General features: G+C 34.4%; 5 protein-coding genes and 1 pseudogene across 55 annotated transcripts; 3 read left to right on the forward strand and 3 right to left on the reverse strand.

Moving 5' to 3' along the window:
* Window positions 1–10513: 10513 nt before the first annotated feature.
* LOC105420752 (putative F-box protein At4g22030) lies at window positions 10514–11611 on the reverse strand (annotated as a pseudogene).
* Window positions 11612–15868: 4257 nt separating this feature from the next.
* Window positions 15869–36997, reverse strand: LOC18435353 (HAD-superfamily hydrolase, subfamily IG, 5'-nucleotidase). Of its 2 annotated transcripts, none has more exons than XM_020668117.2 (12): window positions 36801–36997; window positions 36367–36503; window positions 36112–36261; window positions 34450–34551; window positions 32056–32220; window positions 30918–31028; window positions 25273–25370; window positions 21672–21711; window positions 20141–20230; window positions 17304–17348; window positions 16494–16814; window positions 15869–16383 (listed from the first exon to the last, which is right to left on the reverse strand). In XM_020668117.2, the coding sequence occupies exons 1-12, from the start codon at window positions 36877–36879 to the stop codon at window positions 16351–16353; spliced, it is 1371 nt and encodes a 456-aa protein (XP_020523776.2). In that variant the 5' UTR covers window positions 36880–36997; the 3' UTR covers window positions 15869–16350. The 2 variants fall into 2 exon arrangements, with proteins under 2 accessions (XP_020523776.2, XP_011623916.3); XM_011625614.3 differs by having other exon boundaries at window positions 21588–21711.
* Window positions 36998–47380: 10383 nt separating this feature from the next.
* Window positions 47381–65085, forward strand: LOC18435354 (Protein kinase superfamily protein). 21 transcript variants are annotated; one of them, XR_016045930.1, is made up of 22 exons: window positions 47385–48021; window positions 50111–50365; window positions 52940–53064; window positions 53220–53264; window positions 53357–53438; window positions 53548–53616; window positions 53715–53885; window positions 53989–54054; window positions 54254–54322; window positions 54422–54544; window positions 59463–59533; window positions 59806–59988; window positions 60239–60348; window positions 61376–61473; window positions 61544–61585; window positions 62444–62563; window positions 62661–62712; window positions 62788–62870; window positions 64416–64477; window positions 64566–64617; window positions 64696–64761; window positions 64893–65085. XR_016045930.1 is itself a non-coding variant. In XM_088853871.1 (21 exons), exons 1-21 carry the CDS (start codon window positions 47863–47865, stop codon window positions 64699–64701), a joined length of 2043 nt encoding a protein of 680 aa, XP_088709997.1. In that variant the 5' UTR covers window positions 47381–47862; the 3' UTR covers window positions 64702–65085. The 21 variants fall into 21 exon arrangements, 7 of the variants coding, with proteins under 7 accessions (XP_088709997.1, XP_088709998.1, XP_088710002.1 ...); XR_016045931.1 differs by having other exon boundaries at window positions 62809–62870; XR_016045938.1 differs by having other exon boundaries at window positions 62509–62563.
* A 6790-nt stretch (window positions 65086–71875) lies between these two features.
* Window positions 71876–81245, reverse strand: LOC18435356 (Metal-dependent phosphohydrolase). Of its 6 annotated transcripts, none has more exons than XR_016045945.1 (8): window positions 81000–81245; window positions 79239–79363; window positions 77872–77909; window positions 76190–76300; window positions 73897–73992; window positions 72899–72935; window positions 72769–72810; window positions 71876–72106 (listed from the first exon to the last, which is right to left on the reverse strand). XR_016045945.1 is itself a non-coding variant. In XM_006845402.4 (8 exons), the coding sequence occupies exons 1-8, from the start codon at window positions 81123–81125 to the stop codon at window positions 72027–72029; spliced, it is 639 nt and encodes a 212-aa protein (XP_006845465.3). In that variant the 5' UTR covers window positions 81126–81245; the 3' UTR covers window positions 71876–72026. The 6 variants fall into 6 exon arrangements, 2 of the variants coding, with proteins under 2 accessions (XP_006845465.3, XP_088710004.1); XR_016045946.1 differs by having other exon boundaries at window positions 73818–73992; XR_016045947.1 differs by having other exon boundaries at window positions 73783–73992.
* Window positions 81246–82829: 1584 nt separating this feature from the next.
* Window positions 82830–100680, forward strand: GEX2 (gamete expressed 2). Of its 25 annotated transcripts, XM_088853883.1 has the most exons (19): window positions 85838–85954; window positions 86347–86447; window positions 86565–86623; window positions 86823–86900; window positions 87516–87854; window positions 88481–88804; window positions 89561–89767; window positions 89870–89949; window positions 90036–90177; window positions 91294–91602; window positions 93384–93508; window positions 94077–94294; window positions 94452–94694; window positions 95020–95258; window positions 97282–97520; window positions 98604–98760; window positions 99178–99344; window positions 99861–99952; window positions 100430–100680. In XM_088853883.1, exons 5-19 carry the CDS (start codon window positions 87551–87553, stop codon window positions 100464–100466), a joined length of 2883 nt encoding a protein of 960 aa, XP_088710009.1. In that variant the 5' UTR covers window positions 85838–85954; window positions 86347–86447; window positions 86565–86623; window positions 86823–86900; window positions 87516–87550; the 3' UTR covers window positions 100467–100680. The 25 variants fall into 25 exon arrangements, 13 of the variants coding, with proteins under 13 accessions (XP_088710005.1, XP_088710011.1, XP_088710010.1 ...); XM_088853884.1 differs by lacking the exons at window positions 85838–85954; window positions 86347–86447 and adding an exon at window positions 82951–83085; XR_016045957.1 differs by lacking the exon at window positions 86347–86447 and adding an exon at window positions 93587–93674 and having other exon boundaries at window positions 85606–85954; window positions 86565–86900; window positions 93365–93508; window positions 98604–98901.
* Window positions 100681–106951: 6271 nt separating this feature from the next.
* Window positions 106952–110472, forward strand: LOC18435358 (exopolygalacturonase). Its single transcript, XM_006845404.3, has 5 exons — window positions 106952–107197; window positions 108232–108546; window positions 108848–109137; window positions 109300–109525; window positions 110017–110472. Exons 1-5 carry the CDS (start codon window positions 107042–107044, stop codon window positions 110242–110244), a joined length of 1215 nt encoding a protein of 404 aa, XP_006845467.2. The 5' UTR covers window positions 106952–107041; the 3' UTR covers window positions 110245–110472.
* Window positions 110473–128442: the final 17970 nt, after the last annotated feature.

Below are 128442 nucleotides of genomic sequence, written 5' to 3' on the forward strand. Positions count from 1 at the left end.
ACTCCTACCCTAGAAAATTTTGAGATCTCTCTCTCTCTCACTAGCCGAATTTTATCGAAGTTCCCTCTCAAATATTTGTGGGTAAGTGACATCGTCTTCCTGAAAAATAGTCTATTTTTAATAAATAGTGATATTTCTTTCTAGAATCTTTATTTTATCAGTTTTGTGTGTAAGTGACCTCATTGTCTCGAAAAATAATCCATTCTTTTTAAAAATAAAATGAAATAATTATTTCTGCTTATTATCATGAATTTTAGCCGCGATAAATTTTATGCTCACGTGACCTCATTATCTTGAAAAATAATGTTTTTGATAAAAATTGTGATATTTTATCTATGTTAGAAATTTTGAATGCTGTAAATTCTTAGAAAAATAAAGTTATTTATTTTTGTTGGCTATTGTTAGAAAATTTTAGATACTATCAAATTATTAAAAATAAATGTGATATTTCTGCTTTTAGTAAAATTGTGATATTTCTTTCTACTGTTTTGAATATTTAGACATTGTAAAATTCATGTGCAAATGACTGCCTTATTATTGACATTTTTGCAATTGAATATAGTATTGTTGTGAAATTTTTATTTGTGGATTGATATCCCATAAATTGTGATAATTCCGTATTCTTGAATTTCTATAAGAGTTTTTCTATACATATTAAATTGGCAATTATGCTAGAATGCCTTTACAAACTGCTACCTTTCTAAATTTGAGCCCAAAATATTTGATTGGTTATTTTTGAAATGTTATAGAGAGTGACTGTTATTAATGGTTTAAGTGAAATTCATATTGATGATTTCAGTGATATGTTGAGTACATGATATTGCTGCTTTCGAATGTTTAAAGAGATTTAGAAATAATTTAAGTATGCAAGTGGACTCATCTGGTTCGCCGATGAGGTATAAGTGGACCTATCTGGGACGCCATTAGGGATTAAGTGGACTCATCCGGTACGCCGATGAGGTATAAGTGGACCTGCAAGGATTAAGTGGACCTATCTGGGATGCCGATAGGGATTAAGTGGACCCATCAGGACGCTGATGGGGTATATAGGTGACCTACTTGGGACGCCAGTAGGGTATTTTGTGAAATCCTTTGAATTATGCACTGCCGTTAAAAGTGTTATAAGCATTTCAATTACTCGGATCATACTTAATTATGCATTTATTGAAAGTGAAACTTTTGATGCATTTCTATTAATAGATCTCATTTTGGAAAATATTGATATCTTTCAATCATGATTATTTTTAGGATTATGATGATCGCTTACTGAGTAGCCCAACTCATCAAACTATGGTAAACATTTTTTCAGGATAACTGCGGATTCATTTTGAGTGCTAGTCAAGATCAACCTTGAAAGATACTGTTGTTGTGCTAGCTTTCTTTATTTACTTTGTAAGACCTCGCCACTGTAAACTTGTCCTATCAATAGATGTATATATGTTTTGTCTGTCACATCTCAGGAATAATAGTATTGTAAATTCATGGGGTGTGACAATTATGGTATCAGAGCAATAGGTTTAAGAACCTTAGGAAATTTAAAAAGAATGTACTTAAAATCACATTTATTATGTGTACAGACCGGGATAAAGTTAAGATCCAGAATAGCTGAAGCCAATATGGAAGGAATTCACAAAGCCTTGGAAAATATGGTTGCTCTAATGCAACATCAGATGGAAAACAACAATCCACCCAGGCAGTCAGTTACAGGAAATGGTGGGAGTAATATCGAACAATTTAAGAAATTAAACCCACCTTCTTTTAAGGGTGCTGTAAACCCACTGGAAGTCGAGGGATGGATTATGCAATTGGAAAAAATATTCGAGGTTATGGAATGTCCTGATGATAGGAAGGTGGCCTTGGCAGTTTTTATGTTAGAAGGTGAGGCACAACACTAGTGGCGAATGGCAAAAGCAGTATTGGTCAAAGAAAATAAAACCTTGACTTGGGAAGTATTTCTAGAGGCATTTAATGAAAAGTATTTCCCAGATTTTATTCGAGACAAAAAAGAAATGGAATTTCTAGAATTAATCCAAGGAAATAGGACAGGAGCACAGTACGAGGCCACATTTACTGAATTAGCCAGGTTTGCACCACATATAATTAACAATGAGGCAAGAAAGGTGAAGAAATTTGAAAGAGGTCTCAGGCCAGCTATTAAAAGCAGAATATCAGTCTTGAAATTAAGAACTTATGCTGAAATAGTGGATCGTGCCCAAATTGTCGAAAAAGATTTTGAAGATTACCAAAAGACGAAAAATCAGAACAGTCATGTTAGACCTACATCATCTAATCGACAACAGTTTGAAAGGCTAAATAAGAAGCCAAGGCCCTCGCCATTTCAAAACCCAATAGAACCATGTAGAAAATGTGGGAAAAATCATGGATCAAGCCCTTGTTATTGGAATACCGGAGCCTATTTTAAATGTGGAAAATTGGGACACCAGATTAGACAATGTCTTAGCTTACAGACACAACAGCTTCCAAAGCAGGGAGAGATAGCTCCAAAGCCTCAGATGAAGGGAAGAGTATTTGCGATTACCGAGCAAGACGGTCAGGCCTCAAAATCAGTGATCCAAGGTACTCTTACTATCTTCCAAAAAGTAGCTCATGTTTTGATTGATCCTGGATCTACTCATTCATTTGTGTCACAACACTTTGCATGCCACTTAAAGGTAGAACCAGAACAATTAGAATACATTCTAGAGGTAGCCACATCGATGGGAAATTCAATTAACACCAATATAGTGTACAAATCATGTGTAATAAAGATAGAAGAAAAGGAACTGTTGGTTGATTTAATACTCCTGGAAATTCAAGATTTTGATGTAATCTTAGGCATGGATTAGCTTTCTGCATACCATGCAAGTATTTATTGTTATAAGAAAATTGTTACCTTTAGTATTCCAAATCAACCAGTATTTTACTTCAATGGTGTCAAAGAAGACTCCCCATCATATTTAATCTCTTGTATTCGAGCTAATCGCCTCCTTCGAAAAGGGTGTCAAGGCTTTCTTGCCTATATCAAGAAGTTAGGAAGGAAGAAATAAATTTGGATACCACTCCGGTTATCCGAGAATTTCCCAACGTTTTTCCAAAAGAATTGCCAAGATTACCGCCTGACAGGGAAATTGAATTCTCCATTGAATTATTGCCAGGGGTAGCACCAATTTCTAAGGCACCTTACAGAATGGCTCCTGCAGAACTTAAGGAACTGAAACAACAATTGGAAGAATTATTAGATAAAGGTTTTATCAGGCCCAGTGTGTCACCTTGGGGTGCTCCAGTACTGTTTGTCAAAAAGAAAGATGGGACTATGAGATTGTGTATTGATTATAGACAGTTGAACCAAATGACAGTGAAAAATAAGTATCCATTACCTAGAATTGATGATTTATTTGATCAATTACAAGGATCACAAGTGTTTTCAAAAATTGATCTTAGATCTGGATACCATCAGCTTAAGATTAAAAGTGAAGATGTTCCCAAGACAGCTTTTAGAACAAGGTATGGCCATTATGAATTTTTAGTCATGCGTTTTGGATTAACCAATGCACCGGCTGCATTTATGGATTTGATGAATCGAATCTTTAGGCCCTTTTTGGATAAATTTATTGTGGTATTCATCGATGATATTTTAATTTATTCCAAGAATCAGAAGGAACATGAGCAGCATGTAAGAATGGTATTGCAAATATTAAGAGAAAAGAAATTATATGCCAAACTTAGTAAATGTGAATTTTGGCTTGAACAAGTGACATTTTTAAGACATGTCATATCAAAGGAAGGTCTATCAGTTGATCCTTCAAAGGTTGAACCCGTTGTTAATTGGAAACAACCAAGTAATGTGACTGAAGTTCGAAGCTTTTTGGGATTGACAGGATATTACAGAAAATTTGTAGAAGGATTTTCTCGAATCGCAACTCCATTGACTCGATTGACACAGAAAAATGTCAAATTTGAGTGGACAAGTGAATGTGAGGAGAGTTTTCAAGAACTAAAAGTTCGATTAACTTTAACACCTATTTTAACTATTCCTGAGGGGAGTGGGGGATTTGTGATTTATAGTGATACTTCACATAAAGGTTTGGGCTATGTATTAATGTAAAATATGGGAAAGTAGTGGCATATGCATCCAGACAGTTGAAAGAATATGAGAAAAAATATCCAATTCATGATTTGGAGCTAGCTGCAATAGTATTCGCTTTGAAAATATGGAGGCATTATCTATATGGTGAGCAATTCGTAATATACACGGATTATAAGAGTTTGAAATACTTTTTCTCTCAGAAGGATTTAAATATGCGGCAGATAAGATGGATGAATTTCTTAAAAGATTATGATTGTACAATCCATTATCATTCAGGAAAAGCTAACGTTGTGGCCGACGCTCTAAGTAGAAAATCTACGGGAGTCTTAGCTCATCTAATGATCCAAGAAATGCGATTGTTAGAGAAAATAGTGGATTGGCATCCAACTCCGTCCATTAATGATGTGGTAAGTATGATTGCCAATATTAAGGCGAAACCCCAATTAATCCAACAGATTCGATTGGCACAAAAGAAAGACCCTCAGCTTATAACAATTATAGAAGAGCTGAAGCAAGGAAAGAGAGATGAATTCTCTATATGTAGTGAGGATTTGCTAAAATTCGAAGGTCGGGTTTGTGTCCCGAATGATGAGAGTGTAAAGAAAGCTATCTTAGAAGAAGCACATCATTCTCGTTATACAATACATCCCGGAAGTATTAAAATGTATCAAGACCTGAAGAAAACCTTTTGGTGGAATAATATGAAAAAAGATGTAGCACTATTTGTGTCTAAATGCCTAACATGCCAGCAAGTAAAAGCTGAACATCAAAGGCCCGTTGGGTTGTTGCAGCCTTTACCGGTGCCAGAATGGAAATGGGAGCACATCTCTATGGATTTTGTCTCTGGCTTGCCTAGAACAAATTCAGGACATGATAGCATTTGGGTCATTGTGGACCGGTTAACCAAAGCTGCCCACTTTCTACGATTCGCACGACGTACACTTTGGATCGACTGGCTCAGCTGTACATTAAGGAAATAGTGCGGTTGCATGGAGTTCCTGTCAGTATTGTATCGGACAGAGATACTTGGTTTACTTCTAAATTTTGAGCTAGACTACAGTCAGCCATGGGGACGAGACTCACCTTTAGTACTGCCTTTCTCCCCCAAACTGATGGACAATCGAAGAGGACCATCCAAACCTTGGAAGATATGCTGAGGGCTTGTGTTATTGACCTTACAGGAAGCTTGGATGACCATTTACCCTTGATTGAGTTTGCTTATAATAATAGCTTCCAAGCCAGTATTCAGATGGCATCATATGAAGCCCTGTATGGAAGGAAATGTAGGTCACCCATATGTTGGGATGAGGTTGGTGAAAGAAAGCTTTTGGGGCCCGAAATTGTCCAGATAACCACAGATAAAATAACATTAATTCGTGAAAGGCTCAGGACAGCTCAGTGTCGGCAAAAGAGTTATGCCGATAATCGAAGGAAAAATCTTGAATTTGAAGAAGGTGATCGAGTTTTCCTAAAAATCTCACCAATAAAAGGCATTATGAGATTCGGCAAGAAAGGAAAGTTGAGCCCACATTACATCGGACCATTTGAAATCCTAGAAAGAATTGGAGGTGTCGCTTATAGACTTGCCTTACCACCCGAATTGGCAAATGTCCATAATGTCTTTCATGTATCTTCACTACGAAAATATCAGCCCGACCCATCCCATATCTTAAAATATGAACCTTTACCGATCGGGAAGGACCTATCCTTCATTGAGCAACCAATTTTGATACTGGATAGAAGGGTAGTGTTGCGTAACAAGGAGATTCCTTTGGTCTGTGTATTATGGCAGTACCATTCAAGAGAAGAGTCGACTTGGGAACGAGAAGACGAAATCAAAGAAAAATACCCCTATCTTTTTCAGTAATTAGGTACACAAATTTAGAGGACTAAATTTCTTTAAGGGGGAAAGAATGTAACAATCCTAAAATTTCAAAAAAAAAAAAAGAAGAGAAAAGATGCTTTTAAATAGGTGACGATCTGTTTGAGTATGATGGTCTTTGGGGACTATCACTATTTTCAAAAATTTTTACTTGGTTTAACTTTTGCTTGCCTACTTTTGCTTGCCTGCTTTTGCTTGCTTTTTGCCACGTCCTTTAGTGGACGTGGTTTTCGTATGTTAAAAGCAGACGCTTAACGCGACACCTCAGGTATGAGGTAGAGCGTAATAAAATATTATAATAATACGTTATAAGAATTTAAATAGGGGAGGTGAGCACTCCTACCCTAGAAAATTTTGAGATCTCTCTCTCTCTCTAGCCGAATTTTATCGAAGTTCCCTCTCAAATATTTGTGGGTAAGTGACATCGTCTTCTTGAAAAATAGTCTATTTTTAATAAATAGTGATATTTCCGTCTAGGATCTTTATTTTATCAGTTTTGTGTGTAAGTGACCTCATTGTCTCGAAAAATAATCCATTCTTTTTAAAAATAAAATAAAATAATTATTTCTGCTTATTATCATGAATTTTAGGCGGGATAAATTTTATGCGCACGTGACATCATTATCTTGAAAAATAATCTTTTTGATAAAAATTGTGATATTTTATCTATGTTAGAAATTTTGAATGCTGTAAATTCTTAGAAAAATAAATTTATTTATTTTTCTTGACTATTGTTAGAAAATTTTAGATACTATCAAATTATTAGAAATAAATGTGATATTTCTGCTTTTGGTAAAATTGTGATATTTCTTTCTACTGTTTTGAATATTTAGACATTGTAAAATTCATGTGCAAATGACTACCTTATTATTGACATTTTTGCAATTGAATATAGTATTGTTGTGAAATGTTTATTTGTGGATTGATATCCCATAATTGTGATAATTCCGTATTCTTGAATTTCTATAAGAGTTTTTCTATACATATTAAATTGGCAATTATGCTAGAATGCCTTTACAAACTGCTACCTTTCTAAATTTGAGCCCAAAATATTTGATTGGTTATTTTTGAAATGTTATAGAGAGTGACTGTTATTAATGGTTTAAGTGAAATTCATATTGATGATTTCAGTGATATGTTGAGTACATGATATTGCTGCTTTCGAATGTTTAAAGAGATTTAGAAATAATTTAAGTATGCAAGTGGACTCATCTGGTTCGCCGGTGAGGTATAAGTGGACCTATCTGGGACGCCGGTAGGGATTAAGTGGACTCATCGGGTACGCCGGTAAGGTATAAGTGGACCTGCAGGGATTAAGTGGACCTATCTGGGACGCCGATAGGGATTAAGTGGACCCATCAGAACGTTGATGGGGTATATAGGTGACCTACTTGGGACGCCAGTAGGGTGTTTTGTGAAATCCTTTAAATTATGCACTGCCGTTAAAAGTGTTATAAGCATTTCAATTACTCGGATCATACTTAATTATGCATTTATTGAAAGTGAAACTTTTGATGCATTTCTATTAATAGATCTCATTTTGGAAAATATTGATATCTTTCAATCATGATTATTTTTAGGATTATGATGATCGCTTACTGAGTAGCCCAACTCATCAAACTATGGTAAACATTTTTTCAGGATAACTGCGGATTCATTTTGAGTGCTAGTCAAGATCAATCTTGGAAGATACTGTTGTTGTGCTAGCTTTCTTTATTTACTTTGTAAGACCTCGCCACTGTAAATTTGTCCTATCAATAGATGTATATATGTTTTGTCTGTCACATCTCAGGAATAACAGTATTGTAAATTCATGGGGTGTGACAACACTTTTCAAGAAAATCCATAGGTAAGTGATTTCCTTAACTGTGGGATCATAAGATATAATGGTATCATCAACATACTGTAAATTTGATACTATAAGACCATTATTGCCAATATTAAGACTTGATATGATCCTTTGCGCTGTCAATCCATCAAGCACGATATTAAAGCTCTCAGCTACCAAAGTATATAAAAATGGTGAAAAAGGGTCCCCTTGTCTCAATCCTCTTGATCCTTTGAAAACACCAGCTGCTTTGCCGCTAACAAGAACTGAAAAATAGGTAGAAGACATGCAACCATCAATCCACAATCTCCCCCTTGAACGAAAACCCATTTTAACCATGACACTTTGTAATACCCCCCAATCAACCTTATTATATGTCATCTCAAAAATAAATCCCGATTTGTCATCATTGATTCTTGAGTAGATACATTCTTGTGCAACTGAAATACTATCCATAATTTACATATCCTTAAAAATTGTTAATTGTGGTCCTTTAATAATCATGTGAATCACCTGGCGCAGTCTATTAGCAAAAATATGTACTACGTTTTTATAAAGACTACCAATAAGATTAATAGGTCGAATATCTTTGATCTCCGCAATGACATTTTTCTTTGTACAATTTTTTATCTTTGTTTACCTTTTCATGTTTACCTTTTCCACAATTTTATACTCCAATTCTTGTAAAAAATTTTCGACATAGAGATATTATAAATACAGCCTAACATTTATAAATAATACATTCAGCTAGCATATATATATATATATATATATATATATATATATATATGTATATATATATATATATATATATATATATATATATATATATATATATATATATATATATATATATATATATATATATATATATATATATAGTGGATTCTGTCAGCCCACGGGCTGACACGCTACAGTGTCAGCCAATTTATATATATATATATATATATATATAGAGAGAGAGAGCGAGAGAGAGAGAGTGGATTCTGTCAGCCAATGGCCCAGATTCAATCAGGGCAGATCTAATGGTTACAATTTCATTTCATATTTAAATTTTCATTTTTTTCTAAAAATTCAAATCACTTGAAATTTTAAGCGTTCATTCTTCTCATCAGGGCGCATCTAATAAAAATATAAAAATAATAATTTGTAAAATATAAATTAACCAAAATACCCCCAAAATATTTCAGGGGTATTTTGATCAATTTATATTTTACAATTTTTTTATATTTTTATTATAATTTTGTATTTTTTTAAGAATAGATACTCTAAATTTCAAGTTATTTGGATTTGTATAAAAAAAATAAAAATTCAAATACAAAATGAGGTCATAACTGTCAGATCGGCCCAGATTCAATCTGGACCATTGGTTGACACTGTAGCTATCAGCCCATGGGCTGCCATGATTTTTTTTGCATATATATATATATATATATATATATATATATATATATATATAGATGGAAAAGTTTATATAGAGCTGAAGCTCTAAACAATCAAATTAGAGCCTACATCAAAAATTTCACTAGAAGAGATTGTTTTGATGCCAAATATCCTCAAATTGATCATCTCGACATCAAGATGTATAGATATGAGAAAAAATGGATTTCAAGTTTTGAAAGTAACGTATTTTATAATGCATTTTTGAACCGTCAATTTTCAAGTTTTCATGTATATGTCGATCTACACTATTTTTTAAGCTTTAAACTTTATAAATAAGGGTTTTGTTAGGCTACACCACGTTTGGTGTAGAACCTTATCTTGCCCAACAAAAAGTTGACCAAAATATACAAAACAACAAATAATTTATATATTATTTGTGAGGATCATTTTAGTGGTTTATAACTATTAAGATTTAAAGTTGAAAACTTTCCCCCAAATCTCTCTCCAAGAATCGTGGTTCCCAACTTGCCATTCGCGCCGCATCTTTGAGATGAGAGATATAGAGAGTTGGAGTCTCCAACCCACATGGAGTGGGTCCGCCCCACAAGCATGGTCCATAGCCTTTGCTCGTACCGCATTTGTAATGGGCCTGCAATACCAGACCAGAGACCCGAAAGCCAAGTGAATCTGTTTGTTTCTCTTTCTAAAGAGAATGATTTTCCCCTCTACACCATTGTTTTACCAATGCTTGGATTCAATTGAGTAAAGTTAGTGGATTATTTATACAATTTTTTTGAATTGTGATTTGTTTTTGCTCAAGGCTTCATTGGGGGCTATTTTTCTCACCTTTTCTGAATGTGTAAAAGTCGCACCTGTTTAGTTGATTTTTTAGCTTTGTAAGATGCGATAGAGAGGATGGCAGTTGGAGTGAGAAGCGATCTTGAGAGAAGGGATTCTTGAGAGAGAGAGGAAACGGTCCACTCTATGGACAGCAAATGGCCTTCAGCCATTCTCGAGAGAGAGAGAGAGAGAGAATGGTGCCGTACGTGGACAGAAAATCGCATTTAGTGAAAGCCTGCAAAAATATCTCGCACTAAAAAAAAGACCAAAACAGCCCATATTAGTAAAGAACTTTTATTTAGCCTGATAGGTTTTTTTGTCCAAAAGTGTTGTGCAGGATAAGGCTTTACGCTTGTAGCCTAACAAAACCCTATAAATAAAAATGAAAATATAAGGCTATCATAAAAATTTCTGGAACCACATTTTTAGATACTATCTATACAAATTATATATATATATATATATATATATATATAGAAAAATATCTTGATACTTTTATTTTTTGCTTCTATTTATCAAAAAACTCAATAATTTTCCATTTATCAAGAGATTCAATAATTTAAATTATTTCTTGTGGCATAAAAACTATTTTTTTTATCTTTTTCCCCGTTAGACCTCTTTGATCATAAATTATGGACCTAAACATTTTATAAAATAACTTTTTAAGTCTATTAGAACTCTGTATTTCTCTCCTCTCTCTCAAAAGTCTGTCGCTTACCTCTCTCATCCTCTCTTTCAATTTTTTTAGCTTGTAAAAGACTACTCTCCTTCAATTTTTCCACGGTTTTTATGGCTGATTCCTCAACTGATAAGGCTTATCCTTCACATAAGAAACAAATTTCCCACCCCTAATTCTGTAAGAACTCTCATCAAAGTTTGAGGTTCTATTGGTTGAATTTTTGGGCATGGCATGGTCTTCTTGTTCATCACTGAAGAGAGAAGAGGTCTTAGAATTAGAGGATGAAGATCCGCGACCTTTGAAATGAGCATCATCATCAAACGGGTTGTTTGAGAATTTGTCACAGAGGAGGTCTCTTTGAGGAGGGGGAGGAGGCCAAGTTGCGCAATGATGAGATGCTCCTTCCCAATTGAAGGGCGGGCGAGTCTCGTCTCGTCTCGACCAACTCTGCGTATTCTCTCTCCGCCGGAGGCTTGTCGAGCAATTGGTAGAATCCAGCGTTGTTTCTGTACATCTCGAACACCATTCAGACATGCCCACCATGGCTGAAGCTGTTGACAACACATGCCAAGGCACCAACCACGATGCCACCCACTGTTGTTAAGCCCCCAAGTGCTGATCCCACCGTCATAGCGGCCATCAAGATGGCCCCAGCCACAACCATCTCCCTATTGCAGTTCAAAACCAGCTTGATGAGCCTCATGTACTCCGCTGTGTCCCTCTCCCGTACGACGCTGCCACCTCTGCCATCTCCCTCTCCATCTCAGCGCTCCACCCATTATCAGTCGTCTCCTCCTCAGTCTTGGAAGGAGTAGCAGCAGCATTTCTCTTGAGCCACCACGTTGTGGGCTTTATTTCAGAGGGGAACTTTTCGAGCAAGGGCAGGGGATGGGCTTTGTTGATGGCCAACACTCAAGCCATGATATCATCCGGAAATTGAGAAAGCTCTGGGCGGAGAGAGGAATGAAGGCCCAATGTGGATTGGATATGCGAGTGGAGGCTCTTTAAGAGTCGTGCGGCTTTCCTCTGCTAGTGAGAGGGCTGGATCTTGCTCATCACGCACACCATGCCAGTTTGAGTTTTTTTACTGTTTATCTTTGTTCTTATGGTACTCTTTCTATTTTTTGGGGCAAAAAAAAAAAAAAACAGATGTGGAGTTTTGTTCTAAAAACATTTAACTTTATGGATTTTTTATCTTTTAACATTAGTTTTTACCCACCAAAGTCATTCTGAGCAACTTATTTGCCCAAAACAAACCTTGTAAAGACGTACATGTCCATCTCTCTACTCTCTCTCTCTCCTCTCTCCCCCAATCTGAGCTTTACAGTATACCCCTCTCTCTCTCTCTTCCCCCCAATCTGATCTCTGCGCCATACCCTCTCCCTCTCTACCCATCGCTCTCTCTCTCTACCCTAACCCATTGCTCTCTCTTTCTCTATCTACCCCAACCTATTTCTCTCTCTCTCTCTCTCCCCACCCCTATCTAAGCTAGGTGCCGTACCCCAATTTGAGCTCGGCCCTAAACAAATCCGACTTTGTTGAGCAACATGGCTTTGAGCCTCAAACTATTGATTCTAGAGAGAGAATTATCCATGCTCGAGCGCCTCAGCCATTATTTCAAGGCCTCAACCAGTCAATTCTAGAGAGAAGGTTATGGGATTCATATTGTTGGGGTTTGGGATTTTTATGCTGAGTAATGAATCTAGAGAGAGAAAGTGAGGATGCATCTTAGAAAAAAATGTTGTAACCAGCTCATCACTTTCAATGATTCACCTGATACAGCAATGCATGCACCTGCATCCGTTCTCATTCCTCACACTGCACCAGAGAGCTAAATTACATTTAGAGAGAGGGAGAGACTCATCATCCTTGCATTCATTGATGAAACATGGCCCTAATCGTTGAATTTGGTGCTGAAATTTGTATCAGAACACTTGAATGTGGTTTTGCGCAAAAATACTAAATAATGGTACTATGGTAGTTACTTCCATGGACGCAGGGTGGAAAGGAGAACGGACGAGAAATACAGAGAGAGAGAGATAATGAGTAGAGAGAGATAGGGGTATGGCGCAAAGCTCAAATTAGGGGAGAGAGACGCGAGAGAGGGGGGGAGGGGGGGGTTCGGGTTCAGCGCAGCGCTCAAAATTGGGGAAGGGAGGGTGGGGGGGAGAGAGATAAAAGATTAAGGGTGGTTTTTTGGTTTGCTTGGCACAAGAGAGATGGATGCGTACGTCCTTATAGTATATGTTTAGGGCAAGTAAGTTGTTCAAATTGACTTTCATATGGATAAAACCGGGCTTGGAAGATTGAAAACTTAAAAAAATCGATGCACCTATAAATGTTTCAAATTTCAGTTAATGAGAAAATTATATGCGAAATCAAGGTATATGGGAAAATTTTCCCAATAAAAATTAAAAAGAAAATTTAATATGAACGTAAGAATAGAAATTTGGTGGGCCTTCTTAAACAATCAAATTAGAGCGCACATTAAAAAATTCACTCAAAAGGGTTGTTTTGATACCTAAATATCTTCAAATTGAACTCGACATCAAGATGCACGGACATGAAAAAAAAAATGAATTTCAAGTTTTGAAAATAGTATATCTCATTTTTGAACTATCAATTTTCAAAAAAATTAAAGTGTTCATAGATCTGCCCTATTTACATTATTTTTTAGGTTTTAAATTTTTATAATTAGAGATGAAAATATATTTTAAGACTATCACAAAATTTTCCAATATTAAAATCACATTTCTCAATATTATTTGAAAGTGCACTTTACTTTGATTGTTTAGAACTTCATCTCTATCCAAACCGCACCTAAATGGGGTATCGGCGCAGCATTAGTGCATCAACCATGTCGTTAAAGTGGGATCTCCCTTGCCAGACATTGTTGTAAATCTAAAATTTAACCGGCTTTTCCCAAAAGGAGCCTACTATTTTCTCGCAGAGGTACAATTTACATTTATTCCCTTGGTAAAAAAACATGCTTGGGAGGATTTTTTCAATTTGAAATTTTGGGAACCATCAAAAAATCACTAGATGACTATTTTCAAAAGAAAAAAAATTTGAAATTTGAGTTTTCTAAAACTTAGATCTCACCATCTAAACATTTGGTGTTCTCTATTAATCTTAGGATATTATTTTTTCAAATACATAGAGGCACAATTAGGAAAAAATAATTTTTTATTAATCTACAGTTTGAAGAGGTCATATCCATAAAAAAAAATTTATAAGGGGCTCTAAACAATCAAATTAATGCACAACTTAAAAATTCACTATAAGAGGTTGTTTTAATATTGAAAAACCCTCAAATCGATCATCTCGACCTCGAGATATATAGACATGAAAAAAATGGATTTCAAGTCTAGAAGTACGTCTCAAAATGCATTTTCTAGACTGTCAATTTTCAACATTTTCAAGTGTTTATAAATGTGCTCAGTCTACACTATCTGTGAAGCTTTAAATTTTATAATTATAGATGTCAACCCATCACAATGATTTTTGTTACTAAAAAATCATCTTGCAATATAATTTAGAGCTACGCCTTAAATTTTATAATTATATATAAAAATAAATTTTCAGGCCATCGTGGCAAAAAGTCGTCTTTCGATACAATTTAGAGGTACGCCTTGTGTTGAATGTTTAGGGCCTCAACCTTATAAGAACCGCACCCTATCTCTAAAATTTGGGGTCCTAAAATTGATCATCTGTGGGGTTTTACTTGAGGAAGTAAATGGATGGTATACTCCCAAGGGAGTATAATAGACTTTTGAAATTCCAGACCTAAAATAGACCACTTCAGGCAAAAAGCAAAAAGGACAAAATGGGCGACTTAGATCCTAAAAGGAGAAACAGAGAAAAAGGATTTTTCCATTGTGATGGCAACTTTTCTCCATGTTAATTGGATGTAGGCCATGCTTAATAATCTTTTCTCCATATTTATTGGATGTAGGCCATGCTTCATAACCCATTCATCACCTCTAGTGTCCTTCCAAAGGGAGAAAACGACTAAATTTAATTGTTTAATGACAAGACAAAACAACCATTTTCAAGCTCAACCGACCTTTAAAATATCAAATTTTCTATGATCTCCACAAAAATAAACCGGTCATATTCCCTAAGCAAATCATTTTCATCACAGAGTATTTATTTATCAAGGGCAAATTTACACCTAACATAAAAAAACATGGGCGTATTTGTGTAAACAATTGCATGCCTATCCTTTTTTTTTTCTTGGGGGAAATGGGCTTATTTGTGTAAACTTAGAGTGGAAATTTAGATCCCTAATCTTTGATGAGAATGGAGTCAGATACCTCATCATAAGGCTCTTAGGCCCTTAACCTTTTGTAAGAGTGGAGTCGAAACCTCCTCATGAAACTCGACAATACTACTGCCAAGGCCTCAAGCCCTTAACCTTTGGCGAGAATGGACTCAAAAGTCTCATCATGAAGCCCTACGATACTACCACCAAAGCCCAAGGCCATTCTTGAAAAGTGGTAAACTCATCATGGGGCTCAACAATACTACCGCTAAAACCCCAAGCCACTCTCGAAAAGTAGTAAACATCAGTACGGATGTGGACCCCAAGCCTTTTGATGAGAATGAAATCAAAGACCTCATCATGAAGCCAACAATACTGCCGTCAAAGCCCAAAGCCATTCTTGAATACGTAACCAATTTTAATACGTCATATTTAGCTTACCATCTAGAAAATAGCAACTAACAACCCCCTTCCTAGATAAAAAATGTTTTTGATATACAATGAAACTAGTCAATCTAAAATAATTTGCAATATTTAATTATTTGACTTTTTTATTTTTCCAAGCTTTCTTTTTTTAGAAAAAGGTTAATAAGTTGGGAATCTAAACCCTACAAATAAGACCTGACCACTAAACCAATAGGCCAAAAAGCTACTAATTTAACCCTTTTAGAAGGCCAAATGTGAATTCAATCTGTCTACAAATTACCCCCGATCCAAAATTTCCATGAGGTCTAACCACCTTCTCACTCTCACACACACCCAGAGTCGCTTTAATTGATTAAATTGAGCTAAATACATGTTAGAAAATGAGGAGGTTGAGCATCGTATTTTCAGGTATCAAGCCTCAAGGTTTTCTGTCCAACTCATCTTGTATTGAATCCTAGTTCAAGAGATTACCCAGCTTATTTACCAATATGATTGATTGGGAAAAAATTGGTTCATGAGGGTTCTGTTATCTTTTTCCTTGCAGCAACACCACAGCCAACATGGCTGAAATTTCCTCTCTTGCAAAGAGATTCACTCAATGTTATCACTCAATGTTATCAAATGGTATAAGCAAGAGCAAAGAATTCTTTGGTCACTGGATGTCTTGGGACTGAAAATCATACACCTTTGCTTTACACCTGGTCTTCTTTTCTCCTTCTCCCATGCTTACCAGGAGACAAATGAGGAAGCAGATAGCCTTGCCAAATATGGCGTCTTTACCCTCTCTATCTTTCTCTGATGAAGCTCTTATTTCCGCTGTGTAATTAGATGCTGTTATAGCACAATTTCAATAAAAGTTTCTAACATTGTAAAAAAAAAAAAAAATTGGTTCATCAAGCACTGCCACCGAAGGAAAATGGAGAAAACTTCCTCCAAGTTGGCAGGTAAATAACGGCATTCATCACTGCCCAGCCTTGAATAAGCTTGATGGAACCTGCACGACGCAAACAGTTATTCCTCAAATAAATTCTCTCTCTCTCTCTCTCTCTCTCTCTCTCTCTCATGCGGGTGCACATCCATAATACTTGTGAATCAGCTTGATACCTTAACATGATGAGGCATAATTTTGATGTCAAATGGAGTGTGAAGCCATGCTTCAGGAGGGTAGAGCAAGAAGTTATCCGGCTTGCTAGTGTATACATCTGCATATTGATGGATGTTGTATGCAAAAGCCGACTCTTGGCCAGTATCTGTGAGGAACGTCGCACCAAAGAAAGGATTGAACATCGCCTTCATTGCATATCGAGCCTTTCGCCTTTCCTCATTTAGCTCATCCAGAAGTGTATCATAGGCCTCACACTTTGCATCATTTGCAAGAGAAGAATGAAGTTTTCCAAGTAGTTCTTGTATTATGTGAAACTTGGCCTGGATAGAAGAAATAAAATGTAAGAGAACAAAATAACAAACTTTCATGGTAACATAACTTACCAAAAAAGAAAAAAGGCAAGGACTATTGGAGAAAATGAGACCAATCTTAAAGAGCTCTCCAAGTTTCAGGAACTACTTGTAAGAAAGTTCAGATTCTCCCTATCAATGAACTATGAAGCAACAGATTGACTGCAAATTGACCCATTAGTATACACAATGAGAGCAGAATGGCAGTGCCAGCTCAGAACAAGGTCTACAGAGACAACCTGCACATCGACCCATTAGTATACACAATGAGATGGACGCTGTGGTTTCATTCGTATAAATTGATCATGATCTAGGCCATAATGTCACATAAAAGGGTGAACTGGAATATAACCTAATAAAACCAAATCTACACTTGTATATCAAGCAAGATGACCTCACATCCAATTTATGAACTGAAAATCAAAGATGGAGTTAACATAGTTAATGCTTATATTGTACCTGTTGAAATCGGTAACTATCTTCGTTCTGAATCTGTATTTCATTCTGCAGGAGGAATCGAGAACCATCATTTGAGCCGAAGAAGAAATAAACTAGAGCCACATTGACAAAAGATTCAAAAATAACTATCATAAAAGAAAAACAGAACATATTCGGAGTTCAATAGATGACAAGGAGAATGTCATTTTTGTTACATATAGAATTACTTATCTATCCAAGATAAAAAAAAAAAATCGGTACTGTTATATCTAGAGGTAAACCATGACCACCAAAGTCAAATTGCTGAAAAGCACTACGCGAAGGAAAAAGCTTATATAAGGGTGCAGTAACTTACACTATTTATTTTATGGCATTGTATACAATGAGACCATTTACTTTTGGTACAAGGAGGTCACAATTACCTGTAACCATCTGATGTGAAATCTAATAGCTTGGGTGTGTCATAAAGTTCGAAAAAAATTCTTTTGAATATTAAGCTTGGTCAATAGAATAAATGCAGTCACCCATTTCACATCCAACCGTTAAGATTAATTGTGACCACCTTGTACAAAAGGTAAAAAGTATCACTGTATACTTTTCCTAATTTTATTTGGATAGCATAGATTTGATACTATCGTAAAAGACGTGTCCACGTTTTTACATTGTCTTAAAAGATGTGTCAAATCTACATCATCCAACTAAAATGGACGGCGTAGAATGCCGCAACCTTACTTTTACAAAAAAAGTTGCAACCTTATATAAACTGCACCCATATGTAAAACCTATACCAAATAAAATGTTTACTTTTAAAAACGTATCACCAGTTTATATGCCAGTATTGCAACCAAACCGAAGACAAATTGTGTCTTAAGGATGCTCTTTAATCACATGAATAATAGTATGCTTCTGCAGTGAAATAAATGTTGTGCAGAAAACAGGATGGTCTCATGTAGCGTACTATTGCCAAAACCACCAAAATATATGAAAATTATATTACCTAGCAATGTTTAGGAAATAGCCTTGACCAAGACACTCGGCCCTTGGCAGAGGTGAGTAACTCAGCTGAATCTAAATAGACTCTACCAAGTCACATGCAAAAATATATATATTAAAAATCCAAAAAAAAGGTCAAAAAATTGTAAAAAATATTTTAAAATAGGAAAAGTTAAAAAAAGGTAATAGAGTGCATTAGAATACTAAATAAGATGAAAAAAAATCTATAAGTGATGGATTATTGAAAAACTTTATTTATACCTTGAATATTTCAGAAAAATTAAAAAAATAAAACTATGAAAAATCCCAAATCATCTTGAAAACTATCAAATCATCTTAAAACATATTAATAATTAACATATTGGTGTTTTCCAACTTTTTTATTTTTTTAAGAAATTTTTAATAGAATTTGAAATGAATACCTTTGGGAGAACTTAGGTGTGGCTCCAATAGGTGATAAGATGAGAGAAAATAGATTTAGGTGGGCTGGCCATGTGCAGCGCAGACCCTGTACAGCACCTGTTAGGAGGTGCAAGTTAATTCAAGTGGAAGGCTCAAAAGTGGCAAGAGATAAACCTAAAAGGACATGGTTCAAAGTAGAGAAAAAAGATATGGGGACTTATAGTCTCACTGAGGGTATGACCTTGATAGAGCAACATGGCTGATCAGGATTCGTGTAGCCGAGCTCAAATAGTTAGGAAGAGAGCCCAAATAGTTAGGAAGAGGCTTTTGATGATGATGATGATGAAAAGGCACCTTTATAATTTTTTATAGGTTTTGAGCTTGGGCAAGTTGGACACCCAACTCGACCCAAACTCGCCTCAATGCTAGGGTGAGGCCAAGTTAAACGCCCGAGTAGACTTGGGCAAGTCCCATAACATTGTTGCTTGAACACTGACACAGAGTATCACGTGCAGTACATGTTTAATTGATGATATTGATCAGAGCACAACAAGTAGCCACGAGTATCTTCTTTGAAAGCGACAGATTCCTCCTAACTTTAGCCCATATTTGGATGATGAAAATCCTAAGAGGGCTTCCAAGAAGAACAAGAAGAGCAAGAAATAGTTTGAATGTTTCTTTTAGTTTTTTAGGATATTTTATTTTATTTTCATTGTTGGACCAATTAGGGACTTTTTAGATATTTTCATTAAAGTTAGGGAGTTTAGTTTCAAGTTAGACTTAAGTTAGGAACTTTAGGTTAAAAGCTAATTGTACGGACAAATATTGTCCAAAACAATAAACTGGAGAGGTATTCACGTATTTTTCTTTTAATAAAATAAAAACTGTCTTGGAAAAATAAGCATAAGGCTTGAGCCCTAGGTGGGAGAAAGCCTTAGGGTTTCTAGGAACTTTAGGTTAAAAGCTAATTGTACGGACAAATATTGTCCAAAACAATAAACTGGAGAGGTATTCACGTATTCCTCTTTTAATAAAATAAAAACTGTCTTGGAAAAATAAGCATAAGGCTTGAGCCCTAGGTGGGAGAAAGCCTTAGGGTTTCTCTAAAAGTTGTGTCAAGGTGCTTTCTTGCTGTTTTTTTATGTTTCTACAAGTTATCTACATCACTAGTTCAGACTAGAAAGCCATTATGGCAAGATATGTCCATACTTTTTTATTTTGATACTAAAATAATAATTTTTTAATTTACATAATAAATAAATCGTATTGATTGTACTTAAATGTTGTTGGTGAGTGTTAGACAGAATGACAATATATTTTATGTTCAAAAACCTAGCCTTGTGCTCCAATTACTTTTTTGGTGTCGTGTATGGAAGTGTCAACGCATGCTGATGTGTCAAAATGTGGTGCAGCAGAAAAACTAGGGTGTTTGCAACATAGATGAAAACAAGTAAAAAGCATACTTCAAGCTCATGTATTATAGCTGCTGTACGCCAACCAGCTTTTGATGGCCATCTCAAGTCACTAAACAAATGATCACCAAAATATATCACCTAAAAAAACAAACAGAAAACAATAAAAGTCACACTCAGAAGATGCATCTTGCCATCTAGTGTACAAATACATCAACAAGTACGAAATTACTACTGACAAATAAACATGGAAATAGAATCAGGGAGAATAGTAGGTTCAACTGCAATAGAATATTCTAGTGAAAACATTGTTTTGGATGTGTGTATAGAGAGAGAGAGAATGAGTGATCACGTAGAAAACAAATATGTACTAATAAAGTTGGTAACCTTGCTCCCATTAGATTTAGTGAAATGGAAATCGATTATCTTGCTCATCTCATCATTATTATCATCATCCAAACCTTATCCTAATTATTTTGGGTAGGCAACATGAAGCTTGTTCTTCTGTTCTTCTCTATCAAGGGTCATACCTTTAGTAAGGTCAATAGTCACCATATCTTTTCTCACTGCTTCTATCCATGTCCTTTTGGGTCTTCCCTTTGCCCTTTTAGAGCCTCTACTTGAACCAAATCGCACCTCCTAACCAGTGTTGTATTAGAACTACGCTGCACATAGTCAGCCCACCTAAGTGTGCTTTCCTTCATCTTATCGCGTATTGAAGCCACAAGTAAGTTCCCTCGTATGTATTTACTATGAATTCTATCATTTCTTGCCTTGCCACTCATCCATCTCAACATCTTCATCTCAGCGAGAATATCTTGCTCATCTTCAAAACTCAAATGCAGCAAATGTCCATACTATTCATTTGAGGGAGATTCATTTTCAACCTGATCATTCTTGGTTACTATGAGACTTCACAAGTTTATACACATAATGTTGCATGCAATCATGATATCCTAATGTACACCAATTGCCCCATCATACATAGCATAAAATCATAATATCCTTTCATATGACTCACAGTTCATGAATTGTCTTAACCATTATCTGATATCAAAATTACATTGCATACAAAAAATTGAGCAATTAGTAGAGTATTCATTTGATAATAATGTGTCATTATTCATGACTGTCTTTGTCAACAAATGTTAATGCCACCTTTAACCCCTTTGAGAGCCCCTAATAATAAAGATCCTACAGCTCTTGCCCCAGCTTTCTTGAGAGTATTGTTGTTGTACTAGCCAGTTGGATCGTATTCCCTAACCCAAGATGTAACTTGGCATTTATAGAGAGTTATCAAGATAACAATTCCTCGCCATATTGGCTATTACAATTATATCAACTCGATGAAAAATAATGAAAAGTAAAGTATCACCATGCAAATAGAAAAACATGAATAACAACATAAGAAACTGTGAATAAACTCTAATGAAGGAACAAAATTTAGGCATATCCATTTAACAAAATGAGAATAAACAAGGATATATGTGCATATTACCTCTGGGCCATTCCACTTAGTAATCTGCAAGAAATATTTAAGGCATCCATGATAGTAAATTTGGTCAGGATGAAAAGAATCAACCTTTGAAAATGCTAATTTGTCCTTCTCGACGTCATAACAACTGCAATAAAATGTTAACCAAGTAAGTACTCAACTAAATTGAATATAATTTTTCGCGAGATTATAAGCCCCAAAATTTTGAAGGGCTGTGAATTGTAGATTATCCATATATATATATATATATATATATATATATATATATATATATATATTTATAGGGTTATGTTAGGGTACTCCTATACATAGAGTATTTTCTAAATGTACTCAACATTTTTTGATATTTATTACCGTTGCTTTGTAATAAAAAAAAAATTTGAAATTTTTCGTCATTAGGAGGGGTACAATAGATATGTGAATGATGTAATACCTCATGTTAATGATAACATTGTCCACTATAGTTAATAAATATTTTTCTTTGTATCAAAAATTTTCACTTTATCCTTAATTAATTACCTAAAATACCCCAAGACAACAAAGTTACTACATTAAAGTAAGGATATCAAGTGGCCAAAAATGTTGAGTACATTGACGAGATACTCAATGTGTAAAAGTACTCAAACATAAACCATATATATATATATATATATATATATATATATATATATATATATATATATATATATATGGGAGTATCTTTTATGTGCCCAAGGGCCGATGCAATAGTATCCGCCCAAAGGCCCAGGTTAAATCTAAGCCAATCTGATGGTTATGATTGCATTTTGTATTTGAATTTAATATTGTTTTTCACAAATCCAAATCATTTGAAATTTTGAGCATCCATTCTTTTCATTGGCGCACCTCATAAAAATATTAAAAGTTAATTAGAAAATATAAAATGACCAAAATAGCCTTAAAAATTTGAGGGATTTTTGGTCAATTTATTTTTTATGAATTTTTTTTTATATTTTTATTAGGTGCAACTATTTTCCAACAGTAAATACTTAAAATTCAAATGATTTAGAATTGTAGAAAAAATTAAAATTCAAAGCGAAACTCAACTATTGCCATCCAATCGGCCCAAATTGAATTTGGGCCTTTGGGCTTATACTATTGCATCAGCCCTTGGGCTGACCAAAAACTTTTTCTTTTATATATGGGCAATGATTTCATGCAACCGTTGTATAGTAATATGATGCAACAACCATAAAAAACCATCTTCTTGTCATTTGTTTGATCCAAATTTAGAAATATACACTCTTTCACTCTAATGAACAATCACGAAAAAAGAAAAAATTGAAAACACGAACTAGAAAGTATTTTTTTAGCCCAATTAACATAGGCCGTTCATTTTAGTGAGATTCTTAGATCTAGGCCTTAGAATGATTTTTTTCACTTCCAATTTTTTTGGATCGCTTTATTATGATTAGATGAACAATTAAAAAAGAAAAAAAATGATTTTGAGTTTATAAAAATTAAGATCTTGAAATTCACAAAATAAATGGTCTAGATTCGTTTTTGGAGGGGACTCATTTTGACGATATCTAGGGTTCAAAGTGAACTTTTTGCTTCTTCGGGATTGCTTATTTAGATGAAGAGAGTGCGTGTGCAAAGTTTGGGGCTGTACAAATACCACAAACATGGTTTTCTAGAATAATCGTTGCATTATATTATGATACAACCGTTGCATTGAATCATTACTCTTTATATATATATATAAGAGAGAGAGAGAGAGAGAGAGAGAGAGAGAGAGAGAGAAGGGAATATTCTAGGATTCACCATACAAAACTTAGAATTTCCAACTCCAAAAAATTTGACAACAAGATGCCCTTCCAAATATAAAAATTATTAACAAAAGCTCATTTGAAAATTTCGAGAAGGGCATTTTGTAATTTTACATTGCTTTAAAGATCCACTCATAATTCAAAAATTCAAAGGAATCTTTTTAAATATCAAACTGAATTTCAGAGAGATTTTAAGAAAACGGAAGTACCCTTTCTAAGATACATGAACTATTTATGGTCAAAAATCATTTTTGAACACAAGGGCATTTTATGGTCAAATGTTTTGGTATAGAAAATTCTAAGTTCACCATTAGTGTGGTATATTCTAGAATAACCTATTATATATATATATATATATATATATATATATATATATATATATATATATATATATATATATATATATATTTTGTGGAACAAGAATATCCAGCCAAAGAAGCTGCCCCTAGAGCTAGGCACAACCATAAGTGAGTGCAAAGTGGAGAATGCACAATAGTAGGCTTTTGAATGGCTTTTCAATCAAGATTCACCAATAATGCTGGGTAATGGGAATCCTCTTACATCATATTTGAAGCTGGTTGAAGGAAAAAGATCACTCCTATCATTCTGGCTATGGTACCTCTAAGTTCAATGGTATCAAAAGATAACCTTCTACTCATCTACATGTCGACATTTTGTTACTAGAGTGCATCCCACGCTAAGCTAATCAACCAACCGCCATGACCATAGGCACCACTAACTTGAACACATCAATAAAAATTTGGCTACCTTTTTTCAAAAATATCCACCAATTATATTATCAAAAAAAAATCCACCAATTATGGGACAATTTTGTCTTTTATTCCAAAAAAATTCTCAGAGAAAACTACGATGTCCGATGTGAAAGAGTGGAAGGACTTTTCAAGCTACAACAAACCCCTTCTCCAACATATTAGAAAAAAGACAAATGTTGAAGACAATTTAACTGGTTTTGAATGCAAGAAAATAATTACAAAATACTCGGGGGAAAAGTTGGAGAACAAATAAACAAATAAATAAAACTAGGAAATGGAATTTATCATTGAGCACATTTACTATGCTCCCTTGGGAGCATAATATGCATCTGCTCCCTCAATAAAAAGACCTACTTGGGAGGATTTCTTTGGTATGAAATTTTGGGAACCACCTAAGAATCACAAGATTATTTTCAAAAGAAAAAAAATATGAATTTTAGTTTTCTGATATTTAAATCCAGCCCTTAAAAAATTGAAGGGTCTCTATTCAATCTTGAGACATTATTTCTTTTTTCAAGTACATAGGGAGTTCAATTTGGAATTTTTTTTACTGAGCTTAGTGATCACATCCCCAATATTCAGACACCTATATTGTGTTTTACACAAGTGAGTAAATGGACGATATACTCCTGCGAGAGTATAAAATCTTTTGCCTTTTATCATTTGCATTCTGCAAGTCAGTCCGTCATCCAATGAATACAATTGACATATGACAAAAACAGTCTTAAAGGCCAGGAAAACCACACCGGCCCACAAAGACAATTCATTCACCATACACCACATGCGTCTTAAATAATGGCCGTTCGTATCATAAGTGAAGTAAAAAGTTAAAGAGCATAATTAAGAAAGTTTTGGGATACCAATTTCTACTCAAAAAGGATTCTAGAAATCAACTAATTGATTATAACTCACAAAATTTCAATATAAAGGGTAATTAATGGAAAAATAATCCAAATCAAGGTGGTTAATTATTGGCATCAAAAGAAAATATAAAAATTCACATATTTCAATTTTCTAAGGATTACATTTGACAATAATGATAAAAAGCACACTCATAGTTTTATTGCATAAAAATAAGTAAAATACCAGAACTAACACTCGGAAGTACAGAGAAAATAAATATAGTACCGGAATGGATGCTCAGAAGTATAGAAGTTTGGCTTATTGGCTTGTACGATCACAACATCAAAAAGCTCTCTCCAAGAATCTCCATTTTCACCAAATTCCTATTCAGGATTTAACCATGAAGTATCATAAATGAACTTATTGTGAGTTTAGGTTACTTGGCAAGATGACAAAATAGTACAATGGCAAAAAGAATGGTTGTAAAAGAACAATGACATAGAACTCTTGAGCTTCTAACTTTCTATAGTTGACACACGACTGTTAGCCACTATCCTAAACACCAAAAGGGGAGATTGGAACATACCCCCAGTGCACATCAGTTGATTGAAATCTGAAGTATAAAACAGGAGAATATAACTCCTAACTGCGAGCCAAAGGAACTAATAAACCTTACTATTCATGTTACAACATAATTCTTCTTGTTCCTATCAGTTTTCAAGTATTATGTATTTAGTCCTTCTTAAACTTTCTTGACAAGTTATGAATGCCATAAGCAAAGTTTCACATGCGTTCAATGTTAAATATGCAATTATCTCAATATAAATTGTGGCTTGTGGTAGTCCTTTTCTGGTACAAAACAATCACATGAATTAAGAAATAACTAAGCTGGATTAGAAAAAGTCATGGTTTTACTATTACTAATTACAGGTGAAGATGTTTTATTGTCTAGGACAAAAAGGTCAGGGAGATATCTTGCCAACCAACAATTCATACAACTGAGCACAGTGTGGGAATATGATCCAAAAGATTAACTAACTATGATCCAGACTAACATATCCTAGACATCAGTACCAAAGATTACACTAGGAGGAGGAAAATGAAAACCAATGAAGGGATCAACACGGAAGTCAAGAGAAGCATTTCCAGTGAAAGGTCCCTCCCAACCAAGCTCCCAATAGCCAAATTAGAAGAAACGTTTCATCACATGGTTGGCAACTGCCAAAAAAGGTGCATGTAATGACCTAGAGTAACAGTAGCAGTAAATACAAAGGAGTTGCACACACATGAAAAGAGCAGAGGTCAGTCCGAGGAACATGCATCATATACTTCAAGACTCGAGGGAAAAAAAACATGCGATGTACAATAGGCAACAGCAAGGGAGTATAATTACTGAAATAGGGTGCAGCTGTTAGGATATAGATATCTCGGGTTCATATTAATAATTGCGTGATTGTCCTCTATATATAGAGGTACTTATTGATGTAAACATTCACCCAAAATAGTGAACATGTAGCCCGTTGGGCTTTGGATCCGTACACATAAGGCTTCGCCTGAACCACGTAAATGTTGTGTTCTCTCTTCTTCTCTCTCCATTCTCCATTCAATGTTTGTGCATATATGCTCCCACGAATTCTAACACAAGCAACAAGTAGGCCTAGAGGAAAAAGTTAAAGACTCCAGCAGGGCCACATGACCTCTACAATGGAAGAAAGCACAGAACCCATCTCAATTGGAAGGTGGGAAAAACAACAGCTTTGGGCTGAGACATTGCACCCAATTCATGCCACCATCACAGTAGGCCATGTCGTCCTCGAAAGAATCAATTAGTATGGAGTCAAACCTCACAAGAGGAAAAGTGTGGTGAGCAGAGTATTACTGCCTAATTGTTCGAGTGCCCTAAATTTAGTGAAGGTCCTCAAGTCAAAAAAATCTATAGAAATTGCTCAATGGATAAACATTTCCATTGTCAAATCAACTGTTGTGCAATTGTTATGCACAAAACAATGCCACAATGCCTAAACTAACCGAATTCAAGACCAATCATCAAAGCTATGATCTTGTCATCAGTAAGGGTTAACATTCATGTCATATAAGCAGCACATTAATAGGGCCGTCATACAGCCATCTATATAACCTTATAAATGAAAACTAGCAATGTGCATCAGCAGCGTATCAGACAAAGAAATAAGGTGTATTCGCAATTCAAACACCAAAATAATACCAATGCTTCATGTATCCCCAGAAACACATTTTGTTATTGTTCTATCAAATAGTTGAATGAGCTTTTCCTAGCATCATTTCATTCATAATATTAGCTACATAGGGAAAAAAACGATAGTCACTGCCCAGAAAGAGGTTGGCACAGAGTGTCTTTCAAGTTTCGAGCAATAATAGTGAAACTAAACCTCAATGAGATTGGCGCAAAACAGATCCAATGGCATGCCTCCATCTTCCAAGGGTCACAAGTATTTGGGTGAAGAAACTCAATTGAAGGGGCACAACAGTAAGAAACTTGCACAATCAATACACCAAACCACCAACTAAGAGATTGTCATATGTAACGGTAACAATTTTAAGATTTGTCAGAAAAATGTTAGATGTTTGTCACAACAGTAAAAAACTTGCACACTGCAATCGATAAACCAAATTATTCACTAAAAGATTTTCATTCATAACAGTTATGATTTTGAGATTCATTCTGAAGAATGTTAGATGTGGGTCATGATAGAGCCAAGGTAACCTTCATAAAAAAGATTCATACAGCAAAGGAAGAATGAAATGCAGGTCAAGGATTACTCAATTCTTGATGCAGAAAAAAATTCGAAATTAAAATATTACAATTTTATTTTATTTTTTAATTTATCTTTTAATTTCAGGAATAGGAGGTGGGCATGAGCTTTATTTGTGCGTGGGTTTAGGATAGGGATAATTTACCCCATGGTTAGATTGGTACATAAGGCTAAAGTGAGATTAAAGAGACTTATTATTTAGACAGATAAGGAGATCTTCAGAAAATATGGCATGTAGGAAGAATGAGAGATTTAAGGAGATCTTCAAAAAAAATGATATGTGGGAAGAATGAGAGCTTTAAGGAGATATAGTTATGGAAGGATTGAGATGCACATGCAAGTTAGAGAGAGAGAGAGAGAGTACTTTTTTTATGGGTTTTTTTAGTTAGTTATTTGGTTTTTTTTTCATAGTCTATTTAAAGGGAGATGTACCTTCTTTGTAAAGGCAATTAATGAGAATTGAATAAAATTTGGTCTTGTGAAGATATTGTTTTTGGAATGAATTCCGTTACGGACCTTGAGAGATGGTATATACTCTTAGCCTTTTATTCTATATTTATTATTATTCTGGTTTTATTTTCTCCCTACATCAGTTGGTATTAGAGCAAGTAAGATCCAGAGATCTGGTTTTTTTTTTTACAATGCCACCAAAAGTTAATCAAGCTAATCCTACTCCTGTTAGGGATGATCGCTGGGGACAAGCTATAGAAAATTTGACTAAAGCTTTAAAGGATGTTCGAACCAAAGTACGTGAGATGTATCAGGGGATGCAACGGTTGGATCAGAGGTTGCAATGGTTGGAGAACAATGTTTATCGTGAAGAAAGTGCTCGCAACCACATTGATCTTGCACCAGTAGTCCCACGACAAACCCAGGGTGTTGATTTCAAGTGTAACAAAGAAATTTATAGGCCAGATCTGCATCCTATACAGTGAGATTTTGGTATTAAATTCGATCTCTCGAAATTTCATGATAAGCTCCACATCAAAGCTTTTATTGATTGGTTAAGTGCAATTGAGAATTATTTTGAATGGAGTGAATTGCTAGAGGAACATAAGGTTAAACTTGTTCTTACCAAGCTCCGCAGGTATGTTGCAGCCTGATCGGAGTAAGTTCAACAATCTCGACTTCGTAATGGAAAAGGAAAAATTACTGACTGGCAAAACTTGAAAAAGAAATTGAAAGAAAATTTTCTTCCTATGGATCATGAGCAAATTTTCTTTCAAGAACTCCAAAATCTTCGACAAAATGAAAAAAAAGTAGAAGATTATACTGGGGACTTTTATCGATTAGTTGCTCGAAATAACCTCTAAGGGACGGAAGGACAAAAGATTGCTCGATATGTAAATGGCCTTCAACCTACCATTAGGGATGGCGTTTTTCTACATCGACCATGGACTCCAAGTGAAGCTTTTCAACTTGCTTTACAAGTAGAAACTAAATACCAAGGGAGTACTGATAAACGATGTAATACCCAGAAGGAGGTTTCATGCCAACCGAAATTTAATGAAGAAAAAAAGATACGTGTTATCGATGCAACGAACCAGAACATCGTGCCTATGAATGCCCAAAAAAGAATATAGAGGTACACTTGACTAAGGAAGAGGATGAAGTTCCGAAAGAAGATCAAATTCAAGAAATAGTCCTACATGGAGATGAAGGAGATCCACTTTGAAAAAAAGCTCGAGGTCGCTTCTCCCAACCAGGGGAAAATGAGGCAGAAAAAATTCAAAATTTAAAATATTATATTTTTTTTTAATTTATCTTTTATTTTCAAGAATAAGAGGTGCACAAGGTTAATTAGGTGGCCATGAGCTTCTTTTGTGCGTGGGTTTAGGATAGGGATAATTTACCTCATGGTTAGATTGGTAGATAAGGCTAAAGTGAGATTAAAGAGACTTATCTTTTACACAGATAAGGAGATCTTCAAAAAATATGATATTTGGGAAGAATGAGAGATTTAAGGAGATCTTCAAAGAATATGGTACGTGGGAAGAATGAGAGCTTTAAGGAAACATAGATATGGAAGAATTGAGATATATGTGCAAGTTAGAGAGAGAGAGTACTTCTTTTTATGGGTTTTTTTTAGTTATTTGTTTTTTTTTTCATAGTCTATTTAAAGGGAGATGTCCCTTCTTTGTAAAGCCAATGAAAGATAATTGAATAAAATTTGGTCTTGTGAAGAGATCGTTTTTGGGGTGGATTCCCTTACAGACCTTGAAAGAGGGTATATTCTCTCAACTTTTTTTTTTTTTGTTGTTATTATTCTGGTTTTATTTTCTCTCTGCATCAATTCTGCTACCAAAATAGATGGGAGGCAAATTCTCTTTAACTGGTATAATACCGAAACAGGGACAACACAATCAAATACAAGGACAACACAATCAAATGCACTGGCATAACAAGGATAACAAATATGAATGCAGTCAAAGAGTGTTACTAGTACACCTCTACATAAACATAAAATCACATCTATTACCATCTCAATAATAATCATATACCTACCACTAAATATATAGCACGAGAGATATATGACATATACCACAAATCTAAAAGTCATATGTAATAGTGCTAAAATCAGAAAAACAATTCAGATGGAATACATTACAGATGATAAAAAAAGCAAACATAGAGAAAGAAGGCATTGGATATTTCATATGGAACAAATATGTTTCTCGAGTGTGAATAAAATCATTTAAATTGTTAGAATTTGTGGGAGCATAGGGGAGACAAGAAGAGAGAACACAACATGTGGTTCAGGCCGAAGCCTCGCGACTATTTTTTATGAATGTTTACATCAATAAGTACATTTATATATAGAGGATAATCACACAATTACAGGAGATAAATACGGTACGATTCTTGGAGATACAGGTAAATAATAGAAGGCCTTATCACCAAACTACCTTGATGACCAAGTGACTTTGAATATGGTCACTTCTTATCTTCTAGATACCTAATCTTATCAAGAGATATATACTCATACATCCATAATGATGTATATCAACATGAACCCAAAATATCCATATCCTAACATAAATAACATAAGCAAATCAAGTACATGGACTCCATACCAAGCAGGCACATCAAAACCAAATACATAGAAAGAATCTGGCCATTTCGAGATATAGAAGTCACCTGCAACATAAACTGCATCCCTCCATCCACAAAGTAGTAAGGGGAATTGGTCAGCAAGAAAAGTTTCTTTTCCTTCTCCTTCAGCATTTTCAAGAAGCGGAATATTTGTCCCTGTAGTAATCAGCCCTTTTTTATTGTAAAATAAGAAGTGAATGTCTTCTAGAAAATTGAAAGCAGATTTTAGTGGGAATCACCGCAAGGAGGAACATAGTTATCGAACAGCAAAAAAGACAGATCAAAATCACAATACAAATGAATGAAAGCTACCCAAAAATAAATAAAATTTAATCGGCCAAAAAACTCCCATAGATTGAGCAAACTAAGAGTGGGGGCAAGGAGGAAATTTTGAGAATCAAAAAAAATTATGTCTACTATAACTTTGACAAGGGGGAAGGAGAGCAAATTTGATGAAATCCAATGTAAAGTGAACATACGAGTTTCCAATAGGGATCTAGAGATCAGTCAAAATGTCTACTATAGAAGTTTTCTTTTTTTTCAAATTTTGGGCCATCCCATGGTCCATTGCTGGCTCATTGGGCATTGAAAAGTTTACTTTTCACATTTGTACTTCAAAGTTCAAACATGTGATCTATTTCAAACAGATCTCCATAATGAATAATAAATAGGTTCAAGACTCGTGAAAAGATGCGGCAGAATTTTTATGTTTGTTGCGTACTCTCCTCCTTTACCAGGGCTTGGGAACGACATGACTGGCATACGGCCAGCCAAGGCAGAGTTTAGGTGTGGCTTCGATAGCTGATTAAGATGAGGGAAAGTATACTTGGGTGGACTGGTCATGTGCAGCATATAGGCTTAATACATCACAGGTTAGGAGATGTAATTTGGTGCAAGCGGAAGGCTCTAAAAGGGCAAGAGGAAGGCCCAAATTGACATAGATGGAAGTAGTGATATCGTTGATTTATGGTCTTACTGAGGGTATGGCCCTTGATAGAGCAAAATAGCATAACAGGATTTGTGTAGCCAACTCCAAATAGTTGAGATAAGGCTCTGATGATGATGATGATGAATCATAAATAAAGATTTCCAGTTATATTTTTATCAATAAATCGAGAATTACATTTAATAAAAGAAAAGATCATCAATGAAAATATTTGAAAATAAGTGTAAACAGGCTCACATTTTTCATTAGATATCTATGTGGATTGGATAGGATTCTCTTATGAACCAAGCCACTTTGATGGACATGCTGAATGGCACGATTGACATCATTATAAATGTAGGAAGCATCAAAGTCCAACTTAGCATCCACAAAATGCTGCACAATAGTCGCAATAAGGCATGCCTGCACCAAAAAAGAAGCACAGAGAACAAATAAACAAATAAATAAAGAGAAGAATAATGAATTACTAAAACAAGCGCAACACATCACATAACATGCACAATAAATCAAGAGGAATCTAGCACTATGTACAAGCCAAAAAAATAAAAAATAAAAACAAAAAATAAAAGAACGAATGCCCAAAATAGTCACTATATAGGATGCAACATGGTTAAAAGCAAGAGAAAAACCCAGCAGAAAGGCAAAAAAAAAATTGCATTTGTGTGTTAGTGAGGGTATACATATACAACTGTATGCTACAAATATACACACAAGCACACACACATGAAAAGAACTCAGCAGTCAGCATTCGGAAAAATGTGAAGAAGTTGGAGAGTGAGCAAAAAGAAAAGGAAAACAAGAAGCCAGCCATTTGCAATCCAAAGGGATAGATTAGGACTTGTTTCATCGAATATAGAAAAAAATAATGTTCTAAGGAAGACCAAAGATATATGATCGACCATTGATGTTAAGTGCAAACAAAACACTTACCTGCTTTTGATCATGCATCTGCAATCAACAATCAGAAAAAATTCCACATGTTTTAAGGGAATACAAAGGGCTGATTATGATTTCATTTATGGATGTAATTGCTTATGGTTATACAAAAATTGAAAGGCCATAAACAAATAGAATTAAAGCTTAACCCATAGTTGTTGGAGGCGAGAGGGGGTTCGGGAGCAGGATCGGTTTGGGGAATGCTGAACCGCCGTATAGGGTGGGAGTTCTCTAGGGTTAGAATCGATGGCCGTACATCGACATATTAAGGAGCTAGATCCTAGGCTACCTGGGAGCGAGATCCCATGTCACTAGGATAGGGGTTTTGACTTGGAGGTATCTAAGCTCCACTATACATAAAATGAGATCACTTAACAGTATTTGATAAAATTCAAACCGACGAGCCAATGCCCGCTCGATCAATTAGTGGTGGCTGCATGGGTCTAGGTTCGGGATGGACCCTATCGGGTCGTGTCGGATCGGGTTGGGTTGGGTCTGGGTATAGGTTGACCCGACCCCGTATAATATATGTAAAAAATATACATACGATATATATTATACAGCATATAATTTTTTTTATTTTTTTTATTTTTTTTTAATTTCTAGACATGGATCCAGATCTGGGTCCGAGTCCGGGTCTGGGTCCGGTTCGGGTCCAAGTCCAAATAAGGTCAGCTTCAGGTCCAAGTGACTCAGACCCGACCCCAGGTCCAGGTCCATGTAAAGCCTAGTTTAGTCGGGTTGGGTCTATGTCCGGGTCAACCCAGACCCAACCCGACCCATTGCCACCCCTACAATCCGTTGTCAGACACTTTAGCTCATTACCATATTGTAGTTATAGTACTCCAATTTACTACAATAATACAGTTTAACAATGTCATAAATTGGCTTACTATGATATTAAATTGTATATTTTTAATACTATAATATTAGTATACCACAATTTGATATGCGCCACAATTTAACATATTTTAAAGAAATAAATATATAATACCAAGAAGAGGAGCAGTAGTTCAATTAATAGTATAGTTCCTCTCTTTAGAGGGATCCAACAAGCATATAGACTGAGATCCCATTTTATAGGTTGCGAAATCCCTATTTCTCTAAACCCAGCTCCCTCTAAGATCCCTTAGAGGAACCGTAAGATTGAGTTCCTAAGGTGGGACCATGGCCTTACTCCCAAGGTTCCCTCAACAAAGGCTTAACCCATGCAGAAATTTTCCAACTCATAAGGTGTGACTAGCATTTCAACTACAACTATTAGAATTAAGAACACCCCTTAGACAAATAATTAGATAATGAGAGAGACTGGAAGTTATTATTATATGTAATTGCCTCCAAAAAATTGGATCATCAAATAACTAGCATTTAATGAGGTATCAAAGCATTGGAACAATAAGAAAATAAACACTTTAAGTAAGCCACAAAATCTGCTGTTACCTATATGGTATGTTTAAGGTTCAAGATATCACTTAATAATCATGAAAGGTAGAGAATGAGAAGTACAAAAAGGGAATGACCAACTAAAAATGCAAACAAATGGAGACACCATAAAAGATAATATACGCTCAACGACTGAAAATAGATTCTTCACCTTCATCTCTTTACTGGTTTATTATACTCTATCAACAGAACCAGTTCAATAAAATGGCAAGGCAGAAGGTTCAGAAAAGAGTTCCTAGCTTTGTGACTTACCTCACTAAAACAGAAAAGATCCATCAGACCAACCAGACCACGTGCCTGATCTCGACCAATATGTCGCGTACCATACATCTCCTTAATTTCCTCCCGGCTAAGCTATTTGTCATTATAATGGAAAAAGGTTTATTGCTATGAGTACAACCAGCAATATTTTTGCATTTTAATTCAAATAACATTTCACATGACAAGGTAAGATAAATGAAAGATAGAAAGAGTATAAAGTTACCAAACCCAAGTTCATAAAAGACAGTATGTTGAGGCACAACTACAATACAGCATAATTGTTTATTGGAAGGAGAGAAAAAGGTCTCAAAACAAAATCTTAAACTACATAAAGGGATTTAGGTTGTAATGTGAACAATGAAGTTCAGTTTTATATAACCCAAATTTCATGAGGTATAGGCTAATTTCCGAAAACCAATATACAACAAAACCCAAAATTCATGAGGTCTACATGAAAATATCAAAATACAGAACAATTTGAAGGTTGTATTTTGAATATTAATTGCATAAATCAAGATATATTTAAGACATCATGATCTAGAAATCAAAAGCATATATTCTTCAATATCTATAAATCGTCATTGGAGATCCATCACATGCACAAATATCATATTACAAAATATTTTAATGCTGAGCATCGTTGCACAGAATTATCTTTCATGCAAGATTAACAACTAAATTTTATCGGACTGATTTTCGAGTTTGTAGACTATTAAATTCTCGTGCATTCTTTGAGGTTCTGAAGTATATTTATTGAACAGTTCTAGATATTCTATCACCATCAGGGACATCAAAAACTTTCATCTAGGAAATCTGGCCCACTGAATATCATCCAATCATTGAAACAGTCCATTGATTGTGTTCTCCTCGAGTCCAATTGGCAGATAAAGAATGGTTCATTGTCACACCTAAGATAGAAGCTTAGTAGAAAACAAGAGGATAGTATTACTGTCGAATTTAATTGCTTAGGACATATTTTAAACTACATAAGCAGTCCCTCCTTAATCATACCATTGTTCATCATGACAATCATGGTGCACTCAAACAACCTTCAACATCGTGTTTCAGGCTAATCGAGCATAATGAGGTCAGTTACAAGTGACACTTACCTAACCTTCCAAAATTGAAGCTCAACTTGAGAATATCTAGTTTATATCCTAATGCCATAGACACATGTTATGCCTATTCCACTTATTTTCTTTGTCTTATATGTGACAGATGAGAAGTATATCTGTATTCCATCGTACTGTTCTATCTTCACATCCCTTATCAAGAACCAGTACCATATCCCTTTGCTCAAGCATAAAAAATGTGGCTAGGAAAGCACGGCTCATTATTTTCTTTAAAACAATGATAAATTTGAAGTCCATAGACAATGAGAACATGTACAATGATATGGCAGATATTTTTTCCATGTGAAACATGTAAGTTCATTCAAGGGGAAAAGTTAAGTTAATTACTGAGTATGTTCCTAGCATAATTCAGATGGCCTTTAAGTGTATTTGCAAATGCAAGCTTTTCCCTGTAGCAATTAAATGACCTATTATTGTTATTCCAAAAAGAAAATAAGCGTAGAGATTTATATTCAACAGCTGTTTCCATTAAGTGATATGGGACCAATAATTATATATTTCAACAATCAAATTCATGTACCTGACGGCGTCCATAGAAGCATCCATCCGGCTCAATAGACTGGAAAAAATCCATTTTCAAAAGGCAACCTTTTATTCTGTCATAATACAACCCTCGTATTGGAAAAGTGGGATCATACTTGAACTGCAAGCAACTCTCAGGATACTTGAACTATATACATCACAAGATAAGAAGTTGGTCAGAGCTAATTAAACAGTGGCAAACAGGGAGAAGCAAGCAATGTTAATGAAAAAAAAAGAAGAAGTTATGACCAACCTCATTGACCATGTGCTCTTTTGCTAGGTCGTAAATTAAACTCTGCAAATTGTCAGAGTAATGAGCCAGTGTATAGTCATAGTCGAAACCATACACTTGTATATTATCCAACCTTAGGTTTTTATTGACGTAAATACCTGAACACCAGAGGAGATATATGACTCTTGTCAGAAAATTTGTCATTCTATGATGTGCATCTGATGACAACCAAATGTTTCAAACTATATGTTTAACTTGTCATTATAAAACAATACAAAAAAGGCCAGCGAAGTTTACCACTACATTTCGAAAACATAATACCTTTAAAAACCATAAGGAACTTAAATCCATCTATTAGCACTAACAGACTAGCCATATCCTAGTTGATTGAAAACTGAAAACACCAAATGAAGTATTGAGTTGAAGGGAAGCAATAATAATCGTGATGAAACTACCTTTAGGGTTCATTTTTGGCATTGATTTGAGAGCCTCGGGGATATTGAGAAAACTTCTTTTAGCCGCCTCAAACTCCATTCTCAGTTTTGCAATCTCATCTTTCAAAACAGGAGCATACAAATCGGTTTCAGGCTCGTTATAGTTCAATGCCTTTTCATGTAACAATACTTGGCTGTTAAATCTTCGACAATTTCCGCCAATCTCTGGCCATAACTTCTCCACTACATGAAAATTTCCACAAAACAACAAAGTTAAGTAACCATTGAAACGAGCTTGTTTTTGCATATTCTTGCATTTGGCAACTGATTCAGTCAAATTGCTAATACAGATAGAGTGTAAACAATTTCTACGATTTCGTGTTGTAAAAGCAAAGTATAAGGTCCAAGAGGTTAGTATAAATAGCAGTCACACCTTTTCTTGCCCATACTTGAGATGATCTATATGAAAATGGAGCCAATTCGTTTAAGATTCCCTCCAATTTAAGACCATTCTGCAAAGTAAAAACCCTAAGTTCATATTTACAAGTTTCTGAGAAGACTGAAGCTAAGGAGATAAGGAAGAGAATGGAGTGACGAAGAGAATGATGGTGAATTTTCTATCTCACCGTGAAGACAGAGGAGCTAGAACACGCAAGAAGCTTTCTCCTCGCCATTAATGGCGAGCAAATTGCGGCCTCAACTCAGAGCAAGGGCGCCTTCAGGATAAGCGTGGGCGTGAAATCTTGGCGCGCGCTGTAACGACACTAGAGCGGGAAAAAGGACTGTTCTATTTTGCCTTGCCAAAGAGAACAGAAAAGGACGAAACATTTGTATGAGGAAAAGTTTGTAATAAGGTCAAGGGTGGTCGAAAATAAATTTTTGGCCTCCATTCATCGAAAATTGCAATTTAAGTATATGGAAAACTTTTATGTCGATCATCTCGACTTAACTTCTAAAAAAGACTAAGATTTGAAAGTCTAAAAATATTTTAGTCACTTAACCAAAAAAATATATATGTATTGGTCTAGAAGTATATTCTAACGAATTATCTAAACCATCTATTTCACCTTAAAAGTAAATATCCGCAAATCTATGAGGTTTATATATTTTTTGAGTTTCAAATTTTATTGTTTGTATTAGAAATTAGTTCTAGAGCCATCGTGGAGATTTTTGTTGTCTAAACTGCTCTCAAGACGAGGATTTGAGATGAAGATTTATTTTGTTTTCATAAAGCCTAAACCTTATAGAAACTTAATCCTTTATCGATTATGAAAATCATTCAAATCATCTAAACTATTTATTTTCAAGCGATCCTGAATCCACATGATTGCGCCATTTTTTAGTTACATATAATTACTTGTGAAAATAGATCTTATGGCCATCTTAATGATTTCCCATGAAGTATTTTCGGGACAAAATTTAAAAGTGAGAGTACCTTCGTTGGTCTTATAGAAACTATATCCATTTTTAAATAAAATTAAGTTTAATGAAATAAAAAACAAAATTACTTTGTGACCCTTAAGTGATGCTAGGTTCAATGTGATGATTGTGCACCCTTCAGGAGTCCACATCATGTGGGCGCAGTACCATCCCAAAAGTTTATACGAGGTCAAATTAGGTGCACCTCGAAGACCCTTCAGTTAATCACCTTGTCTGAGAGTTGTATAGGTATAAAAAAATGATCGCAAATCTTTAAAATATTATATATTGTAATACATTATTTTGGACCTTACGCTTCAAAGAATTTTAAATGACTATAGACATACTTAATCCCCACTACTTTTAGAGCTTCAAATTTATTTCCAAACTATTGTGAGAGTTTTTTATGCCAAAATTGTATATTCCGACACACTTGAAAGTCTTCATGTTTATAGATATACTCAATTGTTTTGCACCCACCTTTTATATAAGGAAAAAGCTTATATAGAGTTGAGGCTCTAAACAATCAAATTAGAACCCAACTCAAAAATTTCATTCGAAAATGTTGTTTTGATGCCCAAATATCCTTAAATTTATCATTTCGACATCAAGATGCATGGACATGTTTTGAAAATTGTGCATCTTGTAACGCATTTTTTTTATCGTTAATTTTAAAGATTTCCAAGTTTTTATCGATCAGCACTATTTTTTAAGCTTTAAAATTTATAATTAAATATTAAAATATATTTTAAGACTGCTGTAAAGGTTTTCGATATCGAAGCCACATTTCGCAATACTATTTGAAGGTATGCTTTACATGGATAACTTGTATGTGAAGCTATAATCAAAATTCTTTGATGCAGATTCACTCTACCAATGGTTTGTTCTTGATTAAGTACACATGGAATTTTATTTGACAAGAGGGGTCTTCTAAACTTATTTTTAAAGCATTATGGTCATCAAAATGTCACCCTAAAGCCAAGTGCTTCTCTTGGTTAGCTATTCATCTACAACTTCAAATAAATTATCTTCTTAAAAAACATGGGATCACCCGGGCTTCTATATACCTCTTAGGCATAAATAACGATGATAACATGTGTCATCTTTGTTTCAGTGTGTAGACTAGCAGGGTATTTGGATGTTGGTTTTATGGAGGCGTGGTAAACGATTCATCGCATGAACACCCATTGCAATCATGCTTAGAAATTAGCTTGCTTTTAGATTCAAATCATATGATCTTCTTAATATTTTAAGCTCTTTTGTCTTTACTATAGTCTGGTTTTTATGGGAGGAATGCAATCACGTAATTTTTCAGATGAAGGTATAAATGAGAGAACAATTGCTACGGAGGATCACCTCTCATGTCCGTGAGTTAGCTAATACCAAAGCCTGGACCTTCCATATATCGGAAAAGACAATTATTGAAAATCTAAAGGTTACATAGTGCCAACAACAATCTAAATCCCTCATTCAAATTGTATAGTATTTCCCTCGTCCTCAGCATTTCAAGTTAAATATCGACGAGGCCTCTCTACAAAATCCAAGGCCCGCAGGAGGTGATGGTATAATAGAGATGGTGATGCCACCTTTATTGCTAAGTTCTTCACACATTTTGGTCTTGCCTCCAACAATTATGCAAAATTTTATACCCTTGAAGAGGGCATTAATCTAGTCATTCAATGCAATTGTTTCCCATTGTAGATTGAAAGCAATTCATTCATACTAATCAATGTCATTCAAGGCCCATGTAATCCTTCATGAACACTTCACCCCGTTGTAGTCAACTGCAGACATATCCTTCCAAATTTTGTGTGGTTTCATTTTTTATATCTGTTGGGAGGCCAACATGGTAGCGGATGCACTTACCAAAATGACTGCGACCTTCTTTGAGACTACGGTTGGGCGCATTAGACCGCCAGACTTTATTTCCCTTCCCTTACTTATTAGCACAAATGCCATATTGTAGGGCTGTAAAATTATGATTTATATATTTTTTAATCTTTACTAATGAAAAACCGGGCAGGGGCCCTTCTCCCCCACTGATTTACCCAAACATAAATTTGTGTTGGAAAGTAAGAATTTCATCCTATGTCGTTCCTAAATTTCCAAATCTATTGGTATGAATTAGCAATAGTAATTTATTTTTATTGTAATCATTGTCATAGATAGGAATTTTTTAAAAGAACTAAAGATAATTTTATATTCATCGTCATCGTGAAAACTTTTTCCCAACTAATTGGGTCCGCTAGATAAACTTAGAAACAAATGAAAAACAAAATATTATACTAAATTTATGACGATTTGCGCTAAATTAAGAAAATAATATTCGATTACGAATATTTTGATGTTATAAACATAACACTTTCAAAAATAACTAAAATATATTTTATCATAGCATAATTGGATAAAGATAGAATAAAATAAAATTTAAAGGGAAAAGTTTATATATGTGAAGAGTATATGGTTTATCTGAAGAGACTCCTTGTGTCCATCGATCGTATGAATGTACACACTTGTCTTTTTTAGACAAATTATAAATGATAATAATAGAAACTAAATAATAGATACATAAACCATACCTAAACTTATAACAAAGTACATATACTCTATCAAACCCTTCCCATAAATATTGATTGCAATATATACTTTCTATATTAACTGGATGCACAATATACAATTTCCTTTCACACTCCCCCTCAAACCCAATATGCTATGAGAGAGAGCAACTTGAGTTTGAACACTAATTGCGGAAATGAGCAGTTGGATATTCAGGTGTATACTCAGATTACTTGATCAATAAGCAGCAGTGAATCAACAAGCCTCGAGAACAGATATCTTCATGAACTATTGGAAAATATCAAACGGATAAGTGAGTCAAAACACAACTTGGCACATAAATAAATCAAAAAGTCGAAATACAACTCAGTAGAGACGACAGATCAGATAGTCTAAACACGACTCAGGAGAGAGTCAAAACACGACTCCACAGAAGTTGCACCGACCGGGTGAGCAGGAGACTCGCATTGAAAATTAACAACAATGCTTTAGGGACGAAGAATAAATACAACTGGGATGAATCTGGTTCTGGTACTATGTGAAGAGTATCGGGTTTCTCTGAAGTGACTCATTGTGTCCATTAATCATATGAATGTACACACTTGTCTTTTATTGACAAATGACAATAATAGAAACTAAATCGTAGATACATAAACCATACCCAAACTTATAATAAAGTACATATACTCTATCAACCATTCCCGTAAATATTGATTGCAACATATACTTTCTATATTAACCCGATACACAATATACAATTTCCTTTCACAATATAGAGTTGTGGCTCTAAACAATCAAATTAGCCTACCTAAAAAACTTCACTAGAAGAGGTTGTTTTGATGCTAAAATATCCTCAAATTGATCATCTCGAATAGGTTGTTTTGGACTATCAGGTTTCAATATTTTTAAGTTTCCATAGATATGTCGATCTACACTATTTTTTAAACTTTAAACTTTATAAATAAAGATGAAAATATATTTTAAGACTATGACAAACATTTCCACTATAAAAACAACATTTATTGACACTATTTGAAGGTAGGCTATAATTTGATTATTTAGAGCCTAGGCTCTACACAAATTGCACCAAAATTATAATTTATCATAAATAATACAATTAAAGCTCCGTGGAATACACTGAGCTGTTAGCTAGTAACGTTAGTTGGTACTTATTATATGTGGGGTGCAGTTTGCATAGAGCCTAGGCTCTAAACAATCAAATTAGAGCCTACCTTCAAATAGTATAAAGATATGTGGTTTCATTACTGGAAATCTTTGTGATAGACTTAAAATATATTTTCATATTTATTTATAAAGTTTAAAGCTTAAAAAATAGTGCAGATCGATAGATCTATGAAAACTTGAAAATATTGAAAATTGACGGTCAAAAAATGCGTAACAAAATACACTATTTCCAAAACTTGAAATCCAAATTTTCCTCATGTCCATGCATCTTGATGTCGAGATGATCAATTTGAAGATATTTGGGCATCAAAACAACATCTTCTAATGAAAATTTTGATATAGGCTCAAATTTGATTGTTTAGAGCCTCGGCTCTATATAAACTTTTTCCTTATATGTGTATAGTACACCATTACACAGGTGTATTCAGCACCGTCCTTATCAACCGACTCACCAACCGACGTCAGAGGTGAACCATTGAACTGCACTCAGTCCTTCCAGCCATAGAACTAGCTATCATATCTGCCATCCATCGGAGAAAATGGACGGTGAATGATCACGTATCTATTTATTGTTATGCTATACACAATATATGTAGAGAAGTGTTCGCAAAGTCGGCTGGTCCAACTCGGAACCAGCCAGTCAAACCAGAACTGGGCATTGACCGATCTAGTTTTGTCTAGTTTTGGTGGTCATGCCGGGTATTTAAAAAGTAAAAATATATAAAATCCATAAAAATAAGGTATTCGTTCGCAACGTATTTTTATTTTATTTTTTATTATTTTGCCAAAGATTGGAAAGTGTTTTGACCATGAATAATTATTATTTTTTAATATTTTTTCATCTTATTCAAAAATTTCAAAAATACTCCTAGGCACATATAGATTTTTTGAAATCGTTTTTTTTTTACTAATTTTCAACTTCATTTAGATGTGTTTTGTTTAATCATACTTTAAATATGTTGTTCATATTTTTTTAAATATATATATATATATATAAAACACATTTTGGACACCTTGGACCTTCCCAATTAGGCCGGTTGAACCGGCCATTGGCCCGTTTGATTCGTGGGACGATGGCGTAGAGTACATAGAAAACCTCTAGTTTGTTTGCATCGGGAAAAAGTGGTTTTACAGCATGTCGCCTTCTCTTTCTATGGACCACTTGTTTTTGTGGGCGTCCGTAAGCTTTCTATGTTTCTCCTACCAAATAAAACTTATATGCTTCTTTCTAAATGGAGGGTGAAGATTGCCCCAATCACGACCTCGCATCTCTATACTATTTTATTTTAAATTTTTTATATAAAATATTTTGACACCAAATTTTGGGCATACAATCCTTTATTAAACTCTCACTTGTAAAAAATATTCTCAATAAAATAAAATAACCAAAATACTTATGAAAGTTTCAAAATGTATTTTGGTCATTATATTTTATCAATATATTATTTTTAATATTTTTATAGGTGCGCCCCAATGAGAAGATAGCACCTACCAAATTTCATATTCATATAATTTGTTTTAAAAAAGTTAAATCCAGGATAAAACAATGAATGACTCACTTGATCGAACTTGGATAGATGGATGGTAGGGAAGCATAGGTATTCACTGTTGTAGGGAAAGTATAAAAACCTTTCCCTTATTGTTGATAACTATCTTTTTTTTTTTTTTTGTTTCTGAACCTACTATCCAACCGTGTAATTTTGATCAAGTGAGCCACTAATCATTTGATCTTAGATTGGACGAATAGTATTTTATTTTTAATTTTTTATACAATTTGTATAAATATAAAATTTGATATGTGACATCTTCTCATTGGGAACACCTATAAAAATATTAAAAATAATCTTTCGATAAAATGTGATAACCAAAATACTTTTTGAAACTTTCATGGGTATTTTAGACATTTTATTTTATTGGAAATAATTTTTACAAGTACGTGTTTAATAGATGATTGGATGCCAAAATTTTGGTATGAAAATAATTTATATACAAAAAAATTTAAAATAAGGGTAAGCTTTCTATGTTTTCTCTACAATATAAAACTTATATACTTCCCCTTAATCAACTCTCCACTCTGAATATGGGGCTAAGATTGCCCCAATTACAATGTCATGTGTCTACATCATTTTATTTATAATTTTTTATATAAATTATTTTGACACCAAATTTGGTACGTCCAATCAATTATTAAACTCGTACTAGTGAAAAATATAAAAGAAATATTTTCAATAAAATAAAATGACCAAAATACTCATGAAATTTTCAAGAGGTATTTTGGTCATTATAATTTTTCGAAATATTATTTTTAATATTTTTTATAAGTGCGCCCCAATGAGAAGATGATACATACCAAATTTCATATTCATACAATATGTATAAAAAAACGAAAATTAAAATACTTTCAGATTTAAGATCAAACGACGAGTGGCTTTTTTGATCAAAATTAGACCGCTAGATGATGGGAGAAGCATAGATTTTCTATGGTATAAAGGAAGTATAAAAATCTTTCCCTAAAAATAAAATAGTGGAGAAGTACAACAACGTTTCTCATCAAATAAAACACCGAAGAGATGTGACATTGTGATTGGGACACTCATAGCCTGTCATTGTCACTGGACGGTTGGATAAAGATAAATATATAAATTTTATGTTGTTTTTACCCATTAAAAAATGAACTAAAAAAAAGTTAAAAATAAAAAATGAATGATCGAAATGACACGTGGAAGCATTCTGTCAATCGTTGGAGTACATTAATATTCCTTAAGAACTCGGAGCGGATGAGCCTCTCATTTATATCAAAGAGAAAATACAGGGCCAGAAAGGTAGAAGCCTAGGACCACTTTTCACTATTTTAAGCATTGACGACCCTCTCTTTCATTTATTAAAGGGAAACTATAGGGGCTGAAAAAGAAAAAAGTGCGGGGCCTTTTTCGTACTTTTAACTATTTAACGCATGAAAGGGAAAACGACCTCTCAAGAATCCCATTCATTCTCCCAAAATCGTGGCCTAATAAACGGGACGTCTACTTCAGGCTCCCTAGTTTTGAAACCCTTCTTTTTAGTATACACACCCATCGCGTATAGATCACATTTATCCCGTGCAAAACCGTTGAGAGGGTCTTATCATGGTTTGCAATAACGAGAGTTAAGTGAAAATAACGCCCAGTAATCAAGGTTATGCCGCTATTCGTTTTTCCGCTGTGATTCAATCTTATTAAGATATGGAATAACAATGAGAAATCTAAACTAAAGTCCCTTAAGGTACTATTATTTAAGAAAGGAAAGAGTTTATATAAGTGCGAGACTCTAAACAATCAAATTAGGACGCACATCAATAATTTCACTTGAAGATGTTGTTTTGATGCTCAAATATCATCAATTTGATCATCTTGACCTCAATATGTATGGACATGAGAAAAAAATGGATTTCAAGTGCAGGAAATATTGCATCTTGTAATGCAGTTTTGGATTATCAATTTTCAAGATTTTCAAGATTTTCAAGTTTTCATAGATCTACTCAATGTACGTTATTTTTGAAGATTTAAATTTTATAATTATAGATGAAAATATATTTTAAGGCTATCACAAATATTTCCAATATTGAAACCACATTTCTCGATACTATTTGAAGGTGCGTTTTACTTTGATTGTTTAGAGCCATGGCCTTATATAAAATGCACCCATAAAGAAATCCCTCAAAAATATTGATTGTACATTCATATTCAATTTTCTTGAAATGTTTTAGTTTTTTAAATTGTTCTTACCTCAGACCTTGAAAGTCTGAAGATTAATATTATTTTTGCTCAAAAGTTTTGGGGCCTTGAAAGTTTGAAAGTGAATATTTTTTCGCTCGTAAGCATTCAAAACTTGAAAGTCTACAGATGTTTAAAGTGTCAACTTTTGACCTTCAAAATATGAAGTTGGTTTTTATCAAGACATCACAACTCCGGGGCTTCAAGGCCCAAGAATTTAAGGCGTTAGGAAACCATTAAGGTAACATTATCATGTGCCCTATTTTGAACAAGTGCAATTGATGTTGAATCTTTTGGTAGTTTATGCTAGAGACATATTTAAAGCGCAAAGTCTCTACAAACCATGTGCCCGGGCCTTTCTCTTGGAACACAAAACCAACTAAGGTATCCCAAGCATCAAATTTTGACATTGAATGTCTCAAGTTGATGGAATAACTTTGGATTTTTAATGTCACGAGCAAGTTTATGAGCAAAAATAAATAAATAAATAAAATTTAAGGTTTGAACTTTGAAATAAGTTTATGAGAAAAAAATTAAATTTCAAGTTTCGACATTTGAAGTACAAGCAATAAAAAAAAATATCAATGTCAAATAAAACTTTTTTCGGAGGTTCCTTAAATAACAACAAATTTAGATGGACATCAGTATAAATTTCACAATAAAATAGGCATCATGCAGTTATATAATAAACTAGGCTTGGGCCACAAAATGTGACCCAAGGGTCGGGATATTATTAGGCTGTACCGGTTTTGTCTTAAGCCCATAACAGGGTCAGTCCCACCCAACTATTTTTTCCCCTTGTTTTAATTTTTTTTTTAAGTATTTGGGCTATCCTAGATAGCCAGACAAGGCTAAAGTCGGGCCTAAGCTAGGCATATTTGGTTGGATTTAAATGAGGCAACCCTACAGAGACCAGGAATGGGCCAGAGTTGGGGCTGGCTAGCCCATCACTAGCCCTAGGTACAATGAGCCTTTTAGATTAAAATAGTTAAAAAGGAAAATAAATCACCATTATAAAATTATAAATGGAGATCTCTTTTTTAGAACTAGAGCTTTAAAATCCATTTTTTGCCTTGTTTTCCATTATTTCCTTCACCAGGTATATTTATTCGTTGTTAAGAATGTGACGTAATATAATAACACAATACAATATTCAAATAATCAATTCAAACTTCCAGATTGAGACCAGAGGTTAGCAGGGCAATTCTCTACCAAACACAGGGAATGTGCCCCATTCTACCGAGATTTGCATTGCCCTTTTAGATGGAGAAGAAGGCTTTACAATGCATTTATTATTATTATTATTTTTTTTTAATATTTTGTTGGATGATCTCATTATCATTATAGTTCAGCTATATGAATATTGATCCGTTATTGTGCTCGATCAAGAGCCATACCTTGAGGGAGGTTATGAATCCCCGTATTTTTTTTACACTACTTCCTATCATGTCTTTTTGGATTGACTAGTAGTTTTTTTTTATCCTTTTAGTTGAACTAATTCGCACCTAGTAATAGTTTTGTTGGATGATGATTGCTCAATTTTGGCCTAACATATTAATGGAAGGAAAATCCAATTATGAGTTTTAAAACACCGGCAGGACCACTTATGGCCATGATCCCTAACTCCTATATTATTCTCAAATCCCATCGACCCAAAAAATGTTACTCCTAACTCTCCCGTACGGCTCCATCTCCTAAAGAGCGGGGAGAGAGTGTGATTACAAAAAACACAGGGTGTCAAAATTAGGGCTCTTAAATATACCTTTACAAAAATAGGAAGTCACCACCCCATGTGGCGGGCTTTCGCATTACAAACGCTTCAAGCGCCGAGAGCCCCGCGCTCCTCTGAAACCATAAGAAACAAAAAGGAAAATCTCTCTTCTCTTTCTTTATCTCTCTGAAAATCTCTCTCTCTAGGAACCAGTCTATCAAGCCCTAATTCTTTTTCTGCCTCTTCATGGCGTAGCTCTTGGAATTCCATTTCATACTTCGCCATGCACTTACCAGATCGGTCTAGAGCGTCTGCTTTTTTTGGCGTAGCTTTTGGGAGCAGTATGCCTCAGATCCATGGATTTAGGGTTTTCTCTCTCTGCAACCAATGTGAGTTTTGCTTTCTCTGCTGTCTCGATGGTGTGTGTCGAGCTTGAGGTTTGTGAGAGGAAGTGGTGAAAATGGAGAGGAAGAAGTATCCGATCAAGGCTGAGGATTACAGGCTCCATGAGGAGATTGGACATGGTGTTAGTGCTAAGGTTTTTAGGGCAATATGCATTCCTTTGAATGAGATCATTGCTATCAAGGTTCTGGATTTTGAGAAGACGAACAGTAATTTGGTGAGCCTTTTGGTTTTGATTTCTCATTGCATTTAATGAACAATGGTTCTCGTTTTTTTTTGTTGGAGCGTTCGTATTTGATCTTATTTATATTTTTGTTTATAGAATCCATCAGTGAGTTCTTGTTAATTAGCTAATTTTTATGAGGAGTTGTTGTTATTATTATCATTAGTACTCTTCTGTTTCTTTTCCAATGAAATTCGGTGTTTTTTCTTTTAGATTATTACCTCTTTTTTTTTTTTTTTTGGGATGGGGGGTGGTGTGGAATTCTTCATTTTCAGTTTTTTTTTCGAGAGTCATCGCAATCTTGGCCTTTTTGCCGATAAACTTGTAATTATGTAAGGTTAACTTAGTAAAAAAATAAACTTGTAATTATGATTTCAATGTACATTAGAAGGCACTTTTTTTTGGGTATTCCTGATATCCTTTTCTGAAAGGTTTAGGATCCGATACTGATCACAGCATGTTATTTGGTTATTTTGCTGATCCAATGTGAATTTAGTGCCATAGCCACGACACAAAACTGAATAACTATTCCCATTGCCCAATTGATTGTGTCATTTGCCCGCCTTTGCTTCTAAATTACCTGCTGATTATGATGCTTTATGACACAGTTTTCCTTTTAGACCCTCACATGGTTAATTGAGATTAAAAGGTCACTTGAATCTTAGACAGTCCTACTAGGACATCAGGTTTATTGGACATGATCCATATGCAGTTGTTGGGTATCTGTTTGATAATATTTCAGCGTGCTAATGTTGGGAGACCTTGTTCACGATGTTGAATTGCTGGGAGTTATTTTAAGAGAAGCTGGCATATTGTTTATGCAACAAGACATAAATAACTTGGTATGATTTATTCCTATTGCAATGGAGCCCTTTCTGTGGAGCAGGACGTTACATATTCTTTGCTGGCTTAGTTGTTTTGTAATTGCCCTGTCCTTTCTTTCTCTTTTCCCCTCTCTCTCTCTCTCTATATTGTATACATCTCCATTTGTCTTACTCTTTTGATAACAACTTTATGTATACATTTGCTTCGATGAAATACATGGTTACTTGAAAAATAGAACCAAAAGGAGATTCCCGTTCCTTCGTTAAAACCAATCTTCTCCGTGAGGCTAAAAGTTATTAAATTGTACACACACACACTTTTATCAAGAATAATATTAAGTCACATGTACGCACACACACTTTTATCAAGAGAAATGATTCAATGAGTCTTGGTGCCACACAAATCTTGTTGGAACCGGTCTCAAAGGATCAAATTCCAATTCAAAACGAAAGAAACATCAAGGTATTTAAAGATGTCTTCTAAAATGGGAATAGTGATGAACAAGTTTAGGAATATTGTCCCCTTAGAGAAAATTCCAAATGATAAGAAGTTGACATGTTCTACTAAGGAGGGAGAGGGAGATGCAACATCTCATTGAATTGTAATTGTTGGCAAAATGAAAGATGCAATGTATAAATACACTTTATGAAATAGCAGAACAAGAATGATTTTCCAGGCCCCAGACAATTGTCACAATATTGCAAAGGACAATAAAGAAGTTTACGTTTATTCCCTTGTTTGTTCAAGTGTATGTAAAATGTGTGGCTCGCTTAGTTGTTTGATGTTAGAGCAACCCTTTACAAGAGAAAAGAGGATGTTTATCAGAAGCTACATTACATTAATGAAAAGAAGATAAAATGAGAAACTGCTAGGTTCCATGAATAATGACGACAATAATAACATCGGTAAAAATAAATTATAACAACGGCAGTAGTCTTATTGCTAATAGTAACAACAACAATACCACCACCACCCCACCACCACCACCAACAGCAACAACAACAGAACCTCATTATTATTGCTAATACATTATTATTATTTGTTGGCAAAGAAGGATGCTTGGTACTTATTATATTAATTGTTTATACTATTGACTAATTGTTTTATACTGTGCAAATATACTTATTCAAAATTTGGTATATTCAATGTTTGCCTCCTGTTATAAATAATATAATTTTCATTTCTGATAGTATTGAATATAATGATGCTGATTGTTGTTCAAATCTTTAATTCATTATCATCCTCTTTCCCAATGCAGGATAATATCCGTCGAGAGGCACAAACAATGATTTTGGTGGATCATCCAAATGTCCTTAAAGCACATTGTTCCTTTGTACATGAGCATACCCTTTGGGTTGTCATGCCCTACATGGCCGGTGGATCCTGCCTTCATATATTGAAGCATGCGTATCCAGATGGTTTTGAGGAGACAATCATAGCGACTGTTTTACGTGAAGCGTTAAAGGGCATAGCGTATCTTCATCATCATGGGCACATTCACCGAGATATCAAGGTTAGCATTTTGTTCATCTTGTTATGTGATAATGTCTTTTTCCATATATATTATTTGCTTCAATATACACTGTGAAGTACCTGTGTATGTAAAGGATTTACAATTTCCTTGAAGATTTAGTCACTAGTGAGATATTCATATTAATAGTTGTAGTTGAACATCTCCATATTACAATCTAATGGATATTACTGAGAATGTCTTGTTAGAATGGAAAACCAAATTTGCTATTTAGAGTGATAGGTGGACTGCATGCAAATGATACACAAGGCATCAATAACGCTGTGCATATCTGATCAATTGGCTATTCCTTTTTCTTTACCGTTGGAATGACACGGGCTGTTACACTATAAAATATGGAAGTATTCTCTATATTATAAATCATGATTCTTACTTCTGGTTTGTAAGTGTAGAGAAATACAAAGATTCATCATATTTCTTTTGACTTTATTCTTTATGTTGATGTGTACTGCTGTTTGGTTTAAGTTTAGCAACCATGCAATAACGTTTCCAGATAAGAATCTTTTCCTAGTAAAAAATAAAAAAATAAAACAAAAATTGAAGTACACACTTGTATGTTGGACAAACAAAGGAAGATTTGATTTTCTTAAAGCAACATGCTCTAGTTGCTAGAGATTTTTAGAAAAATCGGGTTTTTTCTCTCTATCAATTTGATACCATGTGATTTCGGGCTCGGAAGGCTGTAAAGAACACTTGGGTACAAGAAATCATTTCAGCAGCTGATGCCCTTAGGGGGCATTGATAACGGAGGAAACAAGGGAAAGTCTCACACTTTCTCCTGTATTGTCGTTTTCACCTGTTTGAGAACAGTAAAATTGGGGAAAGTTGGAACTTATTTTTCCCTATTTCACTAATCCCTTGAGGAAAGTGGCTGACCATAAGAACCTCTTTGCTGCCAATTTTCTATTAATAATATAATGTAATATAATAATATATTATATTACATATTATAATATAATAATATATTATATTACATATTATAATATAACATTATTATAATATATGTAATATATTATAATGTTAATTATTATAATAATACTAACATTATAATATATTATGATATATTGTTATATTATATTAATGTAATATAATAATATTACATATAAAATATATAATATTAATATAAAATATATAATGTAATGTAATAATATATAATAATGTATATTATATATAATATTAATATAATATGTACCATTATATTGATATAACATTATAATATAAAATATAATATAATATATGTTATATATAATATATATACTAGCTTTCCCAATGCCAAGCAAGTGAAAATACTAGCACCACAATTTAACAAACAATATAATAATATTACATATAAAATATATAATATTAATATAAAATATATAATGTAATATAATAATATATAATAATGTATATTATATTATATTATAATATTATAATATTATATTAATATAATAGTATAGTATCTATAATATATATACTAGCTTTCCCAATGCCAAGCAAGTGAAAATACCAGCACCACAATTTATCAAACAAGGTCCCCAACTTTCAGGTTACCAATTTTCATCTGCTTCCGAGAATCTAGGAAAGTTAGCAGTAGGGAGAATCCCAGAGAAACTGCAGAGAAAGTTATCAAATGCACCCTTAAGAAGGCATGCTCATGCTGCTTGGGTATGTTGTAGTTTTGGAATGATTTAATTTCTAGGTTTCTTGTATATTGAACACATTTCAGTCAAATTTGGGCAGCTTTATTGGCAAGCCATATTCTGTGGATCTGGCGCTTAACATGTGCTGATGCATGTGCCAGGTTTTAAGTGTTTCAAATTGTGTTTTGAAATGCATCTGACAGGACATAGTGAGAAAGAGGGTAAATGTTACTAGAAAAAGGACAAGAAAATTGCTATTCAGAGCAAGTGCTGAAATTCTGGAACAGTCTTATCCTTAAGTCAAAGTGAAACAATAACCCGAATTGTACACCACATCTTAGCAATGCAAATTGATATGGGATGAATGAATTTCTTGTAGATTAATGGAGGCTTCACTTATATGCATCCACACTAATTGCTTGGTAAATATGAAAATAAAAGTGTGATAAAGTGCATCCTAGATGGATCCAAAGAGTTTGGTAAATGTATGAACAAATAGGAATAAAAGCTAGCTAATCATATGTTATGTGCATTGACAGGACCGCAAGAATATAAGCTTGTGAAGGAGACAACAACATGTATAATGCCCCAGATTTACAAGTATCTGAGGACATGAAGGTTTAAAATACCCAGATACAATATGATTACGCTAATAAAACTAATGATTCTGCATATTCTTGATTTGTGTCTCTTAACATAATGACCAAACTATCAAAAGCAATGAAAATCAAAACCCAAAATGCACCCAAATCATGTGTTCACAAAATTTGTCAGCCCTTAGAAAGGGTTATATATTGAAACTCTGATTTGTAGGTCCTTAGCACACAGTATAGTGAGTTGTTTCTTTCCTTCTTTTGTTAAAAATGCAACGGAGTGTGAGAAACCTGTTATTATGCTCTAATTTCTTATTTGGAAATCTGTATTTTTGGTACAGGCTGGAAATATCTTAGTTGAAGCAACTGGTGCAATTAAGCTGGGCGATTTTGGTGTTTCTGTATGCCTTTATGATTCAGGTGATAGGCAGCGCTCCAGAAATACATTTGTTGGGACACCTTGCTGGTGCGTATTCTGTCTAATCTGTAAACATTTGTTTGGAACCTTAGTGTTGTTTCTGTTGTGGAAGGTATTGACTTTAACTGTTTGGTTAAATTACCTTTTATTGATTAAAATCATTGGGCTTTAATGGGCTTGTTCATCTGTAATTTATTTTGTAGGATGGCACCTGAAGTGATGGAGCAGTTACATGGCTATAACTTTAAGTATGTTTGTCTGATTATTAGTAAGTTTGATTTCATCTTCTTGTATCCACATTTGTTCCACTTTTTATGCTTCATCATTTTTTCTCTTTCAGGGCAGATATATGGTCTTTTGGCATAACTGCATTAGAACTAGCTCATGGTCATGCTCCTTTTTCAAAATATCCTCCTATGAAGGTTTGTGAAAATTTGTACTTCTTCGCTACATGATTTCGGTATATATTGTTGACCACTTTGAAACTGTGAAATAATGGTAGCTTTTTCTTTTTTTCCTTTTCTTCTCTAGGTTTTGCTTATGACCTTGCAAAATGCTCCACCAGGCCTTGATTATGAGAGAGATAAGAAGTTCTCAAAGGTATACATTGTAGTTGCAGCACAACATGCCTTTGTTCATGCCATTTCAGGATTGGTTTTCCTCATGAGCAACTATTCTTTGGTGCATTTTTCATTCAGTCTTTCAAGCAAATGATCGCTATGTGCTTGGCGAAAGATCCTTCAAAACGTCCCAGTGCTGAAAAGCTTCTGAAACACGCGTTCTTTAAGCAAGCAAGGTCCAATGATTACATGGCAAGGACTATATTGGATGGAATGCCTTCTCTTGGTGATCGCATTAGACACTTGAAGGTCAACAGATTCCTCTAAATTTTAGGAGTTCTCCTATGCTTTTCTTGTCCGCTGTAGATATATATAGTTTCATTTTCTCATTGTTTTTTTGCATGTTCTTTAGGATAAAGAAGCTGATATGCTTGCACAAAAGAAAATGCCTGATGGTGAGAAAGAGGAGAGATCCCAGGTTAAATGTCTGCTTTCTTTATACATTGCTGATGCTTGTGTTAGTGCACTTAGATTTTAACAAGGATGAGTTCCTTTTTTATGTAGTCTATTCCTTGTGAATAGCAAAAGTAAAGCATTGTCGTTTATGTTATTTGCATTCTCTTTTGACTATCAGCATTTTATTGACTACATATGGTTTATTTTTTAAATTTATGTAGAATGAATACAATCGAGGGATCAGTGCCTGGAACTTTAATATTGAAGATGTGAAAGCTCAGGCTTCTTTGGTATATATGTTCATCCTTTTGTATTCCTCTAATTGGTATTGGCGCTTCAAGTTTCTTCCTTTTAAAAAATCATTTAGTTGTATTTATTTCATGCAATAGATTCCAGATGTCGATGATATTCTTCCTGATAAAGATCAAGGAATGCTTGGGTTTTATGATTCGCTAGAGAAAGATTCAAATTGCCAGCCCGCGGTCATGGATATTTCTGATATGGTTGCTACAGTAAGTTTTGATTTGATTGGATTTTGTTTATCCGGAAAAACATTTTGTCCGCGCATGGGCAGATCGCTATAGCATCGACCCATGTGTGGACTACCATTGGATTTGCCTGCACAAATTTAACTGTTGGATTAAAAATTAACGGAGAGGGGTCTACTGGCAAGCCCAGGTTACTCCTCTTTCTTTCCGCCCTCTCACCCTCCCTCTTTCTCTCTCTCTCTCTCTCTCTCTCTATATATATATATATAGATAGATAGATAGATTGAATTTTTTTATATATATATATGTATATAAAAAAAGTCTTAAAAAAACCTACAGGCGAATAGCTACAGTGTTTCGCCCCTGTCACAGACATATTATGTCCATGACGGTTTTGCCTAAAAACTGCTATGGACCTACGGGAGCCGTGGCGGTCCCTATATATTTTTTGCGTGAAAAAAATCTCGTCATGGACATGCTATATCCGTGACAGTCCATGCCGTTCGAAAAAATGAGCCTACAGGTGAAAATACTGTTCATGTTCGTCCATAGTCGTTTTGTAGTCTCTTCCATATATATATATATATATATATAGGGAAAAAGCTAATAATAGCTGGGCAGCTATAATGAATAGTAATATAGGTGGAATCCCAGCGATTAGATCTTCATCATATGGTTCAAAATGCATATCATTATATGAATTTTAATATTTTTTTAGAAATCAGGTCATAATGAAATTTTAGACTCGTGTACTAAAAAATAGGGTGCACAATTAAAAAATATATAAAAAATGTTTCCCAAAATATAAAATGATCGTAATTGGTCATTTTAAATTATTGAAAATATTTTTTTTGCATTTTTATATGGTGCGCGATAGTGTTAGTTATGTACACCCAAAATTTCATCTTAATCATATTTATAGAAAAAATATTAAAATTCATATAGTGTTATGCATTCTGAACCATATGATGAAGATTTGATGGCTGAGATTCCACCTATATTACTATTCATTATAGCTGCCCAACCATTGGAAGGTTTACTCTCTCTCTCTCTCTCTCTCTATATATATATATATATATATATATATATGGGTGTGGTCTCTATAAGGCTGCAACTTTAAACAATCCATTTAAGGCGCACCTCCAAATTGCAACATAACATGTAATTTTGGTGAAAAAATTATTAGGATTATCTCAAAATCTATTTTTTATATCTAATTATAAAATTTAAAACTCCAAAAATGGTTAAAATCAAGTAGATTTATAAACATATGAAAATCTTGAAAATGGACGGTCTAGATAATGTATTGCAAGATGCACTATTTTTAGGACTCAAAATCTTTTTTTTTTATCCACGTTTATACATCTCGATGTTGAGATGACCATTTAGAGGTTTTTTCAACATTAAAACAACCTTTTTTGATGAATTTTTGAGGTGCATCTGTAATTTTACATTTTAAGGTTGCGATCATATATAAACTTTTTCCTATAGATATATATGTCATCATCATCATCATTGCCTTTTCCCTATTAATTGGGATCGGCTATACGAATCCTGGTTCGCCATTTTGCTATATTAAAGGCCATACCCTCAGTGAGGCCATAAGTCCCCATATCTTTTCGGAACACTTCCAACCATGTCTTTTTGGGCCTACCCTCTCTCTCTTTATATATATATATATATGGAAGATGCTACAAAATATATGCGAAAATGAACAGTGATTTCGCCTACCCTCATCACTATCCAAAGTTCATCGAACGGTCATGATTGTCCGGTAGTGTTTCATTTTTCATTTTTTTTTCTACAAATCGGAATGACCTGAAATTTGGAGCGTGTGTTCATAAAAAATAGGCGAATCTATGAAAAATATCAAAAAAATATTTTACATGAATTTGTTTACCAAACTACCCCCAAAAAGTTTGGTCAATTTATTTTTTATGAATTATTTTTTTTATATTTTTATTAGGTGTGCCTTACTAAGATGTATACACACTCCAAATTTTAGGTCATTCCGATTTGTAGAAAAAAAAAAAAAAATGAAACACTATAGGACAATCGTGACTGTGTAATGAACTTTGGACGGTGATGATGGTAGGTGAAATCACTGTCAATTTGTACTTATAGGCGTTGGGAAGACTTTTTCATCTATATATATATATATATATTTAGGGTGTGGTTTCTATAAGGTTGCAACCTTAAACAATCCAATTATGGTGCACCTCCAAATTTTATCATAACATGTAAATTTGGATTCAAAATTATTAGGATTACATGAAAATCTATTTTCATATTTAAATATAAAATTTTAAACTCCAGAAATGATTAAAACCAAGTAGATTTATAAACTTATGAAAATCTTGAAAATGGACGGTCTAGATAATATGTTGCAAGATGCGTTGTTTCTGGGACTCGAAATCTTTTTTTTTATGCATATTCATACATCTCGATGTTGAGATGATCAATTAGAAGGTTTTTTAACATCAAAACAACCTTTTCCGATGGATTTTTGAGGTGCATCCTTAATTCTACATTTTAAGGTTGCAACCTTATACAAACTTTTTCCATATATGAATATATATATATATATATATATATAGAAGCATCTACACAATGGGCAAAAATGAACAGTGTTTTCAACCATAGGTGCATCACCGTTCGCAAAAATCTGACGGCATGCATTTTTCGACTGCCATGGACCTAGCATGTCCGTGGCGATCAAAAAATTCAAGCGGAACCGCAATGGACTGCGTTGTCCGCTGCGGGTTTGTTCAATAAACCACCACGGATGGCGAAACACTGTTGCATTTCGCCTATAGGATTTTTTTAGGTTCTTCCATATATATATATATATATATATATATATATAATCACTCTTGAGATCTCTCTTTCCCTCTCTCAAACACCAACCTCAGATCTATTCGTTAGACTGCTTCTCCACATATATATATATATATATATATATATATATATATATATATCTCTATCGCCCCAACCTGCATTTGTTCTCTAAACTGTCTGCGTTGCAGTTGGAAAGTAGCGCCATTGCCTGCAACCAGGGTGAAAAAAAGAGAGTAAGGTATGGTCTAGCTTGTTTGGGCTTTTGGGACAAGTTTTAAAGATTAGTACTCTCGACCTCCCTCACGCAAACCGACATGTCTACTACTAAGCCAAAGCCTAAGAATACCCACAACTACGGTTAGAACTTGCTTAAATGTACACAAAATCCTTAGGAAATTGAAACTAGCTACTATTGCATTAAGGATCCTTCGATCCTTTACCAAAACAAGGAGGCCAGCTAATGAGCTACGGCAAGAGCCTATCTCTGTAACAAATTCCTTTTCATTTATTATAAACTCTAAAGCTTTGTAAAATTGATCTTGGTCTCTTATGTCACCTCATCGAGCAAATCCACCTGAAGAGACCTTTGTAGGTTGCATAAGACTTTCCTCTGAATCTAGAAAGAGATTGACCAGAATTGCAATGGCTTCAGGCCAAACTGCATTCTCGTGACAGGAACCAAGAGAGAGGCAATCAGAGACACCTCATTTTCGTCAACCACTGTTTTTCTCCCCAACTAATAGTCTGAAACACTTTTATAGCTTCTTTAATGCCAGAACCTTGGTTGGCCTTTTTCCTTTTTTAGGGTTTCTAAAAGTCCTTTATTTAGGGCTGTTAACGGGCTGGGTTCTCGCTGGGCTGTCCCTAGCCTAGCCCAGCCCAAAACAGTGTAAGGTAGGCCTAGGCTTAGTTTGGGCCGAGCAGGACTCATGGCATGATAACAAGTCCAGAGTCCGGACTGAAAAAACAAGCTGGGTCCTGACCTGGCCTGGCCCTAAAATATTTTGGGCCTAGGGCATGTTGGCCTTAACATTAGGCCCAAATGGCAGAAACTGGGCCCAGACCGAAAGCCCGAGGCTGTCCTGGGCTTTTAGCAGCCCTTTTCTGTATTCTTCCCTGAACATTCTTTTGATCTCTTCTTTCACAAATATCTCTGAGAAAGATGGTGAAGTGTTTTGTTGGGCATAATGGAAGCATCTCAAAGCTGTTATATGGTGATTGGCCTAGTGAGATGACCCACCAAAAACCATTTGACGATGTTCGCTTGATTGTAGATGTCTGGTACATAGAGTCATAGGGTCAAGTCTGGGCTTGAGGAAAATGGGGCAGATGAAAATACAGGGGGATTTAGACAATGTCGAGTTCATTGATCATGGTTTTCAATTCTATTCTCTCTTTATAACTCTTTTCTTTCTTGGTTATTACTGTGTGGCATTCAAAATCCAAAGCACAGTGGGTCTTGTACCTCATCTCTTCATCCCTTCTCCAAGCTAGTAGCTGAAACAATGGCATCTGAACAAACTGATATCAAAACATGCCAAAGAAATAATGGATGAGAGAGATAGATTGGGGTTTGGGGGTCTGTAGAGGGAGAGTGTGAGGATGTTTGTTTATTTTTTGGTTTCTAGAGAGGAAGTAACTGGCGCTTCCTGGTGACCTCCTATCTCCCTTAATTTTTAAATGGACAGTCCAGATTGATAAATTGTATTCCTTTTATTTTTTATTTTTATTTATTTATTTTTTCGAGTCATTACATGGATGAGAGAGAGAGAGAGAGAGAGAGAGAGAGAGAGAGAGAGAGAGAGAGAGAGAGAGATTGGGGTTTGGGGGTCTGTAGAGGGAGAGTGTGAGGATATTTGTTTATTTTTTGGTTTCTAGAGAGAGGAAGTAACCGGCACTTCCTGGTGACCTCCTTTCTCCCTTAATTTTTAAACGGACAATCCAGGTTGATAAATTGTATTCCTTTTATTTTTTATTTTTATTTATTTATTCTTTCGAGTCATTACATGGTTACTTCTCTCGCAAATGTGGCTGCTCTTTAGTGGCTTTATATAGATAGGAATAAGTGACTCCCAGGCATCCTATTGACTTGGAGAGTTGGCAGGATGGAGGTCATGCGACTGGACCTGGAGATGCACATCTTCCCTTGCCAGGCCAAGATCCTAAGATTATCAGGTATTCATTTTGTAAAATCATTGTTTCAAACTTCTTCTTCTGGTGCTATGCCTTTGATCCTTACTTATCTCATCATATTATCTATTTAGTGGAAAGTCAAAGTTAAAGACTGATATATTAGTTAGGACAATACATTCTAGCATAATTCTATTTCCTTAAATCAGAAAACTGTCCTATGTTTACTGGTCGTGTCTCACTATTATGACAGCATTGAGAATCTTAGTCTCACAAAGCAATTTGTTATCTCAATGTTAGTAGTTTCTTTGTTTTAGGTTCAAAGCTCATGGATTCGAGGATGACTTTGATGCTCTCAGTTTAACCGGTGAAGGCAGTGCTAGGCAGAGTACTTCAGTCATGGAGTTGCAGTGTAACAATGCTGATATTGAGAAGTTTGCGAATGAACAAGAAGTTGTCTCAAACCCTTTTCTCCCACTTGCCACATACAAAGGAGAAAGGTTGGATTCTGTGATTTATGATAAATAAAGGAGATCTACTTTTTCTCACATTAAAGAATTGGTTGAGAAATACAGACTTCTTATATTGATACATGATGCTAATTGTGGAGGCGAAAGAAATTGTTCAGAGTTCTTTTGAAGAATTTTTTTTTCTCTGTTTTGTATTGTAATGCATATATATATATATATATATATATATATACATATACACATTTGCTCCACATATTCTTACGAGTTCAACATTTTCCAGTGACGAACAACCAAGTCAACCCCAGAGTCAAGGAAACTTGGACGGACAGCTGGTTTCTCAGGCAATGGATGATGCACTTGAAAGCATTCCTCGGCCATCTAAGTTCACAGGCATGCATATGATCCTCCCTAATTCATGTTTGGTTATATAATTACTTTTTTTAAAAAAAAAGAAGTTCATGCTTTCTTATATATTCATTGCAGTTGTTTCCATGATTTTATATTTTATATATTCGAGAAGAGTGTGGTTTGATTATTTTTCTGAAAATTGTTTCGGGGTGTATTCTTGAAATGCATGATTAAAAAACCTTGGGCCTCACCAGTGAGGCTTGAAGCACAAAGGCCATGGGTTTGGGGTGGTAGACCTCTTTGTGCCTTCTACTCTTCAAGATTCATCATTCTGTCATCAGCATCTGATTAGCTGCTGATGTTTACCAGCACTAATCTCATGTTCGATTCCTACCGCTGAACTGCTCGAGAGAGAGAGAGAGAGAGAGAGAGAGAGAGAGAGAGAGAGAGAGAGAGAGAGAGAGAGAGAGACGATTCATCATTGGGGCCCCTGGGCTTTTCCACTATAAGAAAAATAATTTCATGTTGCATTACCTTAACGTACCTCAGCCACATGCATAGTTTTTTAAGTTGCATCGGCGTGTCAAGGATTTTCCCGAAGTATCCAAGTTTCTTTCATATTCTATGCACTTGGCGAACTTGGCTTGGTCTTAATTGAACTTTGATTTACGTTGTACTAAAGCATTGACTAATGTTGCTCTATTCATGTGATGAAGATATTAAAACTATTTATATCACACTATCAATATTTCTTTGGATCATCATCATCATCGGAGCCTTATCCCAACTATTTGGGATCGGCTACATGAATCTTGTTCCTCCGTGTAGGTTTAAATATTTAAATATTATCATTTTATCAGAGACATTTATTCTTATTGTTATCATGAGAAATAGGAAGGTGATTGAGGCTTATGCCTCATCAGCATATTGTATGTCATGTTTGATTAATGTCCGAGTTCCACTTATGCTGCTTGACTCTTTCTGTTGTATATAAAAAACTTTCATGACTGTATACCATCTGCTTTTCTCAATCTGATGATTTATGTTTGACTCTGCTGTGTAATTGCAGTAACCAATTCTGATGACCTTGATGAAAAATCAAAGGGGCCTGTTGTCCAGCAAAAAGGGCGTTTCAAAGTCACATCTGAGAATGTTGATTTAGAAAAGGTAAGCTTTTTTAGTGCAGTAGTTTTCTTTTTCATTTCGAATAGGATGTAATGTCATGTTGCTCTTTCAGGTACCCCATTCTCCTGTCTTACAAAAAAGTCATAGCCTGCAGGTATTTGTTGAAATCTTAACAGCTAAAGTAGTTAATTGCCACAAAATATTGCTTTTGATCGAACTACAATGTTATTGAGGGTATTGGTTTTACTTGGTCTTCATCTACTGATTTTTCTGGTGTAGAAATTTACTTACATATGATTAAGGAAGTTTCAGTTTCTCTATGGTGGATGGCTCGTTATAGTTTCTGACTCCAAATAACTATCTGTGGGTACCATGCTTTGTGTGTAAACCTTCAATTCACTTTCCTAAATAACATGTTCCCCTTTTGGTTACAGATCGGTAATAATTCTTGACTAGCTGAATATCACAATTTTCCAGCTTCAATGCAGTTCTTTTTTGTTGCATGTGTCCGCACCATGACATGAAAATCATTATTTGATTTTAGATGCAATGAAGTTCTTAGAATTCGTATATGACTGTGCAAGTCAGCAAATGGTGCATAAGAGTTTGTAGTTTTTGTCGATTTTTAAAGAACTAGAAATATAAATATCTTTTCATAATTGTCAAGAATCAAGGACTGTGAAATATTGACTATTATAATGTAATCCAAAATCATTGCTGTTATCCTGTGCGTGGGTTTGTCGTGCACTGTGTTCCCTATATACTCTTATGAGTTTGCCAAATGCCTGAACAGATTTTGTTTCTAGAGAAAGAGTGTCAAGTTTCTGCATTGGAAGTGATTCACTCTGGATTTCGATTCCTTGGATTCTTGTTTGCTTCACTATATATTTGAGTCCATTGGTATTGGGATTTTGTTTGTAGTTTAGAATCTTGATTCTAAACTATTTGGGTTTATTAATTTCTTGTGATTCTTGTTGCTGGAGTGTTTTATGTTGCACTTTGGATATTGCAGGTGATTACTCAACTTCCTTCAAATTGTCTTCCATCACCATCTGATTCTACAATCTATCTTCCCAGTTCTATGCTTTATCCACAAATTCAATCAGTCTTGTATTCAAATGTTGTTCAGAGGGTAGGGACGCATCTCTCTTATCTAGCTTCTGTTCAACCGAGTGCTGGACTATCCAGACTTATCCCACTTATCCCATTTGTCACCTTGTTTTCACTAGGATTACCTTCTCCAAATGTTGAAGACCGTGAGTACTGGTGATGCTTATACAGGTAGGGTACTTCTTTTTATTTGTGTGTTTTTTTTTTACAAAGATATCTACCTAAGGCCCGTTCTATTTTATACAGCTAGTCGTCTATTTTGTACAGCTAATTGTGTGAACGATCTTGGATCCACATCTTTCTCTAACATAGCTTCAGAGAAATCTTTGGTAAGTGGTTATGAGTTGGAACCTTAGTTATTTCTCGAATGAGTACAACTTATTTATGAGCATGGCTGTAAAAATATTATATCATGCATTATTAAACATTCTGTTGTGTTCCTGTCTTTCTCATTGGGTTATAATTTACCTGTCAATTTTTGTTGTATGTGCAGTTATGGAGCAGATCTCTTTGGCATGTGATTTAGGGGAAGCATTTACGCTATAAGTTTAACAAAAATTTGACATAGCATAGGTTTAAAAGACAAGAAGTGGAAGTTCCTTTAAAAAAGAAGAAAAAAAAATTAAAACTTCTTTTTCATGTGAGGGTTCAGAGATGCCCCTACTCCACCTCCCTCTGCTTCTTTGTCTCTCTCTTGTTAGCCATGCATAGCTGGGTTTAACTGCTCCGGTCTGTTTCTCTTTCTCTCTATTCTCAAATCAATTCAACTATATACTTCCATGATTTTAGAATGGGTGAGCTAATATAAGGGATCCACCTTAAACAATCAAAGTAATGCACACTTTCAACCTCTGTCGAAAGATGCAGTTTCGATGCTTGAAACTTTACAACGACCTGAAAATCTATTTTGAATTGTAATTATAGAATTTATGGTTTAGAAAATGTGCAGATCAAGCATATCTATAGACACTTGAAAATCTTGAAAATCGACTGTCCAAATAATGTACAAGATGCATTATTTTTAGGACTTGAAATCTTTTTTATTTTCATATCCATACATCTTAAGGTTGAGATGATCAATTGGAGGGTTTTCTAGTATTGGAAACAAGCTTTTCTTTTGGGTTTTTGAGGTACACTTTACTTCTACAGTATAAAGTTGATACCTTACCTAAAATTTTTCCTTTCAGAATTCGATATAAAGAGAATAATTTACATAACATCCAAACCAGAAAAGAGTTACATATCATCCAAACCATATAAAAGTCAAAATTTTTTCTAATTTATATTAGTCATACTAAAACTTTAACCAGGTGAATATTTGATAATTGAGATTTGGTGTGCTTGATGTCTGTGAACATTTCTGTGGGTCGGAGATGATTGGCATCAGTAAAAATGTTTCGTCAAGAAAAAACTGGTAGCAGTTATATAAATTCATGCGGAACCTATGGAGTATCAGAAGTTTTGCGTTGTTTGATTTTAGAATGTGATACTATGGAAGAAAATCTGGTCTGATTATCTGAAAATTAGGAGTTCACACATGCATGAGAAATAGAATTTTTTGTTCGTTTTCAACTTTGAACCCAGCTTACTTGAAACGAAACCTAATTTTACAATTCAATACAAACAGTCTCTTATTATATGGTTGTGTAGAAATTGTAAAGGATTTGAAGTTTTACATTATTGTAGTTATGATATTATTATATATTCTTCTTGATAAATTATTGCATTTATATAGGACTATGACTAAGATGGTTTCATATATGTTGGGCACCTGCACTGGTGTTTGGGTATGTATAATGCCTTTTTCCGAGTGGGCATATAAGAAATTTTAATTTTTTTTGGTTTTCTTTTTTTGCCCCCATCTTTTTTTGCAGCTCGAGGCAGCAAATGAGAGAGAGAAAGAGTTGTTGGCTGAAGTATCTGATTTGCAGTGGAGGTAATTTTTATCTATGAACACCTTCCTCGTTTAACTGAAACTGGGGTTTTAATGCAAATTATTTTGGGTATTTTTTGTGTTATTGCAGGCTCATTTGTGCCTCAGAAGAACTGCAGAGATATAAGGCAAGGGATGCTCAGGTTTGTCTCTTGATATCTCACGAACGTCCTTCTGCATAGCATATTTGAATCAATATTCTAACCCTATACTGAAACCAGGTTTGAAACCAAACCAAGTTTTTTGCTTCTTTGGATGGAACTTTACCTCGGTATAGTCTTACTAAGGTATGAGAAGAAATTTCGCACAATAGTTCAGAAAGGGGATGTCAATATCTTTTTTTCTTTTCTTTCCTTTTTTCCTTCTTTTTTCTGATAATCAGGGGTGTCAATAGTTTGGTGTGGTAATCTGGTAACAGTTGAGGAATTGGTGGGTTTGTGAGGCTTCTTTTAAATATGGCCTTTGTGGAGTTCCTAAGACTGAGCTAGCTCATCTCCGAGTTCCTATCCACTGGTGTGCAGGTTTTCTTTGTGTTTTGTAGAGATTTTTTTACCTCTGATATTTGTACGGTGGCTGTTTGTAACATAATATATCTCCTTTATTTGATAAAAGGCCATCTTTCTTAAGTCTATTATCATTCAATGTTAGTGGAGTATAGATGCATATTGCCCATATTAAGAGGGTCTGAACTCCCAAATCATATTTACCCCATTCTAAAGTGTAAATGCCTCAAATCAAAATTCTCTCCAAGACTGAATCTGAACTGTCCATGGTCTACATCTGGGACAATCCTTTTGTGATATCAGATCTGGGTAATTTTGAGCTCAAAATTATTTTTTATTGAAAAAATTGATCACGAGGTGAATGCGGAAGCTTTTGAATTTCACGATGTAAAATTCCCGTTAACTAGGTGTTTCGGATATGGACCAAATGTATAGTTTGGTCCCTAGGGTACTGTGAAGAAATAATATTTAGAATATTTAGTTGTCACGAATATCATTAAAACCAAACATGGACGGTCATGGTGAGAGAGGGGCCCACTATTCGGGTTCTGTCCTTTTTCTATTAGGCACTCTCTCCATAGGTTGCGGCATTATGGGATTGTATGCTATAAGATGATTTACTTTAGGGATTTAAGACCAGTGATTTCTCTAGTGTGAAATATGATAGCTTGTCTTGTCACCATGATCAAAAAAATTCTTTTGGATTTAAGACTAGTGAATGGTATTATCCTTAGTTTTCTAATTTCACATTGCGCGTTTGGTAGGTGTGAAAATATTTGTATGAGTACTTTTATATAAAAATTTCCCTATGCCAGCTGCCAATCGATGTGAAAAGCTGTGGAGATCTGTGAAAAAATTACGACATCCAATAACATAGGATAGTTTTTTTTTTTTTTTTTAACGTGTGAAAGTATTTTTATAGGTACCAAATGTGCCCTAATGGCAAAAAGTAATGTGCCTTTGGTAAATGGTCTTGGACTGCATACTTATAAATATCGGCGTTGTTTAATGCAACAGCTTGGGACCATAATAGCCGAACATTGTTTTAATGCACAGCGTGCCGTTGACCACATGCAAAGTCAGTTTTTTAGAAACTGTGGCGCATTTATAGCCCACATGGTTTGGACTGATTTGACCTTATCGTACCAAAAGGCAATATTCCATGAGAAAAGGGTTGAGCTTAACATGCAAGCCAAGCCCCTACATATAGAAATGTGGGCCTTTTAGTAAATCTATTTTTGTAATGGATTTTTGGACTTAATCTTTAAAGGGGATTGTATACAACCATATCATTCACCTTTGATAAAAGGAGGTCGCAATTATTTATAACTATCCGATGTGAAACTTGATAGCTTGTGTGTCATAAAGTTTGAATTTTTTTTTTTGGAACTTTGAGTTTAGTCAATGGAATAAATGCAGTCAACCAATTTCACATCTAATTAATAAAATTGATTGTGACCACCTTGTAGCAATGGTAAGTGGTATTTTTATACTTTTACTTTCTAAAGATATGTAATCTCTAAGGTGGATATCATGAATATAAATAAATATATAAATTCTAAAACTAAAAATAATAATTCTATTAAGAAAACACTTGGACCGTTTTTAAATGGACCACATATTTGAAAACACTTGGACCGTTTATACTTTTGGATCGCATATGTAGAAATGCAATCCAGCTCGCATGAAACAATTTTCTTAAGAAAAAAAGCATTACCATTTTATCGCCCTTAGGTAAAAAATTACCGTTCAAAAGAGAAATAAGAAAATTTTGTTAGAAAAAAGTCCCCAACATTTCAGGTCCTCTCTCTCCAACTCGTTCTCTTTATTTGCAGTGTGCCTGTTTTGGCCTTTCTAATCTTTCTACCTGATATTTCTGTGACATCTCTCTCTCTAAGATCTTTTTTTTTTATTTTATAGAAAGTTCACATAATTTTATTGCTCTAAAATGAAATTACAGATTCTGAAACGGATACATAAAAAAGAGTAGTACCACCTTTGGCAAGGAAATCTACCAAGGCATTCGCCTCCCTCTAAACGTTAACAAAGAAAACAGAGAGGGAAGCGGATAAATCCAAGATTTACAGCAACAACGGTTTTAGTTCCCACGGAAGAAGTTGTTCCTTCTTGCACCACAATATCACATTAAGAGAACCCCCCTCTTGAATGAACTCATGTCCCAATTTCCTATCAACAATAGTACGTACACCAAAAAGAAGGGCACATAGTTCAGCGAAGTTAGTAGTCCGAACAACCAAGAGGACCTGCAAAAGAAAGACCCACATATCTATCACTCCTCCAAAGTTAGATACACTCGGGTTGCCTATCGAGCTGCCATCGTAATTTAATTTATATACCCCCTGTGGCAGTGGCAACCATCTCCCTTTAAGCCTACATTTGGTGACATTCAAGTGGAAGACATCACTTAAATTTTTTCTAACATCTAATTAAGTGATATCCTGCACCCCTGGAGTAATCGAAAGAAAATATCAAATATAGTGCAGAATTCTATCTAAGACCTTTTCACAAGACAAAGTCACCCATTCGAAAACTCTCCTATTCCTCTCTTTCCAAATTTCCCAAAAAATGACTCCTCTAACAATTTGCCAGGTAATAGCATCCAGCTTCGGAAGTGGAACCGAGAGGCCCTCGATTATCTCCACTACTGAGAGGGGCATTATCAATGCAATTCCCAACTTCACAAAAAACTATCTCCAAATATGGCTAGCAATGGTACAATGTAGGAATAGATGGTTACCTGACTCCCCATCCGCCTTACACAAGAGGCAAATACTTGGTAAAATCTTTCTGCGCTTAGTGAGATTATTAATAGTGAACACTCGATCTTGGGCCGCCAACCACAAAAATCCTTGAACCTTCAAAAGAAGAGGCCACTTCCAAATCCTAGCAATAATAGGCATAGACCATCTTACCCTATCGTGGAAGAGCAAATAATAAATGGATTTAACCGAAAAAATGTCATTCTTATCAATTTCCCACGCCACTTCATCATTTGCATTCAAAGGAATATAAACATCTTCTAGCATCTTAAAAAGATCAGAAAGTTGAGAGAAGAGCAAATTAGGAATTCTATTATATGGAAGATCTATATTCCAGACTATTTGGTCACTTCGGTGAGCATAATTGGCTGAGACAGATGCATCTTGATTAATCACTATTTGAAATAACAATGGGAAAAGTAATTTCAATGGAGAATCCCCTATCCATTTGTGAAGCCAAAAGGAGATATTACTTCCATTGCCTATACGTCATCTAATATCTCTATGGATCAGTCCTTTATACAACTGAATAGCCTTCCAACAAACTGACATACCTGAGGTTCCTCTCATTATCCCTAACCACATGATGAATTTATCAACACCATACTTTGAAACGGGCACTTGGTATCAGAGATGGTTTTTGAAAGTCAGACTCCGCCACCATTTGCAGAGCAGAGCAGAGTAGAATTAACCAGGTTGATCTTTCTGATGCCAAGGCCTCCTTCCTCCCTTGGTGTGCAAACCCTATCCCATCGCAGAAGGTGGAACTTTTTCTTATTTACTGAAGATTCCCAAAGGATGTTCCTCATCATAGACTCAATCTTCTTTGCCACCAAAGTAGAGATCTAAAGAATCGACATCTGGTAGATGGGCAGGTTTGATAAACATACCTTAACAAGCATAATTCTTCCCCCAAAAGACAAGTATTTGAACTTCCAAATATCTAATTTCATTTGAATGCGCTGAAAATTTTTGTCCCATACTGCAATGGGGATCTTACCAACACATAAAGGCAAACCCAAGTACGTAATAGGAAACTTATCCATCTTGCAATCAAATTCCCAAACCAAAAGAGAAACATCCTCCTCTGTGCAATTAATGCCCACCATGCTAGTTTTTGTAAAATTTACTTTTAAGCTTAAAGCCTTTTCACAATACTTCAGAAAAATAACAATATTGGATACTTCAGTTCTCTGAGCTCCACAAAACAAAAGCATGTTATCTGCATACTGAAGATGAAAAACGCAAGGGTCATCATTAGGAAGCTGAAAACCTACAAAATAACCATTCCACATTACATTGGAGAACATTAAACTGAAACATTCTGCGTAAATTACAAAGAGCATCCTCTCTAAGATCTTATATCTTTACGGCATGTCACAAGGTTTCAAACTAGGCCTGCTTTGAAAGTATTGTGTGATGAACGCCTTCAAACCAATCTTCATGAAGTCAGTCACCTTCTTTGGTCTGAACAATTGAACTATGGTGGTTGTTTCTCAATGACAACTTAGACATCTCATAGAAAAAGGATGTGTTGTGATCAGCATCTTTGAGTCAACTGATTCTAGGCCTTTGGTATCTAAATATTTCCTCTTGTTTGATAACAGATTGGCACTAAACCTCTGCCTCTATCCTGTCTATCCGTGCCAGCAACAGGCCTCTTAACTCCTCAGCGGGATCAAGGTCATTGATCTCCTATAGCAGCACCTCCCCTGGAATTGACCAAAGTTTTGGTAACTCGAAGTTTTTGATCTAAATTTTAGGCCTTGCATTTTTTTGGATAAGCAAAAGGCCACTCACCCTTACACTACAAACGTAGACCACCAATTGGGATAAGTTTGTGTAACTCTCTTTCTTCAAGCCACATTATCTCTTACCTACAGGGTTTGTTACCTTCGTAGAATGTTGCAGTGTTTAAGTGGAATGGGGATGGTTCGAGGTGGCTTCGGCAGTTCTCTTGAATGGTCTTCAGTCACTCTGCTTCTCCATCTAGGCTATCAGCCCAATCTCATGGCAATACCCCCACAAGTTTCAAATTTATCAGTGGAGATTGCTAGTAATAATGTTGTTCACTGGTGTAGGCCCAAGAGGACATGGTTGAAAGTAGTGAGAAAAGATATAAGGACTGACAGTATCGCTCTTAATAGAGTAGAATGACGGATCAGGATTTATGCAACTAGCCCCAATTAGTTGAAACAAGGCTTTGACGATTGTGATGGCCTCGAATCTATCCCTTGGGTTAGTGTAATTAGATGTAATTTTGATTAAACTTATTGTTAGTTCCCCGAATTTGTCCCTTGGGTTAGCGTAGGTAGATGTAATTTTGGTTAAGCTTATTGTTAGTTACCCTTTTGGTATGTTGATATGCGTCTTGATTTGCTTCCCTATGAACTGCACATGGTTAATTTTTTTGATATGGTTTGAAACAAATTGCTGTTTTGGTGGAAAGTGTTACTCTTTGACACAGTATCATTCCAATTTTATCTGATGCCTCCAAAGAGACAAGAGGTTTGTTTATTTCCTTCAAAAAATAAACAAATTTGTCTTTAACACGCTGTAATCATTTTCGCCTAAATTTTTCATTTTTTTCTTTGAATTGATCTGGGTTTTTCAAGATTCTTTAACGGTGATCCCTTGGTGGGCTTGGTTATGGCTTTTTTCTAAATTAATTCTGCAAATTGTGCCCATTTTCATAGCTGAATCCTGTAAAAAAAAAAAAAGCATGCCAACAATCTGTTTTTGAATCTCTCTATGTTGGTTTTCCCTACCGGGGTAACAGCCCAATGATTATTTGTGCGATATTTTGTTGGAGCGATTGAGGTTTCCAGCTAATACACTCAGAATCCTGAAGAACAGATCTCTCTGCTACACTGTCATCTTTGTTCAACTATTTGAGGGCAACAAGTTTTGGACTCCATGAGTAGAATTAGAGTTGCCAGAAGGCCAAAGGGGCTTTTGGAGGACCAAGATTTCGTCAAGAGGGAGAGGTAGAGGGAGAGGGAGAGGAAGAGGAGAGAGTTACAAAGGGAGTACAGGGCAAATTATACTTATTCGTCAGGCAAAATTATCCATGAGTAAAGTGAAAGTGATATTAGAATATCGGAAGTAGCCACACAAACACAAAAAAAAAATGGAGCTAAGAGACTGCAACATATCTAAAAATATGCACTACATCTAAATCTCCTTTCGATTGCATTTGGACCGTCCACTTTATGCACATCAGATCCAGCATTTTCGAGGCCATAATCTTCTCCTTCCTAGCTGCAGGTTAAAATCCACTATTTGGACCAACCACAACCCACTGCGTTCCCTGCGTTTTTGTTTCAAATATTAAAACCCCAATCTGAGAGTTTTCTAATACCTTGGCGATGTAACCTCTTCAACCTAACGATTAACTACAACAAAAAACTCATCAAATTGTAAGCTTAGACAGAGATAAAAAACTCATCAAATTGCAAGCTTTGACAAAGATAACATCCCAAGATATTATGAGGGTGAGATCCAAGCATTGAAGATCACATCGTCCGAGTTTTCTCTTTTAAAATAATCTCTATTTAGTTTTAGATGGATCCCAAATTTCATAATAAACCAAAAACAAAATATACAATGAGACCATTTATCTTTGATATAAGATGGTCACAATTAATGTTGACCATTGGATGTGAAATTAAGTAGTTACATTTATTCTATTGACTAAACTCAAAATTCAAAATAAATTTTTTCAAACTTTATGACACCCAAGCTAAACCAAATTCCCTAAACCAAGGTAAATAGTCGAACTTTGTGTCACACCCAAGGTAAATGGTCTCATTGTATACAATTTCCTAAACCAAATCCCCCTAAATAGCTCTTGTGCCCGAGGCATTAAACCTATCATAAACTCTGCTCCTAAAGTCAAAAGGTTGCTCTTAATGAAAGGATTCTACACTCCTGGGAAAGCCTAATGTCAGTTAACTTTTAAAATATACCGACTGGCAATTTAAGATTTGGCCATGTGAGCTGATTATATCTGGTATAGTTGATATGTTCAGATAATCAGATGATGGATGCATGCCCAATTAGAACTTAGCGTTTCACTTATCACAGAGAGAGAGAGAGAGAGAGAGAGAGCCTCAAGGTTGCAACAAGAAATATAATTCTCATCCAAAAAACCCAGTACAGCACTTTGTGCTTTGTGTGCGACGCCCGAGTACATGGGCTGAGATTAATACAAGGGTATGAAACTTCACGATAAGAATCCACCTTCAAATGTTAGCAGTTTATCGGCCACTAAGATGAAGAACGTAGTCTCTTTCTTCTGGATGCTATCTCTGCAGCCCACGCTTTGCCGACATCAGTCTGAAACTTCCCTGTAAAATACGGAGTTCAAAACATATATTAACATGAGGCATCTCATGCTTTACTACAGAAGCTCTCTCTATCTCTCTGGTGGTGATCTCAATAAGTAGAAATTCCCTGCTCTGAAGATAGTCTTGTTTCATTTTTGCTGCTTTATCCTTTTTGCATGTTTATTTTCTTTTATGCCTCTCTGAACTGGATTTATTGTTCATTCTTTTTTGGGAGAATGGATTTACCGTTCGTTCTTCAGTTGTTAGAGCTTAATATCTCAGTATGTTCACTCTTTTTATGTTGATTTATAAAAGAGATTCTATACAATGAGACCATTTACCTCTCATACAACGTGGTCACAATTACTTATAACCATCCGATGTAAAATTTGATAGCTTGGATGTGTCACAAAGTTCAAGAAATTGCTTTTGAAGTTTGAGCTCGGACAATGGAATAATTGCAACCACCCAATTTCACATCCAATGGTCAAGATTAATGTGACCACCTTGTACCAAAGGTAAGTGATCTCATCATATACTTTCCCTTTAAAAAATTACCTGCATATCTTCGTTTTTAACTAAAAGAACCCAGTCTTTTTTTCTCATTTTCTGTTAATTGGAAAAGATACTAAATGCTCAAAAGAATCACAAACACGAAAAGATAATTAACCGGTGCCTCTTACCTGCGGTTGACTCAAAAAATTCATTCAGATCTTTCCCTTGTTCTGCACGACACCAAAAAGCAGGTGTGAATGCACAAAAAGTCAAAATATAGCCTCACAATCACATTCAAGAGCTGATGATTTTACAAACCATTTTCATACTCTAAGGCCTGAAGAATCATCTCCACCTGAAAGATGTAAAAGTAGAAGGTGGTTTAGTGCAAGATGCATTAGGCACTCAGGTATATCCGTATAGAGGCCCTTGCATAAAAAAACGGCTAAAACATAGAAGAATTTCAGCATTTTAAAGATCGACAATATTTCATAATTTTATTCCTACTTCAGAGTCTACAAAGGTTAAACACAATTTGTTAACAGAGAAAAGAGGTGCGAGGTTTTGGTAACAGAAACATGAGCAACTAACTCAGCCTTGATCTAATAAGGTATATAATTCCACAGGGAGATCCAAGGCTCGCAAAAACCAATGGCGGTTCATCAATTGGAACGCAAGACGGCTCAATTAAGAGTTGAAAGCCTTGGAAGGTATAGCCAGGGTCTTAGTTTTTTCTTTTTGTTTAGAGCTAAAACTGAGCTCCCCATACTCATTGTACCCTGTTTAACTGATAATAACTATGTGGAACAGGATATAGCAAAACAAGTCCCTTAAGACTTTGTCCCTTGTACTTCACGTTAGTATTAGACATTTCGGCTTGGGTTACGTAGGTAAAAGTTTGGAACCTTGAAGTTTTGCCTTATAAAGCCCAAACAAGCCAACCTGCCCCTTCTTCGATAATAGGAGAACAAGAAGTGCCACCATCACCACTATTTAAACCTTCAAAGCAAAGCATTGAAAAATGAAACAAAGGAAAAATAATTATAAATGCATGAATGAAAATTCATAATTGAAAGGTAAAACAATACTTTCTTCTCTACTCGCCATATTGCTTCTTTCAAAAAAATTTAAAAAAATAAAAAGAAAAAGAAAAGTGAGCAAATTACAACATTACATTTACACTAAAGCGTAAGTTTACTTGCCAGTACCCATACAGCATGTTTAACAAGAAACATACTGTTCAGGATGTTCAATCATGGCATTTGAAACTTGAAGAAGGTTGAACAGAATTTTCATGAGGAGGACCATGTGGGCACCTTGTCCAAATCTTTAACAAACTTTGCCTCCAAAGAAGTATTTTCTTCATACTCCATCCATAGATCAGCTATCTCCTTTGCTGTAAAAGTAAATGACTGCCAATATGAGTACATATGATTCAGTCCAAAACAAAATTATAACCAGAATACACAGTCCCAGTAGGATCAGAATTCTATTCATTGTATAGAATATTCTTGGACAAAATAAAAACACTTCAAAATAAAATGTTTACAAAGTTATCACAAGCCCTCTCCATGCTTGTGTTATATTTGTTCCAGCCGAATGAAAAATAGATTCTTCCCTGTTTCACAGTGGAGCCAAGCTCTAGATCTAAGATGCTAGGTGGCCAGTCCAATACCCATATTTACAAAAAAGAAAAAACTATTTCAAAGGAGAAAATGTCACAGACTACCAAATTACTAGGAGATAACTGAACAACAAGATATATTTAAATAGATTTACACATGATAATCACAATAAATTTTTTTTCATCGCTGCAAGAAATAATCTCAAGTGATACTTATCCAAAAAGGGCAAAAAAAAAGACCTCGGGGCTCAGAAACCAAAAGTGGCCCAACCAGAAGTAAATAGTTTCTTTTTGTATAGAAGAAGAGACAGCTTGAAGAAAGAGAAAATTGCGAGAGAGGCAAAGCCTTTTTGAGACTTCTTGGAGGAACAACAGAGAGAGACAGACCTTTGTTTTTTTATTATCAAGAGAGAAAAGTTGGGAAGGAGATGAGATGACAAAACCACCCCCTCCTAGACACGCAATTCCTACGAAGAAAGAGGCGAAAAAGTGATTAAACCGGATGCCTCGGAGTCATAGACTTACAGACCGGCTGGATGTGATGCAATCTACCCCAAAAGCCATCCCGAACAGCAAGTCACTGCAGTGGACTCACTTTTGTTTAATACGATTCTAAGGATAGTGTGTGCTTCTTGGACTAACACACTAGGAGACTATCTTAATCCAGAGACAAATTTGGTTTCAAATTTCACTTGCTTTATTTGAAATGCAAGGTGGACAGTTTATAAGACACATGAGGAATCTTTTGCCCCTTTTACATCACATCAAAATAAAGAAAAAAGACAAATCAAATCCTATGTTACATCCTCTCAAAAAAAACATTATATCACCTCAAGAAAAAATAAATGAATGGTAATTAGCTTTACATCACCTCAAGAAAAAGTAAATGAATAGTAAATAATAACTTTATATCAGTCCAAAAAAAAGTAAAAGATTAGTAAAAAAGTAAGGAATAGTAAAGAAATAGAAAAGATGTTAGGAATAGTAAGGGAGCCTTCTTTAGTCATCTTCGAAGACTTAGATATTTTCTTCTTTAAAAGATTCCTCGAGTTTTGCTTCAATCTCTATCATGCTCCATGCTAGCAATATTTCTTTCTTTTGAAAAATTGCGCTGATTTCTATGGGTGCTTTGGATGGACATTGGCCCTTGTTATGCTTGCAGATAAGACAAACACATAGCTTCCCAATGCCCATCCAAAGTAATTTTTCAAAAGAAAGAAATACAACTAGCATGGAGCATGATAAAGGGTAAAGCTGAACTCGAGAAGCTTAATACAACTAGCATGATAAAGAGTAAAGCTGAACTCAAGAAGCTTTCAGAGAAGAAAATGTCTGTCCTTGAAACTGACTAAAGAAGATTCCCTTACTATTTCCTCACATTTTTACTATTCCTTTATTAGTCCTCACCTTTTCACTATTTTTTTACTTTTTCTATAAGTGATGTAATTATTCTTCACTATTTATTTACTTTTCCTTGAGGTGATGTAAAATTACTTACTATTCGTTTACTTTTTCTTGAGGTGATGTAAAGATTGTTTTTCTTTTTTTTGAAGCGATGTAAAGTAGGATTTGATTTGCCATTTTTCTTCATTTTGCAATTATGAAAAGGAGGTAAAAGCCTCCTCTTGAGGCTTATAAATTGTAGCCCGTGCATTTCAAGGTGAGCTACTGTTCAGGGTGACTTTTAGGGTAGCTTGCATCACATTTAGTTGGTCTATAAGTCCAAGGAAGCCTCTCAAGCATCCAGTTTAATAGCTATCTCTCTTCTGTCTTCGTAAGAATTACCTATGTAGGGGTCTGAAAAGATGGTTTTGTCCTCTCATCTGCTTCCCATCTTCTCTCTCTCTTGATGATAAAAAAGAAAAAAGTTTTGTCTCTCTCTCTCTCTCTGACTCTCTATGTTATTCCTCCAAGAAATCTCAAAAAGGCTTTGCCTCAATGTTAAGGTGTTAACAACATTCAACATGACAAAGTGCAACCATTACCTCTTGACTCTCCACCAAGTAATGTGCACATGTGTTCTAAAGCTTCCCGCTCTCTTCGGCTTTTCTCCAGCTTAGGGACACCATCAGAAGGAGTGATATCGCCTACAATGGCTATTCAAGGAACAAAACAAGTAAGATACCATGTTTCTTTGTATCAACAAGCCTGTCTAGCACATGAAATAAAATGTCAAATTGGCGAGCAATTTGTAACCCTCTAATCACTTTTGGCATTAAAATCCATTTACTATATAAAGCACACACCTTCTTTGTGACTCTGTTTTCAATTGTATGTACTGGTGAACTATGACAAATCACTAACATGGACATATGGGAACCAGAGGGGCCAAGATCAGCTTTGGCATTATGGATTTTCAAGCATCCAAGGAGTCCTTTATTGGGAATGAGTGGAGAGTGGTTGTGTGTTTGGGGAATATGATTTGAATTAAGCAATGCTATCAATTGAATGATATGAAAATGATCAACTTCTCAAAATTTTTTTTTTTTTTGGCTTTATTGAGAAAATTTGTTTGACTCCAAATTCTGTACATCACCTCATCATCAGACAAACAATTAACAACAGAAATAATAATGACAACAATAATTTGAGTCCTCTGTGACCCAAATGCTCAGATGGATGGTCCATGTTCACTATTGGCACTGGATTTTTTTGGGTTGCATGCCTTTTTCCCTCTCTCTCTCTTCTTTTTTTTTTTTCTTTTTTTTCTTTTTTTTCTGTGTTTTTTTTGTGTGCGTGTGTGTGGGTGTGGTGGGGGGGGGGGGGGGGGGGGGGGGCGAAGTAATTGGATGACTAGATTTTGGGTATGAAGGATCATGCTATCTATGGTTTTAAATTAGTGAAGCCATTGTAGTCTGCTAATTTAAGTGTGGCACCAATAGGCAATAAGATGAGATAAAGTAGACTTAGGTAGGCTGGTCTTGTGTGGCGCATACCCAATACAACACCTGCTAGGAGGTGCGACTTAATTCAAGTGGAATGCTAAAAAAGGCAAAGGGTAGGCCTAAAAAGACATGGATGGAAATAATGAGAAACGATTTGGGGACTTATAGCTTCACTAAGGGTATGGCCCTTGATAGAGCGGAAGGACAGACTAGGATTCCTGTAGCTGACCTCAATTAGTTGGGAAAAAGCTTTGATGATGATGATGATGGTGATGATTGTACTTGTCTGCCCTGGGGTAGACTGAATCAGCAAATCCTCCTCCCCTCCTTATGTGCACACACACACACGTGTGTATGGAAAGATCTAGAAAGCCATTCTATTTCTAAACAATGACATAATACAGAGCTATGTATTCATATCAATAGAAGTATAATATATCATACAAGATATCACCACAGGAGATTTCAACTATTTAGAGCTATAAACATATTCTCAAGTATAACATACTGAAAAAAATTCCACATTCATCCAACATATAGTTTAGAGGAAGTTGAAAACTAATAGCAAAGTGTGATTGTAATATGTTCACTGCTGTGAAAACAATTTTCACAAACACAATGGTACAAAATTGGCTCATGTACTTTATCTTAGGCAGTTTCACCATTTCATGATTTTATCTTTTATCATTTTGAATATGTAAATCAATTCTCCATAATAATTAACAGAAAACTTTTAACAACGTGCCAGAAATTATGAAGAAGCCAGCATCTTAATATCCTACCTTCAGCAATGTCATGCACGATTGCCATTTTTATGCACCTACACGAAATCAGTAGGTGTTGCAAGTCAGAGAAAATATTAAAAAGTAAACAGAGAAAAATAATGCATCAATTGCTCAATGGGTCATGTCAGACTTCGAGAAATAAGTATGACTTAAAGTAAAACATGAGGAGAATACATCAATAACAGGTAAATACTTTCTTCAACTATAAAGAATATTCCAATAGAGATGACCTGCATATGAAATGATCAGCAGTGATGGAGAGAGAGTGAGATGATGACATGACCCCAACAGTAGGTAGGTCCCACTCTTTCTTCATCACCATCCATCATTTCATTGGACGTTGATGATCCCAGTGGATTGCAGTTTTCCATAGTTAACTCCTATAACATCTACATAAACATTATAAGAAAATAAATGTGAAGGAACATTCATCTCAGTTGAAAATTAAGTCACATTAAAGCAGCATTCAAAAGCTTGGACTCGCTCCTGTCCAGGATTCACCAGTGGCCCAAAAGCGAGTCATCTTGGCAAGTCCTGAGTGGACTTGTCGAGTTTTGTGAGTTGCCCACCAGAAAAATTCAATAAAAGGGGAAAAACAAACAAAAAAAACATAAAAAATAATAAGCCTTTTTCTTTTTGACCTTTTTTGTGGAAACTAAGCCACTATTTCTTTAGGGTACGTTTTTGAAGAAGAAAAAAATTTAAAACAATATCACTGGCCAAATGGTGTTTGGGTGTTCAAGACCTCATAAATCTTGTGGAAAAATATGCCCATGACTCAAAATGGGCACAGGGAAAATTTCAACCATGTTGAGCTTGGGTTGTACGAAATTGCAAGTTTTCAAACCCTGGCCAAACCCTTAGTTGAAACCAAAATCTATCAAATCCGAGATTTTTCTTTTTATTTTTCATGAATCTGAACTTTTTAGTAGTGCAAAAACTAGCTTAAACAAATTTCAGGCCATAAGGGGGCTCCCTAAAAAAGAAATGGTGAAAAAGGGGTTCAGTTTTGCGCTGCCCTTTTAAACTGTGCTTCTTGTCAGACTCGGCAAGCTCTGACATATTCGGCGAGCAATAAGAGACTCGCCGAGTCTACCCATACTCGCTTAAGATACCACCTTTGGGCAAGTATGGGGTTCTGGGCTGAGTAGAATGCTGAGCCCAAGTATCTCAGGCGAGACTGCGTTGGCCTCGGCCAAGTTCTTTTAAAACAAGGCAAACCAACAGAAATTGATGAGTAAATAACAAGAATTCCAGTTCAAAAACTATGCAAAGAGTTTGCTGAAATTCATGAAAGAAGATCAAGTAAAAATATACTTGTCAAAAAGAAAAAGGAGCAAGTAAAAATATTTGCAACCTCAAACCTGTCTCTGTTCACCCCAGGGATATCATTTGCAATGAGAGCCATCACACCCATCCGATACATGTGATCTGCTATGGATTCTGGATCCTGTATTTCTCGTCGAACCCAACCTGCTCTCTTTGTAGTCTAAAAGGTAAGAAAAAGAAAAAGAAAAAGAAACAGAAAAATAGTAATTTCAGAATATCTCTTTGAACCAAGAACCAATGTAACTTAAGTGAAGCCAAACAATAAATCTAACGTACAATACAAAAAACTACGAAAAGTTAGTGAAATGAGTGGACCAGAAGTCTTTCAAACTAAGGTAGCACAGTGCCAATAATCAGCAAGCATGAGTGAATAATTTAAAGATCCAAGATAGTCCATGAGAAATGCAGGCAACTTCAATAAAAGATTCAACAAGATAGGAATGAATATATTACTCAAAGATAAATGGTACATAAAATATTTGAGTGATTCTGTCCCAGGAAGATCAAAATGCGCCTAAGAGATGAACTACTTGACATTTTATCCAATTTTTCAATTTAATTTCAAAACGCCAATCAAAATACATGATCATCAGTTGGGATAATTGAAAAATGGATAAACTGTTACATAGTTGATAAGTTAGTTGTATTTTGATAGTCTCCCTTTTCCCCTTATAAATTAACAATGGGAAAAGTTTACATAGAGCCGGGGCTCTAAACAATCAAATTAGAGCCCACCTCAAAAATTTCATTAGAAGAAGTTGTTTTGATGCCCAAATATCCTCAAATTGATCATCTCCACATCAAGATCCATAGACATGAGAAAAAAAATGGATTTCAAGTTTTGGAAATAGTGTATTTTGTAAGGCATTTTTGGACCGTCAATTTTCAAAATTTTCAAGTTTTCACAGGTCTATCAATCTACACTATTTTTGAAGCTTTAAACTTTATAAATAAATATGAAAATATATTTTAAGGCTATCACAAAGATTTCCAGTATTGAAACCACATTTCTCGACACTATTTGAAGATAGGCTCTCTATACAAACCACACCCATTAACAATTTTGGGTAGTTTTAGTTATCCATTGAAACAGAGATTCCAATCTTTGATTCTCACTGACAACAAGATTTGCAAACAAGATCCTTTGTCACAGAGACAAAACTGTTTTTGGATACTGCAACTCTCATCAACTTTTAAGGGTTTGCGCTTGGGCTTAATAGGAACAGGTATGGACGATGGCAATACTACACCCTAGTTCGAATATTAATGCTGAACTGCCTAAAAAAGGAAACAAAAAAACACTAATTATTTCCCGTTCTATGTATATTTTGTGTTCTCCACTTATTCACCCAAAAGAAATATCTATATTTTGTGTTATATCGACAGCAGTCAAGCCACTACCAGGTCGTTAGTACTTGAAAGCAAAGTATTGTGAACAAATTATAATTTTAATATCAATAAACTACTAGAAAAAAAAGGAAACCAATTCTAGAAGAACAAAGAAAAACGAATAAAAGAAAAAGTAAGATTTATACATAATACCTGATCTAAATACCCTATAAATGAGCCAATTAGAAAGTTATCACGTAAGAATCGATCACTAATAAAGGAAAGAAGAAAATTACAGTCACCATTGTTGCCCATTAACAAATATTAGAGAGGGAAGAGAAGAAGCACGTGCCCATTGACAAATATTAGAGCGGGAAGAGAAGAAGCACGTAAAACCCTACAATCCCAACATGATCACAATATTTCGTCGGTCAATAGAAGAACCTTTGCATTTCAGAGAGAAAGACCTTAAGACGATGGCATAGAGTGAGAAAATCAATCGCCGAAGAAGGGGAAGGGCCTTCCATGGCTTGAGGAGAGGGAGGGGCAGCGCTAGCACTTGATTCGGAAGCAGAAGCAGAAGCTGCCGCCATGGAAGCAACTCTTCTTCGTTTTGTTGAGGATTTTAGGGTTTGGAAAGGGGACGTGTGGTTATTATGAGTGGAAATAATGGAAAAGGAAAAAGGGAAAAGGAAAGATTTACAGAAAGCTCTGCAACTCCCCATATTCTCACTTCGTTTTTTATACTTAACAGAGTTCGGATTGTGCGCCCCGAAATTTCCGTATATTTATAGGAGAAGTGTTCTATGAGTCAGCGGGTGCATGAGCCCGCTGACTCTTCAACGTCCATCGTTAAGATGGACGTTGTGCAAGTCGAATCAGACATGACTGTGCCAAAACTAACATAAAAAAAAAAGGTATTTTAAAGTTGACCTTTTTTGTGATGGTTCGCTTAGACGATGAATTTCTAAAAATTTAGATAAAAATCGATATTTAAGATGAATTTTAGAGGGGCACGACACATGTACATATGAGTCCGCTGACTCGTAGTTTTATATTTGTATTTTTTTTATATAGTTTATTTGCAATTGTTTCATGCGGGCAGGAGCATCCATTTTAAAAAATAATGCATATAGGTGGTCCGTTTAAAAACTATTGTAACTAATTGTTCAAATGTTTTTTTGGTATAGTTATTATTTTCAGTTATTATTTTTTTTGTTTTTCATATTCATGAATGTTAAATATTATATATCTTTTAAAAATTAGGATCAAATTATATTTAAAAAATATATTTATTCCCAAGCGTCCATTTCTACAATATGCAGGCTAGCCACATGAAAACCACGTCCGTGTTTTTGTTAGTACACATAAAGGTCAAGTTTAAAAAGTGTTTAAAAAGTGTCAACCTTTGTAGGATATAATTTCGAAAAAATATCTCCACATTCTTATTTTTAAGTTTTTTTATAACCACCCCCATCACTTTAAACTACTTCTTAACTTAAATAATTATAAAAAAATATGGTATTTTTAAATCCAATCATTTATTTTTTTTCAATTACATATCTCAAACTTATCTTTTTTTCTCTCTTTGTGGTCTCTTAGTCTCCTTTTAAATTTTTTTAAATACCTCTCTCTCCTCTTGATAACCTCTCACCTCCATGAAGCCATTTTTCTCTCTCTAGATGTTTGGGATGATCGCTTTTAGAAAAAACATACCTTTTTAAATTTATTTGACCTCGATAACATATCTTTTTAAATTTATTTGACCTCGATAACGTCTCACCTCCATGAAACTTTTTCTCCCAAACCTTTTTTTTCTCTCTCTACAAGTTTGAAAGGATAAAATCATGTTTTTTTAGATTTATTTGGCCTAAAAAAATAAGTTGAAATTAACTCAAAGGATTAAAAGAAATAAAATCTACAATTTTTATGCCGCAAAATATATTTTAAAACTTTTGGTTTATTGTGAAATGAAACCAAAAAATAAAGATATGGAGATATTTTACCTATAATTTTTGTATTATACAATTTTTATTATAGTATTCTAACTTTTAGGGAAAATTACATAAATAACCGTTTTATTTTTTGTTGTTAGCAAAATACCGAATACTTTCCGTTATTATTGATATATCCGTTTTTTTACTTCGTAGCAATTTTTTTAAAAAAAATACCAAACTATCTATTTTCAGTTTTTAAAAAATGAAGCCAATTTCAATTTTTTAAAAAATCAAAATTTTAAAATTTCTATTTTTCAAAAACTTAAAATTTTTCTCTATTTTGGGTCCTCTTCGTATTCTCTCTCTACCTCTCTCACTCTCTCTACCACTACCAAAATCATACAATTTGCTACATCTCTACCTCTCTACTTCTTCATTTAAAAACCTATGCATCTTAACGAAAATCATACCATTTGAAAGACTTGAAAGAAGGAATTAAAGTTAGATTCAATTTGGGAGATCAAACAATTTAGGAGCTTCGCAGAGCTAGAAGTTGCAGAGAAAAGCGGTCGCTAGAATTTGCAGAGAAAATTTGAAAGATTGATAGTTTAGCCAGGTATTTTCTTGTAGCAAAACCAAACTGTTGGATGGTTTCCTCAATTTTTTTAAATGTTTTTTACTCGAATTACTCCATCTACTCTCTCTTCGTAACAACCCACGGGCAACCCAATGCAGCTGTGCCCAATGGAAACCACTTTCTTACCAGCCCCATCAAAACCTCTCTTTATATAATCTCTACAAATTTCTACATCGAGAGGGACAGTGGATGTTTTAGACAGAGAAAACAGACCAGCCCCATCGAAACCCCTCTCTCTCCATGATAATCTATGCTTAGAGAGAGAGAGAACGCACAGAGGACCACAAGAGATCGGTTTTTTAAAAATTTGAAATTGATGTGATTTTAGTTTTTGAAAAACTAAAAATAATTTTTTTAAAAAAAAACTATTATGAAGTTCAAAAAACAGATATAACAATAAATATTCGTTATTTTAGTAACAATGAAAACTAAAACAGATATTTATATAATTTTTCCCAACTTTTATTTTGAAAAATTACACACTGTGTTGTTTTAAACGTTATCACAACTTTATCTTAAATTTTCACGCGTCACACTTAAAAATTTGGACATTACATGTAAGCCCGTTTTTAAGAGCCTTTAATTTTTTCAAAAGTTGCCCCTTTTTTATCTTCAAGATCCGACGTAAAAGAAATTTTTCGAAACTTAAGGTCGCCCAATTTTCAAATATTCAGGATTCGAACTTAAAAAAAAATGGTACCTTCAAAGTCCGAATACGATTGCGGACAAGTTTTCGGATTTTTTGGCAAGAGTAAATTGTGCATTTTTTTAGAAGAGCAAACATGTCGAATCAAACGTCCTTGTGAAAAAATTCAGACAATAGATTTTGAGATGCTCTTGAAAAAATTTAGTGCTGACGTTTATTTTTAGAAAAAGTTTACATAGAGTCGAGGTTCTAAACAATCAAATTAGAGCCCACTTCAAAATTTTCACTAGAAGAGGTTGTTTTGATGTTCAAATATACTCAGCATCAATATGTATGGACATGAGAAAAAATGGATTTCAAGTTTTAGAATCGTCAATTTTCAAGATTTTTAAGTTTTAGCATATCTGCTCGAACCACACTATATTTGAAGCTTTAATTTTTTATAATTAAATATGAAAATATATTTTAAAGCTACCACAAATGAATATAAAACGGGTATACTAGTAATATCAAAAAAAATTATGTGAAATTATAATAATGCTTCAAATAACATATATGTGCAATTTTCCCTATTTTTTTTTATAAAAAATATGACTCAATTTTTTGAATAAAAATACTTAAAAATATATTCATTTTTAAAAAATTTTATATAAGATGCCGACTTCATACTATTTAAGTGAGGCACACTCACCCATTGGAAAATATTGTTTAGATGAAAGAAACTTTCAAATTGATCTTCTCGACTTAGAGTTGTATGTATATGAAAAAACTAAAATTACAATTCTTGAAAAATAGTGTATCTTGTAGCATATGATCTGGACTGTCCATTTTCAAAAATATAAAATCTTTATAAATCTACTTGATCTACATTAGTTCTGGAGCTTTGAATTTCATTATTATGAATGACAATGGATTTTCATGTCATTGCAAGCCCTTTCAGTTCCAAACGTACATCTTTTGCCATACTTTAAAGTGTACCTTACTTCAATAGCGTAAGGTTGACACCTTATACAAACCTCATCCACTTAACTTATTATATTTTATTTGAATATGAACGCTTAAAAAGTTAACTTCCTTCATTTTAGCTAATATCGGGGATTATTAGGGGCTTATGGACTCAATGAGGATATGGTCATTGGGCGATTTTGGGTTTCAAAACAATGCCTTGAAGCACTTATTTCTAATGAGAGTGAAGTTTGTAAAGGTGCCCACCTCATACTATATAAGTAAGTGCACATCTAATTATTGTAAAAAAAAAAAGTAGTTTCATTATCGAAAACCTTAAGGTGGCTTGAAACATATTCAATATATTATAAAATTTAAAATTAAAAAATATGCAGATGGAGGAAGTCTATGCACTAAAAAAATCTCAAAAATAAACAATACTAATAACTTATAGAAAAAGTTTATATAGAGCCTAGGCTCTAAACAATCAAATTAGAGCATACTTCAAAACTTTAATTAGAAGAGGTTGTTTTGATCCTCAAATTGATCATCTCGATATCAAGATGCATATACATGAGAAAAAAATGGATTTCAAGTTTTGAAAATAGTACATCTTGTAACGCATTTTTGGACTGTCAATTTTAAGTTATTCAAGTTTTCATGGATCTGCTCGATCTACACTATTTTTAAAGCTTTAAATTTTATAAGAAAAGTTAAAAATATATTTTAAGGTTAGACAAAGATTTCCAATATTAAAACTATATTTTTCGACACGATTTGAGGTAGGCTCTAATTTGATTGTTTAGAGCCTCGACTCTATACAAACTGCACCCATAACTTGCTGTTAAGATTATTAATTTGAAGACTTGAAATTTTTATATTTTTTTGCATCACAAATATCGAACTCGAAATAATCAATTAGAAGGGTTTTTCAACCTAAGAATGCCAATTTCTACTAGATTTTTTAGATACACCTTACTTCTACAGTATAAGGTTGCAACCATATGCCAAATTCTTCCATGTAATAATCACGTGTTTCATTACCGTTCACTAAGTTTCATGCATCAAATCGCAGGGCAGGCGGGAACGGTTGAACCGCCAAAAGCCCTTTTAAATATTTTCTCTCTTTCTCTCTAACACATTCCAACTCATTCGCAATGAATCAGCAAGAAAAGAAAACCAACCTAATTTATTGTATCATTTTCTGCTTGATTATGTTTAAGCTCCCTTTCATCATAAAAGCTGCATCACAAAGCGGTGAGCTTCAGATTTCTTTTGTTTTTTTTCATCCTCAATTTCGTTTCAATTTTTGCTCACCACTTGTTTGATTCCTTGCAATATCTCAATTTATTGGAATAGTGATTTTCTCTCATTATTCGATATCGGTTCCCTGTAATCTGCATTCATATCAAATTCTATTCATCTCCTTGTGTTTTTGGCTCTCTGTATCATCTCTTTCGTCTGGAATTCGAACTTTGTCTCTTTTCTTGTATTTTATCCTGCTTCAATTGATTACATGTATGCTTGTTCATGCATTTGTCTAATGAAAATTCTGTTTTTTTCTTCACTAATTTTGTTGCAATAAAGATTTAAACTGTCGATTAAGGAAATTTATCCACATTTTTATTGAACTCGGTTTCCATTTACAGTTTGGTTGAGGCCAGAGTATTGATAAATCGTATCAGAAACAACAATTTTGCAGTATGATGTTGCATAGTTAATAATTTGGCTTCATTTATATGAATCCTAGGTGTGTATGGCTTGCATTTTTAACCTTGTTGGAGAAACTAGATAGAGTTCTATGCTTGCTTTATTTTTTTCGTTGATGAAAGTTTGTGCCATTTCTTACACGTTCCTTGAATTTCAGATGAATTATTGCCATCTGGTTGCAGCGTTAGATGGAAGAATGATAAATTTCAGTTTCAGGCAGGTGATATAGCCACTATTAGGGTTAAAGTATTGGACAAGCTTGGTAATGAAATAAACTATCTAGCAAATGGAGCTCTGGTTAATTTTACCCTTTATATAAATGATACAAAGGGGAACAGTTCATTTGTATCTGGGGTTTCGTCATCTTTTGACGAGAAATCTACTTCCTGGAATATGACATTTCTTCCAATTTTAGTAGGACATTTTTCGGCAAATGTCAGTGAGGATCGCATTGGCTTCTTTGGTTCTTTGCTTCATTTCAATGTTTCAGCAGGTAAAAAGTTGGAGCCCTGGGCTATTGTGAAAATATTTTTTTTTGTTCAGAGTTCTTTTGGTGAGCAATGGAGCCGCCTCATCATTAGAAAATGTTTATCGAGAGAAAACTCTTTATGATTTTTTACCTGTAAGTTTATATGTGGACTTAGTAAAAGAAAATCTTATATGTGGCGTCAAGTGTTATTATAGTAGTAGTTTTTTTCCATGATGTCATGTTCAATATTCTTCCTCTTTTTTCCTGTTTCAGAATGGATTTTAATAGCTCATTTCAATTTCTTATGCAATGGATTTATCAACCATGTATGCTACAATAATTTGAAGAGATCTCAAAATTTTTCTTTTTCTTTTATTGATCTGCTTTTTCAACAAGAAACTGGTTGAGTTTATCTGAGTTTCTAATATACAGGTCAGGTAAAATAATGTATATGTTAGGGTTTCTCAATGATCATATTGTTTATGATAAGTGCTTTTCAATATTCATTGACATGCATGCTCCGTCTTCGGATTTGATTTTTGGTTTGCAAATTAAGTTACTCTTCTTTAGATATTTATTGGGTCTTTATAATGCATCCCCTTAATTTTGACTATTTTAATTTTGTTTTATGTTTTGAAGGGCCCATTTACTCTTCTGCCTGCGTGGCTTCATGGATGGATTTAGTAACTGAGTTTGTTGCGGGATCAAAAGCTAAAGTTTTGATACTTCCTAAAGATGCATTTGGGAATAATATATCTTCAGCAACTGAAGGGATTGCTCCATACATATTCAACATATCGGCATTACATAGATATGGCAACAATGCAGATATACTCAATATCACCTCTATGGGATGGATGAGCTATGGATATATTGCGATTGAATTTGTTGTAGCCACAGCTGGAAATCTCTTGTTGCATGTTGAACATGAAAATAGCAGTTTGTACAACACTCCACTACCTTTCATTGTAAAACCTGGTATCCTACAGTGCCTTTAACATTTCACATATGTGTTTCTTTTGAACTAGGTGGTTTGTTTTTATGTGAATTGAAGTTGATTATTGGAAAATGGTTGTCTTTATTGAGTTCTATGGAAATGCATTTATCACAACAAACAAAGTAACATATTTTTATCTTGTAACACCAATGCATGCAAATAGCGACAGACTGCATGCATAACTTGATGCATGCATGCTCCTTGCGCAGTTAATTATGACTGTCAGATTGTGTGTTATCTTAAGGATAGGGTTTGAATTCCTACCATATGCTCTGATCTGTATTTTTCTGTTTTTCCTATTAATGCTGAAGCTTCATTTAGTTTTAGAATTTAGAATTTAGTGCCATATTGCTCGTCAGATGATTGTGTAAATTGTGATATAATATTGACAAAGTGCAAATTATTTATTTCTCATGAAAGAGCTTCTCTTTTAAAGGCTGCGACGCACTGCTTTAAATATTCAATTTATTTGTAGCTAAATATTCTCAAAAGGCAATCAAAATCTTGGCAGACTAGCTATTTGCATATTTAAACATACATCAGTTCCTAGTATTCCATATTGTTCTCTAAAGATCATATCTTGAAAAGCCAACTTTGCAACTTTCAGGATTACTGGAGATTTCAAAATGTTTTGCTCAGTGGAATTATGATACGAATGGCGTTAGGATTTTCTCGAAGTTGCAAATTTTGATATATCAACAAGATGGATACGGTAATACTGTTCCAGGTTTTTATCTGTTTGATGCATCTGTAGTTGAGAAGGCAACGAATTTGTCCATTCCTATTGGAGACATGTCATTTGTAGAAGTTGTGCCGGGAATCCAGTTGCTGTCTTTCACTGTATCTGAACCAGGGAATTTCTCTATAAATATTTTTGATAGTGAACATGGAAGTATCTCTAAAATGCCTTATGAGTACACTGTCTTTGTAGGTATGTCTCTGAAAGTACATGCTCTTTATATGTTTCTTATTTTTGTTTCTGTTTGAATCTTCAATTATCTCATTTATTGTTTCGAGGTCCAGCTATCTGAGCTTGTGTCCTTGAAGACAAGTTTATTGTTATCATTGAGTAAAACAAATGCAGGAATTTTAGTCCCAGATAAATGCTGCAAACTTCCCTTTGGAGCGTTTTTTTTGTTGGTTGAGGTAGACAAACATTTCAATGTTGTTGCTGTTTCATGAGACTGCTTTGGTTTTCTAATAATTAAAAAGAAAAAGTAATGTTCTGCAAGATTTAAAGAATGCGTGAAATATGAAATATAAAGAAAAGATGTAAAGCATGAAATAAAGTTTAAAATGTTAAAAAAGAAAGCCGAAAGATCACCACTGGAGTTTTTTTATCTAATGCTATAATTGCGCTGACCACCTACAAATAAGAATAATATCAGATTTGTCCTAACTACTTTGTACTGATAATTAAACAATTGGCACAATGGAGTTCAGACCTAATGCTGATATTTGTGGGTTTGATACATGATAAGTTTTTAAATTCTGCACGCATCACTTTTCGTTTGTCTTGTCCTTTGGGTTTCGATGCTAGAAGAGTTATTCTATTTCATAGGCTATTCTTATGGTGAAAGCAAGGTGGATGGTGCTGTTGGTTTGTCAACTAGTCATTTCCATTTAATCTAGGAGTAATACTCTAGCATGTATAACTCTATACTGAAGAAAAGCTCTCTTTTTGTAGGTTATTGTGACAGTGTGAGAAGTGTCGTGAATGGTTCAGGTTTATTAGGTTCGGTGGTTGGTCAAGTGTCATCATTTTCAGTTTATTTGCAAGATGAATATGATGATCCATCTCCTGTTGAACTAGAAAGAATTCAAGTTCAAATTTCAAGGAAAAATGATTCATACAATCTTCAACCTAACATATCTCCTTTGGTGGATGCAGATGGTAAGTAGCACCAAGAATGCTTTGTCATGTTCATTTATTTATAATCTTGTATTCATCTGTATTTTTTTTTTCTTTTGTTTGAAATATATATTTTTGGAACAGGTCCAGATCCAAATCATGATCACATTAGTAAACCACCTACTAGTACCGGTCCTACATTGGTTGGAGGTGCACCCGACACTGTAAGCCAGTGTGTTCATACTTGGACTCATTAAGAAATGAGTAGCTCTGCTAGTATAATACTGAAGACATGCTTTGATTTTCATAGATTGGAGGTGTTGAACATGATGAGAGTAGTTCTTTTATCATCAGCTATACAACTGAAAGGTCTGGAAGCTATGACACTCGAGTGTTTTGTGGAAATATTCCGTTAAATGGTGGGCTTCCGTTCACATTTGAGGTATCTCCAGGTATGCATATTATGTCTTTGGTCTCTTCTGTTGTTTTCCATGGTCCTTGATTAGTTCTCTTATTAAGCCTGGTCTTACATAAAATATTATGCATTATCTTTTAGAGGCTTAAATCGAACTATATGTATGATTTTGATATACTAGTGAATATGCTTACCATGTTTGTTTAACTTTCAGTTTTTGGCTTTTTAAATATGTTTAAAGATCAGGCCGAGTTATTCTCTTCATGAATCTTCAAGTTCACTCACCCAAGTCTTGAGTCAACTTGGTTCAATAGCTCACTGAGTCTAGTTTGAGTTCCAAGTCAACAAACTCTGTGAGTATTTACAGTGTCACAAACTAATAGAAAGTCATCAACCTTATCGTAGGATCTGGCTAAGTTTGTTGTATGCCAAAATGAACCTGGCCAAAATAAAATTTGATTCAGTTGGTAGCAAGTTGAAAGTCAGTAGAAAACATATAAATCGAGGAAACATGAAAGACAATAATAATGTGAGGGCAACCTAGACATTTTGGAAAGTATGAGAAAAAATGAGACCTCTATATTAACAATTTTGCTGCAGAAATTAAATGAATAGTTACTATTCTTATGAATCATTAATATAATCATGTAATCAAACAAAATTGCAACAATGTGGAAAACAATAGAATTATCAAGAGATTTTACAGATAAGTAAATCGCATCATGAAATTAGTCAATCTTAGCACATTTCATTGTCGTGGACTCGAGAACGTCATCCTCTGGCAGATATTCACCATTATTCCTTGCCTAGGTTTGGCATTATCACAGCCAGCAGGCAATATTGGTGACAATGGTAGTTACTTTTCTCTCGTCAAGAAAGACCTGGAAAATATTCTTAATATTTTAAATGTATATTTTGTTAATAACTGTTTACCTTGATCCATATTTTAGATAAGTTATTTTGTGATAAGCACTGAGTTTTTTTCTTGATACTCTGTATATAGTATTGTTGCCATAAATTTTGCAATGAGACAGATGTTTCATGAGTGCATGGAGTATAATAACTCGTTAAAACGGTTACAATTTTGCATCTTTGGCTTCCTAAATTTTGTTTTGTTGATTACCGATAAAGCAACTTCAATAAATTATTGCAGGTGTGGTGAACACATCAATCTCAAGCATTGTGAAATTCTTTCCGGAAGTTAAAAAGCAAGCAAGGAATGAAATTCGGATCAAGCTTGTGGATTCATTTATGAATCCTGTTCCATCTCAAAAATCAAAGCTAAAGCTTGAAACTCATTACAAAAACAGCACTGAAGCCCTAACATGGTCATTTGAAGAAGATACTGCTGGTTTATTTGTTGGGTATTATCAAGCAAGCAATCTTGGGAAGCACAAAATATGCGTTTTATTTGAAGATAGGCCTTTGCTCGGATGTCCCCTTGAATTCATGGTATATGAAAGTAAGTTCCATATGATAGTATGTATAACTCATAGAAAGACTGGAAATATGTTTGCCTTTGACTTTTTATTCATGCTTACTGCTGGATGCATAGAACTTAATTACGATATGGAAGTATTGAACAGTGACTTGATGTCTGGGAATTAATCTTAATACCCGTATATTGCCTGCTTCACCTGGATAGAGCATTATTATGTGACTTTAATACAAGGCATTACCATTATGCTCTCAATCATTCTCTCTTTTCTCTTGTTTTTCCATAACTTGATATCTTGGCATCTGAAGTTATTATCTCTTAAATCCTTAGTCGTGAAAATCCCCCTTTAGAAGTGATGGATTCTTTGAAGGTGAAGTATGTAAATTCTGAAGCTTCTCCCCTATCAATGTCAGCAATTTCTCCAAGATAAGGTTACTCTGTTCTTCCCCAATTTATTCTATGTTAATAAGTTCATCTGACATGATTCCAAAGCTCTGGTAGCCTTGTATGGATCTTTAGAATCAGATAAGAAAATGGTTGCTGGCCTGGGGAGCTCTTTTACAGCCTGAACGGCGTCAAAACTGGAATTCTGTAATTTCATTTATTCATTAGAGATGTGAATGTTTTCAGTCGTTCTTCCTTTTAGTACAAGACTTATAATAACTTAGAAAGCATTTAGATGGCCAAATGACAACTACCTGTCTGAAGACAGACCAACAAGTACCTGTTCATTAAAGTGACTCACAAGTGCATATTAACATGACTACATGTGCAGATTTAAAAAAGAAAAGAAAAGAAATGAATACATGTAAAATAATTCAACACTGGAAACAAAGTTGACCTCTACTATTGTGTTTTACCATTCAACATTTATTACCCCACCAAAAATCAAAGAATACTAAAAGTTGGTAACCACATTACTTGACATACTGTGTAATTGCATGCTTTGTACTATTGATGTAGGTATAAACTGCATATGATCTTTGAATTGCAAATCAATAGAAAATTAGACCCTCCTAAAAAGGAATAAAACATAATATTGCCCATGTCTTGGTTACTTTATTGTTGGGGAATAAGTATTTCTTGTAGGCTCAGTCACTCATTCTTAGTACCCAATTGAACACTGAGATGGAAGAATTCAATTAGAATGTTGGTTCGTGTGTCGCGGTTGTCTCAGTATATTTGGGTCGTGGTTTGGATGATGCTATATGCTTACGTTTTGTATGTGGCAAACTGTACTTGCAGTATAGCTGTTGTGAATACTCTAATTTTTTGTATTTTGGAAATTGAGCTAAACAGTCTTCTCCGCGGTGGCTATCTGTGATTAAGAGCTGTTTATCTCAAATAGGTTTCCTACAGGCCATCAATGGTATTTGGGCATAAGTGCTTTCCTGAATCATTGCTACAACAAGCTCTTGAACCTTATTTGTATTTTCTTTCTTGGTTGCCTTTTTTAATTATTTTTAATTATTTCTGTAGCTTAGGTTTGGCACTTTATGATAAACACTTTGTAGGTTAGTACAGATGAGTTTGATACTCATCTTCCATCATACATTGCTTCAAGATTTGCACAGCCAATTTCTAGTGGTTTTTTTTGGATGTTTTAAGGTTCTTTCATATTGACGTAATTCTGTGAAGAAGTAGATTTTTCACTTCTATTTGCATTTTGATATTTTACTGCTGAAGTTTTTCTCGTTACATTTTAGACTGGCATTACAAGTTTTTGTTCCAAATTTATAGAAGTATATTTAACTGTACTTAGTGAGTCTTGCTAATTATTTTTTAGAGGACTGCAATTTTAACAGGTAATTACTTCCCAGAAGCAATTAATGATGATGTCTCAGTTTGGGAGGATGAGTCTGTGGCCTTTGATGTGTTAGCAAACGATCGTTTCTCTGATGGCACTGCAAATTTTGTTGGATGGTCAAAGGTGTGCTTTTGAGATATACAGTGCTCTTGAGTTTTGCTGGGATTCTATTGTTAAATGTTGCAAATTTTTTTGGCACAGAAAGTATTAGTGATTCCTCTGCTTCATTCTGCTTATGCCGATAAACTACAGTGTATGTTAGCATCTGACTGCAATGATTTTGGAAGTGGTACGCTGCTGTGAAAGTTTCACAATAAATTTTAAATTTGTCCTTCCTGCACCAAGAAAAACACAAATTTCAGTCATCTTTTGCTTTATGAATTTTTCATTTGAATATGCTGAAAAAATGATGGTAAAATATTTTTGGCAATTTTGCATTCAAACATTCCTACTAGTTCATTATGTCTGTTGCCTTTCTGTCTACGGTTATTCATCATTTGATGGAACTATTATTCCCTTATTAATATAATCATCATCTGAATATTTTTGTGAATTTTTTTGCTCAAGTGAATCGAACTCCAGGGCATTACTGAAAAGATATTTAAAAATTATGGTTCATGCTGTATACTTTCTTAGGTATCAGTCTGTAAGAAGATCGTGATCTTATAATTGACTGATTTCCTTTTGCCAGCCACATCATGGAACAATTCTTCAGTATGGAAGGTTCTTTCGATACACACCTCACAAAGGGTTTGTTGGAAATGATTCTTTCAATTACACAATATCTGATAAGAACCTTAATATTGCCTCTGGAAGTGTTATGATATTGGTCCTCATCAGTCCGCCTCGATTCCTTTCTTTACCTGTTCAATTACAAGCAGTTGAAGATACGCTTGCTCCAGAATTTGGGTAATCCATTTCAGCATTCAAAAGCTTCATCTTGTGATAGGAGAATGCGGGAAAAATAGTATTGTTTGTTCGTTTGTCATTTATTTGAGGCTGCACATGCATGGCTCATTCAGATGATTGATAACGAATTCTGATTCATGGTCTTCATTTTTTGCAGAGGTTTTCCGGGATTTGAGATGAGATATTCAAATTCGGTTGAGAATATTACTGTCATACTTAGTGCAGAGTCTGGCAGTGTAATTTTGTCTTCCATACCTGTACAAGTGTGGGAGCCATTGGAATATTCTGGTTCTGGTTCTGGGCTTTATGTCAAAAATGGTGGAAGACCAGGAGAGGCATTGATTTTAGTGGGGCCTGTTGAAATGATCAATTCCGCTCTTCAGTCCATCAAATATCTTGGGTAGTGTTCCAAAGATTTTGATGCCCTTTGTATGATACAATTTTAGATTGTTACAATTGTACAAACTGCAAATGGCTCTCATACTGTTATACATAATGTATAAGAAGGGCGTAGTGTGTAATATGCATATTTTGTTGCCATGCCAATAATTTTTTTTAAATCAGTCATCCTTCTTCTCCTAGGGCAAAATAAGTAGGATAAATACATGTGAATTATTATGTTTATTGCTCTCTGTTATTGGTCACTCTCATGACTTAGTTACTTGTCAGGTAGTGCTGTAGATTCTTTACAGGAATTTCTATTGATTATTTACAATCTTCCACAGAAATGAGAACTTCTGTGGACATGATGTCATCACAATATTGGCGAGGAATACAAATGGACAGCGAGAAGCCCATGTTCCAATTCTCGTTGAACCTGTAAATGACCCTCCATGGATTCGTGTTCCTAGATATATAGTTCTAAATGGTATGGGACACAAGGATGGCTTACTGATCTTTGACAACAAGACAAAAGATACATCAGACATTTTGCTTGGCGATCCAGATAATGTGCATTTTCCAGGTATGCTTGTACATATTGAATTAACTGTTTAAGATCCATTAGTAATGTTTGGCTTCCACAAATTTTGTCAAGCCGCCCCTCTCTTAGTAGTTTGGCTGTATGTTGTTTTACCTAGAAGAGAGAAACATGGGAAGTTGATCAAATCCATAAACTTTGGATGCATAAATTTGCATTTTTATGCATCGGTTGGCTATTATATTGAGTTTGCCTTCTTAGCTAGCAAAACATTGATGTGCTTGTAGAATTTCAACAAGAAAATGGACGTGCAAGACTTACCCCTTTATCTAGTGAATTTATGACAGACGCCCACAGGATTAACTAGTCTTATGCATTTCTTGCCATGTTGCATGGAAAAGATACGGGAATCAGTGTTAGATATTGGTAAGGGGTAAGATTCTTTGAGTAGGATCCAGCGATATGGCAATTTGTGTGTACGTGTGCGCGGCGCAAAATAGGTTTTGTCTGCCCACTAGCTAATGGAATAATAGCAGTGTAATTGCCCACATTCAATCTTAACAAATCTGACTATCAGCATGTATAGACATTGTTTAATTTTTATTTTATTTCCTGCAAATACATTTGACATTAAATTTTGGTAACTTGCTTTTGGGGTGTGTGTATGAAGAGAGAGAGAGAGAGAGAGAGAGAGAGAGAGAGAGAGAGAGAGAGATACCATTAGGTTCCATTTAGCGGTGCATGGTAACTTTGCATAGCCAATGAGTCATTTGATCAAGATCGAGATCAAGATCAGATGGCTCAGAGTATATTTCATATTGAATTTTAGTTTTTTTTTTAATAAATAGAAGTCTTGTTGTCCTGAAGTTTTGGACTTGAATAGTTCTCATGGGGCAGACCTGTTAAAAATAAAAAGGTTATTCTAATAAAATAAAATGACTAACATACCCTGCAAGTTATAGGGGTATTTTGTTCATTTTATTTTATTGGAATTATTTTTTTAATTTTAACAGTTATGCCCAAATGAGAACTATGCCCACTAATTCACTATTGCCCAATAATTTCAGGTCAATGCGATTTCTAAACAAAATAAAAAATAAAAAAGGTATTATGCACTCCCTGCCATCTGATCAAGATTGCATGGTTGGGGACCTACCCATTATTACTATAGCAGTTAGGTGGCCATCGTCTGGTAGTTTTATCCTATATCCATATATGCAAGAAGATGAGGAGTATGATTAATTAAGAAATCAAAATGCTAGTGATTGCTAAAATAAATAAAATAATATAGTGAAATATACATCATTTTTTTGGGAGAAGAATCCAATGCATCCTGAGAAGAATCCTCTCCACATGTTCGTGTGCTTCAAGAATCCTCTCCACAGGATTCCATGGAATAGAGAATCTTGCAATGTTCATGATGTACCATATCCATTTCCACATGTGTCTGGCATATTTAAGGAACCTAGGGTGGAGAATCCATGCTCATAGATTTTTGGCAAGCTTCGTAATCATTCACCAAAAAAAACAGACACTAATTGCCAACATCCTCCATTCTGGTGAAAATACTTTTGGTTAATTGTTAATGGAACCTATACATAAAACATGGGCCTAAGTTCTTGGCTAATGCACATTTAATGCCTCATTTGCACTTATGTTAGCACATCAAATGTGCATAATCCAATGCATGTCTGACGTATTCACAGTTTTCTATATAAATCCTTTAAGGGTATGTCGTATTACACACCTTTCTCATTTGTATATCAGATCTCATGCCTTACTTTTCTCAATGAATAGGAATTAGTTTTTAATAATGTCCAGATTAACAACCATTACCGTACTGACTTTGCATTGGGTCTCATTCTAGTTGCTGTAATTCCAATAGTGTTGTTCCACTCCCTTTATGCAATAAGACCAAACTATAAAAAATGTAGGAATATCTCTAGATCTAGGACTATCCTTGTTTGTTGCATATATAATGTGTATTAGTTTCATGCGTTGCCTCTCTTTTCGTATCTGTTATAATTCTTTCCGCAGTTTAATTTTTTGTGTGGTGCTCTGGTGTCAGATCATATATACGACTTCACAGTTCTCCTAACAATTGAAGTTAGTGCTGGAACTCTGAGTGCTATCCTGCAAGGGGATTTTGTTGATACAACTGAGATAAAACCAGAAAAAGCATTTCACTGGCAACCACTTTACTCTGTAGTTATTATTGGAAATAGTTTTGTTGTTGAAGGAAAAGGAATCAGATTTCGTGGGAAATTGAAGGAGTGCAATATTGCCTTGCGACAGTTAATTTATAAAGTAAGTCAAACTCTGCGTTTTAATGATTATATATTTATATGGATGCTTTATCTTGGACTTGTACAGTTTTTTGTGTCTGTAATGCTTTAAAACCCAGAGATTTGGACTAGAATCACCCGGTCCAATCGGGATTAGTGGGTTGGTGATCCGGGTCTATGATGCCTGGAATCACATGATTTCCTCCTTTCTCTTAGTTTTTAATTGTTTTATTATTAGTTTGATCGATTCCCACAGATCCAGATTGCCAATCCACTTTATCCGGACCGGTACAATCGGTGGCCAGCTCAATCGGCCATTCTGGTTTTTAACACAATGCTTGTGTGTCTATAGTCTGAGTTTTACCTGTTATTTTCAACTCTTCATTCCATTTTGTGTATTTGGGGATAATGTGACTCATGGTTCCATTAAATTTTTCCTGGAGTTGTGCCAAATTTTTTGAAATCTTGCAAAGTCATCCAATTCAAACTCTGTTATTATTAGAATGGTTGGTGGTTTCATACGGAAGGACCAAATTTCTTGTTTCTAAACAAAACAATGAAAGTAACGTATGTATGCCAACTACAAATTATGACGCCATTAATTTGCATAATGTTGACTTATGGAGTTCCATTTGTAATAAATAATTTTTTCTTTGCCACCACCAATAAGATGATTTCACCTTCAAATTTCCCTCAGGCCTCAGGTTTACTTTATTTAGACCTATCAAATTGAGTTATATGCTCTTAAGTATCAATATTTCTTTGATAATCAAGCACATTAAGGCCCAGTTTGGGTCGAGTACTAAACATGACTACAACTATTTTTTGAGCACACCAGGGCAGGAACTGTTCTACAACTTGTTTGGCCACTTTTGAAACCTGTTTCTTTGAAATACTGTAAATAAGCTACAAAAGTTAAAGTCATTTAACTCCGAACAGAATACAGTTGTTTTGCTTTCAGTCATGTTTAATGTTTGTCAATTGTATACCTACTTGCCTTAAGGTCATGAATTTAGAAAATCTGAAATCAGAGTGGGTTTAGTGAATCAGAGTGGGTTCAGTGACTATAGGTTATGGTCTAACTGAATTAATTATTCCTGTTCAGGGTCCATCACATGATGCCATTCTAACCATAGACTTGAATGACATGGGTAATTATGGATGCTATCCGGATTGTTCATTAAAGATCACAGTGCCACTTTCCACAAAGGCTACTATAGATCTTTGTGATAGGAAACCCATGACTCCACTCTTAGCTTTCTGTAAGTGTTATATTCTTCTAGTCTCAGAATGTGATTGTGATGTATATTATAGTCCAGTGGGCTAAACACCATGGTCCATTGAGGTCGTCAAGGACGGTTAGGGAAGAAAGTGGGACCTGCTCTCCATCATGTCTTGTACTGGTGAGTCACCCTCCCGCCCCCCCCATCCCATCTTTCTACCAAAAAAACTCCGAAAACCCCTCTCTCTCTCTCTCTCTCTCTTTTCAGATCAACATCCATCATTTCATTAAACAATGATAACCCCAGAGGACCAAGTGTACCACAAGTCCATTGGATTATACTTCGCTATTATCTTCTACTGCCTTGACTTACTGTTTTTATGCCTTGCTGCTCTCCTCTCATGCTCTGTTAGAGCATCATGTGTGGAACTTCTACTAAACTTAGTTTATGGCACAGTTTTAGGAGCTGCAATAATAATTGGATTTATCATGACCTTTATCCTCGGGCTCGTGCTCCTCTTCTTCAGCTGCAAATGTGCTTTTGCACTTCAGAAGAATCGTGGAAATTCATGCAATTTAAGTAAAGTGGAACTTGCAACAACCGAAGCTGTAAATGAAATGGTGGTACTGATGTTATCAACTTTTCCTCAAAATTCACTTGCATAACTTAAAAAAAAAAACCTGCAAGATATTAGTGGCATCATATTATTCTGACCATATGTTGTATCTACATTCCTTAAGGCGGATGATATACTAGAATTCAGTGAACTTTGGGAAGCCACAGTTCATAGGAGTCATCATTGTCCAATAAAGTGATCAATAGTTTGATGGAGAGTGGGACCCACCAGAGCAGTGCATGACCTCTCTCTCTCTCTCTCTCTCTCTCTCCACGCCATCCATAGTTTTTTTAGAGGGTGATAACCCAGTGGTCACTGGTTTTTAGTATACTTCCCCTTTTCATTTGACTCACCTTGTCATTTTCATGGATTTTCAGTGAGGCCTAAAAAGAGTGAACTTTTTGATTGTTTATTGCCAAGAGGTTAATAGCCATTCCTTGTGCTTGGAAATAGCTTGATATAGGTACCACTGATTCTTGCATCCTTTTCTTATTTATTTCGATTATAAACCTTATATGTGCAGTTGAGTGCAACATCATCAGACAACGTGACATACTTCACTGGCTGTTCAAGCCCCTTCTTACTCAGGAGACACCATGGTAACTTTCACCAGCGGTAAGGGTTTGAGTTCAATGGAATTGCCTCCTTTGTATTCCTTTTTTCTCTTCTTCTACAATGAGATTGACCCCACCCCCTTGGCGCAATAAAATAAAAGAAAAAGAATTTTCCTAATTTTTTTTTCATTTCTTGAAGCCGACAAATTTCATTTGGATTTATTCAGTTGGTAGGGAAGGAAAGGGTTTTAGCCCTTGAGCCCTTCTCACCCAAACCAAATGCCTCCAACTAAGCTGAAGCCTGAGGGACTGCTTGAGAGTATTTATCTATTTCAGTTGATTTGGTCATAAATTTTAATGGGATTTCCTCCTATATCTCGTTATTTTTGGTGCTTTTATGGATTGAGCTTTATGTAATAGAAAATAAAATGGATTAGAACTGGACAATGCGTAATATTTCCGCACCATTGTGTTTTTCCCTCTCTTTTGACTATTATTGAGTTTATCTTTTTGACCTGCTTAATTTTTGGCTGTGTAGGGAATCAGGCAGCAAAGAGTATCTCTCAAACACATAGTGTATGACTGATCAAAGTGATCTAAGCGCTTTTGTGTGTGTACTTAGTCATATGACCCTGACTCTTACAATGGGAGATGTACAGAAAATCAAGTATTAAGCTTGCAACTTAGATACATAATGTATATGATGCAAGGTGCCTTGCAATATGTTTGTTTATGTAGATTGAAGGTAACCATGCCTACATCAAATTTAGTGGCTATCATTTAGAGGCACTTAAGGCAATGTTCACTGACATAGAGCTTAATTGTGGTCCTGCACTGTCCTCCCCCACTCCCCTCCCGAAAAAAAAAAAAGCACAGGAAGCACCTAGTTAGTGAACCTTTTTTTTACATGAAAGTTTGCAGTATTTGGTTCACCTTATGAGCAATTCTTTTTCTTTCTGGGAGTTAAATGGTAGGAATTGAAATGGGATGTTAGTGTTGCAATTGAGGACAACTTAGGCAGAATTTGGCTTCCCAGTAGCCACAGAGAGCATTTTTTTGATCACATGCCTTTGTGTACTATCATAAACACAGAAACTCTCAATTGGTGATATATACCTGGAAAAATATCCTGTTGTTGATAGTGGCAATAGATCTCATTTTTCTTTTGCAGCTATCAGAAAAACAATAATGAGATTCCATACGTAAATTTGCATATGTGAATAGTGGTTTAACAAACTGGCTAGCCACCTGTTAAAGGTACAACTTTAAGGGAATTCTCTTATGGGGAGCCAAAAATATGGTCTAGACATGGCTTAAGCAAAAGGACGAACAAGATCTCTTAATGGCTTTATTTCATCTCAGAATCATATTGTCTATTTGATAATCTCATTAATTATGTGCGATGCACATGCTGTCGCTATCAGTTCCTTTAGGTAAGTTTGCTTATGGAAAAGAGATACCATATACTATAGCGCACCGCTAGAAGTACCTATGGGTATTTTGGTTTATGGAAATGGGGATGCCATACAATATAGAGGCGGCTTTTGAAATAAATAACTTGGGTATTCCACTACCTTAAAAGCAAACACAACTGTAAAATTTATTTAGCGCTTATCTTGAATACCAGAAAAACAGTGGATTTTGCGTTTGAAGTGCCAAAACCACTTTTAAAACAGAAACATGGTTTAACAATTGATATAATGTACCACTCCTTTTCTTGAACGTTGTGTTTCGCTCAACCCGCAGCTCCAAATTTCAGATGCATAATCAATTGTACAATACTCGATTTGTATACGTAATAATTATTCACACCTAATAGTTTAAATTTACAAGTAGAGAGTACCCGTCTGAAGTGTAAGGCAAATGAGTAGAGGGAGAGAGGATTAGAGAGAGCGAGAGAGGAGGAAAGAGTAGATGAATTTCTTTTATGGTGAACTTGTAATCATTGAGAATTTCTTTTTTGGGGAATTTGTAATTTTTGAGAATTTTTCTTTTGGTGAACTTGTAATTGTTAATGCTTGGAAAAAAGGTGATGACGCCAAAAATGCCGGACATTGAAAGGGAGTGTCATTAGATGGTAAATTGCAAAAAGTAAGGGCTCTTCCAGAACAATTGGGAATATTTTTTATTTCTCGATATATCTCCATGGTCATGGAACCTTAATTTAAAAAAAGATGGAAGGAGACTATTTTCAATGTTCGACTTTCTTTCTTGGCATATCCGAGAAGTGGGTCTCAATATGGGGAGATATGGGATTCTCACTCTTAAAAACATTTTAAAGATAATACTAATTAATACATAATATTTTTTTAAAAATATTAATTAGAGAAAAAAAAAAGTGGTACATGTCAGGCCCCATGGCTATACACATGTACCACCAGTTGGGATGAAAATTCAAAAAGTCGGATTTAGAGCATACGTTTTCCAAGTTTTAATAAAAAGCATATGAGAAATCTTATATATTCAACCGTGTTATAGAATAAATTTATTTTAAATTTTTTGAACGCCCAAGCCTTTTTATTTTGTCACTTTCATTTTTCTCGAAATACCCCTTGGTTCGACACTTACTTCAGGAATGGATTTTGCGTTTGAAGTGCCAAAACCATTTTTAAAACCGAAACATGTTTTAACAATTGAAATAATGTATGGTAAATAGAAATGGATGTGCGTATGTATTTACGACATTGAGGGAATGCCAAGAATGTGAACTAAAAAAATTGACATCTGACATGTCCGTACAATATGTAAGTATCAATATATATATGCGTGTGGAAATTTATGCATAATTCATATCATAAAAAAAATTAAATTAATAGTGCAAAAAATATTATTTTGCCGATTAGAATTTTATTTATAAAAAATTTCTCATCACACCACTTGCACATCATTAGAAAATAAAAGTATTTTTATAATTCTAAACAACTCTTATTATGCTAAAATCCTTTTTAATTTAAAAATAAATATTATTCATTAAAGATGTTGTTTCTAAATTAAGAGGTACCAAATTCCAAGATTGAAATGTGTCCCAAAAAGGGCCACCCGTTTAGATACTTCGTAGATGTGTAGTATGCATTTCTATAAGTATTGACCGTATGACATGTGTGCACATATATCAATGTTCTTGCTAGATCATATATACACTTGCTCGCTCAGGTAAAAGAGCGGCTTAGGACGATTTGACTTGAAATTTTTGGATATACCTAAAATTCATGTGATAATTATTTTAAATAAAAGAATATGGAATTTGAATTTTTAAATACTTAGATTTGATCATCCAAAAATTGGACAGTCTCTGGACAATCTTAGAAAATTATTATTTTGGGTACATATGAATAGTAAAAAAGAAGAAGAAAAACTGAGGTTGGTCACCAAGTTGAGTTAGTTGAAGCGGAAGGCTAAAAAAAGGTAAAAGGAGGGCCCAAAAGGACATGGTTAGAAGTTATGAAAAAATATATAGAGACTTATGGCCTCATTAAGGGTATGGCCCTTAATAGAATAAAATGACCGATCAAGATTCATGTAGCCAACCCCAATTAATTGGAAAAAATATTCTGGCGATGAAAATGATGATGACAATAAATTTATCGAGGTGCTTAGGATACAGTGAAGTTCATCTTAATCAGGGGAAAATATTAACTTAATGTGTTATTTCTCATATGCCATCACAATTGTACTTATACACCTTGGCAAAACAATTACCTCTTTCCTCTTTAGCATAAGAATTGCCTCTCTCCTGTTTAGTGAAGGGATTGCTTTCAAAATTTCCAACCCTTAGATTTTGCTTCCCATCTATTTCTTTTTTTTTATTCTAAAAAATGAAACATCTGCCTGGCGACTTGTATCTTTAATTGCACTATAAGGTGCCCTATGGAAATAAATGTCGCTGGTTTCATAAGTAGGACTTTATCATGAACATGGTCATCAAATAATATGTCACTAGACAATGTTTTTTATGAAAGGTGTTGTATGCTCTTGGGGACGCATTTTTATATTTGCGCCCGAGGCATAAAACATCCATTTTAAAGATGGCTGCATGCACGTGGTCCCTCTAAAAAAACGTTAGAAACAATGGTCTACGTATATTTTCATGAAATTATGATTTTTAATTTTTAAACTTTATTTATTGAAAGGAGAGCATTTACTTTTTCCACAAGAAGGTCATCATTATTCTTGTCCATTAGATTTTGAAATGGGTGGTTGTTACTTGTAAGCAATAACACAAAGTTCTATGAAAATTTTTCGAACTTCGTAACTCACACCAAGCCATCTAATTTGACATCTAATGAGTATGAATAGTTGTGACCTCCTTATATAGAAGGTAAATAGCCTCTTTGTAGACAATCTTTTTATGAGAAAGGAGAAGATAGAAAGGTTCCATGTTGAAACATTTTTTGGGTTAGTGGAGTACCACTCTTTCTTTTCTTTAACATATTGTTTTTCTCAACCACCAGCTCCCAATTTCAAATGCATAATCAATTGCACATTACTACTCGTTTTGTATATATAATAACATTATTCACACCTACTAGAATAAACATTCAAGTAGAGATTGCTAGTCTGAAGTCTAAGACAAGAGAGAGAGAGAGAGAGAGAAGAATTTCTTTTCTGGTGAATTTGTAATCGTTGAGAATTCCGTTTTTGGTGAACTTCTAATCGTTGAGACGAAAGTTCGGAAAGTCGACTTAATCCGTACTTTTTCCAATTTTTAATAAAAAGCATTGGAAATTACTTATATATCCAACCGTGCTAAAGAATAGATTTATTATTATTATTTTTTGCACGCTCGTATTTGTTTTGAACCAAAATTCCTTAGGATAATTAGAAAGATTTTTAGGATAACTAAAACTGGTTTTTAGAGTTTTCAGAATTATGGTTGACGTACTTCTATTTAAACCCCTTTTGAAGTACCAAATTAAAAAGAGAAATACCTAAAAAAAATCCGAAAGTCCCCAAAAATCAGAAAAAATACCTAAAAATCCCATAGGCTGGAAAAGACCTCTAAAACCCTAATGTCAGAGATCTAGGAAACCCTGGCCCAAGGTGCAAGCCTTTCTATCGAAATTTTCATTGATAAATCCAATCTTCTCTATCCAGATTTTCACTGATAAACCCAAGCCCTAGGGAAGTAGACCAAATTTTCATTGATATACCCCAGCCTCACTATCCAAATTTTAATTGATAAACCCAAGCCCTAGGGAACTAGACCAAATTTTCATTGATATACCCCAGCCTCACTATTCAAATTTTAATTGATAAACCCAAGTCCTAGGGAACTAGACCTAGGCATCTTCAAGAAGAAAAGTGGAGGAGAATGGTGTAAACAACCCGCGTTCCCGGGCACCAACTCTGGGTCTTCGGGTGTCCCGGGCAGGTCGGTCAGGCTAGGTAAGTCCTTTTATTCTTTATTTTTTTAGAATAATTTAATTAAACTTGTTGTTCAATTGATTTAATTAGTTTATTTTTAGTTTTAGGGTTTTCTAGTAGGATTTTCGTGATCTTGAGCCGGACTTCCAGCGGTTCTTAAAGAACCCTCATCTCCCCAGATCTGGTTTCTTTTTTAATCATAAGTAGACGGATCCCAATCATCTCTACCTATCTTTATTTTTAACTCGTTGAAAGCATAAATTCAGTGACGTTCATCAGATCTGGTTTGTATTGAGTCGAGGCTCTAAACAATCAATGTAAAGAGCACATTCAAATAGTATTGAGAAAAATGGCTTCTATGCTGGAAATCTTTGTGATCGCTTAAAAATATATTTTCATATCTAATTATAAAATTTAAAGTATAAAAAAATGTAGATCGAACAAATCTATAAAAACGTGAAAATATTGAAAAGTGACTATCCAAAAATGCATCACAAAATGTACTACTTCCAAAACTTAAAATCCCTTTTTTCCTCTTGTCCATGATTCTTGATGTCGAGATGATTAATTTGAGGATATTTGAGCATCAAAACAACATCTTCTAATGAGATTTTCGTGGTGCGCTTTAATTTGATTATTTAGAGCCTTAGCTCTATATAAACGTTTTTCATAAGAAAAAGTATACGTAAAGACTATTTATATTTTATGCGAGGTCACAATCACTTTTATCCCTTGGATTTCAAATTAGGTGGTTGTAAGAGTGTTATTGAAAATACTCAAAGTTCAAAAAACAAAAAAATTATTAGACTTTGTGACTAAGCCAAACCATCCAATTTGACATCTAATGGGTAGGAGGGATTGTTACGTCTTTGTAATAAGGATAACTTGTCTCATTGTATACAATCCCATTAAATAATGAAAACGTTTATACAGGTGTGAGGCTCTAAACAATCAAATTAGGACGCACCTCAAAATTTTCACTAGAAGAGGTTGTTTTGATGCCCAAATATCTTCAAATTAATCTTCTCGATAGACATGAGGAAAAAAATTGGATTTCAATTTTCAAAATAGTGCATCTTGTAATGCAATTTTGGACTGTCAAGTTTCAAGATTTTCAAGTTTTCATAGATCTATTTGATCTACATTATTTTTTATGCTTTAGAATTTAATAATTAGAGGTGAAAATATATTTTAAGGCTATCACAAAGATTTCCAATATTGATACCACATTTAAAAATACTATCTGTAGGTGCGCTTTACTTTGATTGTTTAGAGCTTCGGCTTTATACGAACTGCACCCTAAAATAATATTACATTTAGTATATTAATTTCAATTAATTTCAAATAAGATAGTTTGTCCACGATAAAATTATTTGAAATCCAAACAAGCCCTAAATGCATCTAGTTTGATATGGTACCACAACTCACGCTGATAATTCAATGATTTTTAAGTGCATTTTTAATCATCTACTTTGAGAGAGAGAGAGAGAGAGAGAGAGAGAGAGAGGACAGCTAAAAGCTTAAAACAAAAAGGAGTTGAGGAGTTGTAACTCTAAAAATGGCATCCAACAACGTGTAGAGAGAGAGAAGAAACAAAAAGGAGTTGAGGAGTTGTTACTCTTAAAATTGCATCCAGCAACGTGGATGGTTTGGTAGCAGTGGTTCTACTTCTAGCATCAATTTTCTCACTATAAATATGCACCTACGTTTCCACGAGGCACAAACCATCTCTCTCTCTCTCTCTGTCATATATACAGTTCGATAGGTGAAACTTAAGGAAAAAAGCATGGATTACACCAAAAAGAACTCCAAAGAATTTGTTTTGGTGTGTTGTGTTATTTTCCTGGCAATGTCATGTGTTGCTGTGGAGGCTTCCTCACTTGGAGTGTTCAATGTGATGCAATTTGGTGCCATTGCTGATGGCACCAAGGACAACACAGAGGTAAACCTTAAAAGAGCATTACATCAATTAATTAAAGTGAATGTCAATAGTTTGATGTTTATTACATCCCTTTTAATATCAAAATAATCATTATATCTTATGTTATATTAAAAAAATAAGGTGTAAGGGTTACGTAACCTTCATGTTTTACCAATGGGATTGTTTAGAAGGAGATAATTTACCTATGATATAAGGAGATCACAAGTACTTAAAACCATTTGATGTGAAATCTGATTGCTTGGGTGCGGTACAAATATCAAAAAAATTTCTTTTGAGGTTTGAGTTAAGTCACTGGAATAAATGTAGCTATCCAATTTCATATCCAATGGTCAAAATTAATTGTGACTACCTTGTACCAAAAGTAAATGATCTTTATTTTAAACGTTTCCTCTAGAAATAGGTAAAGAGTGGGCCAGGTAACACACCGAGATTGGCTCTTCCAATGGGTTGGGCATGTGATATGTTAGTTGGGCTGAGCACTTGCTAGGCTTGACTCCAGCCCATTCCTATCAATACTAAAGTAGAATGGGGAGGATGGTGGGAAGAAACTTTTGTTTTTTTTTGGGCAAGTCGATGGAGATCATTAGGCCATTCTTGTTTTTTGCAATAGTCGATTTTCGAATCCGTTGGTGAAAATGGAGGTCAAAACTTTTAAGTGGGGCTGAGATGGTGCTACCACCACAACCCCAGCCCTAGCCCCATTCCCATAGTGGTAAGATTCTTGGTCGGTTACTTTTTATTTCTAAGAGCTACCAGTTAAGTGCATCTCAGAACACTTTGTTTATTGAAATTTTTTATTTTTATGTTTTGTTTTTGGGAAAGCTCAGCCTCAGCCTCCTATAATGGTTTTATTAAATACAAAACTTCCATTTATTGAAAAGGGAAAAAAATTCATGCTCTATCGTTTTTAACTTTTATTTATTGCCATTTCTTTTACATAACAACACAGCCCCGAGGCACTTAATGGGCACAAGAATGTTGTGGTTTTTGAAACCTCGAGTTAGTTGGCTTAAGGTGGTATGAAATTTTTGCAGGCTTTCGGGGCGGCCTGGAAGGCGGCATGTGAGTGGAAAGGGCCATCAAGCCTTGTGATCCCGGAGGGAACATTTCTCGTTGGTCCAGTCCTGTTCAAGGGTCCGTGCCCCAATGCCTCTCCTGTGGTGGTGCAAGTGAAGGGCAAAGTGAAGGCCTCCACAGATATGAGCAAATACCCTTCCGATGACTGGATCGTGTTCCAGTATGTAGATGGCCTCCTGCTAACTGGGGGAGGGACGTTCGATGGCCAGGGAGCATCTGCCTGGAGCCTCAACCAGTGTCCTAAGAAGGCCCACTGCAAACTCCTCCCTACGGTGAAAATGATCTCCCTCCTTCAACCTATTGCCATTTATAACAGTGTTCTAGCTATACAACTTCCAGCATTGTTGGATCTAGTCTTTAGTTTAGTTAACGGGAATTTGTTGTTACGACCTTGAAGTTATGGGTTCTATAGCTCACGCACATATAAATGTTGACTAAAATTAGTTATTGTACTGGAGATATTGCTTTTGTGGCAATAAAAGTAAAGGACTAGCATTTGTGTTTTCAATTTTTAAGCCAGGAATTCATTGACAATTATTATTGTTTGTTCATGGTACTTGAAATTTTTTGCAGTCATTGAAATTCAGTTTTATTACAAATGGGGCTATAAGGGGCATAAATTCTGTGGATAGCAAGCTCTTTCACATGCTATTGTTTGGCTGCAAGAACATGGAGGTCCAATCCATCAAGATCTCAGCACCAGCTGACAGCCCCAACACTGACGGCATTCATATTGGATCCTCGTCGAACATCACGATCTCGCGATCTCAAATTGGAACAGGCGATGATTGTATCTCCCTTGGTCCTGGTAGCACCCAAGTAACCGTTGACAATGTGTTTTGTGGACCAGGACATGGAATTAGGTGAACTACTGCTTTTTCTGTGCTTTGTTTACAACATTTTTCTGACAAGGATTACAAGAGGTTTTGGAACGTTGTAAAAAGAAATGAATAGATCTAATGTACCCTTTTAACTTAACCAAAAAACTAGATTGAGGCTCATGGGAACATCGTTATATATTTCAGTGTTGGTAGCTTGGGCAAGCGCCCCAACGAGGGCGATGTGGAAGGGCTTCACGTGAAGAACTGCACCATCTCAGACACCACCAATGGTTTGAGGATCAAGACTTGGGAAGATTCAGATAGCAGTTCTGCTTCCAATTTCACATATGAGGATATAGTGATGAACAATGTGGCCAACCCCATCATAATAGATCAAGAATACTGCCCTTATGCGTCTTGCTCACATAAGGTAAACCACGAAAGAGTACCATTTAAAATACTACCGCATCTTATATTCTCTCCATCTTCTGGAACATTTTTGGATATTCATTATGTTTGGATTCTAATACAGAAGTTTTTTGAGTAAAGACTCATTTTTTCCGTAAATGAGAGGTGCAATGGATATTTTAGAAGAAGATCATGGTACTATTTTAAGAAAGCAATTAGAATCCTATATAGATGATGTCATTTACCCATGTGAATAGTATTACATCTCATGAGGATGATATCGTTCTGCATAATAGTTGACAAATACACTTGTTTCTATGAAATATTTCTAGCTCAGCAGCCTTCATTAATTATCTAAAATACCTCTTAAGAAAAGTTATTGCATCGAGAAGTAAGGGTATCGAGTTTCCAAAAATATTGAGAGAGAGAGAGAGGTTCATTTCATATAATTGTATGTATTGGAGATAAAAACAAGAATTCATTTTGAACAAACCATTTCTTCCTTTGTTGCAGGGTCCCTCACGAGTGAAGATAAACAATATAAGTTTCAAGAACATTAGAGGAACCTCGACTTCAAAAGTTGCAGTGAATCTCTTATGCAGCAGGGCATTCCCATGTGAAAATGTTAAGCTCGATGACATCAAATTGAAGTACAATGACCAAGGGGAAGATTCAACTGCTTCGTGTACCAATGTGAATGGAGTCTCTGCTGGAGTACAAATTCCACCAACTTGCCTCTAGGATCTTCTCTCTCTCCTTCTTGGAGTACAAATACCACCAACTTGCCCCACCATGCCCTTAGGATCCATCCTCTCTCTCAATAAGAACTATCCATTATCTTTATGAACTTGATGTCCCTCCTCATGTGGGGTGTTGGCATGTGCACCATTGTAATGTATATGTTTATGTGGAAGTGAAACATATAATTAATTCATGGTAATCAAATGACATAAGAATGGATTTTACAAATGTTGCGTACCTTGTTCCTCAGGGAGGAACTTAGTTTCTCTGCTATCTTTTTACCAAAATAAGCATTGGCTTCTCTCAATATCTATGAGACTCATAAAAATTTCATTTTTAGGTACTCTTCAACTCAATGAAATTCTCTGGCAATTGGGAACAACAAGAGATTGAGAACAAATGGCTGACTATTAAGTTTATATTCCGTGATGCGATAGTAATGCATCCACCCACTAGTTTTAAAAAACTGCACCTGCCTAAGACACATGTTGATAGGTTTGATTGGTGGAAGCCCCATCTTCCCGAGCTTCTGAAGAGGCAGTTGCTTCTGAAGAGGCAGTTTCCATGGAGTAGCATGGAAGCTGCCGCATCCCCTTTTTATACTATTTTGGAAACGGCAGGAAGATGCCGCCTCCAAAATGCATCTCATTATCAAATACAAGGAGTGCTACAGTCCCAGGAGAGATGCTCGTCAAAAGTTGCGAGTTCATGTTGCCAAACGCATCGGTTAAGTAATCGTATTTCCTGTATCGATGAGTATTCCCCCCATTATGGGAATTTCCAATCCTTTATTTGGCATTTGTACTAAACTGTAAGAAACTAATCCTTTTAGTTTTACCAAACCATTACTTGCATGACCTGATTCCCCCATAAATTCTCACCTGGCCATGGGTCGTGAAAAAAAGTTTGTTTTTTGTTTAATTAAATTAATCTTAAAATAGCAACCGGCGGGCAAGCTTTCTATATTTTTCCTAATGTATAAAACTTATATACTTCCCCCTATCCAACCGTCCATTCTGAAGGAACAGCTAATGGCCCCAACCACAATGTCACGCCTCTACCCTATTTTACTTTTAGTTTTTTTCTACAAATCATTTTGCACGAAATTTTGGGTGTCCTCTCCTCTTTTAAACTCACACCTCTAAAAAAAATATAAAATCAATAATCTAGATAAAATAAAATAACCAAAATGTCCTTAAAAGTTTTAGGGGTATTTTGATCATTTTATTTTATAGATTTTTTTTTAGGTGCACCCCATTGAGATGATGGTACGTATAAAATTTCATATTCATATAATTTGTAGAAAAAAATTAAAATAAAATGCTCTGAAGCATCAGATCTAAATCAAACAATTAGTGGTTCACTTGATCAAAATTGGACGTCTGGATGGGCGGGAAGTATACTCCATACAGTACGGGAAGTATAGACACCTTTCCCTTGCAAATAATGGAGTTTAGCCACTATCACATAGTTCACTAAATGAACTATAGAGAATGCCACATAAAACCAAAACGACAATTTAATGCTATAGGCAATGAGATCACTTGCACTTGGAATGCCTAACTGCACTCTTTAATTAATACCTAGTCATAATATATCCGAAAAATTTGATTGTACAAATTGCACGTCAAATTAACTACTCAGTTAGGTCACAATAGTACGCATATTAATACGACTTACAGTTTTAAAAGCAAAATTTATCTAAATAAACATGACTTTTCAACAATTTCATAATTTACCCTTTTTCGACGATTCTAACTCATTGCTATGTATTTTTTATTGGCATTTTGAAATTAAAAAAAAAAATATGTTAAAATGTTAATAGTTGATCATTTATGTGAGTTTTGATAAAATTTCCTTTAAAAAACAACAAAATGCTCTCCAAGCTATGTAACCTTTGGCTTCAGTTATATCGAGTACTCGAAAAGAGTAGGGAAAATACGAATTAAATGATGAAAATCTTACAAAATTATCAAGGGGGTCAAATCATACCTTTTGACAATTAGGTATTACTCTTTAACTTTCATTTCACTCATATGCCTCCTAAAAAATATAGTAAAAAATGATCAAATTACCGTTATTCGACATTGGAACCTAGTATAAGCATAACCATTTTAAATCACTGAAACATAGCATTTTAATATGTCTGCTCAAGAAAATGTACTAATCAAATGACGTGCATTTTTCTTAAAACAAAGAAGATGCCAAGATCAAAATTGCTTCACATCTATTTCGTTCTTTTATTCTCCAAAATGAAACACCTGCCTAGAGACTTGTACCTTTAATTGCACTCCAAGTTGCCCTATTTAAATAAGGGTGTGGTTTGTATATAGCCTAGGCTCTAAACAATCAAATTAGAGCGTATTTAAAAATATGTTTTATTTTTTATTTATATAATCTAAAGCTTCAAAAATAGTGTAGATCAACATATCTATGAAAACTTAAAAATCTTTAAAATTGACGGTCCAAAAGTGCATTACAAAATACACTATTTTCAAAACTTCAAATCCAATGTATTCTCATGTTCATGTATCATGATGTCGAGATGATCAATTTGAGGATATTTGGGCATCAAAACAAAATTTTCTAGGGATAGTTTTAAGGTAGGCTCTAATTTGATTGTTTAGAGCCTCAGCTCTATATAAACGTTTCCCTTTAAATACATGTTGATGGTTTCATAAGTAGGGCTTTATCATGAACATAGTCATCAAAAAATTTGTTAGTAGACCTTGTTTTTTTCAAAAAAAGTGTTGTATGCTCCGGGATGCATATGTACATTTGTCCCTGAGCCATAAAACAACCATTTTATAGATGGATGCATACGTGTGGTCCCTCTAGGAAAAGTTAAAACCAGTGTTTTAAAAAACGCCGAGTCCAACCGGACTCGTCCGGTTCGACTCGGAAATAGTGAAAATGGGACCGGATCGCCTAAAAAATCGGAAATCGTCCGGTTCTAGAGAGAACCGGACGATTCTGTACAGTGAATTGCCGATTCACTGTACGGAATCGGCGAGTCCGAACAGTGAATCGGCGAGTCCGTAAGGAATTTTTTTTTTTTTTTTGTTGTTGTTGTTGTTGTTGTAATCCATGATAGATTTTTTTGTAATACTTGATCGGTTTTTTTGTAATCCATGATCGAATTGTTTTTGTTTTTTTGTAATCTATGATCGAATTTTTTGGTTTTTTGTAACCCATTATAGAATTTTTTGTAATCCATGATCGAAATGTTTGTTTTCTTTTCTTGTAATCCATGATCGATTTTTTTGTTTTTTTGTTTTTTTTTTGTAACCCATGATAGAATTTTTTGTAATCCATGATCGAATGTTTTGTAATACATGATCGAAATGTTTGTTTTTTTTTTGTAATCCATGATCGAAATGTTTGTTTTTTTTTTTATAATCCATGATTGAATTTTTTGTTTTTTGCTTTTTTTGTAACCCATGATAGAGTTTTTTGTAATCCATGATTGATTTTTTTGTAATCCATGATCGAACTGTTTTTTTCTTTTTTTGTAATCCACGATTGAATTTTTTGTTTTTTTTTGTTTGTTTTTTTTTGTAATCCATGATCGAATTTTATGTAATCCATGATCGAATTTTATGTAATCCATGATTGAATTTTTTGAAAATTTGTGATTTTTTTTTTTAATCCATGATCGAATTTTTTTTTTGTAATCCATGATAGAATTTTTTGAAAATTTGTGAATTTTTTTTTAATCCACGATCGATTTTTTTGAAAATTTGTTATTTTTTTTTTTAATCCATATTATTCAAAGAGAAAATGAGAGAGATGATGATTTTGAGGCCACCCTATCCCAGCTATATTATTCACATATCGAGTCCCAACAGCAACAGTATAGGGATGAGCACGAAATACTGTAAATTAAATGCTGAATGGCGGTTCATGCAGGGAAAGAATATATCAATATTCGCATATTCATTCAAAAACATGAAAAATCTTAATGGAGTACCCTCATTTTTTATTGAATTCCTAAAAAACAATATTTATAATGCATTTTAATAATTTTTTCGAATTTTTTTTAAGCTTTATTCTGACCGATTCACCCGATTCCCGATTCGGATCGCTGATTTGCTGATCCGGATCGGTTTTTTAGAAACCCGATCCGGGTCACCGATCCGTTTTTTAAACCATTGGTTAAAACCAATGATTTACATGTTTCCTTCACGAGATTATCATTTTAAAATTTATTTATTTTTACATATTCATGATATCCACAATTGATATTATGTATACCATAAAATTTAAGTCCTAACAAAAATAGATTTTTAAGAGGGGAGTCGTAGAACTCAAAGAAACCTTGTCCTCTCTTTTCTATGAGAGAGAGAGAGAGGTTCTTGGAACATTTTTTGGGTTGGTGGAGTACCACTCTTTCTTCTCTTGAACGTTGTGTTCCACTCAACCCGCAGCTCCAAATTTCAGATGCATAATCAATTGCATAATACTCGATTTGTATACGTAATAATTATTCACACCTACTGGCTTAAATTTACAAGTAGAGAGGATTAGAGAGAGCGAGAGAGGAGGAAAGAGAAGAGGAATTTCTTTTATGGTGAACTTGTTATCATTGAGAATTTCTTTTTTGGGGAATTTGTAATTTTTGAGAATTTTTCTTTTGGTGAACTTGTAATCGCTAATGCTTGGAAAAAAAGAGATGAACCCGCCAAAAATGCTAGATACTGAAAGGGAATGTCGTTGGACGGTAAATAGCAAAAAACCAGGGCTCTTCCGGAACAATTGGGAATAGTTTTTGTTTCTCGATATATCTCCAAGGCCATGAAACTTTAACTTATAGAAAGATGGAAGGAGACTGTTTTCCAATGTTCGACTTTCTTTCCTGACATCTCTGATAAGTGGGTCTTAATACAGGGAAAAAAGAGATTCTCTCTCTAAAAAATATTTTAAAGATAATATTAATTAATATATAATATATTTAAAAAAATATTAATTAGATAAAAAAAAAGTGGTACATGTGAGGCCCTGTGGCCATACACACATACCAAAAGCTGAGATGAAAATTATGGAAAGTCGGATTTAGAGCGTACTTTTTCCAATTTTTAATAAAAAGCATATGGGAAATCTTATATATTCAACCGTGTTATAGAAAATATTTATTTTTATTTTTTTGTAAGATCAATCCTTTTTTTTTGGTCACTTTCATTTTTCTCGAAATACCCCTAGGTTCGACACTTACTTCAGGAATGAATTTTGCGTTTGAAGTGCCAAAACCACTTTTTAAAACAAAACATTGGTTTAACAATTGAAATAAAGTATGGTTAGTGGAAATGGACGTGCGCGTCTATTTGTGACATCGATGGGAATGCCAAAGAATGTGAACTAAAAAGAATTGACATCTCGACATGATATGTCCGTACAATTTGTAAGTATCAATATGTATATGTACGGGGAAATTTATGTATAATTCATATGATAAGAAAAATTAAATTAATAGTACAAAAAATTTTATGTTGCGGATTAGAATTTTATTTATCAAAAATTTCTGATCGCACCAATCGCACATCAATAGAAAATAAAAGTAATTTTTTAATGCTAAACAACTCTTATCAATGCTAAAATCCTTTTTATTTTTAAAATAAATATTATTCATTGAAGACATTGTTTCTAAATAAAGAGGTACCAAATTCCAAGATTGAAATGTGTCCCAACCACCCGTTTAGATACTTCGTATATGTGTAGTATGCATTTATGTAAGTATTGACCGCGTGTTATTGTCCACCAAGGTCGACACCTAGTCAGACCCTATGACAAGTGTGCACATATATCAATGTTATTGCTAGCTCATATATACACTTGCTCGCTCAGGTAAAAGAGCGGCTTAGGACGATTTGATTTGAAATTTTCAAATATACCTAAACTTCATGTGATAATTATTTTAAATAAAAGAATAAGGAATTTGAATTCTTGAAGACTTAGATTTGATCATCAAAAAATTGGATCTCTGGACAATCTTAGGAAATTATTATTTTAGGTGCATACAAAAAGAAATAAAGAGGAAGAAAAACTGAGGTTGGTCACCAAGTTGAGTTAATTGAAGCCGAAGGCTAAAAAATGGTAAGGGGAAAACCCAAAAGGACATGATTTGAAGTTGTGAGAAAACATGTAGAGACTTATGGTCTCATTAAAGGTATGATCCTTAATAGAACAGAAGGGCGGATCAAGATTCATGTAGCCAATCCCAATTAGTTGAAAAAAATGTTCTGGCGATGATAATGATGATGATGATAAATTTGTCGATGTGCTTAGTATACAGTGAAGTTCATCTTAGTCGGGGGAAAATATTATCTTAGTGTGTTTTTTTTCTTATGCCATCATAATTGTACCTATACACCTTGGCAAAATAGTTGCTTCTTTCCTCTTTAGCATAAGAATTGTCTCTCTCCTGTTTGGTGATGGGATTGTCCACAAAAAGACCATTTATATTTTGTAGATGGAGATTATAATCATTTTTGTCTTTTAAATTTTAAAATGGATGATTGTAAGAGTTTCATTGAATAGACACAAAGTTCTTAATAAAAAAAAAAGTTAAAAAATAATAATAATTTTGGACTTCGTGACTCACCCTAATCCATCCAATTTGACATCTAACGAGTGGGAATGATTGTAACCTCCATATACAAAATATAAATGGCCTCATTGTAGACAACCCCTTTGGTGAAATCTGTCTCTCTGTTTTTTCGAAAAATTGTTGTAACTCCATTGTTCCATTGTACAAAGGGCTATGTTTGGATATACTCATTATCATTAATAATTTACTATTTCAATAAATTAACGCTAATAATACAGTATCAATTGTTTGGCATTATCTTTATCTTAGATAAACTCATAGGTAAATTTATGTTTTAGTTTATTTAAAGTAATTTATTGAAAATCTGAGCTCTCTGATTTATTGAAATTATTAGAAGTTGCTTATATCATTTATAATGTTGTTTATGAGGTTGTTTGGGATATAGATAAAGATAAAGAGTATTCGGTTAAATCGAGGTGGTCTATGCCTCCAACTACAGTTATTTGGAAATGGCTGCTCCCTCTTAAAATTCAAGGTTTCCTATAGCTGGCTGTACAAAACAAAGTGTTGACGATAGATAATTTGATCAAAAGATGAAGGATTTTGCCAAATGTATGTCTTTTGTGTAAAGAGGATGGGGAAACTGGTAACCATCTATTTCTACATTGCCCTTTTACTTTTCGCATTTGGAGCTGGTTTTTGTTCAGCTTAGGACTGCGATTGTAATGCCCTCATAAGTTCATTGAGTTTTCTCAAATTTGACACTTGCCTTTTTTCCACGAATAGGCTTGATTCTTGGCAGATCTCGAGAGGTGTGTTTTTATGGGAGGTGTGGAAAGAGAGAAATAGAAGAGTGTTTGACGGGAGTAGCATGCCTTTTGAGATAAAAGATTTTGCATGCAATTTGACTATATCTGTCGCTTATGAAAGTTGTGGAACATATCTCGAAAGTGGATTTTATGAGGAATCTGCCAATTCTTTTCCATATGGGTTCCATATGGGAGTACATTAGAGAACCCTTGTCTTGCAGGCTTTGGAAGAGTGGTTAGAAATTGGAGTGGAGATGTTATTTTTATGTATGCAGGACCTCTCGGGGTAAGGATGGCAAATTATGCCAAAATATATAGATTGTTACATGGATTGTGATTTTTGGTGGCAAGGAATCTTGGTTCTTACTGTATATTGAAGGTGACTCATTGAATGTTATTAATTGGTGTAATGAGATGCAAAAGGCACCTTGGGAGCTGAGATCTATCTTATTACAGATTTTGGATATTTCAATGCCTTTTACCTTTACTTTCATGCATGTTTATTGGGAAGCCAATGTGTTGGCTGATTACTTTGCCAAAGGGGGTTCCTTCTTATCTGAGATTGTTATCTCTGACTCTGTAATCTCAATTTGACTTAATAATATTTTAGAATTCCTTTCAAAAAAGAAAGATAGGAGTGTCAGAAATGTAAATTTAATAAAAAAAAAAAACATCTGGACATGACATGTCCGTATAATATATAGTCGTCAATATACATGCACATATCTATTATATACATATATTGACATTTCTGTGTAGTTCACATCTTGATGCAGATTAAAATCTGGTGGCTACAAATTTTAATTTTATTTTTATTAATTTTATTTTTAGAGATTGGATAGGTTTTTTTTATTTTTATTTATTAGGATCAATTTTTAGAAATAAAGTTATATTTTAGGAAAGTGTCCTTGTTTTCTAGGTGGCGATTTATGCAGAGAAGTCTTTTTTTTAAGCCTTGTTTAAAAATAAAATGATAAGTACATATTTTTTTGGAAGTATTAATTGGTTCTTGGTAGGTTCCTTGTTTAGAAAAAGGTGGCGTCTTTAGATGTATAGAAGCATCTAATATAGATTTGTTTTGGATTTGTTTTAGATTTATTTTAGTTTTGATTATTTAGTAGGGAGACATTTTAAGAGGTCTAGAATGAGAGTCCATAAATTGAAGGAGGTTCATCCCAATCTTAGGGACATGAGATAATGGAAAATTTTTCTTAGTTATGGAAAGAAAAAATTCCTATTTCTTTGTAAAGTGGCGTGGGTAGAGGATGGGTCATACTATTTTGTTTGTTATCTATTTTTTAGTAGTTATCTTTAGAGTTGTGAATGTAAACTTCAATAAAAAGAAGATGTGAATTGTAATTGAGGGGATTGAATTTTATGAATAAAAAATAGGTGATCTTTGAGATCATATAGAGAGAGACCCCTTTGTAGGTGTTGTTTCTTATCTTGTGTTTATGGGCATGTGCCGAAATGCTGGTATCTACGTGTTTGGTTCTTTTTTTTTTAGTTCTTTCTTTTGTGATTCCCTTCTGGATTTGTACTTCTCTCTCTAAAATGCGGTTATTTTTATCGACGTTGTTTGTTGGTAAATTTTATACCGCATCATGTATGCAAGTACGTATTCAACAATTCATATATCATAACAATAGGAAAACATCATAGAAAAAGTAAATTAAATTAATAGTTCAAAAAATATTAGTTTGTGAATTAAAGTTTTGTTCATCAAAAATTTCTTATCTCCAATATATTCATCCATGATCACACCACTCGCACTATCAATAAAAAATAAAAGTATTTTTTATTCTAAACTACTTTTATTATGCTAAAATGTCTTTTATTTTTAATAATAAGATATTAATCATTGAAAATATTTTTTCTAAAATGTACCAAGGGCCACCCATTTACACTTGAGAGATATGTAGTGGGAGTTTCTAGAAGTATTGACTGGGTGTCTCTATCCACAAGGTCGACACTTAGTGAGACCCTCTGATATATGTGTCCATATTTCATAGTCTTGAACCTATTCTTTTTTAGCTAAAGAAAGGGGTGAACCTATTTTTCCCAAGTGCGCATATAGCAATGTTCTTGCTAGAGCATAGACACACTTGTTCACTCAGGTAAAAGAGCGCTTTTGGATGATTTGATATGAAATTTTGGAATCCATCTAAAATTCATATGATAATTATTTTAAATAGAGGAAACTGAAATTTGAATTCTTAAACACTTAGATCTTATCGTCTAAAAATTGGATTGTCTCCAGACATTCTTAGAAAATTGTTTTTTTAGGCATATACAGAATGCGTTAATAAATAAATAAATAAATAATGAAGGTTAGTTGCTAGGTCGAAGACGTTATTATATTGAGTTTTAGTCGAGGGAGCAAGGTAGTTTAGCTTAAGCGAAAACATGACAAAATTGGTTCGGCACTTGAAGTGTCAATCCACATTTTTTTAAGGAAAATAATGGGGTATAAAAACATAAGTTCGGCACTAAAATTGCCGATGCATTTTTTGCTTAGAAAATTTTGGGTTATGCAGTACAAGTGTCAAACTTGAGGGGGACTTTGGGAAAAGAATCTGATAGAAAAAATTGGAATTGAGTACAATATATAAAAAATTAGAAAGTGGGATCTTTATTTTTACTGGAAAAAAATCATATAATTTCATAAAACATTGTCATTATCGTCATTAGAGATTTTTTTCTAATTATTTGGTATTGCTATTCTGCTCTATCAAATGTCATAGTAATGCCATAAATATATATTCATTATTCATAGAGAATTTTGACAAAATTTTGCATCAACTGACTACCTAACAGATATCACCACCTTTACTTGGGCTACAGGTTGAGGGAAGTTTAAATTCTTTACTCTTCTTAGATCAGGATATCATAAGTTATTAATGACCTTATTCATCAATAAATAATTGTTCAATAGGAAAAATTTGAGAAATCATATTCACCTTATAATGAAAATAAACTTTATTTATTTCGACTTTAGTGTATAAACGCAACTTACTTTTTAGTCCTTAATTTTGGAAAGGCATGACACGCTGAAGTACGAATTTCGGGTTAAAATTTAAAAAAAAGTTAAGAAAGTGCATTTCTTATTTTACTAAAAGTTTTTTATCCAATATAAGAAAAGGAATCTCATCATAAGCAGGCACTGCTAATTTACGAGGAGGAAATAAATAATGCAAGGAAATTTTTTTTATTAGAACTAATATTCAAAAACAGGCTTATAATATTCGAAAAAAGACTCGAACCTGATAATAGAAATAAAATTCAAAACAAGATAGGAAAGTGCATTGTTTTCAATTATCCAATCAAAGCTATTTCTTTTATGTTGTGTTTGTAGATGATTACACTCGTTTTTTTTGGATTCATCATTTGAAAAGAAAAACTGATTTTTTCTCTGCATTTGAGAAATTTCATCGTATGGTTGACAAGAGATTTGATAAACGAATTCGAATTTTTCAATGTGATGGAGGTGGTGAGTTTGTTAAGAAATGAAAATGCGCAACAGATATCATGTCCAGAAACCCTTGAAGAAAATAGAATAGGTGAAATGAAATATAGAAATATTATAAAATTGGGTCTTAAAATGATGTTTCATGCTGGAATTCCTAAACGGTTTTGGGTTGAAGCTTTTCATACCGCAGTCTTTATAATAAACTGGATTCCATCGGCCAATTTACAAATTCATTAACTATATTCTTTGTTGTTTGGCAGCCTACCTGGCTATTCTTTACTCCCGGCTTTTTAGTTGTCGGTGTTTTTTGTACCTTCGAGGCTATGCCGCAGATACATTATGTCATCATTATCTTCCATGTGTATTTTTGGGATACAGTAATCAACATAAGGGTTACAGATGTCTACATCCACCCATATGACGAGTCTATGTTTCTAAACATATTGTATTTGATGAAAATATATAGCATTATGCTAACCTCAATTCTTTGTTTGATAGTACTCAAGTTTAAGTAGAGTTGTCCACCTATGCAAAATGGTTAGAAAGTTATGAGCATGACATACAAACCCATTCATCTTCTGATTCAGCACCTCCACATAAACCACCCATATGGGAGTCCCTTGATGTATATGGTCCCTCAGGTCCTGCTTTACCCATCACTAATGATAGCTCTCCAACTTTTCTTATGGAGGAAGTTGTCATCACTGCAACACTAATCCAAGATGTCCAAGATGATGCAACATACAATAATAGTGATGAAAATGTTGTCACTTAAGAAACTAACCAATCTAATTTTTTACCAGTCTTTGAACATTCTCATCCTCACATGGTCACAAGATCTCAAGATGGTATTCCAATACCTTGAATTCTCCCATCCATGTCAGCAATCTCAAGTGCTCCTACTTTTAAAGTTATCGTTTCTGAACTTAAAATCATTAAGTCTGCCTTGGGTCATCCAGGTTGGCATCGTGCGATGGAAGAGGAAATTGAAACCTTACATGTTAAAACAACTTGGGAGCTAGTTCAACGTCTTATAGGTATGAATATTGTTGGTTGTTGTTGGGTCTATAAGACTAAATTAAAGTCTAATGGTAGCCTTGACAGACTTAAGGCCAGACTAGTTGCTAAAGGATACAATCAGGTTGATAGAATTTATTTCTCTAAAACATTCAGTCACGTTATTAAGCCTGCTAGTATTCGGAATGTGCTCACCATAGCTATTAGGCGTCACTGGGCTATTAAACAGCTTGATGTGAAAAATGCTTTTCTGCATGACCTTCTTAAGGATCCTGTATTTATGGAACAACCTCCTAGATTGTGAGCTCAACATATCCAAATCATGTCTGCAAATTAAAAAGAGCTTTATATGGTCTCAAGCAAGCACCACGGGCCTGGTTTGATCGATTTAGTGCCTATTTATTATCATTAGGGTTCTATTGCAACATAGTTGATTTATCTCTATTTGTTTCTCGCACTACTAAAGGTACTGTTACCCTTCTCCTTTATGTTGATGATATTATCATTACTGGTGATCATTCAAATCTTTTAAAATGGTTCATTTCTCAATTTGGAAGGGAATTTATAATGAAAGATCTTAGACCTCTTCATTACTTTTTTGGCATAAAGGTATCTTTTTTTATATAGAATTTGTTATCACAAAGCAAGTATGCCTAGGATATTCTTGGTTATGCTCAGATGCTCCATGCCAAACCTATTTCCACACCTATGGCACCGAAGAATAATATTCATGAGAATTCTAATCCATTTCCTGATCCATCCCTTTATCGAAGCATTGTTGGTGCACTCCAATACATTACTATAACACGGCCTGACATTTCTTATTGTGTTAATACAATATGTCAATTTATGCATGCCCTACAATTGTACATTTTCAAGCAGTGAAGCGGATTCTTCATTATCTCAATGGTACACAGTCCTATGGTATAAGATTTTTATTTAATAGTTCCCTTGAGTTATATGTTTTCTCTGATATATATTGGACTGGATGTCCAAATACTCACCGTTCAACCACTGATTTTGGCACCTATCTTGATTCCAATTGTATATCTTGGAGTTCTAAGAAACATTCGATTGTGGCTCGTTCCAGTGTTGACGCGGAATACCAATCTATGGCATCCACTGTTGCAAAATTGACATGGCTTCCTTTTATTCTTCGAGATATTGGGGTGGCTCTGCCTCAGCTGCTAACACTTTTTTGTGACAATATTAGTGCTCTCTACATGACAGTTAATCATGTTTTTCATGCTTGGACAAAGCACATTGAGTTAGACCTCATTTTATATGTGAAAAAGTTGCTTTTGGATTACTTATCACTCGTTTTATTTCCTCTCGCAATCAAGTAGCTGATATCTTCACCAAGCCTTTACCACGAGATATTTTTCGAGATCTTTGCTTCAAATGTCTCCTCGGCCAAGTTTGAGGGCGAGTAATAAAAACAAAATTCAAAACAGGATAGGACATGCATTGCTGTTTTCTTTTGAGAGGAGAATATAACAAGATAGGAAAGTGTATATTGTATGTCACAAAATAGGAAAATGTCTATTACACCATTGTATTTACATGGGATGCATCATCCTTACAGATTGGACTGAGTCAGTCAAGAACTCGACCGAGTCTGTGCTAGATAAAGGAATCAACCATGGTTGCTCGCTACTTGAACTCAATAATATGTAACTTTGGCGAGTCCACTCAAGTTTTGGAACACTTATTAGAACTATTTTTTTTCTTTTTTTTAAACGTTCACACAAGCTTTTCATTAACTATCAAAAGTTTACAATATATACATGAGAGATCGAATAAATTAGAAAAAGTTAACTACCAAGGAAGCATGGTTAACACCGCCTTTGCTAAGCAATCTGCCTCCTCATTGGCCTCCCCGTAACGGTGATGAATATCAATATTTTTTAATGATATATATTATCCTTAATTTCATGAAATAAAGACTTTAATCTCCAAGAGACATTGAAAACTCTACTACTCCAATCCATCACATTTACCGAATCTCCTTCATAATATTTACACCCTCCCATCTAGAAAGCAATTGAAGTCCTTCTAGTAGGCTACGGGCTTCCACTTCATTAGCTGTAGTGATGCCACAAGGGCTAGAGAACGTACACAAAATGTGAACCCAAGTATTTCTTATGAGTCCTCCAAGTCTTACTGGGTTAGGGTTACCAAGACAACTCCCATCAAAGTTCTCTTTTATTGAGTTTGATGGTGGTGGAAGCCAAACTGCAACTCTTCGATTTATTCTAATCAAATCCAAAGATGCCATGGCCACAGAGTTGTTGATAACTTGACTCTCTCTTTTATTTCTCTAAATTTACTCTTACTTTTCATCTCTCCTATATTTTTCTATTATATCTCTCTCTCTCCATCCTAAATACATAAAAATAGGTTACTCCTTTAGTTGTGTATTGATACCTTATCTTCTCTCCAACTCTCTCACATTTCTATATTAGCTTTCTCACTCTCTATCCTACATGCATGCAAATACATATAAATTGGTAACTCATTTGGTTATGTGATGACACCTCATCTTCTCTCTCTCTCTCCTAATTAAAAACAAACTTAATTTATTCATCTTTTCCTCTCTCTCACGTTTCTATATTCTCATTCTCATTATCTCTCTCCCTACATGCATGCAAAGGTATAAAAATAGGTAACTCCTTTCTCTCTTCCTACATGCATGCTAAGGCATAAAAATAGGTAACTTCTTTTTTAGTATGATGACACATCATCTTCTAAGTAATCCTTTTTTATTTTTTAATGTGGTGGCGTCATATCTTCCATCTTTTCCCAATTTAAATAATTTTTTCTCTCCCCAATTTAAGTAAATTTATCTCTTTCTCTCAATGATTTACTCTCACTCCCTCCTACATTTTTCTTCCCTTCCCACGTTTCTCTCTCTCATATTTCCTTTCCCTTCCCATATACCTCACTCCCACATATCTCTCTCACATCTTTCTACTTCTTACTTTTTCTCTCCCCCTCTCGTAATTCTTCTACCCACATTACTCTCTCTCACACACACATACACGTAACAACTCTCTCTCTCTCTCTCTCATGTATGCCACAACTCTCTCTTTCTCTCAACTTTTAACATGTGCTTCTCACACGACAACTGTGACTATGTTAATTCTCGCCAAGGCAATCATATTTTTTTCCTCTACTTAGGTATGTTGATTTCCATTTTCTTTTGATGTTGTATATTGTCTGGATTCCTATTTCTTCTTCTTCTTTTTTTGGTTTTTCTTTTCTAGGAACCTATCGATGAAGCGCATCTACATGCCTTGGAAGAAGCACGAAAGATGTATTTAGCAACCTTGGCTACTTTGAGAAAGAACCTAGATGAGTCTTCATTTCGTTGCTCATTGGATATTGGAGTTCTTCGGTATTATTTTTGCTTAGAAGTGTGTGCAATGTTAATGCATTTAATTGTTGATCAGTTATATTTTTATATGTTCAATGAAGTTATGCAAGGCAATCATTTTTTTTTCCCTCTACATAGGTATATTGATTTCCATTTTCTTTTGATACAATATATTTTATGGATTTCTATTTTTTCTTTTTTTTTTTTGTTATCGGTTTTTCTTTTTTATGAACCCACAGATGAAGCTCTGCTATACATCATGAAAGAAGCAAAACAAATGTATCTAGCAGCCTTGGCAACTTTGAGAAAGGACCTAGATGAGCCTTCATTTGGCTGCTCATTGGATATTAGAGTTGTTACTTTTGCTTAGACGTGTAGACAATGTTTAATGTAATAACTAAATAATCTTAATTGTTTATCAATTGTACTTCTATATGTACAACGAAGTTATGCAAGGTGCTTACATAGATGATAAAATACAGCCTAATAAAATGTATTAGTTGTCATACTTGGACCCATGCAAAATTTCATGAAGATGAGTAGACCCATGCAAAATCTATATGTTTTTCTTCTTCTATTTCTTTCATTTTTCTATTTGTACTTTTTTTTTTATAATTTTCAAATTTTAAAATAAATTTTTTTAAAAAAGAAGAAGAAGAAGACGAAGAAAATTTTTACTATCACAAAAAGGGGAAAAAATAAATAATACCAACAGTGTGATTAGTTTTGATTGTGATAGTGACATGTTTATTATAATTTTATTATGGGTATCATGTGACATATTTTTGTATTTTCATATTCTCTAATTTTTTAATGATTTTTACTTATAAATGAATAATATATGTACATTTCTAATTAAAAATAAAATTAATTATATTAAAAATAATATAACCGAAAATATAAAAACACAAAAAAAAAATAATAACAATACAAATTGTATAAGTTAATAATGTAGTAAAAATTAAATTGCTAAATAAAAAAAAAGAAAAAAAATAATTTCTTTATTGTTTTTCTTTTTTGCACCTTTAGATTTGTTAATTTATCAAAATAATTCTAACTTATAAATAAATAATAGATATTAATATAAATAAAACTAATTTAGTGAATGATATAATTAAAAAGAAAAAAAACATAACAAGGAAGTTTTTGGGCTACGGTTTGACCCATAAATAAGCATAATGCATTAAATTAGAATAAGAGAATAATATTCATATTTTTGTATTCACTACAGTATTTTTATCAAATAAGACAGGCAAAGTAGTTCTATCTTCTCTCTCTATAATTATGTTAAGATGGATCTATTAGAAGTTATCTCTCTCTCTAATCGAAAGTCCTTTTAAAATATTATTTCAAAATAAAAATTTATTTTTAGGATTGATAATTAATATCACGTGCAATGCATATATATATATACCATTATTTTGTACATGTAGCATTTTTTAGTAAGGGTATTTTTTGTCATTAAAAGGGTATGACGTCATCTACATATGGGGTAATGTGATATATATGGAGTATTAAATGCTACTAGTGTACTCCATGTGGGTGATATCACACGCCATGTTAATGATGTCATACCCTTCTAATGACCAAAAATACTTTTGTTAAAAACATACTCTATGTAGAAAATTACTTCATAGTATGAGCACCCTTAGTTAATATATATATATATATATATATATATATATATATTGGAACAGATGCTGTTAGCCCACAGGCTAGCTGCTACAATTTAGCCAATGAGCCAGATTGAATCTGGGCCAATCTGACGCTCACAACTTTATTTTGTATTTAAATTTTTATTTATTTTTTATAAATCCAAATCACTTGAAAATTTAAACATGTATTCTACTCATCAAGGCGCACCTAATGAAAATATATATAAAAATAATTCATAAAATATAAATTGACCAAAATATACCCCCAAAAATTTCAAAGGTATTTTGATCAATTTATATTTTTCGAATTATTTTTTAATATTTTTATTAGATTCTACTATTTTTTAAGTAGTAGACATTGAAAATGTCAAGTGATTTGAATTTGTATAAAAAAATAAAAATTCAAATACAAAATGACGTCGTGACCATTAGACTGGGTCCAAATTCAATCTGGGTTGTCGGCTGACACTATAGCTGTCAGCCCCATGGGCTGACAGGATCACTTCTATATATATATATATATATATATATATATATATATATATATATATATATTCGAAATCCTCAGGTTTTAAAACAAAAATAATGAAAAAGTTGGTAAAGAGCCCTGATAGAAAAAGGGAGCACGTGCAATAACACCTCTCATTCTCTCTCATGCAAATAGTAAGGGAGAATGTTTCTATGCTTCCCTTACAGCATAGAAGTTTTATCTTCCCTCTACTATCCAACCGTCCAATTTTGATCAAGAGTGTCATATTTTGTTTTTAATTTTTTTTATACAAATTGTATGAATATGAAATTTGTTACGAGTTATATTCTCATTGGAGCGCACCTATTAAAAATATTAAAAATAATGTTTTGATAAAATATAATAACCAAAATACTCCTTGAAGTTTTCAGAGGTATTTTAGTCATTTTATTTTATTAAAAATATTTTTTTATTTTTTCGCTAGTGCGAGTTTAATAGAGGAATGGAAGTCTAAAATTTGGTGTCAAAATAGTTTATAGAAAAAAAATTAAAAATAAAATAGTGTAGAGTCGTGACATTGTGATTGGGGCAATCTTAGCCTTCCATTCAAAATGGATGGTTGGATAAGGAAGAGGATAGAACTTTTATGCTGTAGGGGAAGCAAAGAAAGCGTGCCCAACAGTAAGTCAGTGACTTCCTTATTTTGATGGAGTTAAAAAAAAGAAGATTAACTCATGAAAAATTGTTTCATGCAGGGACCACATTTCAACATTTGTAGTCTCCGAGGTGTAAAGCATCCATCTTAAAGATCAATGCAAATAGGTAGTCCATCTAAAAACAATTGAAACTAACGGTGCAT

This window comes from Amborella trichopoda, chromosome 12, assembly GCF_054954075.1.
Source record: "Amborella trichopoda isolate Santa Cruz 75 chromosome 12, AtrichopodaSantaCruz75HAP2 v2.0, whole genome shotgun sequence".
Classification (NCBI taxonomy): domain Eukaryota; kingdom Viridiplantae; phylum Streptophyta; class Magnoliopsida; order Amborellales; family Amborellaceae; genus Amborella; species Amborella trichopoda.

Bases quoted from the DNA above. Each gene is read 5' to 3' on its own strand.
- LOC18435353 (XM_011625614.3), bottom strand. From the start codon at position 36,879: ATGGAGTTTGAGGCGGCTAAAAGAAGTTTTCTCAATATCCCCGAGGCT. The intron at 34,552-36,111 runs GTACATGAATTT...AATGACAAATAG, and splicing joins GCTTCTATGGACGCCGTCAG to CTTAGCCGGGAGGAAATTAA. The intron at 20,231-21,587 runs GTAATATGCACA...TTGTTTTTTTAG, and splicing joins CTAAGTGGAATGGCCCAGAG to GTGATATATTTTGGTGATCA.
- LOC18435354 (XM_088853871.1), top strand. From the start codon at position 47,863: ATGGAGAGGAAGAAGTATCCGATCAAGGCTGAGGATTACAGGCTCCAT. The intron at 53,617-53,714 runs GTATACATTGTA...TTTTTCATTCAG, and splicing joins GAGATAAGAAGTTCTCAAAG to TCTTTCAAGCAAATGATCGC. The intron at 64,478-64,565 runs GTAATTTTTATC...GTGTTATTGCAG, and splicing joins GTATCTGATTTGCAGTGGAG to GCTCATTTGTGCCTCAGAAG.
- LOC18435356 (XM_006845402.4), bottom strand. From the start codon at position 81,125: ATGGCGGCAGCTTCTGCTTCTGCTTCCGAATCAAGTGCTAGCGCTGCC. The intron at 73,977-76,189 runs GTAATGGTTGCA...TTACTTTTACAG, and splicing joins ACTTGGTGGAGAGTCAAGAG to CAAAGGAGATAGCTGATCTA. The intron at 72,811-72,898 runs GTTTGTAAAATC...GGTGTCGTGCAG, and splicing joins GGCCTTAGAGTATGAAAATG to AACAAGGGAAAGATCTGAAT.
- GEX2 (XM_011625615.3), top strand. From the start codon at position 85,855: ATGAATCAGCAAGAAAAGAAAACCAACCTAATTTATTGTATCATTTTC. The intron at 87,855-88,480 runs GTATCCTACAGT...TGCAACTTTCAG, and splicing joins ACCTTTCATTGTAAAACCTG to GATTACTGGAGATTTCAAAA. The intron at 90,178-91,293 runs GTATGCATATTA...AAATTATTGCAG, and splicing joins CACATTTGAGGTATCTCCAG to GTGTGGTGAACACATCAATC.
- LOC18435358 (XM_006845404.3), top strand. From the start codon at position 107,042: ATGGATTACACCAAAAAGAACTCCAAAGAATTTGTTTTGGTGTGTTGT. The intron at 107,198-108,231 runs GTAAACCTTAAA...AAATTTTTGCAG, and splicing joins GCACCAAGGACAACACAGAG to GCTTTCGGGGCGGCCTGGAA. The intron at 109,526-110,016 runs GTAAACCACGAA...CCTTTGTTGCAG, and splicing joins ATGCGTCTTGCTCACATAAG to GGTCCCTCACGAGTGAAGAT.